Below are 144,179 nucleotides of genomic sequence, written 5' to 3' on the forward strand. Positions count from 1 at the left end.
TCCCGGTTTTTCCTTCTTTTGTCCAGGCGCAGATGTCGCAATTGCGACATGCGGTTCGCAATTGCGAACCCCGCAAATGCGAGAAAGCCTTCGCAAATGTGAAGATCCCCCATCTCTGTTGCCATCTCAAATGCAATGGTTTTGTTTGCAAATGCGAACATGGACTTCCGCAATTGCGACCATTTATCGCAAATGTGAACCACTCTCCCCTAGTACCACTTCGCAAATGCAAACTAATTGTTGGCAAATGCGAACCTAACAGAAGACATGAACGTTCGCAATTGCGAGGTCAGAGACCTGCAACAGAACCAGCAATTTCCTAAAGTCCAAAACCACTCCAAAGCCTATCTGAAACTCATCTGAGCCCTCGGGCTCCAAACCAAATATGCACACAAGTCTAAAAACATCATACAAACTCTTTTGCGCGATCAAAATACCAAAATAACACCTGGAACTATGAATCGGACACCAAAACGAATGAAATTTTCAATGAAACTTAAGAACATGCAACTTTTCAACCGGACATTCGAACCACGTCAAATCAACTCCGTTTTGCACCAAATTTTGCAGACAAGTCATAAATATTGTAATGAACTTTTACCAAGTTCCGGAACTAGAATACGGACCTAGTAGTAACAAAGTGAAACTACGATCAAACTAGGAATTTCTTTGAACCTTTAAATTTTTAGTTTACAACAAATGGCGATACTTCAAGCTAGGGACTTCCGAATTCAATTCCAGGCATACGCCCAAGTCCCAAATCACGATACGGACTCATCGGGATCGTCAAAATACTAATCCGGGTCCGTTTGCTCAAAAGGTTGACCGAAGTCAACTCAAATGAGTTTTAAAACAAGATTTCATATTTTTAACAATTTTTCACTTAAAATCTTCCGGAAAAAGACACAGACTGTGCACATAAATCAAGGAAGGCTAGATGGAGCTATTTGGGGTTTCAAAACACAGAATTGAGGGTTAAAACTATAAATGACCTATATGGTCATCACAGACCGGAACGCTAGTACATCTTCGATTCCAGCTCGCCATACACAGGAAAATCAACATCCAAAATCTGCACACAAGATGCAGAAGTGTAGTATGAGTACAACCGACCCCATGTACTTAATAAGTAATAAGTAACAAACCTAACCTTAGGTTGAAAGCAGTGACGAGCTTGGACAACGGTCAGAGTCCAACACCAATAGCCAACAACAACTTATAACAGCATAATAAAAATATTACAAGAAGTAACTCAAGGATATGATGTTAAGATCGTCCACAGTTACGGAAAGTAGGCATGCTTTTCAGGTATAACAGTAAAACTCAAATCTTTCACTGAAATCACCAAAATGTGAGTATATTAGAAAAAACTATAATTTTTTCGAAAGACTTTCAACAACAGGTAAAATATTTAAATCTCAGATAGCATGAGGAAAGTACATCTCTATGCTTGCATGACAATGTGCATGTAAAGTCATAAATGTCACAATACCGTGTAGCATGAGTAAATGCATCTTTATGATTGTAAGTCAAATATACATGTCAATGCAATGCATCACAGCGATGAACTCATGTACTCACACTCTCGTAGTACTCAATCTCATTGTCTTACACTCCCACTCATCACGCTCAGTCACTCAACACACTCAGTCTCTAAGCACTGTACGGTTCCTTCTACGGTGCGCAGGCCGATCCACATATAGCCATAAGACCTGTTGCGGCGTGCAACCCGACCCACATATAGCCATAAGACCTATTGCGGCATGAAACACAATCCATATATAGCCATAAGACCTGTTGCGGTGTGCAACCCGATCCACATATATCCATAAGGCATGTTGCGGCATTCAACCCGATCCACATATATCCATAAGGCCTGTTGCGGCGTTCAACCTGATCCATATATAGCCATAAGGCATTTTGCGACGTGCAACCCGATCCACATATCTCACTCACAACACAGATCTCGCGCCCCAACTCAGTCATCAATCTTTCCAGTCTCTCGGGCTCACAAATCTCATGTCAATCAGCCCAAACAATGATAACATATTGTGACAAGAAATGATAACAGAGATTGAGATATGATATGCAAATGAATGACTCTGACTGAGTATGTAACTGCAATTTAAGCAAATAACTCAATAACAGGACCTTAGTGGGTCCCAACAGAATAAGCATAAAGCCTGAACATTGTTTCTAACATGGATCACAGCTCAATTACTCTAGCACGTAGGAATTTCATGGATAAAAACAAGATTAGGTAACTAGACAGTATCACAGAATCAACTGAGTCATAATTCACACGGTGTATGCCCACACGCCCGTCACGTAGCATGTGTGTCACCTCAACACCAAACACATAACACGTATATTTAGGTATTCATACCCCCAGCACCAAGTTTAGAAATGTTACTAACCTCGAACAAATTGAATCCAATACCGAGCAAGCCAAACGATACTCCAAAAAATGCCATCCCGCGTGTACCGATCTCCGAACGGCTCAAAACTAGCCAAAAGCAACTCAAGAACATCAAATATTGCCAAAGAAAACAAACTTGATCGATAAAGGTCGAATCTTTAATCAAAAGCCCAAAGTCAACCAAAAAGTCAAACTCGATCCCACACCTCGAAACTCGACAAAACTCACAAAACCTAATAACCCATTCAATTACGAGTCCAACCATACTAGTTTCACTCAAATCCAATTCCGAATCGATGCTCAAAACTCCAAAATTTACTTTATGAAATCTTAGACAAAAACCCCCAAATTTCTCTTTCAAATTCATAATCCAATTACCAAAAACGAAGATGGATTCATGAAATATAATCAAAACCGAGTATAGAACACTTGCCCCAATCCATGTGATAAAAATCGCTTCAAAATCGTCTCAATCTGAGCAACATAGCTCCAAATATATGAAAATGGCCGAAACCCTCGATAATAGAGTACTTATAATCACTGGACGAATTAATGAATCGCGGTCGTGGAAATACCATCGCTATCACGAAGAAGAGAAATGCATTGCCCCAGAATTACTTTATGCGATCGCGAAACAACCTTAGCGATCGCGAAGAACAAACAACACTGCCTCCAACAATACGCTACATGATCGCCAAATTACCCATGCGAACACGAAGCACGCAAGCGACCAAGATTCGTGAACGTGTCACGTAATACGCGAACGCGTTGAAGAATTTCCAGCTCCCAAATTCCTACCTAAGCTCGATGCGAACGCGACCTCCACTATGCGAACGTGTACTGTATCCAACACTAACCTACACGATCGTGACCGCGTTTAAGAAACTGCCCTGCTCAAATTTTTCCTCTACGTGATCACATCGCCTACTTCGCGATCGCGAAGAGCATTTGGTGCACCAGACTTCAGCAGAAACCAGCAGTGCAATATGAAGAAAAATTGGTCAAATATCAATCTGGATCACGTCCAAGCCCCTCGGGGCCCCGTCCGAACATACCAAACAGTCCCATAACCTAACACAGACCTACTTGAGGTCTCAAATCACACATAACAACATTAAAATGATGAATCGCACCTCAATTCAAACTTAATGAACTTTTAAACTTTCAACTTCCAAATCTTGTGCCGAAACATATCAATTCAACTCAGAATGAACTCAAATTTTGCGCACAAGTCCCAAATGACATAACGAAGCTATTCCAATTTTCGAAACCACAATCCAAACCCGATATCATCAAAGTCAACTCCCAGTCAAACTTATAAATATTCCAAACCATCAATTTTCCAACTTTCGCCAATTAGTGCCGAAACCTTCTAGAAATATCCAAATGCAAATACGGGCATATGCCTAAGTCCAAAATAACCATCTTGACCTAACGGAAACCTCAAAACTCCGATCTAAGGTCAAATACTCAAAACTCAAACTTAGTCAACTCTTCCAACTTAAAGCTTCAATCGTGAAATTCATTCTTCCAAATCAATCCTGAATAACCTGAAAACCAAAATCGGCAATTCAAACAAGTCATATTACATCATACAATGCTGCTCAAGACTTCAAATAGCTGAATGAAATGCAAATGCTCAAAATGACTAGCTGGGTCGTTACATCTTCCCACACTTAAATATACGTTCATCCTCGAACGTGCCAAGAGTCGTTACGAAGCCATCAAATCGACGTGTAACCTTACCCTGCACATATCTGGGGGTGATCCTATGTCACTATATTCCATATAATCCTGACAACACATCATAACCAAAGATCATTACTTCAACCTTAGTCCGTAAGCCTTAGAACCCAATTTCCAACATCCGAAATTCCTTATAAGACCTGAAACTCGCATCTACACACTCTATAAGTCTGAACAAGCTGTATCAATCCATAATCATAACCCAAGATGTAATCACATGATATACCACACAACCTGTCTACTTGTAGAAATAAATTTCCTATCATGGTAGCTGCTCAAAAAACAAACGGGGTACCGGTAATAAACCTCATATCAAACAAAACCCCATTCTAAACCTTCGTACACTGCTGATGATGAAATAAACACGTAGAAACTCATAAACACTTATCAGATCAACAAGTCATTGAGCCCTATCTCGTCCAATCAGAACGGCTCCATCTCGTCCAATCAGAACCAAAACCAATCCTAAGCCGACTTCCGATATTATTCCTCCATACATATTGCAATCAAATCCGATAGTACCCATTCTAAGTCCAATGACCTCATCTCGTCAAACACAACCATACTATTGACATGCAACACCAATACAACCTAGAGCCACAATCTATGCAATATGTACACCAATAAGCAATAACTCAATGCACCTAAGAAAAATGACTCAAATGAGAAAACCGTCCTGCAAGCTCAACAAGTACCACCACAACCGCAATGCTATGAGCCTATCATACATAGTAGAACCAAGACACACGAATCTAACACAAAGGATCATATCTCAACATAACTTTGCTGCAATGTGTGACCCTATCCAAACACCGGTCCATATGAGATACCTCAAGCCACAATGCTCAAAATCAACAGTCACACGCAATTCGACGTCAAGTACACAATGTGTAACAACAGAATATACCACAACTGTAAAAGGCCATAACCGAGGCATAATCAACCATTTCACACCCCAATAACCCTTTTCGCTCGAATTCCTCTACAAGACCCAAATAGAACCGCACAGTGTGTGTGCATATAACCAACAAATCACAACCCCTCGTGCATAGGAGAGTAACACATAGAACATATCAGAATACAAACAAGCTCAACTCTAACCGAATGACTCACCCCTCAACACTAACAGTTTTGAGTCAACAAATCTGACCCGATGTAGAATGCACATCCCCCCCGAGCCTACTAATGGTCCCCAAATTAACTCCGGTCATCCCCATATGGATAAATATTCCTCCAACAGTCCACAAGGATTTAACCATAACACGTACCACCATCTGGCTAACTTTGGCCACATCTTCATAGTCTACAACCACGAAACAATCTGCTTCTAAGAACTCCTAGTTTCCAAATCCATAGAACACACGAATCACCATATCTGATCCCAACTCCACCGCCCGAATGTCTAACACATCTCTTTTACACAATCATTCCACGAGGAAGACTTCTATAATTCTTTCGTGCCATATAGCAAAATCTGAACATCAGCAATCAATCAACCATGCGAGTACCGCAATACCAATCAAGCATCCGTAAGTTAAAACATATTGCGCCTTCTGAAATGTGCACCCTTCTCAGGCATTAACAAGTAGTTATAGCATTCATCAAAACATCAGAAATTGCCCATGTTGTCTAACAATTCATGACCTTCCCTTCAAAAATTGAACCGTGACCTTGCACATGCAAATCTCAATCCCACATGATCTCCTTGCTAGAACACCACGATCTTTACCCAAAGATTACCATAAGAGATCCTAGCATAAAACCACACCGTCCTAAGGCCCATAAGCCATTGTATTCCTATTTTAAAACTCAAAATACTACATCCGAGATACCCTCTATGAATAAACCTAATGTGAATCTAAAATTGTTTCATTTGCATTATTAGTATTGAAATGTAGAGTCCATAGTGATACAGAAATATCGCAGGTCCCGGCACCATTCATTGCAAATCTCAGATCTTAGCCATGAACAAATCCAAAAAATTCTCAATTGCTACATATAAACCTTGAATCCATTAGAACCTTCTCGGGAGTCATCCACTCTGCTCGAATCTTAATTGCATCACCCAAACGGGTCGAACGACATGTGCCCTATTAGCATGACAACACCCAAAGAAGTAACCTCGCATTAACGCAATAGAGCAAATTCCTACTCCATGCGCACTATATCCTTCACGAATAACAACTCAATCATTCCATGATTCCCATATACCCATAAAGTGTAATACACCATGCATCCAAAAATTTTCTTGCTTAAGTCATCTTCAAAACCAGCCTCTACAAGTTATAACCGATCCACAAGTATGCCTCAGACCGAAACCAATACAACACGTAACTATGCAATCAAATTGCCGATAGCAGACTCCCTCACTTGGCTTAAAGCCATAGAATAAAACATTCGATAACTCACCATACCCATACACTATTACTGCCATAATCCTGCACTGAAATTTAACTAAATTCTTCATAAGCTCATGTAACACAAACCATATAATACCTCAAATCATCTGCTAAGCTCGCATTCATCCTCGTGAGTCGTGACGGTCAGGTCAACTTTCTCAACCAATCCAAACTCAAATTGCAACACCTATAACCTACTGGTAGAAGAGAAACCCTCCACACAACATCATAAGGATCACACATCTATAGATTACCCTGCAGGTGATAACCCACCTACTTAGCCTCAAACTGACATCTCTTTATACCCTTTCACAGCCACAACTACTACGCAATCACTTAATCTTCCTGAGTCTGAACTCATCAACAAGACATGAAAATTTACTTCGTTCCACAAATGAAATAACACGAAAGAATCTCTCAAAAACCTTCATAACTCAAGATTGTATGACACATCCACAGAAATCGAGCATTTAATAGTCTTTTTCACAACTCAAGAAAACTCTTCCCGTCACATTCAAACCATCTGAACATATCCCGTAGTCATAGCCTACTTATCATATAGCCATCCAACCACTCACCGAGCCACCGGTCCCACTCATAGGGACACCACTGGACATAGAAGTTCAAAAGCACATGCTCACACAACTGAAACTACCGAGCCTAAGTTGCGGTCCAAACCGGGCCTCAAGTTTTCCAGACTAGCCCATCACTAAAACACATCTCGCACCTCATTCATGGAATCCACAAGCCGTTGATGTACAGCTGATACCGAGCGCTCACATGTGCATACAAGTTAGTGGAAGGAATTTCAAAGAGATATGCTTTAAGCAGAATCAATGTCGCGCGATAAGGAAAGAAAGATGGAAGTTTATCCTAAATGCCTTGTAGCCTCTCGAAGATAGGTATGGACGTCATCATACCGATCTGTAAGATCTCTGATACCAACTTTTCATGATCCAAAATTCAACTAGTCGTGATGGCACCTAACCCAACCCGTTAGGTAAGCCAATTAATAACAATCCAATACCAATGAGATTTACTGATAGAAATAATAATAATATAACTGAACTTTTATACAAAATCCAAAGGACTGGTAGTATAAATCATGAGCTCCTAAGATGTAGAGTTTACAAAAAGGATATGAAATAAATACATCATCTGTTTGAAATATACATGAACAGATTAAAAATTCTAAAGCATCCAAGAAAAAAAGGCAGTTATGACCAGAACGCAGGTACATCATCGATTCCACCTCTCGCCATACACAGGAACATCAATATCTAAAATTTGCACGCAAGGTGAAGAAGTGTAGTATGAGTACAACTGACCCCATGTACTTAATAAGTAACAAACCTAACCTTAGGTTGAAAGCAGTGACGAGCTTGGACAACGGTCAGAGTCAAACACCAATAGCCAACAACAACTTATAGCACCATAATAAAAATAGTACAAGAAGTAACTCAAGGATATGATGCTAAACTCGTCCACAGTTAAAGAAAGTAGGCATGTTTTTCAGGTATAACAGTAAAACTCAAATCTTTCACCGAAATCACCAAAATATGAGTATATTAGAAAAAACTGTGATTTTTCCCAAATACTTTCAACAACAAGTAAAATATTTAAATCTCAGATAGCATGAGAAAATTACATCTCTATGCTTACATGTCAATATGCATGTAAACTCATAAATGTCACAATATCGTGTAGCATGAGTAAATGCATCTCTATGCTTGTATGTCAAATATACCTATCAATGCAATGCATCACAACGATGAACTCATGTACTCACATTCTTGGAGTACGCAATCTCACTGTCTCAGACTCCCACTCATCACGCTCAGTCACTCAGCAAACTCAGTCTCTCAGCATTGTACGTTACCTGTTGCGGTGCGCAACCCGATCCACATATAGCCATAAGGCCTGTTGCGACGTGCAACCCGATCCACATATAGCCATAAGTCCTGTTGTGATGTGCAACCCGATCCATATATAGCCATAAGGCATGTTGCGGAGTGCAACCCAATCCACATATCTCACTCACAATATGACTCTCGGGCCCCAACTAAGTAATCAATCTCTCCAGTCTCTCGGGCTCACAAATCTCATGCCAATCAGCCCAAACAATATTAACATGTTGTGATAACAAATGATAACAGAGACTGAGATTTGATATAAAAATGAATGACTATTACTGAGTATGTAACTCCAATTTAAGCAAATAACTCAACAACATATATGACCTTAGTGGGTCCCAACAAAATAAACATATAGCCTAAACATAGTTTCTAACATAGATCACAGCTCAATTACTCTAGCACGTAGGAATTTCATGGATAAAAACAAGATTAGGTAACTACACAGTATCACACAATCAATCCAGTCATAATTTACACGGTGCACTCCCACACACTCGTCACCTAGCATGTGCGTCACCTCAACACCAAACACATAACACATATATTCAAGGATTTATACCCGCACCAAGTTTAGAAGTGTTACTTACCTCGAACAAGTCGAATCCAATACCGAGCAAGCCAAATGATACTCCAAAAATTCCATCTCACGCGTACCAATCTTCGAACGGCTCAAAACTAGCCAAAAGCAACTCAAGAACATCAAATAATGCCAAAGGGATCAAACCCGATCGATAAAGGTCGAACCTTAAATCAAAAGCCCAAAGTCAACCAAAACGTCAAACCCGAACCCGCACCTCGGAACCCGACAAACTCACAAAATCCGACAACTCATTCAATTACGAGTCCAACCATACTAGTTTCACTCAAATCCGACTCTGAATCGATGCTCAAAACTCAAAAATTCACTTTACGAAATCTTAGACAAAACCCCCCAAATTTCTCTTTAAAATTCATAATCCGTTTACCAAAAATGAAGATAGATTCACGAAATATAATCAAAACCGAGTATAGAACACCTACCCCAATCCATGTGATGAAAATCTCTTCAAATATCATCTCAATCTGAGCTCCATGGCTCCAAATATGTTAAACTGGCTGAAACTCCCAAAAATAGAGTACTTATAATCACTGGACGAATTAATGAATTGCGATCACAGAATTACCATCGTGATCGTGAAGAAGAGAAATGCACTGCCCTAGAATTACTCTATGCAATCGCGAAACAACCTTCGCGATCGCGAAGAACAAACAACACTGCCTCCAACAATACGCTACGCGATCGCAAAATTACCCATGCTAACACGAAGCACACAAGCGACCAAGATTCGCGAACTGTCCCATATTATGCAAACGCGTTGAAGAATTTCCAGCTCCCAACTTCCCGCCTCAGCTCTATGCGAACGCGGCCTCTACTATGCGAACGTGTATTGTATCTAACACTAACCTACACGATCGTAGCCATCCAATCGCGATCGCGTTTAAGAAATTGCCCAACTTAAATTTTTCCTCTACGCGATCACATTACCTACTTCACGATCGCGAAGACCATTTGGTGCACCAGACTTCAGTAGAAACCAGCAGTGCAATATGAAGACAAATTGGTCTGAATTCAATCTGAATCACGCCCGAGCCCCTTGGGGCCCCGTCCGAACATACCAAAAAGTCCCATAACCTAACACGGACCTACTCGAGGCCTAAAATCACACAACTTTAAATATATATAAAACAAATTGCATATTCTATTCCATTCTACATAGCTCTGTTTTGATCAATGAGATTCATCTTGAAAGTGTTGTTGCCATTAAAATCTTGCTGATATAACATCCTGCAATCAGATATTTAGAAGTAGGATATATTTATCAAATAGCTAAAATTCATCATCACACTGCTACAATTCACAATCATAACAATTCATTTACCTTGGTTCAGGTAGTTTACAAGAGGCTTCAAATAACTAGCCTCATATTAAGAGCCTCCTCCAACAAAAAATCATTTTCCACCAAAGGTGTACAAAAGCTAAAACTCAAGAACCACTATGTACATTTCCCGTGCTTAGTTTAAATTTTTTTAATTATCTGAGAAAAAAAGAAAGCTAAAAGTTGAATCTTTATACTTCACTTCAACCAACGTTTTAATCTCAGTGGAGAAATTAAAGTACATATATCGCATTCATTCTCAAAAATATCCATTATCAGATAAACTTATTCATAAGGAATTTAACATTTACAATGATATACCAAAACTCACTTGATTGCGCCAGAGGATAAAACAACCACTCTCTACTCAAAACAAAAAACAAAAAGCAACAAAAAGAAAATCAAATTTAAGAGCGTCAGAAAATACTACATTTGTGTATCATCGATTGTGTAAGGCTCTCAAAGGAGTTTAAACAATCCTGGGCTACTTCACCCATTGTCGTAAGGTTTTGAATTAGATGTTCATACTCTTTCACATACTCACACGTTTAGGAGAAGAAGAAGTGGTGTCCCTCTGCACTAGGACTTCAGAATGCTAAAATAATGTGCTGAAGACAACAAGGTTGATTCATTTCCAAAAATAATTTATGTTGTAATAGCATCTTCAATGAAAAGGCAGAGAAAGCAATAGGTTTATGCGACTCTTCAACTAGAACGTTTGTAGTTGAATCTGTCTGATGATTGGCAAATTTTATTGTGTTAATAATGTTGACAAACTCATTGTTAGATAAACTTCAAGTGCACTACCTTTCATTAAACGTCAGTAATGTTCCGTTGTTTATGCCTAGAAAAGACTTCTCTAAGTTCCTATGATAATATATTGCATAACTGATGCATTGGCTAACTTATTTGGTCCAATTCAGTATTGTTGCACTTTTTATTCCTGATAAAAACTTGCTTATAAAGCAATACTAAGTTATCTGTATAGTTTTCTAAGACATTCTTATGCTTGAATTTGATTTGTATTTTGTACCTTGCATTGTTATTTCCCTTGTATTGGTGTAACTGTCATTTATTGATGAAAATGTTTTTGGTTGACGAAAAAAGGCATCATGTTTGTTTTGTTGGCAAGGTGTTATATATGTAGCCTGCCTGTATATATATATATATATATCTCTGATGCTTTGTACATATGTGTTTGAAGGTCACTAGCTTGTGTTTGACAAGTAATACAACCTCCTACTTTTTCAGCAACCAAATACCTTGCCACATGTCATTACTAACGTCCTTTTGTTTCAAATATTGCAGAAAATATGGACAATACAGCTCACTTTGTGTAACTTACTGACATGTACATTTATATTTTTGTTAGTGCAACGACCCGACCTGTCTTTTGAGCATTTGCACTTCGCTCGGTGGTTTGAGGGCATGAGTACCTCTGTAGGATGTATTATGACTTGTATGAATCGTCGGTCTGGTTTTTGGGTTATTCAGAATCGATTTAGAAGAATGAATTTCATTGTTGAAGCTTTAAGTTGGAAGAGTTGACTAAGTTTGACTTTTGTGAATTTGACCTCGGAATGGAGTTTTGATGGTTCCGTTCGGTCCGAATGGTGATTTTGGACTAGGACATATGCCCGAATTTGCATTTGGATATTTCTAGAAGGATTCAGCACTAATTGGCGAAAGTTGGAAATTTGAAGGCTTGGAAAGATCATTAGTTTGACTGGGAGTTCACTTTGGTGATATCTGGTTCGGATTGTGGTTCCGTAAATTAGAATAGCTTCGTTATGTCATTTGGGACTTGTGTGCAAAATTTGAGTTCATTCCGAGTTGATTTGCAATGTTTCGGTGCGAGTATTGGAAGTTGAAAGTTCTAAGTTCATTACATTCATTTGAGGTGTGATTCGTCGTTTCAATGTTGTTATGCGTGATATGAGGCCTCGAATAGGTCTGTGTTATATTTCGGAACTTGTTGGTATATTCGGACGGAGTCCCGAGGGCTCGGATGAGTTTCAGACGAGGTTCGGATGGTTTTGTATTTTATTGGCTAAGGCTGGCAGTTCTGGTGCGACCGCACCTGCGATGGGTTTGGTCGCAGGTACGCGACCGCAGAAGCAAATGTTGCATCGCAGAAGTGAAATTAGACTGGTGGGAGATGGTTGCAGAAGCGAGAGATTTTGCGCAGAAGCAGAATTTTTCTACATGTGCGAGGGGGTCAACTGGGCAGTGGACTCTATAGATGCGAGGTTCCAGTCGCAAATGCGATGCCGCAGAAGCAGCTAGTGTGATCGCAGGTGCGATCAGAGCTGGGCAGAAGCTATAATTGAGGTTTTGGTCGTTTTATTTTCATTTTTGAGAGTTAGAGCTCGGTGTTGGACGACTTTGAAGAGGAATTTCACCACACTAATTGGGGTAAGCATCCTTAACTCGATGTTGTCTTATATTTCATGAATCTATCTTCATTTTTAGCAATTGGTTGATGAATTTTAAAGAGCAAATTGGGAGGGGTTAGCCTAAAATTTCATAAAGTGAATTTTTGAGTTTTGAACATCGATTCAGAGTCGGATTTGAGTGAAACTAGTATGGTTGGACTCATAATTGAATGAGTTGTCAGATTTTGTGAATTTTATCGGGTTCCGAGATGCAGGCCCGAGTTTGATTTTTTGTTGATTGTAGGCTTTTGAGTAAAGATTCGTCCTCTATCAATTAGAATTGTTTCTTTAGACTTTATTTGATGTATTCGAGTTGCTTTTGGCTAGTTCTGAGTCGTTCGGAGGTCGGTACGCACGGGATGGTATTTTTGGAGCATTGCTTAGCTTGCTCGGTATTGGATTTGGCTTGTTCGAGGTAAGTAACACTTCTAAACTTGGAGTTGAGGGTATGAACCCTGATTATACGTGTTATGTGATTTGTTTGGAGGTGACGCACATGCTAGGTGACGGGCGTGTGGGCGTGCACCATAGAAATTGAGACTCAGTCGATTCCGTAAAGCTTTGTAGTCAATTAACTTGTATTTTTCCATGTATTTTTCGTGTGTTAGAGAAACTGAGCTGTGACTCATGTTAGAAATCATGCTTAGGCAAATGCTAGTATTATTGGGACCCACTAAGGTTATTTCTGCTGTCGAATTATATGTTAAATTGCAATTTTGTACTCAGTCATATACATTCACTGCATATCATATCTCAGTCTCTATTATTATTTATTGATACATCATGTCATCATTTTGGGCTAGTTTCATGACATTGTGAGCCCGAGAGACTGGAGAGATTGATGACTGAGTGAGACCGAGGGCCTGATTGTGAGTTATTGATACTATGGCACGTGAGTTGTCCGTACATCACGTGAGTTGTCCGAGCGGATTCATGCCATAATTATTTTATTATAGCGCTTGGGCTGAAGGAGCCCCTCTGGAGTCTGCACACTCATAGTGGGCGCAGGTACCTATTGAGTGCGAGTGTGAGTGTCGAGCGTGAGTGCCAAGTGATTGGGAGGACTAAGTAACTGGGAGGACTGAGTGGATTGATACTCTGAGAGTATGCATATGGTCATTCACTATGTTGTACTGCATTCGACATGCACACTTGACATACAGGCATAGAGATGCATTTTTCCTCATGTTGTACGGTATCACGTCATTCATGACTTCTCATACACATTGACATGTAGGCATAGAGGTGTATTTTCCTCATGCTATCTGAAAATGAAACATCTTATAAATTGTTGAAAAGTTTTGGAAAGAAAATCACGATTTTACAAGCTTACTCATATTTGGTACTTTCGATAAAAGATTTGGGTTTCTACTGTTATACTTGAAAAGAATGCCTATTTTCCGGAATTGTGAACGAGGTGAACATTATATATCTGAGTTATTTCCTATACCACTTTTATTATATTGTTATGAGCTGTTGTTGGCTATTGGTGTTGGACTTTGACCTTTGTCCCAGCTCGTCACCACTTTCAACCAAGGGTCGGTTGTACTCATACTACACTTTTGCACCTTGTGTGTAGATGTTAATATTACTGTGCACGGCGGGAGCTGTATCTGAAGATGCACCTGTGTTCCGATCATAATTGCCTCTCGACCTTGGTAGCTTTAGAATTTTAATTTATTAATGTATATTTCAGACAGATGATGTGTTTTATTTCATACTAGTTTTATAAATTCTAAATAATAGAAGCTCATGATTTATACTACCAGTCCTTGGGAAATTCTTGTATAACCGTAGCTGTATTTTCATTTCTTTTCTTAATAAATCTCATTAAATTGGATAGTTGTTAATTGTCTTACCTAACGGGATGGGTTAAGTGACATCACAACTAGTTGGATTTTGGGTCGTGACAAGTTTGTATCAGAGCTCTAGGTTCACAAGTTCTACAAGTCATGAGCAAGTGTCTAGTAGAGTCTTGAGGATCGCTATGATGACGTCCATACCTATCTTCGAGAGGCTACAGTGCATTTAGGATAAATTTCCCATCTTTCTTTCGTTATCGTGCATCATTGATTCAACTTGAAGCGTAACTCTTTGAATTCTTCCACGCATTTGTATGAGCATGTGAGCGCTCAGTATCAGTCGTGCATCGCCGGCTTGTGATTCAATGGATGAGGTGCGAGATGTGATTTCTGTGTGCTCATGATGGGCCAGTCTGGAGGACTTGAGGCCGGGTTATGACTGTAGCTTGAGCACGGGGATTTCGGTTGTGTGAGCATGTGCTTTTGGACTTATATGTCCGGTAGCGTCCCTATGAGTGGAATTTGTGACTTGATGAGTGGTTGGATGGCTATATGACGAGTATGATGTGACTGCGGAATGTATCCAGATGGTTTGATTGTGACGAGAATAGTTACTTGAGATGTTAAAAGAACTATTGGGCGCTAGATTGCTGTCTTGATGTGACGTATAGTCTCGAGTTATGAGTGTGTTGAATGATTTTTCATGTTTTTTAATTGTGGAACAAAGTAGATTTTCATGTCTTGTTGTGAGTTCAGACTCAGAAAGATTGGCGTAGTAATCGTGGCTACGAAAGGGTATAGCAAGATGTCGATTTGAGGCTAGGCAGGTGGGTTGTCTCCTGCGGAGTAATCTACAGAGGTGTTATCCTTATAATGTTGTGTGGAGAGTTTCTTTTCTACCAACGGGGTATATGTGTTGAGATTTGAATTTGAATTTGGTTGAGAAAGTTGACCAGATCGTCATGTGGATGTATACGAGCTTAGTAGATGATTTGAGGTACTATATGGTTTGTGTTATGTGAGCTTATGAAGGATTTAGTTGAATCTCCCTATGGTGTTATGGCAGTAACAAAGTATGGGTATGGTGAGTTATCAGATGTTTTATTCTATGGCATAGATCTAAGTAGGGGAGTCTGCTATCGACAATTTGATTGCATGGTTACATATTGTATTGGTTTTGGTCTGAGGCATACTTGTAGATCAGTTATAACTTGCAGAGGTTGAGATCGAGGATGACTCAAGTAAAGGAATTTTTGGATACGGGATATGTTGCACGTTATGGATATATGGGAATCATGGAATGATTTTAGCTGTTATTCGTGACAGATGTAGTGCGCATGGTGTAGAAATTTGCTCAGTTGCGCAAATATGAGGTCACTTCTTTGGGTGATGTTGTGCTAATGTAGCACATGTCGTTCCGCCCGTTTGGTCGGTGCAGTTGAAATTTGAGCAGGATGGATGACTCTCAAGAAAGTTCTAATGGATTCAAGATTTTCATGTAGCAATTGAGAATTTTGCGGATATGTATATGGCAAATATCTGAGATTTACATTGGATGGTGTCGACACTAGCGATATTTTTATATCATTATGGATTTACATTTTGGTATCCGAAAGGTGGAGGAAATGTTTTCAGATTCATAAAAGGTAACTTCAGAGTGGGTACCTCAGTTACGATACATTTGGGTGGTTGAGAGGGAATACAACAGCTTATGGGCCTTAGGGCGGTGTGGTTTTATGCTAGGATCTATTGTGGTGAGCATTGGGTGAGGATCGTGGTATTCTAACAAGGAGAAGTGTCAGCTTAAGGGCAATTCGAAAGGAACTCGGAGAAATGGGATAGATTGGTAGTAGGTCGGATCAGCACGACAATGGATACGATTGGTTCGTTGGGGGTACTTATGATGTGGTGAGCCTCTACAGGTGTTTCGTGGCAATGCTCTTGGGTTTTGGTGATCTTCGTGGCTTGGTTGATTTAAAGGGATTCGGTTCTAATAATTGGGTTATGTTCAAATGGATTTCAAAGTGTTCTCAATGGATTCTACCACGATTTGAGGTGTATATTTCCTATTGGCATGAGGAGCATGTTGCTTGTTGTGATTTTCTCCTGGATGAGATCAAATGGAAGGTTCCTGGCTGATTGAGTATGTAGTTTGCTTGTGAATCGGAGTTGATTATGAGATTCTCGTACTTTTCATATTCATGATAGATGCGGTATGTTGTGTGGGATTAAGATTTGCGTGTGCAAGGTCACATTTTAGTTTTGAAATGAAGGGCATGAATTCTTAGACAATATGGGCGGTTTCAGATGACTAGATGAATGATATTACTACATGGTATTGCCTGAGGAGAGCGTATATTTTAGAAGGTGGATTGAGTGTTGTTTTACGGATGTTTCATTGGTATTTTGGTACTCGCCTGGTTGATCGACTGCTGATATTCAGATTTTTCTATGTGGCACGGAAGAATTATAGAAGTATTCCTCGTGGGATGATTGTGTATGAGAGATGTGTTAAACATTCGGGCGGTAGAGTTGGGATCAGATATGGTGATTCGTGTGTTCTACGGAGTTGGAGATCAGGAGTTCTCAAAGCAGATTGTTTCATGGTTATGGACTGTGAAGATGTGGCCAAAGCTAGTCAAATGATAGTAAATGTTGTGGTTAAGGCATTGTGGACTTTTGGAGGATTATTTATCTATTTGTGGATGACCAGAGTTGATTTGGGTCCCATTGGTAGGCCCAACGAGGATGTGTCTTCTACACTGGGTCGAATTGGTCGACTCTGTACTGCTATTATTGAGGGATGTGCCATTGAGTCAGAGTTAAGCGTAATCTTGTTCTGATATATTCTATGAGTTACCCTTTTATGCCACGAGGGGTTGTGATTCATTGGTTATATGCACACATGGTGTGGTTCTGTTTGGGCCTTGTAGCGGGATTTGAGCGAGATGGTTATTAGGGTGTCAAATAGTTAATTGTTCCTTGGTTATGTTCTCTCCGGACTATGGTATATTGTGCCATTTGCTTTTTCGTGGTTCGGTCATGCACATTGGTACCTGATAACAAATTGTGCGGGGTTATTGATTTTGAGCATTGTGGCTCGAGGTATTTCATGTGGACAAGTGTTTGGATGGGGTCACGAATTACAGCTGGGTTATGTCGGGATATGATCCTTTGTGTTAGATTCGTGTGTCTTGGTTCTACTATGTAAGATGGATTTGTAGCATTGTGGTTGTGGTGGTACTTGTTGAGCTTGCGGGACGGTTCTCTCATTGGAGTCATTTTCTATGTTTGAGTGCATTTGAATTGTTGCGTATCGGTGCACGGATTGCACGGTTTGTGGCTCTGGGTAGTATTGGTGTGGCATGTGAGTAAAGTAGCTTGTATTTGATAAGATGAGGTCGTTGGACCTAGAATGGGTACTATCAGATCTAATTGCTTGGAAGGATAATGTTGTTGATCGACTTAGAAATTGGATATAATTCTTGTCAAAGGAGAGGGAGCTCCATGGCTTGTTGATCTGATAAGTGGTTATGCGTTTCTGCGTGTTTCTTTAATCATTGGCAATGTACGAAGGTTTTAGAGCAAGGTTTTGTTTGATATGAGGTTTATTACCGGTATTGGGTTGTTTTGAGCAGCTACTGTGATCGGAAATTTTGCTACAAGTATGCGAGTCGTGTGGTATGTCATGTGATTGCATCTTGGGTTATGGTTATGGCTTGATACAACTTGTTCAGACTTATACAGTGTCTAGATACGAGGTTCGGATTTTGTAGGAATTTCAGATATTAGAAATTGGATTTTGTGGTTTACGGGCTAAGGTTGAAGTAATGATCTTTAGTATGTTGTGTTGTCAGGCCTGTATGGAATAGGGTGACGTGGGATAACCCCCGGGTATGCACATGGAAAGGTTACACGGCGATTTGATGGCTTTGGAACGACTCTTGGCACGTTCGAGGACGAACGTATGTTTAAGTCGAGGAGAATATAACAACCTGGCCGGACATTTTGAGCATTTGCACTTCGCTCGGTGGTTTGAGGGCATGAGTATGTCACGACCCGGAATTTCCCGCCTACGGAACCGTGATGGCGCCTAACATTTCACTAGCTAGGCAAGCCAACGTTAGAAAATCATTAAACCAATTCCTTATTTCCATTCAGTAATTAACAATAATTAACTAAGATAAAATATAATAAGTGCGAAATATCATAAAACTGTATTAATTACTACCACCCGGATCTGGAGTCACAATTCATGAGCATTCTAGAATTTACTACAAGTAATAGTCTGAAAGAAATACAATTGTCTGAATGAAAGAAATAGTAGAACAGAAAATATAGACGGGGACTTCAAGGTCTGTGAACGCCGACAGATCTACCTTGAGTCTCCGGACAGCGGACCAATAGCAAAATCTCGATCAACCCGAGCCGGTATCAAAATTTGCACAGAAAGTGCAGAGTGCAGTATCAGTACAACCGACCCCATGTACTGGTAAGTGCCGAGCCTAACCTCGACGAAGTAGTGACGAGGCAAAGGCAAGGCACCTACAAATCAACCTGTACAATTTAACAGTGTATATACAAATAACATAAATGAAGAACTAAACAGGAAATGTCGGGAGGGGCACATAATGAGGGGAATACAACATAAAGAACCACAACAGACTAATCACCGGAGCAGTCAATATACCATGAATCGATAGGCATAGTGAATACAGTAAAGGAAAAAAACACGGCATCACCCTTCGTGCTTTTACTCTCAATCTCACCATAAAATCAATAGAAACGGCACGGCATCACCCTTCGTGCATTAACTCTCATATCATGGCACGGCATCACCCTTCGTGCATTAACACTCACAATATGGCACGGCATAACCCTTCATGCATTAACACTCACAATATGGTACGGCATCACCCTTCGTGTATCAACACTCACAATATGGCACGGCATCACCCTTCGTGCATTAACTCTCACAATATGGCACGGCGTCACCCTTCGTGCATTAACACTCTCCCTTACCATAATGCAATGCATAAATAATAACATGGAGATAGAATAACAAGTACAAACCTTACTTCAACATTTGGTTCCATAATATCAATCTAACATTGAAATAAAAACTCAATTATCACCAGAAAATCCGTAAACATGACAAGAACGATAAATTGAACAACATTAGTATAACACGTAGCAATTAGGCATAGGAAAGAGACAATATAAGAAAAACAGAGAAACATGGAAAACAGGTAAATTAGCGGCGCATAAGTACTCGTCACCTCACATATACGCCGCTCACATGGAAGTTTACTTGATTTTGGGATTTTGATTAAAGATTCGATCTTTATCAATTGGACTTATTTCATTTGGCATTAATTGATGTATTTGAGTTGTTTTTGGCTAGTTTCGAGCCGATCAGAGGTCGGTATGTGCGAGATGGCATTTTGGAGCATCACTTGGCTCGCTCGATATGGGATTTGACTTGTTCGAGGTAAGTAACACTTCTAATATTTCATAAAAATTTGATCGTCTGAGTTAACGGTTTATTCCTCTGCTTTGGAGTGTGTCCTATTAGTATTTGGTTTGCTCAGTTTTGTTTTGCTAATTGTTGTTTGTATATGGTTTGGTTTAATCTTCTTGGATAGATTTTCACGACTAAAAATGGGTTTGGTTTCCTTGATTCATTGCTTCATTAAGATATAGATGTTTAATGCGTGTTGATTAAAATTTTGGTGACTACAAGTATTTGTCCGTATGGTTGGACTGAAAACGGTTAGCCAACTTCACCAATGAAAACCGACGTGTATAAAATGTAGTCTACATGAAAGCTAAAACAAAATGAAGTAGAAGAATTGAAATTGCAACACCTAAATGTCGTATGCTTCTAAAAGTCCTATCCTGATTGTGTACATGTTCGCGTGACATAATTATGATTTCCAAAATTAAACCGAGGTATGCGTTCGCGCAACTTTGGTCGAGAACAATCTTAATAATTAATAAAACATGATTAATTGTGTACACATACGCGTGACATGATTCTTGACGCGCCAAACGAGATGAGTACACGTACGCATGACTCTTTTTCAAGATAATTCCACAATGTCATAATCAAGTAATTAAAAGCGGTAAGAGGTAAAATGCACGTAGGTTCTAAAAGTACGTAAATAAACAAACTAACTAAGCCAGGTATGATTAAAAGCAACCGTGCTAAAATCACGAAACCAGGGAATGCCTAATACCTTCTCCGTGGTTTACAGAATTCCTTACTTGGTTTTCTAGTTTTCGCAGACTTTAAAACAGAGTCAAATTTCCTCGATTTGGGATTTAAAGTAAATCGGTGACTTGGGACACCATATAATTATCTCAAGTGGGGAATCTGAAAATTGAATAAATAATATCATTTCGATTAATGTCACTTGAATTGGAAAAACTCCATATCCCCCTTGGGAAAAAGGAGGTGTGACAGCTCTAGCGACTCTGCTGGGGAAAAAGAACCCAGAACTTCTAGTTCGGGGTTCAGAATTCGAGCTTATAAGATGATTTATACTTGGCTTTATTGATTTGATGTTATTACTGTGTTTTTGGGCCTTATGTGCTAATTGACGCTTATTTACCGTTTTGATATTATTTGAATTGTATTAAACTGTCTTCTTACGCCTCCCTTCTGAGTCGTCTGAATCTATGGTGCACACGTGCGCGTGGCCCACTTTTCTGTTATAAGTCATACTAATTAGAACGAGGTTGGGTCAGTACCTAGGCTGGGTAGACTTTCGTGCTCCCGGTACGTTGCCCCCACCTCGGCTCGAGCTGTCCGCTTGGGTAAGCCAGGTCTAAAACACTCTCCTTAGGATTTAAACCTAGAATAACATAGCCTCATGTTGGATCCCTAGTAGGAACGTTTGTTTGCATCATGTGCATTTGACTTTGGGGACTCAACACAGGGGTTGGGTTCGTCTAGGACAGGTGTACCTGAGAATTACGTGACCATCATGATGCATCTTATGTGCTACTCGTGCATTATGTTTGATTTGGTTTGTGCATGTTGGCCGGTTTCTGAAAATAAAATAAAAATATAAAAATATTAAAAAAAACAAGGAGGAAGAAAATAAAAAAGTAAAATTTAGCCGGTTCTCATAAATTCCCTCTTTTTAAAAATCAAGTCGTGTCAAAATTTTACTCAAAAGATGTTGAAAAATAGACTGAGATTTTGAAATATTCCCCACTTCTAACCGAACTGCGCGGGTCTAATTCTCACCGGACGTGAGATAAGTAGGCAAACCTCATCGGTTCCGGCCCCCAATTTTCAAAAAATCCAAAACTATTTTCCCTTTCCTTAATTCCTTCTTAGAATTCTTCCTTAGAAAATTCAAAAACAAAAATCATTAAATACGAAAATATATTTTTTTTTCGAAGTCTTTCATTCGAAAAAAAAAAAACAAAATTGCTAATCAAAATCCAAAAATATGTTTTTTTCCTTCTTTAGAAATCTTTCTTTCAAAATTCAAAGAAAAATCAATCAATATCCAAAAAATATTTTCTTTCTCCTTTAAGAAGTCTTCTTTTTAAGAATTTTCAAAGAAAAAAAAAGAGTTAGCTTATGTACTTAGTTCCCGGTATTTCCTAACTACGCAAGATCTTATTCATGCGGCGTCACGATACATAGGCAACCCCCATCGGATTCGATCATTGCCATCAAATAATATTTCATCATCCATGAATTGCCATCTTATTCATGCGGCGTCATGATTCGTCTTGAGTCATGCTGCCTTTAAGTCCACATCACAGATCGTTCAAAATGGTTCAGGGGGTTTGATGAACAGAAACATGAGGGAAGAGGGAGCCATAATGGCTTTGAGCTCGAGGGGGGGACGCAGGTCATTTAACCAATCATATATGCTTTCTAAGGTCCCACAGCACTATTATCCCCATCAAGATGCTGCTTATGTCGTGGAACTGCCTCTCTATGCAGTGATGAATGCGTAACCTTACACGCGGCCACAACATTTTATACAAAACTGAGCTCCACCTCCCAGAAATGCCCGTCCCTACCAAGCTCTATATAATCCCCAACCAAATGTTCCCCAATACAATCCTCACCCAAGAGAGACACTCAGAAGGAATCAGTTCACCCCTATTGGTGAATCATATTTAAGTTTATTTCAAAAGCTAATCGGTCTAGGTCTGCTGCAACCAGTGGTCCCGAACCGGCCAAATCCCGAGTCCCCGTTGCACCAAGCTGATACTAGATGTGAATACCACTCAGTAGCAGCGTGACATGACACAGAGGACTGTTTGACCCTCAAAATGGCAGTTGAGGAATTTGATCCAACACTGAAAGCCATTGTAGCCATGGCCATGACAGAAGAAAAACCTAAAAGCAGTAGCCAAACTTGAGAAGTTCCCTATCGAACGGGAATCTCGGTAGCCGGTCTTGCTATCTTTTCTGTATTTTGGGTTATTTCAGGGTGTAATCCAAATGTTTTTACTCTATTGTCTCACTTTCTGATGTAAACCCTTCTATATTTTAAAAAAAATCAAATTAAGGAAATTAATATTTCATCATCCATGAATGTCTTTTTTCTTACTCTTGTCACTTTTCTTACTTTCTTTCTAGTTATATTAAATGCAAATTTTAATAACATGACATGCTTGCAGACTTCATGCACGGATCCTAAGACGTTGTTAGACCTTGAAATAATGAATCAATAAGTAGAATATGCTGAAGTAAGGCTTATAAGAAAATAACTAGAGAATTAGGACAACAAGCCTAAACCAAGTCCAAACGAAAACCGCCCTTACTTGATTGGTTTATGGCACTAAAGTCGTGGTATCACTAGAAGTTGAAATTCCCTCTCTTAGGATCATTATTGAAATTGAGTTCGAGGATGAAGATTGGGTCAAGACCCGATTGAAGCAATTGATTTTGGTTGATGAAAAGCGATTGACTGCAGTTTGCCACAAGCAGTTGTACCAACAAAGAATGGCCCGTGCCTACAACAAGAAAGTGCGGCCCAAGAAATTTGAAGTAGGGCAACTCGTCTGGAGCCGTATTCTTCCGCATCACAAGGAAGTTTAAGGAAAATTTGTCCCGAATTGGAAGGTCCATATATAGTAACAAGAGTGTTGCCAAAAGGGAGTACTGTATTTGGGAGACATCGAAGAAAATGTTCCTGATACAACTGTCAATGCAGACGCGGTCAAAAGGTACTATGTATGACCCTTTTCGCAGCTTTAATTCTCTCTGATTGGGATAACGAAGGCTTTCATTCTCACTACCCAAATACTATTAACCCTTTGCTAACCATTTGAGCCAGATACTTTTTCCTTTGCCACCCTCTTTGGAACCTTGTATGTAATGAGAAAGGAAAAGAAAAAGAAAAGAAAAAAAAGGAAAAAAGAAAGAAAAAAAGAAGTAAAAAGGACAAAAAAGAAAAGAAGCAAAAGAAAACAAAACAGAAAAAAAATCAAAACAAGTTCAAGTTCATTGAACTACGTCCGACCTGATTTCGAAAGGATACGTAGACAACCTCACTCTGGGTTCGGTCACACCAAAACAAAAATCTATATTCCCCCAAAAGTGAAAACTGGGGTAGATGTTACAATGATTCGGCAATGGTTTCGCCCGAAAGGTTCTGAAGTTGTAATTCAATACCAATTCTTTTTACCCAAATCCTTTCAAGTCCTTCCGGTCAATTGGCGAGAATGTTCAAGAATTGGAGGATACTATTACTTGGATCGGATGCAACCAAATGAGAAAAACAAAATGAGAGAGTCCTATTAGTGAAAACCCTCATGGGCACTGTAGGGAAATGGTGAATAGAGAAAATAAAATTGAGAGAGTCTTGTTAGTGAAAACCCGCAAAGGCACTATAAGGCGATGGCGAGAAGAGAAATGAGAGAGATCAGCTAGTGAAAACCCGCAAAGGGCACTGTTGATCGAAAAGAGGAACCACACAGCCATGGCATCAACACAATCCTGAGCAAGATTTTTCGGTTTCAAGTCAAAAGTTGTGATGAGTTTCTGAGAGTCGAAAAGTTTACACATATCAGGCATCCAGTCCAAAAGGCATGTCATGTTCATTGAAGTCTGCATGTACTCCCAGATAAGTCCGTCTTTCTGTTCCCCGAAAGGGACACCTCTTATTTTAAACTCATTCTCTATTCCATTGTTTATATTTCTTTGAATCCCTTTCGGTCTAACTTTGTTTAAAAAATAAGGCAAAGAAAAGACGGCAAGATCAATTTACAGGGTTCTCGTTTGAAGCGAGCTGATATATTCAAGAGGCACCTAGCCTCGGCAAGGGCATCAAGTCGACCTCGGCTGTCCATGATTGGCCGATGCTTTGAAATGGAAAACTTTGAAAGAAGCCAAAAGCAAAATGCCCACAAAGGCAAAAATAAGTTGAAAAAGGTTAAGTCCCACACGACCAACCTTCATGGCAAAGTTTGGAAATGCCAAAGGTTCTCCAGGGTCAGAAATGGAGTTGGAATTCAGGAAATAATCAGTTGCATTTGAGAAGAAGATGAGCCGAGATCAAGAGATCAAAATAATCAAGGCCACAAACCAACCTCCATTTTAACACTAACGATTCTTTTTTTGTTCAGAACAGGAACAGAACAGTTGTAGGAAACAGTTCGTGAAAAGACGAACACCACCAAGTGAAATTCTCAAATCCTTGATTTTCTTCCAATATACATGTAAACATGTTATTTTTAGTTTCATTATAAGTAATCAATACCATATCTTCAATACAGGGTACTACATCCCCTGGCTGCATTACTTTATTGCCAACATAGGGTACAACATTCCCTAGTAGAATCTTAGAGAGCCAAGAGCCTCACCTTATTGCCAACACAGGGTACTACATCCCCTGGTTGCATTTCTCGTTGCTAACATAGGGTACGACATTCCATAGTAGCATCTCAGAGTGCAATGAGCCTAATCTTATTGCCAACACAGGGTACTACATCCCCTGGTTGCATTTCTCATTACTAATATAGGATACGACATTCCATAGTAGCATCTCAGAGTGCCACAAACCTTATTTTATTGCCAACATAGGGTACGACATTCCCTAGTAGTACCCCAGAGTGCATCGAGCCTCATCTTATTGCCAACACAGGGTACTACATCCCCCGGTCGAATTTCTTATTGCAAACATAGGGTACGTCATTCCCTAGTAGCATCCCAGAGTGCCAAGAGCCTCACTTATTGCCAACACAGGGTACTACATCCCCTGGTTGCATTTCTTATTGCAAACATAGGGTACGACATTCCCTAGTAGCATCTCAGAGTGCCAAGAGCCTCATCTTATTGCCAACACAGGGTACTACATCCCCTGGTTACATTTCTTATTGCAAATATAGGGTACGACATTCCCTAGTAGCATCCCAGAGTTCCAAGAGCCTCACCTTATTGCCAACACAGGGTACTACATCCCTGGTTGCATTTCTTGTTGCAAACATAGGGTACGTCATTCCCTAGTAGCATCCCAGAGTGCCAAGAGCATCACCTTATTGCCAACACAGGGTATTACATCCCCTGGTTGCATTTCTTATTGCAAACATTGGGTACGGCATTCCCTAGTAGCATCCTAGAGTGCCACAAGCCTCATCTTATTGACAACACAAGGTACTACATCCCCTGGTTGCATTTCTTGTTTAAAATATAGGGTACGACATTCCCTAGTAGCATCTCAGAGTGCCAAGAGCCTCACCTTATTGCCAACACAGGGTACTACATCCCCTGGTTGCATTTTGTATTGCAAACATAGGGTACGACATTCCCTAGTAGCATCCAGAGTGCCAAGAGCCTCATTTTATTATCAACATAGGGTACTACATCCCCCGGTTGCCTTCTTTCTTGTTAACATGGGGTACGACATCCCATATTATAAATTAAAAATATATATATATATATATATATATATATATATATATATATATATATATATAAGACCTCATTTCTTTTTCAATTCTTTATTTTGCAATAGAAAGATAGTTTATTGTATTTTCAATAACTCACAAAACGTTTCTAGTGCAAACTGGGGCAGAAAAGTTTTGTTCGTTTTGTTTGTTTCTGATGGCTTGCAGGTTTTTCTGCAAAGTACAGATTGGATGTGCAAGAAAAGACTCCAGCTCTCGCCAGAGAAAGTGTAACGTTTGATCTCAATACTAGCCGCAACCAGCTTTGACGTAATGCATGCAGAGACATAGGATCTTGAGATCCATCTTCTCATCATCTGCTCAAGAATCAAGCCTGGGAGAATATTTCATAGTTTGTTACATCGAGAGCATCAAGTTTCAGTCTAAAGTCAATGGGGAAAGCAAGTCAAGAATCAAGACAAGACTCCAAATGGCATTTAGATAGAAATTTAGTAACTCTTAGATTTCAAGAGTATGTAATTTTCTTTTCAATTTGATGTAATAGTAGGAGCCGTGGATCGGAACCTCGACGGAACTTCGCTCGACTCTCCATCTAAGCACACTTTATCAGTCATTTTCTACTTGAACTACACGTGACCTGATTCTCTTATAACCCGGGATATGTAGGCTACCTAAAACCAACGCTCGGTCACATCTTTTTCTTTTATCTTCTTTTCCTTTTTAAATAATAGTGAGGTCAAAAATCAGTCACCTTGTTCATTTTCTTTACGTGAAAACTCTTCATGTTTCCAATCAAAGAGGGGCATGCTGTGAACACCTAATTTTTTACCACATCCCAAATTCTATATTATTTTAATGTAAATATTTCTTTTAGGTCTTATCGTGATATTTTAAACTTTTATCGTACTTTTAGTAGAGTTTATATAAGAAAATTAAAAATTACAAAATAAATATTAACATTCTTAGAATACATATTTATTTCTATTTGTAAAGAGAAAAAGAAAATTTTCATACAATATATGATTTTCTTTTAATTAGAATTTTAATAAGTTATGGTATTTTTCTTAGTATTATTAAAAGTATATGTAAATGTTTAATATATATATATATATATATATATATATATATATATATATATATTGTTTAGTCTAGAGTTAGTTCATTAATATTTTGTCTTAATAGTTTAATTAAATTCTACTTATAAAAGAAAAAGAAAAAAAAGCAACAAGCATTCACGTGACTTTTAGAAGTTTGATAACAAATTTAACTTTCAAAAGAGATTCAACCAATCCATGATTCTTGTACATCCACGTTATCTTATTTTAGGATATTTATTAAGCGTGTGCAGATTTTCACTCTAACCTCTTCCTTCTATTACCCCATGATCACACACCCACATCACACACATACACACGATCAATACTATTCACCTGCACATCTTCTATCCATAACTCCTATACATGCCTATATAGTGACTTTTCTGGGGAAAAAAGGGTGAAGAAGGAAATGAAAGTGACGAGAAACAGAGGGGAAAGAGGAACGAGAAAAAATAGAGCACAAAAGCGAGATCTGAAAAAAGAAAATGCAGCTTTCTTTTTCATCAAAGATCCAGCTCTAAAACCAGCCTTTATCAGTCAGAAATCAGCCTTCAAACTCTATAAACACAGCAGTTTGGTCTTCCTCATCGTCGATTCAAGTTTCCGTCCGCGGTTCGTCCCATTTTTGAGTTCAAAGTTGTCAAACAATTGAATTCAGACTTATTCGAGGTTTATTTCTCCCTTTCCTCTGTTGTTTTCGCTTAAAGTCATGTTTTTGTTTTGATAGCCTCGTTAATCAGTTTGTGTTCTGTTTTGTTGATCGTCTGAGTTAACATTTTATTCCTCTTCTTTGGAGTGTGTCCTATTAGTATTTGGTTTGCTCAGTTTTGTTTTGCTAATTGTTGTTTGTATATGGTTTGGTTTAATCTTCTTGGATAGATTTTCACGACTAAAAATGAGTTTGGTTTCCTTGATTCGTTGCTTCATTAAGATATATATGTTTAATGTGTGTTGATTAAAATTTTGGTGACTACAAGTATTTGGCCGTATGATTGGACTGAAAACGTTTAGCCAACTTTACCAATGAAAACTGACGTGTATAAAATGTAGTCTAAATGAAAGCTAAAACAAAATGAAGTAGAAGAATTGAAATTGCAACACCTAAATGTATTATGCTTATAAAAGTCATATCGTGATTGTGTACACATTCGCGTGACATAATTACGATTTTCAAAATTAAATCGAGGTATGCATTCGCGCAACTTTGGCCGAGAACATTCTTAATAATTAATAAAATATGATTAATTATGTACACGTATGCGTGACATGATTCTTGACACGCCAAACGAGATGAGTACACGTACGCGTGACTCTTTCTCACGATAATTCCATAATGCCATAATCAAGTAATTAAAAGCGGTAAGAGGTAAAATGCACGTAGGTTCTAAAAGTACGTAATTAAACAAACTAACTAAGTCAGGTATGATTAAAAGCGACCATGCTAAAATCACGGAACCATGGAATGCCTTACACCTTCTCCCTGGTTAACAGAATTCCTTACTCGGTCTTCTGGTTTTCGAAGACTTTAAAACAGAGTCAAATTTTCTCGGTTTGGGATTTAAAGTGAACCGGTGACTTGGGACACCATATAATTATCCCAAGTGGCAACTCTGAAAATTGAATAAATAATCCCATTTCGATTAATGTCACTTTAATTGGAAAAACTCTCTATCCCCCTCGGGAAAAAGGAGGTGTGACACACACGAACGATAAACACGATCTACAACAATAGCACCTTCCACTGGTGTGGACACATACACAGGAGCACTCAAAGAATCACGGGGCACAACCAAATAGGAAGCAAAATAGGATGACACATAGGAGTAAGTAGATCCTGGATCAAATAAAACTGAAGCATCTCTACTGCAAACTGAAACAGTACTTGTGATAACAGCGTCAGATGGCTCAGCCTCAGGCATGGCTGGGAAAGCATAACACCAGGGTTGGGCCCCACCACCCTAAATTGCGTCCCTGGGACGGCCTCTAACTGGCTGGTCTCCACCTCTAACGGCCTGACCTCCACCTCTAACAGTCTGGCCTCTACCTCTGGTTGCCTGACCCCTGCCTCTGGCTGGCTGAACAGGTGGTGCAGCAACTGGTGCCAGAACCATGACACGAGAACTTTGATGTTGTGAGCTACCCGTTGCCTGAGGGAAAAATCTAGAAATGTACCTCGGATCACCATAATTATAACATAACCTCGGATGATGTGACTGCTGACCCTGAAACTGACCCCGTCGACCTGAATAACCACCCTAATAACTCTGGAGGGGAGGTGCACTAATAGGAGTTGGTGGTGCACTGTAGGCTAGCTAGTCGGAATAATGCATCTGAGGGCCACGACAACCTGAGGAACCGTGGGATGCCTGGAGTGTTGAATGAAACGGCCTGGGAGGATGGCCTCTACCAAAAGTGCTCCTGCCTCTAGAAGAAGCACCGTTGAACTCACCGGAATGACGAGGTCTCTTGTCACGACTCGGAATTTCCCACCGACGGGACCGTGATGGCGACTAACATTTCACTTGCTAGGCAAGCCAATGTTAGAAAATCATTAAACCAATTCCTTATTTCCATTCAGTAATTAACAATAATTAAGTAAGATAAAATATAATAAGTGCGGAATATCATAAAACTGTATTAATTACTACCACCCAGATCTGGAGTCACAATTCACGAGCATTACAGAATTTACTACAAGTAATAGTCTGAAAGAAATATAATTTGTCTGAATGAAAGAAACAGTAGAATATAAAAGATAGACAGGGACTTCAAGGTCTGTGAATGCCGACAGATCTACCTTGAGTCTCCGAACAGCGGACCAATAGCAAAATCTCGATCAACCCGAGACGGTATCAAAATTTGCACAGAAAGTGCAGAGTGCAGTATCAGTACAACCAACCCCATGTACTAGTAAATGTCGAGCCTAACCTCGACGAAGTAGTGACGAGGCTAAAGGCAAGGCACCTACAAATCAACCTATACAATTTAATAGAGTATATACAAATAACAGAAATGAAGAACTAAACAGGAAATTTCGGTAGTGGAACACACTGAGGGGAATACAAGATAAAGAACTACAACAGAATGATCACCGGAGCAGTCAATATACCATGAATCGACAGGAATAGTGAATACAGTAAAGGAAAAATGCATGGCATCACCCTTCGTGCTTTTACTTTCAATCTCACCATAAAATCAATAAAAACAGCACGGCATCACCCTTCGTGCATTAACTCTCATATCATGGCACGACATCACCCTTCATGAATTAACACTCACTATATGACACAGCATCACCCTTCGTGCATTAACACTCACAATATGGCACGACGCCACCCTTCGTGCATTAACACTCACAATATGGCACGGCATCACCCTTCGTGCATTAACTCTCACAATATGGCACGGTATCACCCTTCATGCATTAACACTCTCCCTTACCATAATACAATGCATAAATAACAACAGGAAGATAGAATAACAAGTACAAACCTTACTTCAACATTTGGTTCCATAATATCAATCTCAACTTTGAAATAAAAACTCAATTATCACCAGAAAATTCGTAAATATGATAAGAACGATAAATTGAACAACACTAGTATAACACGTATCAATTAGGCATAGGAAAGAGACAATATAAGAAAAACAGAGAAACATGGAAAACAGGTAAATTGGCGGTGCATAAGTACTCGTCACCTCACATATACGCCGCTTACAGGAATTTTACTTGATTTTGGGATTTTGATTAAAGATTCGATCTTTATCAATTGGGCTTATTTCATTTGGCATTAATTGATGTATTTGAGTTATTTTTGGCTAGTTTCGAGCCGTTCAGAGGTCGGTACGCGCGAGATAGCATTTTGGAGCATCACTTGGCTCGCTCGATATGGGATTTGACTTGTTCGAGGTAAGTAACACTTCTAAACTTGGAGATGAAGGTATGAACCCCGATTATACGTATTATGTGATTTTTTTGGAGGTGATGCACATGCTAGGTGACGGGCGTATGGGCGTGCACCGTAGAAATTGAGACCCAGTCGATTCCGTAGAGTTGTGTAGTCAATTAACTTGTATTTTCCATGTATGTTTCATGTGTTAGATAAACTGAGTTGTGACTCATGTTAGAAATCATGCTTAGGCAAATGTTGTTATTATTGGGAACCACTGAGGCCATTTCTGCTGTCAAATTATGTGTTTAAATTATAATTTCATACTCAGTCTTATTCATTCATTGCATATCATATCTCAGTCTCTGTTGTTATTTAATGATACATCATATCTTCATGTTGGGCTAGTTTCATGACATTGTGAGCCCGAGAGACTCGAGAGATTGATGACTGAGTGAGGCCGAGGGCCCGATTGTGAGTGATATTTATGGGATCGGATTGCACGCCGCAGCATATTTCTATTTATTTATGCCTGGACCTGGCTTATTATAGCGCTTGGACTGAAGGAGCCCCGCCAGAGTCTACACCCCCACAGTGAGCGCAATGGATATTATATTTGGGATGGAGTTCCCTGGGCATGGAGCTGCCCTATATATATTCACATTTGGGATGGAGTTCCGTGGGCATGGAGTTGCCCTATACTTTTATATTTGGGATGGAGTTCCCTGGGCTGGATTGGCCCTATACAGTGATGCGTGACTGACTGTCAGTTGCTATTTATATTGAGGAGTGGATCTTCCCTGGGCTGGACCTGGCCCGTACAGTACAATGAGATTGAGTACTCTGAGAGTGTGAGTACATGAGTTCATCATTGAGATGCATTGCATTTGACATGCGTACTTGAGATACAGGCATAGAGATGCATTTCCTCATGCTACCCGATTTTGGTGACATTCATGATTTCACATGTATATTGACATGTAGGCATAGAGATGAATTTTCCTTATGCTATCTGAAAACGAAACATCTTATTTATTGTTGAAAAGTATTTGGAAAAATCATAGTTTTCAAACTTATTCATATAGTTTTGAGGTTTTTTGTGAAAGATCTGCGATCTACTGTTATACTTGAAAAACATGCCTACTCTCGGTAACTGTGAACCAGCCGAGTTATTTCTTGTACCATCTTTATTATATTGTTATGATCTATTGTTGGTTATTGGAGTTGGACTCTAATCTTTGTCCCAACTCGTCAGTATTTTCAACCTAAGGTTAGGTTTGTTACTTATTGAGTACATGGGGTTGGTTGTACTCATACTACACTTCTGCACCTTACGTGCAGATGTTGGATGCTGATGTAGCTGCGTACGATGGGAGCTGGACCTGAAGATGTACCTGCGTTCCGGTCATAGCTGCCTCTCGACCTTGGTAGCTTTAGAATTGAAGATCTGTTCATGTATATTTCAAACAGATAGTGTATTTTATTTTAAACCAACTTTGTAAACTCTATTTCTTATAAGCTCATAATTTGTACTACCAGTATTTGGGGAATTCTTGTATAAAAGCAGTTGTATTATCATTTTTTTCTTAATAAATCTCAGTAAATTAGAAAGTTGTTAATTGGCTTACATGACGGGTTGGGTTAGGGGTCATCACGACTAGTTGGATTTTGGGTCGTGGCAATAATCCCTAACTTTTATGGATCATAAATGTGGTAAATTAATTCATATATTATTATGAGAAATTTGTGGCACAAAAATTATTAAGTTTACTGATTAGTATATCAATTCACATTTTACTTCAAAATATTATTAAGTGTACCTAGTCATATATCACAAAGATCAAAATCTATATATATATATATATATATATATATATATATATATATATATATATAATTTAGGGACTAGAGTAGGTGACTTGGCACTTCTTATATATCAGAATTTATACTTATCTTTTTTCTAATTTTTTGCCATTCCCTCATTTTTCCGTCATATTATGTGCTTAAGTAAATTCAAAGGCCACGTCTCTTAATTAGCCAGTTTATAAGTTGTAACCTCCCTCTCTTAATTATATCTCGTTGCTAACAGTCTTTTTCTTCATACTGATGTCTCCTTCCATCTAATATATTTATCCTCTTCTTAATCTCTTTGGTTCAACGATTTATCTGACCTTCCATTCAGAAAATTCTCCGCTTAAACTCTATGAAACTCACCACAGAATTTCCATCGGAACGACGCCTGAAGATACCTTCTGTGTACAGCGGAATTCATCGCCGATCGACTTATATTTCGAAGAAGACGCGTTGACGGACCAGGGCCCACTTCAAGATGTGCACTGCATTAAAGTTATCAAAGTTTCCATCTTTTGGTTGTTTTGTTGTCCACTTTGTGAATTAAGAACTTTTATTTCATATGGTTTGTATGCTTCTTAATTTTGCACAAGTCATCACAGACCAATACAACGACGACTCTGGTTATTTTTCATATCGTTTGTATGCTTCTTATGTCCTGTTTTCCTATAGTCGAGTGATAGATGATTATCATAGAAATTATCTATTGGATGTAATGTGTTAGGAGTATTTGATACACTGATTGGCATTGATCTGCTCCCTTCTTGCTCAGACATTTGTTGTACTGATAATTTTTCTTTTGTTTTGGTGATTTGCAGAGTGGTTTAAAAACTTATATGAGGAATAACAATAATGAGGACTTACAAGTTACGCCAAGTTGTTAAAAGTTTTAATATTTTTTGCAGTGAGTTTCGATGTTGATATATATGAAGTCATTTAGTGCGTTTTTTTTGTGTTCAAGTCATTTTTGACGAGCATATGACTTTCAAAAAACATGTCTAGTTTTAACCAGTGTCATCCTTTTGTGCAAGAGATGCGTTAACAATTTCCATGGTGCTTCATGGGTACGCATGTACTTTCTCCTTGTATGTTTGTTATGAATTAGTGTTTTTAATACTTTGGTAGTATTAAAAAATTATTCCTAGAATTTACTGAGGTTTTTTACAACTGCGTAAAGCATGGGCAATGTTTTAGGCCAAGAACTCATTTAACTTTTTCTCCTTTTTTTTTGATTTTTTCCTCTAAATTTCTTTTTATTCTTTGTGAGTAAATGACTTTTTATTTGCTCTTATTTATTTAATCTAGGCAAGTTCATTATGAAGGGGAAGAGAATTTTACGCTTTTTCTTTCCTGTTTTTTATTTCATGATATATATATATATATATATATATATATATATATATATATACTGTTTGGTTTTTAGTGTGACTGCAAAATAATAGAGGTTAACTTCCTTTTGTATTTCCTTTTATAAATCCCAATTACAGATAGTTGGGCATATAAGGAGAGTATGATTAGCCTCCAAAATGCTATTGAATTTCACATAACAACAACTGGGCTCCCTATTTTTCAATTTTATAGCTCATATTTCAATTTACAACCAACTAGCCCAAAAATAATAGGTTAAGATTCAACATTCAACTCCAATAAGTTCTCGAAATTACTATTTAATTTTTAAAAAAGATTGCTCAAACTTTTAAGTTAATTTTCGAATCAGTAACTGTGACTCAAATATTAGTTCAACAAATCAAATCCATTTGGGTGATGAAAATTAGATTTTTAACAAGTTTAAATATGTGGATTTAAATTTCGAATTTAATTTTGTGAGAAATTTGGAGTGGGTGTTATTTAGACTTGTTAGAAATAGTATAAGGAGGTTGTATATAAAATTTGAAGTTATTTAATGGAGATTTGGACTGGTTTTGAACAAGAATTACAACTGAAAATCGTGGAAGAAGTTCGTCTACAGACGCTTGTATAAAGGTGTATAAAAGTATATAATAGTGTATAAGATGTGTTTGTACACTATTATACACTATTATACAAGATTATATAAAAAACTGACTTCGTCTTCTTCCTTGCGTCTTTTCTGAAATTTAACTCAAATCTTGCTCAAATCTACTCCAAATCACTTCAAATTTAAATTTTAAACTCCTTTTAATATTTTCAATCAATTAGAATAATACTCAATCCAAAAAACTAACAAACTCAAAAAATCATATTTTCGAAAGCAAAGCTTTGAATGGCCTTCAATGATGGACTTCTACTCTTCAATTTTCTTACATTGCAACCAGGTGATACAGGGGTGAGAAGCAGTAATGGCGGACGGCCCCTTGAAGCATATGTAGAAGATATGCGAAGAAGAGAGAGTAAAAGCGATGACTGCGAGAACACATATTTAACTCCATACCTTTTAGAAGCAATGGTTGTAAGAACACAGATTTTGAATATGCTAGTGCTTTCAAAATATGTACAATATGGGCTAGGTCGGGTAAAACTTAAAAACATGGGCCATTTTTTGTTATGGTGTGAAGTCACGTATATTTTCTTGTAATTCTTTCTTGTCAAAATTGTACTTGAGGGAACTAATGCGAAGATTACTCGCTTTGGGTTGGGTTACTTGTGTATGTAATCTTGCTAACCATTTTTTCTTTTTGTTAATTGATAAGTTGGTATTTTGCTAACTTATTCATACCTTTTTCTTGAGTTTTAAGGTTTTTTTAAGTAAGATTTGATAGTTTTAACTAATTTAATGTGGTTGATTTTAAGTGTATGAGCTTAAATGATATAGTTGATGAAAGAGTGGATCAAAAAGGACGAAAAGAGATGGAATTTGGAGCATAAGATTGAAGAAATTGAACATTGAAAAGTGAAGAACAATGTCTCCACGAAGGTCAATTGTGGAGCCAAAACTAGGGGTGCAAAAGTGCATGAAAAATATTCTAAATCGGAAAAATTTGGAGCAAAGTCTGCCCAACTCCACGATCTTGATCGTCTCCACGAACTACTCCACGGTCTTAAAGGGATCTGAAGCAAAAAATTATGCAAGTTTTGCCCAGCTCCACGATCAGAATCGTGGAGCCATTTCAGCCCATAAACCAGACCACAAACATCATCGTCTCCACGAACAAAGCCACAACTGGACATCGTAGGGGCACTTTTGTCAAATATAGCAAAAGATTATAAATATCAATTTAGGACAGCTTTTAGGCATCTTTGATCTTTTTGAACGTGGAGAGCAGCTTTTGGAGTTTTCATTTATCTTTGTGTTTTCTTTCTTTATTATGGTTAGCTATGCTTCTTAAGGTAGGATTGTGAACCCTAAGTGCAGTTATATTTTTGGATTATTAATATTAGTTATATATTTGATTAAGCTTTGTGTTATCTAATTACTCCATGCATTATTAATTGATTTTGTGGTTACAAATACTAAATCCATGCCTATTTTGCTTGTTCTAACTTAGAAGAGTGGAACTTAACTTAGGTACAAGGTAATTAGAAAGTAATTCAGTGGGTTAATCACTTGATTAATGAACTAGGAATAGTATGATTTCTACTTGGGCTAATTAATTATTCATCATTCAGCCTTAATTGACTTGGAAGAGTAACTTGGGGTAAAAAACCTCTTAAGTGTTGGAAGACACTAAGTTGGTGGAATAGAAATTGAGGCCATAACGCATGCTTAATTAACTAGAATTAAACATTTGTATACCCAAATGCATAGCCAACACGAAGGGGAAGCAATCCTAGTGTCTTTCTCTTATTTGTTACAACTACATCTTTACTCGCATTCCAAGTGTTTGATAAAATTCCTAGACTAGTTTTATGTAGTAATTTTAGAAGTAACTTTAGAAGTAATTGAACAACCACTATTTGTTTGAAGATTACATTAAGAATCACTAAGTTTACACGCATTTGGACACTCTAACACACACTTACTTCTCGTGGGATTCGACCCTAACCTTTGTTGGGTTTATAATTGCTAACGACCATGTTACGCTTCCTTTGGGGGTGTAGGATTGGACGTCACTATTAATTTCTAGATCAAATAATGTAAATTAAAAGAAAAACTCCCATCTTTAGCAATAAGTTTCTACTTTCTTGGTAACTACACAATTGCAAAAAAACAAACATGTATAACCATAACATGCATGCAGCCATATATATATATATATATATATATATATATATATATATATATATATATATATATATATCCATTTTGTTGACAATTTATGCATTGATTTCCACGCATCTTAGCCACGTACACAAGGAAAGAAAATTCAAGATTTTGAAGGAGAAAAAGTTAACAGGACAAAAACACTGGGTAATAATACAAAGATCGATAGTGTACACTGATAACTGTTGTATCAATCAATGAACATTCTTCCGTGTTAAAGAAAAATATTAGTACCACGTAATTCTTTTTCAATACTTTGTCACGACCCCAGTTTCCCTCTGTAGGATGTCGTGACGGCACCTAATTTCTAAGACTAGGTAAGCCTAACACTTACTGGATTAATAGAAGAAATCAACAATCTACGAAGAATATGGGATAAAAAAAAATTTATACACCATTTCAATTCCCAAAACCGGTAGTACAATCATAAGTTCTACTGAGTTTGCTACAAAACCTCTAAATAGAACTGTTTCGAAATAGAGATAAAACAGGGCAAGTATAATAACAGAAGATGACTCCGAGGCTTGTGAACGTAGCAGCAGGTAGGGGTGTACATGGATCAGATTGGTTCGAATTTTTGAATTACCAAACCAAACCAATTGTATAGGGTTATTAAATCTAAATACCAAACCAAATCAATAAAAGTCGGGTTTTTTAATCTCGGGTTTTTCGGATTTTTTCGGGTTTTTCAAATTTTCGGGTTTTTTTTTGTTTTTTTCATAAAGTCTTCATAGCACAAAACGTAAAATTTGTGCTCCAAATATTTCGTTAATCCTAGTAAGACACAACTATATAAGGTGTTTTTCAATAAAATAACATAAATATGAGATGAGTCATGGCATTGTACTTAAATATTCAACAATAAAGATAATAAAATTGCATAAAATAAATATTATTAATAAACCATAATAAAAACAAATTTAATTTAAAAGTATGCCTAATAAGTACTATTATTTACATGACTAACCACTAAAAGAAAAATAAGTTATACATTTTATCTAAACCATCGAAAAACTAAAAATAGATATCAAACAATATTTTCATCCATAGTATAGTTGAATTGAATGTCTTTTATTAGCATTATTATTGATTTGATTTTGGTTTAGCATTTATTTGAGTTACTAACATTTATGGACTATAAAACTTATTGGAGCATCCGAAAATTATAAGCCCAAGTTTGAAATAATACGTTAAAAGATAAAACTATGAAAAAATTTAAAAAATATTTATAAACTATATTACCATAAAATTTTTTATGTATTAAATATATTTAAAACTTCTATACATATAATGTCGGGTTGGTTTGGTTTCAGTTTGACTTTTTTTAGTTAAAACCAAACCAAACCAAATATGGTCGGGTTTTTTTTCCAACACCAAACCAAATCATAGTCGGGTTTTTTTTCTCTGATTGACTCGAATTATCGGGTTGGTGCGGTTTGTCGATTTTGTTTGTACACCCCTAGCAGTAGGTTTACCTTTGAGTCTCCACAGCAAGATCCGTACAACTAGTTAGCGATCGACTAACGCTGAATTACAGGGATCTGTACAAAGATGTGCGAAAGCGTAGCATGAGTACACCACAACGGTACCCAGTAAGTATCAAAACTAATCTCTGTGAAGTAGTGACGAGGGACAGTCAAGACACCTACTGGACTAGATAACATGAACAAGTATATGTATAGAACTAACAGAGTACGATATCTCTACAGAACTACGCATAATGACAACAATAATACGTTACTTGCAATAAGAAATAGAAGCAACAATTAGCAGCGGGACACCACAAGTAATAACATAGCAGAGTAAGTTGGACACAGTTTAAATCCGGTGAAAAATAAATAAAGGAAAGACAAGTAGCAACTCGATAAGAATAATCGCTTTCACACCAGGTTTATCCAATAATCCCCACGAGGTACCAAACCTCAAAAATATTCACAATTCACGGGTCCCAATTCGTGAACCCTAATCACTTGGCATCTTGTGCCCTCATTACAACGGGTAACTGCACGGACGACGCACGTGCTAATAGAATAATTTTCACATAGAAGTCAAGTAGACGAGGGTATTTATGAATGATCAATAATATCAGGATCCACCTTCTTAAACCGATAGGGGTGATTAATTACATGTATGCTTGTGCAAGTATTCTATCACAGTTCAGGCCAAAGAATAAGAGTAGAGGAAATGCACGGCACATAAGAAACAATCCCCACTATTTGCACAAAGTAAAACTCACACAAGTAAGGCACGCCACTACACATATATCATCAACAACAATGGCCCCATACCATCTCAAGTCATCACAAATCAATCCCCGACATAGCCCACCTTGTCTCGCTACGTACGCAATAAATAAGTAAATGCCTGCCTTGTCTCGCCGCACGTACATATAAATATTCCCACTTTGTCTCGCCACATGCGCAAACACACAGATATAGACCGCCTTGTCACCCCGCATGTGCATCATCAATAGTAACAAGAGCACGGCATAAACTTCATGCAAACACCCGAACAAAACCTCCCAACAATATCACGTGCCAAAAATACAACATCACAATAGAATAACTTTCACAACATGTGCCCATATTCTACAACATTTCCTCTAAACAGTGTCAATACTACAACCGCGCATAGCCCTCGGCTCAACAACTGAGTACAACAACAACAACAACAACAACAATAACACGAGAATACGACAAGTAAATCAACTCAAGAGCTTTGGATCACAAAGAAGCGGTAGAACGAGCTCACAAAGAATAAACACAATAGGGAATACTAGTCTCAATAAGAATAGCTCAACAAACGACAAATAATATGTAACAAATGATTCCACATAAGTACAATCCGACAACAAGGGAGATAACATGAGTCAATAATTCCAAATAAGGATGAGACAACTACGATAAAGGATAACTAAACTTTATTTAGGGTTGAGCAATTACGAAGAGATGCAACAAATTCAATTAAGAATAAGCAACGAAAAAGATAATCATAACCTCAATTAAGGATAGACAATTACAGAAGAGATAATAATAATTTCAATTAAGGATAAGCAATATAGGAAAGGATAGCGTGGCAATCGAAGAGGCAACAACCTCGGTTAAGGCACACAAGAGTCAAATAGGCAATAAGGGTGGAACATGAAGCAATTAATTCCAATTAAGACACGTAGATGTAAAACTAGCAAATGGGGAACTTAACATAACAAAATAACTTCATATCTAATGAACATAAGAGCCTAAGAGCCTTAAAAGGTCATCTTTACACAAATAAGCCCGAGCACGTGTTCGTCACCTCGCATACACGGACTTCACATGACACAATTAGCACCAAAGACTCAAATCCTAATGTGTAGTTCCCCCACACAAAGTTATGCAAGATATTTACCTCAAAGAAGCTAGGCCGATCCTCTAAAATGGCCCTCTTAAGTGAAACAACCTCCGGACGGCTCAAATTTAGCCAAAATAACTTCAACCTATAAATAAAACTCATAGAAAATAATTCTGGATAATAAAGTTTCGATCTTTAATTAAAACTAAAAAGTCAACCCCTGGGCCCGCGCCTTGAAACCCGATAAAATTTATAAAATCCGAACACCCATTCCGATACGAGTTCAACCATATCAAAATTATCAATTTCCGACATCAATTCGTCCTACAAATCATCATTTTATATTTTGAAAGGTTTCTACAAATTTTTCCCAAATTTTCAACTTAATTCACTAATTAAATGATGAAAATAGCAATGAGTTCATGAAATATAATCACTTCCGAGTATAGAACACTTATTCAAGTCAAAGTCGTTAACAACTCCTCTAAAATCGCCCAAAATCGAGGCTTCAAACTCAAAAATGAATAAAAAATGCCAAACCTTCAAATATATGATTTTGCCTAGGGCTATTCACATTTGCGCACAAAAATGTCGCATCTACGGCTTCAATTTTACGAGAAAAACACCACACTTGCGGTCTTCACTTGAAAGCCCATAACTCGCACCTGTGGCCCAATAATCGCATCTGCGATTGCGCAGAAGCGTGACAAATCCGCAGAAGCGGACGACCACCTGGAACACATATAGCGCATCTGCGATCAACCTTCCGCATATGCGATCTCGCACCTGTGCTTCCCTCTCTGCAGAAGTGACACGACATGACCTGCACCAACATCGCATAAGCGACGAAGAACCTCACAAAAGCGGCTCCGCATCTGCGATCAAACCTCCGCAGATGCGGATACACCAGAAGCAAACCCGGTCACAAGCAATAAAATCATCCGAAACTCGTTTGAAACACACCCAGAGCCCTCGGGACCCAGTCCAGAAATACCAAAAAGTTCCATAACACCACGCGGACTTGCTCGAGACCTCAAATCACATCAAACAACGTCGGAACAATGAATCGCACCATGAATCGAACTTGTGAAATTTCAAATATTCCAACTTCTAAAACCCATGCCGAAACACATCAAATCAAACCGGAATGACGTCAGATTTTGCATGCAAGTTTCAAATGACATAACGGAGTTAATCCAACTCTCAGAATTGCCTTCCGAACCCGATATCACCAAAGTCAATTCTCGGTCAAACCTCTAAATCTTCCAAAAACTTCATCTTTCAAATTTTCGCCAAAATGCTTCAAATTATTGTACGGACCTCCAATTCCAAATCTGGATGCACATCTAAGTCCAAAATCACCATACGAACCTATTGGAATCATCAAAATACTATTTCAGAGTCATCTACATAAAAGTCAAATTCCGGTTAACTCTTTCCGTTTAAGCTTCTAAAACAAGAATCTTTTTTCCAAATCAATCCCAAATCATCCGAAATCCGAATTCGACTACGTACGCACGTCATAACACATAATACAAAACTACTCGAGACCTTAAACTACTGAACAGAGCACTAATACTTCAAACGACCGATTGGATCGTTACATACTTGTTCGAAATCACTGAATATAGACATTCTGGTAGAATGACTTGGTCAATGCTGCTCTCGAGAGTGTTATTTTTATCTAATGTTAACTCTCTACCATTGCCAAGTAACCCGTATGTATTCACTGACATTGCTAACTAACCATATATCAATAATTATGGTAGATGAATTGGATCCCTCTATTTTAATCAGAGATTCTGAGCTCGAGCAATGTAAATGAAAAAAATTCTTGATAAGGACCTCTTCCCCCATTAATGAATCTTATGCCTTGCGAATCCGTATTAGTCGGGTTGGTGAATTTTAAATAGCAAATAATTATGTAAAAAAATTACATGTAATTACAAGCTTCCACACTTTTGTGCTTGCTGTGCTCAACCTGAGAGTATTCTCTTTCCCGCTATTTTGATAGTTTATAATGTGCTTGGATATTATTTTCCTTCGGGGCAAAAAAAGGACTTTTGTTTTTCCTTTTGGCCCCATACTTCAAAAAAGAAAATATTATACTTGAATGTTTAACACTTGCTTGAGTAAAATTTGCTATTGCGTGTTAACCAACTTAAGTAGTAGTAATTTGATCTTTGTATTATTACCGAATACCAATCCATATTACATAACAACTCATGTATTATAACGATATAATTAATCTGTTACCGAACTTGACATGTTCATAAAAAGGATTATGAGTTTGACATGTGCATACAAATAGGAACAGAAAAATTGATGCTTGAATGTTTTAGCAGGAAGACAATTATAGTAAAATGATTTATAGGTGTAATTTAATTGATCACATATATAAATTAATTTTTTCAATCTCTTCTATCTTGATTAAATTTAAAATACAGAACAAAATTATATATTTAATATATAATAATATTTTTATGACTGTGCGAAGCACAAATAAATTTACTAGTTACTAATAACTAAGGAGCAAAAGTGCTATTATTCCTTATTATATAACATATTCACAATCACACTATATAACAAAAGAAATACAAAATTCTCTAAATCATTAACAAAATTAAAGGTTAATAATAACAACAAAGAAACGTTAACCAAACCTTATGTCAGGAACAAAAGTGCCTCGCATTTAAGGAACATGGTCAAGTGCAAAAGATCATAGGAGTAGTAGTTGTTACAAGTCGCAAAGTTGTTGGCCTATTTGCTATTTCTATTATTAAGAAAGGTCTTTTATTTTCATTTTGGCCTTTCATTTTTTAGGACGAATTATCAAAGGCTAAAGTCAAATAGTACTGCACATACGCAATTAGGCTTTATCCAAAAACAAAAAGGAAAAGATTACAGATCGTTCCAGAGCTATGACACTGTTATTAAAATTTTCCAATTTTCCCAATCAAAATTCAGTGCTTGAACTCTAATTTAAGGATCTGATGCTCTATATTCAGCTAGGGTTTCAATATATTTGATAGTACAGACTATATAAAGTATAAACTGACACTAGTGTTTAGCCCTGGGGAGTAGAAATTGTGGAATTGTGAATTGTAATTGCACCGATTGGATTAGGTCAATGTTCCGAATGGAGATTGACTCATCGCCCGAGTCAAATACGTTCACTTTTCGGGACCGTATTCTTCAGGTAATCATATATTGGTTGTGTTTGAGGCTATTATAATTTACAAGATTCATTTTTTGATTCTATATTTGTTCTGTTTTTTTGTTTTCTCGTTTAATTCGAATTAAGCTCTGCAGCAAGACAATGACGCGGGGGGGGGGGGGGGGGGGGGAGCAAAACATTCTAATGGACCTTTTTCATAGTTCTCAGTAAATTGACATGTCAGCTGACCAAATGTGCGAATATTTTTTAAACATTTGCATTGAGGTTATATGTTACTTAGATTTTGCACCTGCTTATTTATCTGCAAGAAGCAAAACAGACAAAGACGAATCCGCAATTTGAACTTTATGAGTTTGAGATTCTAAGACAACAACCTCAAGTGCTAGTTACCGGGTTCAAAATTTAATATTTGTTCATATCTAGTGAAAATCTTTACACATATTTAGGATTTGGGGAAAAGCTACTTTACATCCGCCCCTGGGAACAGACCGTGCAATATCATGGTCTACTGAGAGGACCCTATCTAAAGTAGGAGCAGTTTTTCTTAAATCCTATTCTTAAGTTGTTCAATAGAAGATCCAAAAACTGGTGTTGGATGAGAAGATAATCACTCTCGTGTAATTGGCCATAACAAATGGAACTTTTTGGCTGAAGCTGATTTACTATTAATCCTATGATTGAGAATGTAAGGTAGTCTTTTACTTTGGAAATTGAAGGATGGCTACACGGAGGCAGGATTTTAGGTAGCTAAAAAGGAGAGTGTTAACTCAGGGGATTATTCGAAGAGTCTGCGTGCTTTTGAGGCTATATGGAGATTTAAATTGTTTGATGTACGAGTAGTTCTGTTATAAGGGGCCTTGACGTTTGACTAGTTATTAGATCGGAAGTTGGTTTAGGAGGAGGAGCTTATGTTGTTGGACAAATGAATCAGACTCATCAATGGGCGGTGGAGTTTTCATAATGGTGATTGGTGAGTGGTAAGACAATTAAAGTAAGGATCTGCAGGTGAAAATGGGAGAAGCATATCCGTTATTTGATGATTTGAAGATAGATATAGAAGAAAGATTTTGGTTGGTAAAGTGAATGCATGACTCCATTATCACTATTTAAGGTGTTATGTAAATGGTGATATGGTAAGGCTTAGAACTGATTTTTTAATGTTCGAAATTATTGAAGTCATAAATGGATCACCTTGTAACGAGGTCAGTAGTGGTCAGAGGCAAAAAGGCAGAAGAGTACCTTTGCTTAGAGACGGTCCTTTTCAGGTTGCACCAAGGAGGATTCTAAGTTTAGAGGAAAAGGAACATAGACACAGTTACAGAATTTGCAGCTGTCTTCACTCTCTTTTCTCTTATATGCTTTCATGTATTGAAAATTCATTCACCAAGAGATGCAATGATGGCCTACATGTTTTTATTGCGATGGTACTTGTTGGTCTCTTAATACTTATAATAAAAAAGGTACTTGTTGCTCTCATAATATCTGCTGCCTTCTTGTTAGATGATATCGATCAATCGAGAAACTACGCCACAATCCCAAACTAGCTGGGTTCGGTTGTATGAATCCTCTATATTTGTTCCGCTCTATTCTCATTTCATTCCAATAGTTCTTTGTTCTTATTAGATGATATATTTAGGAAAAATAGTTTGGATATGTGTTGTGTATCTCTTGAAATCTGGCTCTTGAAGCACTAGTGTTGGGACAACTCAAATGCTTCCTTATGGCTTTTGTCATTTTTATGGTTCAGAACTATGCTCGCCCTCTTCCCATTCTCAGAACTGTGCAGAATATCCCTTCGATCAATTATTGTTTTCCTTTCTTCCTTTGTTTATTGGGGGGGGGGGGTAGTTGGTTCTAGTTGGTGCTACTTTATTAACCCCAGTTGACTAGTTATTATATGTTTTAACTGTCGAGATTAAAAGGAAAATCATAAACAATGCTGGGTATGTCGCATTTACCCTGATCTTTGATAGTAAATTCTGCCATTTCTAGATATTTTTGTATGGTGTGGAGGAATGACTATAAATGGGATAAGTGAACTGTGAGAATCAGAAAAGAAAAACAGATTTGATCTCTTGTTGTTATTTTTATCTATTCCCTATTTGTTCTTGGTTTAAGAAGTGGGAATTGGTTCTTTCAAATGGATCTTAGCATCTAACCCCCTGTTCTCTTGTCAGAGGCTTGACAGTCTTGGAGTTCCTGCAGAGAATTTGGAACAACTAGAGCCTGGTTTAGTTGCTTATGTGAAGAGTAATAAGTCTCAAATTGGAGAGTTGATCTCTGCACTTTTGCCTACTAATGAGGAGGCAATGGAGGTTATTACAGAACAACAAATAGAGTCTCCAAAATCCACGGGCAGCTCAAGCGTTAATGTTAAAGATTTATTCGGAGAAAGTATGAATTGGTTACAGTGGTTGATGTTTGACGGTGAACCAAGTAGCGCGCTGGAGCAACTGGCAGACACTGGTCAGCGTGGTGTTTGTGGGGCCGTTTGGGGTAACAATGACATTGCATATCGTTGCCGTACATGTGAGCATGATCCAACATGTGCAATTTGTGTTCCATGTTTCCAGAATGGGAACCACAAGGACCACGATTACTCTATCATTTATACAGGTGGGGGTTGCTGCGATTGTGGAGATGTTACTGCTTGGAAACGTGAAGGGTTCTGTTCCAAGCATAAAGGTGCTGAGCAGATACAACCTCTTCCAGAGGAGTTTGCAAACTCATTGGGGCCTGTACTTGATTTATTACTGTCTTCTTGGAGAAATAGGCTCCTATTTCCAGAAAGCATCTCCGAGCAAAACCCAAGAGAAAATGATCATACTACTGAGCTCAAAACGGTTACAGATGAGTTGACATCTGCAGTGGTGGAGATGCTATTGAAGTTCTGTAAGCATAGTGAAAGTTTGCTTAGTTTTATCTCTAGGAGAGTATCTTCTTCAGCAGGGTTACTAGATATTCTGGTGAGGGCAGAGAGGTTCATGGTCACTGAAGAAAATGTCAAGAAGATTCATGAATTGCTATTGAAATTGTTGGGTGAACCTCAATTTAAATTTGAATTTGCAAAAGTATTTATGAGCTATTACCCAACTGTTGTGAATGAGGCAATAAGGGAATGTAATGATACAGTTTTCAACAAATATCCTCTACTATCAACATTCTCCGTGCAGATATTTACGGTGCCTACTTTGACCCCACGCCTTGTGAAGGAAATGAATCTTTTGTCCATGCTGTTGGGATGTTTAGGGGACATACTTGTGTCTTGCGCTGGAGAAGATGGTAAATTGCAGGTAATGCTCTTTGCTTTCAATTTATCAATAAGCATGATTTGGATAATTATATTACATTAAGGATCATTGTTATTATTGTGCGAAATCTAAAGTTCTGATATAAGCATATTTATATACTTGTTTTTTTCCCCGTTAACAAACATATTTATATACTTGTTAAAAGATTTTTTTGAATCCTCTTTCCTTCTCCGTTTAGATATGTGTAAAAATCTCCTTGTGTAGCTTATGTTACTAAGACGGGGAACCTTTGGATAATAGTAAGAATTGCTGCCGTTGACCAGAAGGTTATGGTTCAAGCCGTGGAAAGAGCCTCCTATAAAAATGCAAGAAGGCTGCGTATAATAGATCCAATATGGTCCAATCTTTCCTTGGACCCGCTCATAACAGGATCCTGGTGCACTAAGCTGCCCTTTCGCTTATGTTACTAAATAGGTTCTTCTCTGTTCTTGGATGGAGATGTATGTATGGTTCCTCTGCAAAATTTTGTATATTAGGTGTAGACTTCTTTGGATATCACCTCGTAAATGCTCTAACTTTTCCTATGCATGGATAGATTAAGCTATAAATTACTTCGAATATAGGAGTTGAAATGAAGTCATACAACATAACTGTTTTAATAAGTCGGAATCAGAATACATAAAATTGTTTTAGTTTCTGCTATATGTAGACAAATGCGTGAAATGAAGGCCATTAACTCCTGCACTAGAATCTGTTCTCATCTTATTTGAATAGAATAGCCTTGAATGGCCGTTTGGTTTTGAATCTCGTGTGTATTAGTTGACAACGTTCAAAAATAAATTTCTTTGCTTTGCTTTTTTCCTCCGTTGGTGGTTGGATCAACTTGCATAACTCGATTATGCTACTGAGTACCTCATACTCCCACCAGTCCTCGATGCTGGTTAATTAGGATTCTTTCTTTATATAGAGGGTTCCTTTTTGTTTAATGCATTGAACTTTATCCACTACTATCTTACTTAAAGAAATACCTTACGAGTTAAGAGAAGTATAATAGACACAACCATAATTAATAACGTAGAGGGTCCTTTATTTATTTAATTAATTTCGTCATATTTTGCCTTCTATATCTTTTATATACTTTTAGCATGTAATAGTTACCAATACAAGGAATATCGACTTCGGAGTAACTTTGCTACCAAAGCTTAGGCATATGGAAGAAATCACCTAGCGCCAAGTTCTCTTGCCTAGTTTAGATAAAGCACCCCTTATCGCCCCACAACATCTGGTTAGGACACAAAGCTTATTCTATTCCTAAAATAGCGGATTCTATAACAACATTCTGCCTTTTCGAAGACAGAGCACTCGTGGCACACACTTTGCCTTTTGCCTTAGAAAGAGTTCAACCCACTTGAAGAGGAAAGGGGAGTAGGCATAGTACCGGAAAGTACGGATTCGGGGTTCATCCCTCAATCAAGCGCTACTTGATACTCAGGATAGATTCCACTCTCAGTTAGTACGTACCTTTTTTTTAAGGGATTTGAGATAAGATCTCCCATGATCTTCATTCTAACTTTATCAACCAATAGTGACACTGTTGGCTGCGAAATTTCTTCTCTGTTTCGACGACACAAGGCAAAAAAAGCAATATCTGCTAGTATTTAAACATATGAACTGCTAGATCATTTTTTCATGGGTCATTATATTTTTCCCAAGGTCAAATGCTCTTTAATGCAGCCATTAATGCTGTGTTTTTGAGTGTGAATAATTATGTATAGTCATAGTTTAGTTGGCAATTCATTGTTTAATGAATTTTCTGACGAACACCTTTGTCAGATTATTCACCATTGGGGTTTCTGCTGTACACCTTGACCGAGTTTTTTTTGATAAGGGAAACACTTATCAAAGGGAAACACTTATTAAGAGGAATTTCCAAGTGCTTCCCTCTTGGTTCTTTTCTCCTCTGTAGTGGAGTAAATGTGTCTCCGTTGATGGCTGTCTTTAGCAGGTCATCTGAGCATAAATTGCGCTGGAGCCTGGACAATGTTTTTAAGAGCGAGAAGCGCAAAAAAGCGACAAGGGCTCGCCTCGCTTCAAAAGCGAAGCGCACGTTTTATTAAAGTGAAGCGCAATTCTTAAAAAACATAATGTAAACCTTGCAAAGACACAACATAAAGTTATAAATAATCAAAAAGTTCAATTTAAAAACTTAAAAGTAGGTACTATGTACCACCAAATCCTCCACAAACCATAGGACAAGCAAAATCAAAGCTACTAAATTACTAGAATCAACATCTTATTCTTCTACTCTTCTTGTTCTTCTTTAAGATTGTCAAAATCTTGAATTCCTCTATTATCTTCATATTGCTCGTCATCTTCTTCTTCCCCCTCCTCTTCCTCTTCATGATCACTTTCATCTTCATCAATTAGGGATAGGGATCGACTTGTAGTAGCCACACTTTTTCCCTTCCTAATCGAGCTTGCACTTGAAGTATTCCCCCCTTAAACCATAAGGATTCTCCCCAACTCCACTAGCAACCGCAACATCACCCCAAGTGAAATTAGAGTCGCCTTCAAATACTTCTTCATCTTCACAATTTTCGGGGACTCCGGTTAGCCACTCATTAGCCTCATCAATATTGTCCAAAAGAATTGGATCAATTAGATTGCGGTGGTTGTAGCGACGCCTCAATGCTCTATTATATTTTATGAACATAAGATTATGGAGGTGCTTCAAGGTTAGTCGATTCCTCTTCTTTGTATGAATCTACAAACAAGATGTCTCACTAATTAGTAGGAGTTGGGACAATTGAGATATAATTTACTTTATCTCAAAACACGAAATAATTCTTTTTATTTCTCACGTGTTCAAAAACGCTCCAGTTCCTTTCACATCCGGATGAGCTACAGGTTAAACTTAGAACTCTGATGGCGAAAGTCTGTAAATCCGGAGTCTCTACACCATATTGGTCCCACCACTCAACTATAGAATTGAAAAAAAATATTCAAGAGTTAATAAGTATAAAAAATACATTAAAGTTAGAGCTATAAAATATAGAAGCACTTGGTCACCTGGCGACTTTGTCTTTCTTTGTTTAATAGCAAGTCGGAGCTTAAAAAGTCCCTCAGCTGCCTTGTAAATAGCAAGTTGATCTACTATCTTTTCTTGCAAGTCTTCATCTGGGTTCAACTTGATAACAACCTCATGGAATCCTGTCCACACTTCTCAAGCCAATGAATTATTCTCATGCTGATCATAAAAGAGTGACGGGTTCAGAATAAGTCCAGCTACATGCAAAGGTCTATGAAGTTACTCACTCCATCTTGCATCAATGATCTGAAAGACCTTTGCATATTTCTGCTCATCAGTGAATGATGCTTGAATAGCCTCCTTGGCCCTATCCATAGCTTCACAGAGGTAGCCCATTGATGGTTTTTGCTTCCCATCCACCAAACAGAGTACTTTAACCAAAGGGCCACCAATTTTAAGAGCATGAAGGACATTATTCCAAAAAGAATAAGAAAGAATAATGCGTGCATCATCTTTCCCCGCACTTTCCTTTGCAAATTTCCTCTTGCTCCATTCCTCTGAAGTGAACAACTTTCTCAAATTGGATTTTTGCAAGTGGATACTATGCAAAGTCAAGAAAGCAGTGGCGAACCTTGTCTTGCCCGGTTTCACCAAATTATTTTGTCTGGTGAATCTTCTCATCATATTCAATAACAAGGGCCGCTGAGAAATATAAGAATGTACCCTAACGCCCTGGCCAAAAACTGTAGAGAAGGGTTTTTCCTTGAAAATGTCTCTGAATATTAAGTCGATACAATGAGCCGCACATGGAGTCCAATAGACATTCTTGTACGCTCCTTCCACTATGCCACCCGCTTTCACATTTTTACTCGCATTATCAGTGACCACTTGAACAATTTTGCTTGGGCCAATCTTTTCAATGGTGTTCTGAAACAAGGTGAACATTTTGATGTGGTCAGTGGAAAGGTTGATCCAACCACCAACAGAGTTTTGATGTTATATAAAATTTTCAATGGTGTTATAAAATTTTCAATGGTGATCCAACCACCAATGCGTCTTCTCCTTGCTTACGCAGATATATAACATCAAAATGTTATATATATATATATAACATATATATATAATAATTAATTTTATATACTAAAATATACATTAACAAAATCAAATAAACTAAAATATAACATATACTGAAATATACATTAAAAAAATCAAATAAACTGAAAAATATAACATATATAAATAATAATAATTTTATATACTGAAATATACATTAAAAAATCAAATAAACTAAAATATAACATATATATATAATAATTAATTTTCTAAAATGAAATACATATAAAATTAATCAAATAAACTGAAAATATAACATATATATAATAATTAATTTTATATACTGAAATATACATTAAAAAATCAAATAAACTGAAAAATATAACATATATAAATAATAATTAATTTTATATACTGAAATATACATTAAAAAAATCAAATAAACTGAAAAATATAACATATATAAATAATAATTAATTTTATAAACTAAAATACATATTAAAATTAATAAATAAGAAGAATAAAAGGGGGAAAAACAGAATCTGGACGGGTTAGAGATAAAAGGAAGAAGAAGAAGACGCTGAAGTCTGAACAGTCAACAGTGTGCAAACTGGATTGTCAGAGATAAACGAAGAAGAAGAAGAAGGAAGAAAGAAGGAAAAAGAAAGAAAGAAAAAGCAGAATCTGGACGGGAACAAGAAGAAGAAATAAAGAAGAAAGAAATAAAAGAGAAGAAGAAAGGAGAAGAAGAAAATTTCCTGGACTGGTCAGCAATGTCGATGAAGTTGAACCCTAGCTTTGGTCGACGTCGATCGAAGAAGAAAGAAGAAGAAATGGTCAGTTTTTGTCGATTTAGGGTCTGTTTTGTATAATAAAAAAACAGACCCAAAGTTTTTTTTTTTTAAAAGGGCCCTTTGCGCTTTTTTAACAGAAGCGATCGCTTCTTCGCTTTCCTCGCTTCGTCGCTTCCTACATTGAAGCGTGCGCTTCCCTCGGTCGAGTCGCCTCAGGCAGCTAGAAGCGACACTGGGTCGCGTCGCGTCGCTTCGCGCTTAAAGCGACGAAGCGATCGCTTTTCTAAACACTGAGCCTGGATGTAGTTTATCTGAAAGTTAATTGACGGTGGTTGGTATGTGGCTTCATTATCCATTTAAAAGAAACAATGAAGGAGAAATGTTCATGCTTGACAAAGGTGTTCGAAAAAATTGTGCTCTTTTCTTGGGCTTACTTTCCACCGTTCAAACAAGGATGTCATCTGAAATATATGAACACTCAATATGAGTTTTATTTCTGGTGGACCTTAGGCTCTTTGCAAATGCAGAACTAGATTGTTTTCTTTTCCTTTTCTTTCTTTTTACAGTTCTGTTAAGTGATGCCATACCTAGTCTTGTTTGATTTTCTGCTCGTTTTGCCTAGGTTTTATGATATTGTCAGTTCACTTTTACTATTAGCTGTATTACCATATTTCTGTATTGCCATCCGTTGGTTTGCTGAGGTTGCTTGGTTATTCAGGTCATGAAATGGGCAAATTTGTATGAAACTACTCTCCGTGTGGTTGAAGATATCCGATTTGTTATGAGCCATTCTGCTGTACCCAGATATGTGACTAGTGATCGAAGAGATATATTGAGAACATGGATGAAACTACTGGCTTTTGTGCAAGGAATGAACCCACAAAAAAGAGAAACTGGTGTTCATGTAGAAGAAGAGGATGAGAATATGCATTTGCCTTTTGTTTTGGGTCATTCTATTGCAAATATTCATTCTCTTTTGGCGGGTGGTGCTTTCTCTATGAGTAGTGCAGAAGATGCTGATGATACTTTCTCCAATACACACACAGAAGATTTTGAGGACCAAGATAGCCAAAGACATGCAAAAGTGGGAAGGCTATCACAGGAAAGTTCTGTATGCAGTATGACTGGAAGGAGTCCACTAGAACATGCATCCAGGGCTCTTGAAGTAAAATCTGATAGTTTTCCTGTATCATCATCTGTTTTATGTTTAATATTCGAGTGCATAAAGGCCATTGAAAATTGGCTGGTAGTCGATAACTCTTTGGGGCCTCTCCTTCAGATATTATGTCCAAAAACAAGTTCTATTCCTGGCAATAATTTCTCTGTGTTTAAAAAGACACTTTCAAAATTTAGAAGAGGCAGAGAAATCCTTAAGTCACAGAATCCTCCTTCAAATGGCGTTAGACTCTCGACTTCTGCTGAAGGTTCTAATAAAGAATATTCTTATCCTTCCCGGAATGGTGGCACTACCTTGGATTCTGGCCAAAGTTCCGGCCGAGAAGCAGCTTGCCTTGGTGGTCATGATGCCAGTATGCTGGAAGGAGATCATGCATCTGAATTAGAAGCTCTCCGGTTGCTGAGTTTGTCTGATTGGCCTGATATAGTATATAAAGTTAGTTTGCAGGATATATCTGTTCACATTCCATTGCACCGATTACTTTCGATGGTTTTACTGAAGGCACTAGGAAAATGTTATGGGGAGACTGCACAACCAGGTTCTATTTCTGCTAATTTGTCATCTTCTATCCCTTGTGACTTTTTTGGACATATTCTGGGAGGCTACCACCCACATGGGTTTTCTGCCTTCATTATGGAACACACTCTTCGGATTAGGGTGTTTTGTGCTCAGGTTCATGCTGGAATGTGGCGTAAGAATGGTGATGCGGCCATATTATCCTGTGAGTGGTATCGCTCTGTTCGCTGGTACGTAAATGGTTCAATATGCAATCTTTATACATGGCCCTACAATGTAGAATAAGGAATTTCTTTTGTTATGCTAATATATATGAGATTTAATCTTTAAAGATTCCTCAGATAGTATTTAACCATTCTTCTTCTGAACTTTTTGTGTAGGTCTGAGCAGGGTCTGGAACTTGACCTCTTTCTGCTTCAATGCTGTGCTGCACTAGCCCCTGCTGATCTATTTATTAATAGAATCTTAGCACGTTTTGAGCTATCAAATTACCTATCCTTCAATCTTGAACGCCCTAGTGAGTATGTCTCACATTTCCTTTTCTTTCCTAGACGACTTCCATTTTACATCCACTATGTGTTTGCTTCAGCGGATTAAATATATAGCACTCTTTTCTTTAATTAATACATCTTAACTGTATGCTATATACTCTTTCACTGGGGGGTGGGGGTGGTAAGGTACCCCATATGCTATTTTATAGTTGAACCTACTCAACTCTTTCACTGTGAGTACTTTACAAAGGTTTCTAAAAATAATGCCTATAGTGATCATTATACATGTCGGGAAACAAATGTATAGGGATGTGTCTGACATCTATGAATAGTGTCATCCTTGCATTCACTTGACTTTGACGAGTCAATCAGAAAAAGAAACCCCTTTTAAGATCGTTTGCTGCAGGATTTTTGGTTGCTTATTAGAGAAGAACTGGAGTTTGAGTTTGTATAGGGGTTCTTAGTTGCTATATACTCTTTGAGCTGATTGATGGTCCCTTCATTGAGGCTATTGCTGGACATAGATTGGCTAATATTCTTATGGTTAACTAGACTTGAATATTTGATTCACATGAGATCTGCACTGTATGTTTTTGCTTGATAGTGTATCTTGTTGTATATGTTCTGTATTGATAACGTGTGATGCTTTGGGATCTCACAAGTACTTTTTCCATGCATCTAATACTTGCTCTATCTAATACCATTTGCCATTCTTTTTAGGTATGAACCGGCTTTAGTTCAAGAGATGCTTACTCTAATTATTCAAATAGTGAAAGAGCGACGGTTTTGTGGGCTAACCTCGAGTGGGTGTTTGCAAAGAGAGTTGGTGTATAGACTATCAATTGGTGATGCCACTCATAGTCAGTTGGTGAAGTCTCTTCCTCGTGATCTCTCCAAGATTGATAAATTTCAGGAAGTTTTGGACAGAATAGCAATGTATTCAAATCCCTCTGGCATGAATCAGGTTTATGCCTAACATTTTGTTTATTCTTTAATCCTTGTACATTTCCAAAGGAAATCAATCTGATCATTTTGTTATCCTGTGATGTCCACTAATTCCTTATCTATCACAGGGTATGTACAAACTGCGGTTACCCTATTGGAAGGAACTGGATCTGTACCATCCTCGTTGGAATTCAAGGGACTTGCAAGTAGCCGAAGAAAGATATATGCGTTTCTGTAATGCATCAGCATTGACCACTCAGCTTCCAGGATGGAGCATGATTTATCAACCTCTTAGTCGAATAGCTGAAGTAGCTACCTGTAGGACGATCCTCCAAATTATCCGCACAGTTGTATCTTATGCTGCTTTTTCTGATAAATCAAATGCTTCACGTGCTCCAGATGGTGTTCTGTTAACATCACTGCATTTGCTATCACTAGCATTGGATATTTGTTATGCACATAGGGAATCTGGTGAACATTCTTGCTGTGAGGGTGATGTTGTTCCTATTTTAGCACTAGCTTGTGAAGAAATATCAGTGGGTAGATTTGGTGAACAGAGCTTGCTGTCTCTACTCGTTTTCTTAATGAGGAAACATAAGAAAGGAAACGACTTTGTGGAAGCTGGAATGTTTAATCTGTCATCTTTGATTGAAAGTCTCCTGAAGAAATTTGCTGAACTACAACCCGAATGCATGGACAAACTGCAAGACCTTGCTCCGGAAGTGGTCAATCAATTATCTCGATCCTTTCCAAGTGATGATACTAATAGCTTCAGATCATTTTCAGACAGTGATAAGCGTAAGGCTAAAGCTCGAGAGAGACAAGCTGCTATACTGGTGAGATTACACAAGAGAAAGTTAATGATATGTTGTTCAATAATTTGCTAAATATGGCCTGTTCAAAAAATAATTTGGTAGATATGGATAGTCTGTTTTCAGCTCTCTAGGCAATTAGCGGCAAGTTGTTGATTTTGCTGCTCTGTTGTGTCGACTGTTTGCTATGTAGGTCAAGACTTGAGAATTGGAAATTCCTTCTTTGGCATACGGGGGAGGGATAGCCTAATGGTAAAGACCCATATCCAACCATAAGGTTTGGGGTTCGAGTCACATGCAACTGTTGGACTTCTAGGTAGGGAGTTTTGGGGTAGTGGACGGTACCAAATAAAAAAAATAATTATCCTTATCTGGTATATAGGTTTTGGTAATCTCCACATTAAATTCTACATGCTTGGTCAAAGCAATCTGCATTTTTGTCTAATAGCATTATTTTAAAAAAAATACATGTTTGGTATAAAAATCTTTATGTACCAGATAGGGATAATGTTAGTGGAATGAAAACAATAGGGTAAACTACAATAACATCCCTCTAGTTACAATCACAAAAATACATTCTCTATTGTCTAATTGAGGAGACGCTGGGTGGCGTTAATGAGAGGCTGGAGGTCCGGAGACATACTCTGGAGTCTAAGGGTTTCAAGTTGAGCAGGGCCAAGACAGAATACTTGGAGTGCAAGTTCAACGGTGTTACCCAGGAGGCGGACGGGGATGTGAGGCTCAATACGCAAGTCATTCCCAGGAGAGAGTTTCAAATATCTGGGGTCTATAATTCAGAAGGATGGGGAGATAGATGAGGATGTCACACACCGTATTGGAGCAGGGTGGATGAAGTGGAGGCTCGCTTCCGGTGTCTTGTGTGATAAGAGTGTGCCGTTGAAACTTAAGGGTAAGTTCTACAAGGTAGTGGTTAGACCGACTATGTTGTATGGCGCAGAGTGTTGGCCAGTCAAAAACTCCCATGTCCAGCAGATGAAAGTAGCACAAATGAGAATGTTGAGATGGATGTGTGGGCATACTAGGTTGGATAGAATTAGGAATAAAGTTATTCGAGACAAGGCGAGAGTGGACCCTGTGGAGGCAAAGATCCGTGAGGCGAGGTTGAGATGGTTCGGGCATGTTAAGAGGAGAAGCACAGATGCCCCAGTCAGGAGATGTGAGAGGTTGGCCTTGGGAGGTGAGAGGAGGGGTAGAGGTAGGCCAAAGAAGTCTTGGGGAGAAGTGATCAGGCGGGACATGGCGCAGCTTGAGCTAACCGAGGACATGACCCTAGATAGAAGGGTGTGGAGGTTGAAGATTAGGGTAGAAGGTTAGTAGGTAGTCGTGCGTTTCCCTTTGTCTTCTCTAGTTCGGTAGTATTAGTGCTAGTCCGGTACCCTTTTTTCTTTAGTTTGCTATATTCGCATGTCTTGTTCCGTTATTACTTGTCATCGGTAATTCCGTAGTTTGCTAGTAGTACTTCGTTCATATTCTCGTTTGCTGCCTTGGATTTAGTTTTCTAAATATATTGTCGTGCTATTACTTGTTATCGGTACCTCTTTCATATTCTCTGTTGCTATCTTCGATTTAGTTTTCTAATTATTTGTCTTGCTATTACTTGCTATCAGGGCTTCTTTCACCTTTTTTAGCTGAGGGTCTATCGGAAACAGTTTCTGCCCTTCCAGGGTACGGCTAGGCTGCGTACATCCTACCCTCCCCAGACTCCACCTGTGGGATTATACTGGGTTGTTGTTGTTGATTGTCTAAAATCACAATCTTCCCCGTTAGTGATTTGTCTGGTGGAGTTAACTTTGAGTCTATTGACTACGTTATGCCTTACCTGGACTACAGGCGTATTATGTTCAGAATAATATTTATTTTTCAAGTAAAATTGTAAGCTAAAATTTCTTCAGTTGATTAGTGAAGGTATCTGTTTTCTTAACTCAGAAAAGTGTATTAACATTTTTTGTGTCAATATGTGTAATTACAATGACCAAATGAAAAATAATAGTACAACTTAGTATTAATGACAAAGCATTGCTACTTAATGTAGGTTATGCTATAATTGCTGCTACTGAGAATACTCTGCCTCGCACCTGTTCAGGGCAAGAAACCTATTCCATTCCACATGAAGTAGGAGACATAACTTTATCCTGCAATACTACAATGCATATATTCCGGAGTAGGAGGATGGTGACCTAGCAAACTCTACCTTCTTTAGTATTATCACAGCCGCATAATTTAATTAACAGAAGTTCTCCCAAACTGCACAAAACATCCTTCTAGGATTCCAAACGGGCAATTGTAATATTTTTTAGGTGAACAGGCAATTGTAATTGATTTTTTATCTGTGTCTATGACTTGTTGCTTTATACACCACGAAGGATAGCACTGGAACAATACTTTCCTTCATGATATCTTGAACAAGTCATTAGTGTTAAGTCTACCATGGAATGTTGGAGACCCAAAATTATTTATATCATGGAGGGAATTATTGTTCCAGATAAGAACCTAAGGGTGTGGCTTCGTGGTCAATGAAAGGGGAAGAGAACCATGAGTCTCAAGTTCAAGTCCCAGCGAAGGCAAAAAGCACTAAGTGATTTCTTTCCATCAGTCCAAGCCTTGTGGATAGAGTTACCTGGTATCTGTTGTTGGTGGGAGGTAGCAGGTATCTCGTGATATTAATCAAGGTGTGTGCAAGCTGGCCCGAACATCACGATTATAAAAAAAGTAGTTTCTTCCCATTTGCCTAAGTCTTGGTGGCAAGAGTTACCCTGTATCTGTGCTGGTGGGAGGTAGCAGGTACCCTGTGAAATTGTCGAAGTGTATGCGCAAGCTGGCCTGGAAACTAACATCAATTTTAATAAAAGAGAGTATTTCCGAATAAAGGAAGACAGCTGGATACCTGTTTGAACTTGCATATTACCAAATATGGTAACAAACATGTACATGTATCTCCTGTTTATTGACATGCACTGACCCCATAAAAAAGCTCCTTGGCGCTAAAAAGAATCAAGGTGTTGCAATTTAGTTTTCTCCCTAAAGTTGAAGCTAGCCTTGCTTTTCCTCTATATATATGAAACATAGAGTTAGAGAATTGCACAACATATCATAGATTTGAATGTTGTTTGTGTCATTGTCATTCTGATGCATACTTCCATTGCGCTATGTTGCCATACCATAGTAGAACTAGAGAAAACTTAATCTCTCTGTTTTTAGTTAACAGTACAGGGAGAATCTGGTTTGACTCGGTCACTTTCTCAATGTATTCCATGCCTACTGTACAGGAGAAGATGAGGGCCCAGCAATCCAAGTTTTTAGCAAGCATTGATACCACAGCAGATGCTGCTGTAGATGATTCTAAACGTGGTAAAGAGTCATGCAATTCAGATGCTAGACCTAGATCTGAAGAGGCTACTCCTGTGATTTGCTCTCTTTGCCATGACCCAAATTCTAAAAGTCCTGTATCTTACCTAATTCTTCTTCAGGTGGGTGGCCCTATTTTATGTGTTGATATCATTTTCTTCTACTTGGATATGACTGGTGATTTATCTGATTATTGAACGTTAATTTATCCTCCTGATAAAGTGAACGATACTTATTTCATCTTGATTCCTGATATAAGAAATCCAGGCTTCTCAGTTTCACCAACAGAGGTCCTCCTTCATGGGAACAAACTCGCCGCTCTGGGAAAGAGCCCATGTCTTGTGCCAAAAAACTGAAAGACATTTTATCTGAAAGGAGCAATCTCTCAAGAAGTTCAGAAATTATTTCATCGTCTTGGTTAATGCAATTAATCCAAAATGAAGTAAATGAGCTTGCTTTAGAAGGACAACCTAATGAAGTGGAGGCATTTGTGGAATATATCAAGGCAAAATTCCCCCCAATGAAGAACATTCAACCTCCTTGTGTATCAAGCATTGTAAAGAAAAAGACAGTCTCTTCCTTCGAGATGCTAGAAGAACACATGTACTCGTTGATTCGGGAAGAAATGGATGTTAACTCACGGAGCTGGGATCCTTTGAAAAATGATAAGAAGCTCTCAGCATTGGGTGGTAGTGGGCGTGCTGCGTCACTTTTGCTTGGAAGATACATTTCTGCTCTTTCAAGAGAACATAGTCCTTCTGCGTCGGTGAATAGCCACAAAGCACAACTGGAGTCAAGTATGGTGCGTCCAGCATACGATGGATTTGGTCCATCAGATTGTGACGGGGTATATCTTTCATCCTGTGGTCATGCGGTGCATCAGGGATGCCTTGACCGCTATTTATCTTCGCTAAAGGAAAGGTAATAATTTCTTAACCAAAAAAGAGGGTGGGTGCCTTGAAAGTTTTTTTTTAATTCCTTCCTTTTGTTGTTGTACTTCTGAGGCTGTCTTGTCTGATCATTGAAGTGAACTTCTTAAGCCATTATCAATCTTTGCTTTTCTTTATTTTTCTGATTTGGCGAAATTCAGTTTCTCTGTGTCACTGGGTTGTTTTCCTATCACTGATCTTGTATTTTAGTCTACTTTATTCTAGTATTTCCATCTCAAACTTAAAAAGTTTACTTTATGTTAGACTTACTATGCGGGATGTATTATTGTGCTCCGTAGTAGGACTTTTGTCCAATTCCTCAAGTTTAGAGCAGTAATTGGCTCGTAACTTTTACGCAGGTACACCAGAAGACTTGTTATTGAAGGAGGTCATATTGTAGACCCGGATCAGGTTCAAAAACTCCTTTATATTCTTCTTCTCTGCTCTCTTATGGAGTGAATTGCTAAATTATTGTCATTTATTCTGTTTTTTCAGGGGGAGTTCCTCTGTCCTGTATGCCGTGGACTTGCCAACTCAGTGCTGCCAGCATTACCTGGAGACACTAAAAGGTTGACACAGTCTGTTTCAACTGGTCCATCAGATGCTGTAGGCCCTTCAGCACTTCGTTTTCAAGAAGCTTTATTTCTCCTGCAAAGCGCAGCTGATGTTGCTGGAAGTAAAGAGATTCTACACAGTTTTCCACTTCAGCAATTTGGGCAGATGAGAATAAATCTTGAATCTGTGGTTGGGGTATTATGTGAAATGTATTTCCCAGACAAGGATAAGATTTCAGAATCTGGTAGGCTTAGTCATTCTCTGATCTTGTTTGACACACTCAAGAACTCACTTGTATCAACAGAAATTGCTGCTCGATCTGTGAAGACTTCTTTAGCTCCAAACTACAGCCTTGATGCCCTGTATAAAGAACTCAAAGCTTCAAACTGTTTTATATTAGCCTTGTTACTAAGTATTATACAAAGCACACGGACAAAGAATTCACTTACTGTCCTGTTGAGGTTAAGAGGTATTCAGTTGTTTGCAGAGTCTATATGCTCAGGCACTTCTGCAGATGAGCCTCCAGACAGTCCATCTGTTGGAGGTATGGTTCCTGCTCCATAAGTTGCTTTTTATGATTCTATTATTTGTAAAGGATAAAGCTGAGATTCTGGGAATATGGATATTGTGGTAATTGATGTCAGGGGAATCTAGAGGCAGTTTATGATTGTTGGTGTGCTTTGCAGGTAATATGCAAGTTATTTTGGAATGTTCTGAAACAGAATTACAGTACCCCGATATTCGGTTCTGGAAACGAGCTTCTGATCCAGTTCTTGCACATGATGCTTTTTCATCATTAATGTGGGTGTTATATTGCCTTCCTAGCCCATTTCTATCGTGCGAGGAATCATTCTTGTCTCTTGTTCATCTTTTCTATGTTGTCACTATCACTCAGGTTATTGCAAATTTTCTTCGTCCAATCGTTCTCTTTGTTACAGATTAGGTCTTTTGTGCTTGATTGGTGCTAAGTTATTTCTTTTTTTTTCAGATTGTAATTACCTATTGCAGAAAGCGGCAAACTAGTTTGACTGAGTCAGGAGGCAGTGATTCTCTGGTTACTGACGTCTACAGAATAATGGAGGAATATGGAGTTGCTTATAAATATTTTGATTCTAATCATATTGAAACTTGTGACATCAAAGATGCAATTCGTAGCCAGAGTTTTCCTTATTTAAGAAGATGTGCATTATTGTGGAAATTGATTCGTTCTTCTATATCAGAACCATTTAGTGACGGGAATAACGTATTAGATGGATTACCATATTCCATGGCTGAAACAATGGAATGTGGCGAAAAATTTGCAGATGAGTTCACTGAGATTGAAAAATTGGAAAAGTTATTTAAGATTCCCCAACTTGATGATGTTATTAATGATAACATAATACGTTTTGTGGTTCCAAGATGGTTGCATCGTTTCTCCAAGCAGTTTGAAGCTCACAGTCTAAAGAGTGTTTTGTATTCTACCCCTGCTGTCCCATTTAAACTGATGCTTTTGCCTCATCTTTACCAGGACCTCTTACAGAGGTTGGTATATACATGCTTACATACATGATTTGACTTGTCTAAATTATCTTTTTATAACCCTGGAATGTTCTGCTACTTTCAGGTATATTAAACAGCACTGTCCGGACTGTGGAGTTGTACAGGAGGAGCCTGCATTGTGCCTGCTGTGTGGTAAACTGTGCTCTCCGAATTGGAAGTCATGTTGCGGGTATAAATGCACTTGCAATGCATCTTTCTTTTATTCTTCTAATAGTCCTTGAAATTCTGTTTGACATTTGATTTCGTCAGGGAAAGTGGGTGCCAAACACATGCAATGGTTTGTGGAGCGGGTACTGGGGTGTTCTTATTAGTCAGAGTAAGTGTTACTTCCTTTTTGTCTTGTTTATATGTGTTGATCTTTCTGATGCAATATACCGTCTTTTAGGGCAAGTAGAATGACTTTTGATTGTCCTTTCACTACAGAAAACCACAATATTACTTCAAAAATCCGCTCGTCAGGCATCGTGGCCTTCCCCATACTTGGACGCATTTGGTGAAGAGGTAAGTCAGTGGTTTAGCTATCCTTGCATAGTGTAAAAGGACTTGGATTGCACAAGGTTAGTGTTTAGTTAACATCAATCTTTTTTTCTTCATCTACATTCTTAAGAATACGGAGGAAGGGAGAAAATAGACTGTTTCACCCGAGGAGAAAGCACTGAAAACTAAACACTAACCACTCATTTATTTCATCCAATGAAACAGTCTATTTTCTCCCTGATTAAAACATCTAGGAAGGGAGAAAATAGACTGTTTCTACCTAATAATCAGTTTTGTAAGAAAAGGTTTTATTTGTCAAAAACGGGGGAGGGGTGTATAAGAATAGTGTTAACACATGGTTGGATGTTTTAATATTGACCAAAGCTTCAAGATACAATGATGTTCAATGGTTCATTCTACCCATTGGTATTTTCCTCATACAGCTAACCGTAATTTGCTTGTAAAAGATTAGTTCCTATCCTATAGGACATGCTTGGGTACATACTTGGCTTGTTCCCTTTCTTCCCTTTCAGCTCCTTCCCCCTAGTTTATATCATTATTTCCATTCTTCATGTATTTTGTGTTCCACAATGTTTCTGGCACTAATATCTGAAGCTTTTTAGCAGTCACATATTATGTACACGTAGGTTTCACAGTGCAAATAAAACAGTGCAAAAACATGGACATATTATTTTTAAAACTGTGTATACTTCCTCTATAAAAAGCTATTGTATTTCCCTCTTGGTGTTGTCCCAAAATGCATCCACTTTTTGATGAATGGCTTTCCTAGCTCCTGTCAATGTTCTTTACATATGATGTTACCGAAACATGGATCCACTACCTCTCTCCTTGGAGGAGCAGCCTATTCTTGCTTCCTTAGGCTCTTATCTCTTTTGACCTATCAAGATAGATAGCCTATCTATAGTATATGAATAAATGTATAAGTTCATCAACAAGCTGTCTTTATCTCCACTTCTATTCACTATTTCCACTTAGAAACCCTCTATGTTTGTATACGATAAAATTTTGGACTGTTGCCTTGTCAAATTTGCGCAGCTTATTTGGGAAGAAAAGATTGATCTTTGATATATAAAATGTGGCTTACTCTTTCTTCATTCGGGTTTCTGTGGTTCAGTAATAGATGTACTGCAAATAATTGGACTGTTGCTTAGTAGTCATATTAAGATTCAGCTCATCTATTTAGACGTCAATTTTGCAAATCATAGACCAAATGCCAGATGTAAAATAGAATTGTTGAAAGGAAAAACGGAAGTTCGCAAATAAATAAACATCTGAAATTTCTCTTGAAGGGCCAAAGCTTGTAAATACAGTATTAGTCTTTCAGAAAAATTCCTTGGGAATTACAGAGTCTGACAGGACTAGGTGCATGCTGAATGTTACGCGGCGCCTTCCTGAAGTTCCTTGGAAGGGCGACGTAAGGCTAGGCAACCGATGTCAGTACGGTTGCTGTCCGCCAACTGAGGTCCCCTCCGTACGCTAGACTAGATTGTCAGTGCCGTACGGGAAAACCAATGTCATGAGCAATTGAAAGAGAGCAGAAAAGAGAATTGAGAATGAAAGAAAGCTTGATTGCATTGAATGAAAGCTATTACAGAAAACAAGACGGTGTCGGGGGGGAGAGACACCAGTACAGAGAATTGTTTGCTTGCTTGAAAGTTTTGATTGCTTGGTCCCCCTTAATAATGCTTAAAAAAAATAAACCAAAGTTACATGACTAGACCTATGAAAGCTGGAAAATCACACTTAAAGAAAATGCAGCAAAACTACTCTATATTTACAATGAAAAGGACTTAGTCTTCTACAAAGCAGCAACAAGTCCGTTGGCAGCAACTTTGTCTTTAGCATCAGGGTCTGCGCGCGCGGCATTGTCTGCGCGCGCGGCGCTGTTGGCTTTTGCCTGTGGCTGGGCGCTGGCGATGGCTATCGGTGGGGCGACAGAGGCACATGCGCGCTTGTCACTTGGAGCTGCCGAGACCACGGGGCCGACCGTGGCGACGGGCGTTGGGAGGCTGGCCAGGACGCCACGGGGCGCGTCCAAGGGGTCATGGGGCATGGTTGGAAAGCCGCCCATGACATTCTCCCCCACCTGAGTTGGCGACGTCCTCGGCGCCTTCCTTGCAAGGTAATCATCAATCAGGCTCTTGTAGGCTTTGAGGTTTGTTCCCCTCTCCCAAGTATTCTCCTCTGCATCACATCCCTGCCATTTCACCAAGAACTCCTGGTGATCTTTTCTTGAGGCGTGAATCACTCGATCATCAAGAATAGCTTCAGCACGCCTTTTCCCGGTTGAATTGGGGCCTCGAATACTTGGTATTGTGAGTTGGCTTCGTGAAGGATCCTCCATATCTTCCCGAAAAGGTTTCAGGAGACTGACATGGAAAACAGGATGGATTTTCCACCAAGCTGGGGTATCCACCCGGTATGCAACTTTCCCAATGCGCCTTTCAATGGACAAGGGTCCAATATATTTTTGCAATAGGCGAGGGTCATGGACCCCTGCAAACAAGTACCGCTTTGGGATTTTGACCATCACTTTGTCTCCCACTTGGTATTCCACAAAGCGGCGATTCTGATCAGCATGCCTCTTCATCCGCTTTTGGGCTTTGACAAGATAGCTCCGCACTATCTCCAAATTTTGCTTCCATTCTTTTGAGAAGCTAGCAGCCCGAGGAGATTTTGACATGTTTGGTGCGTTCACTGTGTGTGGGAGTAGCGGTTGCTGTCCGGTAACAATTTCAAAAGCGCTTTTGTTGGTACTTGAGCTCTTTTGTGAATTGAAACACAGTTGAGCAGCATCCAGAAGCTTCACCCAATTCTTCTGCGATCCGGTCACAAAGTGCCGGAGATATTCCTCTAGCATGCCATTGAATCGCTCCGTCTGGCCATCAGATTGCGGATGAAAACTTGAGCTATGACTCAATTTTGACCCGAGGCACTTAAAGAGTTGGGTCCAAAAATTGCTAGTGAAGCGTGAGTCGCGATCACTAACAATGTCTTTAGGTAAGCCCCAATATTTGACGACATGAGAGAAGAATAGTCGAGCTGTATCTTCTGCTGATATATATTGTGGGGCTGCTATAAAGGTAGCATACTTGGAAAACCGATCCACCACAACCAAGATAGTTGTGAGATCTCCGACCTTGGGCAATCCGGTGATGAAGTCCAGGGAAACGCTTTCCCAAGGTCTTTTTGGTACAGCTAGTGGTTCCAAGAGCCCTGCCTGCGTCAAGCGGTCTGACTTATCTTTCTGGCATACTAGACAAGTCTTCACATACTGAGCGACGTCATCGACCATTTGAGGCCAATAATATGCACGGCGAAGTAATGCCATGGTGCGTTCCTCGCCGGGATGACCGGCCCACAAAGTATCGTGGCATTCTGCAAGAAGAGTCCGTCGCAGATCTCCTCCTTTAGGAACATAAAGTCGGTTCCCTTTCACCTTCAGGAACCCATCTTCGGTGTAGAACTGGCGAGTCTTGCCCTGTCCTACCAAATCAACCAAATACTGTGCAGCAGGATCCTTGATGAGTAGATCCTGTATCTGGTCTTTTATGGTGGTGGTTACTTCGCTTCCCTTTAGGGCGGCGAGTACACACATCGATGCTAGATCAGCTCTCCGACTGAGTGCATCAGCAACATGATTGGTCTTTCCACTTCGGTACTCCAGGTTGAAGTGAAATTCCGCTAGGAGTTCCTGCCACCTAGCCTGTCGTCCATTCAGCTTTGGCTGGGTCATGAAATGGCTAACGGCTGTGTTGTCTGTCTTGACCACGAATGGGGCTCCCAGTAGATAATGCCTCCAAAGGCGTAAGCAATGAACGACAGCCAATAATTCTTTCTCATGGGCGGCATAGCGTCGCTCTGCATCCTTCAGTTTCCGGCTCTCGTACGCTACGGGATGCCCTTCTTGTAGCAATACTCCACCAAGTGCATAGTCGGAGGCATCCGTTTGCACTTCGAATGGCTTGGCCAAGTCAGGGAGGGCCAAGACTGGGCTACTAGACATAGCCATCTTCAATGCGTCGAAGGCCTCTGCCCGCTTGGGGCCCCAATCCCACGGGGTGGCCTTCTTGAGAAGTTCTGTCAGCGGCACTGCAATGAGGGAGTAACTTTTCACAAACCGCCGATAGAAGTTGCATAGGCCAAGGAACGACCTCAAGGCATGTATATCCTTAGGAGGCGGCCATTCTGTAATGGCCTGAATCTTCTGCTGGTCCATCTTGATCCTCCCTTCCTCGATGACATGTCCGAGGAAGTCAATTTGTTTCTGAGCAAAGGAGCACTTGGATAGCTTCGCATATAATTCGTGCTCCCGCAATCGGGCTAGGACCTTCCGCAAATGCTCCAGGTGTTCTTCTAGTGTCTGGCTATATATCACAATGTCATCCAAATAAACCACGACGAATTCATCAATGTATTCTCGGAAGACTTGGTTCATGAAGATGCAAAATGTGGCTGGCGCGTTAGTCAAGCCAAAGGGCATAACCAGGAAGTCGTACGACCCATATCTTGTCACACAGGTCGTCTTGTGCTCATCACCATCTGCAATCCGAACTTGCCAATAACCTGTCCTCAGGTCTATTTTGGTGAATACCGTCGCACCACCCAGTCTATCAAACAAGTCTGCCATTAGCGGAATAGGGTACTTGTTTTTCACGGTGATTTTGTTTAGAGCCCGGTAATCCACGCAGAGTCGTAAACTACCATCATGTTTCTTTTGGAATAGCACAGGGGACCCGTATGGGGACTTGGAGGGCACAATGATCCCTGTGTCTAGCATTTCCGTCAATTGTCTCCGAAGCTCGGTGAGTTCGGGTTGTGACATTCTGTATGGCGCCCGGGCAGGTGGCTTCGCACCCGGCACCAACTCAATCTCATGGTCCACAGTTCGCCTAGGCGGAAGACGCTTTGGCATGTCTTGTGGCATGATGTCTTCAAATTCCAGAAGTAACTCCTTCACGGGTGCAGGAATGGGACCCGAGGAGCGTTCTATATCTTCCATGCAGAGGGTAGCCAGGAACATGGGTTCATGTCTTTTTACCCCCTTCTTCAACTGCAAGGCCGAGATGTTCTCGGCTGCCATCTTCATGGGAATGCACGGAATAATGCAGGGCTTGGCCCCATTTGCCCCCATCATCAGTAGCATGTCTGCATACGGTGCGGGCATGGTATTGGTCTGTCTCAGGAATTCCAACCCCACTATTAACTCAAAGTCATCTATGATCACTACGCGCAGGTTGAACTTTCCTTCATAAGGGCCAAGCTTCACTGGTACTTCTTTGGCTATTCCACCCACTGGTTGAGGTGGTGAGTTGATAGCCTTCACACGACCTTTGCCCTTTCCTACAACTAGTCCAAGACGCTCCACCTGAGTCGAGGCTAAGTAGTTGTGGGTGGCACCCGTGTCTATCATTGCCCGAATGGGCTTGCCATTTACCTTCATGTCAACGAACATTAGGGTCCTCTCTTGATGAGTAGGAGTCCTCAAATTCGCCTTCTTATTTCCTTTCCTGGCTATTGGACAGGGGTCCTTCTTCTTGCGGATACCGGCACTAGTTCCCGCTAAGGGCTCAGAAATGGAGCCAACAATGGCATTGAATGCACCTACTGGCTCGGTCTGGTCCGCATCATCGGCGTCGTCATCCGTCCCATCCTCAAAAGCTTGATGGGCGTTCATCTGTGCATGTGGACATTCATTATTCCAATGTGGTCCGCCGCAATGACGACATCCTGAGGAGGGCTTCCTCCCCCGATCATTGTTGTTAGATGCAGCACTAGTACTGCCGGAAGAGGGAGCCTTGGATTTGGGTGCACTCCGGTCTCCTCCACTTCTGCTAGGGCCACCAGTGTTTGGTTGGCCCCCTTTGTATCCTCCTCGGACAGGCTGTTGAGGCCTATCCTTCCGGGCTTCCACTTGGTAATCCCCAAGGCACTCTGCTGCTTGGATTGCCTTAGGCAACGTGTCTACCCTTTGTCTCTGCAACTCCATCCGGGCATAAGGTTTCAACCCTTCCAGGAAGGTGAAGAGTTTGTCTTTGTCCCCCATGTCACGGATGTTCAGCATGAGCGCGGAGAATTCCCGCACGTAATCTCGCACTGATTTGGTCTGGCGGAGCTCCCGCAACTTTCTCCTGGCATTGTACTCAACATTTTCGGGGAAGAACTGTAGGCGTATGGCTGCCTTCAGTTCCGCCCATGTCTCGAGGGCATCTTCACCAGCCTTGATGGCTTCGTACTTCACCCGCCACCAGAGTTTGGCATCACCCTGAAGATACATGGCAGCAGTTGCTACCTTCTTAGCTTCTTCTAGGCTTCCCACGGCATCGAAGTATTGCTCGATGTCGAAAATGAAATTTTCCACTTCTTTGGCATTCCGAGCTCCACTGTATGGCTTTGGCTCAGGAATTTTCAGCTTTTGTGCCATGGGGGCGAGGTTCACACCACCCCCAAATTGGTTTCCGCCTCCTCGAAGTAGGCCTTGTAAAGCAGCATTGACAACATTGAGCTGGCCTGTCAAGTTGTCTATGGTTTGTTGCATGGCAGTCACCCTGTCTGCCTCTTGTTCCCTGTTGGCCAAATCCTCGGCACGCTCCTGCTGGAGGACCTCAAATTTACCAAAAATTTCAGCTGCCTCTGTGGCTGCTGTTTGCCGGTCTCCTTCAGAGTCGCGACTGATGTTTTCTATGTCAACTTCGGCATGGATGAGTCTGCGGTCCAGGTCGTCCAACCTTTGCACTAGGCTGGTCTTTAGATCGGGCACCATTTCCACGATGGGCCGTAATGCGTCAACCGTTCCCTCAAGGGTCGCGATGCGATCCCCATAATTCACCATGGTCAGAAATGGTGGTAATTGCAATGTGATCCCTCGTCCGATGTCGAGCCTAGGCTCTGATACCAACTGTTACGCGGCGCCTTCCTGAAGTTCCTTGGAAGGGCGACGTAAGGCTAGGCAACCGATGTCAGTACGGTTGCTGTCCGCCAACTGAGGTCCCCTCCGTACGCTAGACTAGATTGTCAGTGCCGTACGGGAAAACCAATGTCATGAGCAATTGAAAGAGAGCAGAAAAGAGAATTGAGAATGAAAGAAAGCTTGATTGCATTGAATGAAAGCTATTACAGAAAACAAGACGGTGTCGGGGGGGAGAGACACCAGTACAGAGAATTGTTTGCTTGCTTGAAAGTTTTGATTGCTTGGTCCCCCTTAATAATGCTTAAAAAAATAAACCAAAGTTACATGACTAGACCTATGAAAGCTGGAAAATCACACTTAAAGAAAATGCAGCAAAACTACTCTATATTTACAATGAAAAGGACTTAGTCTTCTACAAAGCAGCAACAAGTCCGTTGGCAGCAACTTTGTCTTTAGCATCAGGGTCTGCGCGCGCGGCATTGTCTGCGCGGCATTGTTGGCTTTTGCCTGTGGCTGGGCGCTGGCGATGGCTATCGGTGGGGCGACAGAGGCACATGCGCGCTTGTCACTTGGAGCTGCCGAGACCACGGGGCCGACCGTGGCGACGGGCGTTGGGAGGCTGGTCAGGACGCCACGGGGCGCGTCCAAGGGGTCATGGGGCATGGTTGGAAAGCCGCCCATGACATGAAGCACGTTATGAAAATACCACACAACTGAAAATTGACAAACTTAAAAATGTGGAAGTGGAGTACCATGGAAGATGTATAGGAGTAAAAGAACTACACCAAAAAAAGAAGAAGATGAAAGTCAAAATAGCACAGTACTCAAACATGTGAAGGATTAGAGATGCAAAAGCATCAAGTGGCAGTGTAGGTTCTATTTAAAAGGTTGCCCGCTATTTTGAACTGCCAAACTCAAAATAAAATCTGGAACAATCTTGTTATGTACTTTTTTTATGTGAAGAAAAGTTTCTTTCTAAGTTTCTTGTACCCTCATATCATCTTTAGCTTTTTTGTTTTTGTTATTTATTTAGTCTTATATTTTGAGTCAAAAAGTGAGAAGAAATTTGGACTCACTCAAATTCATGTTAGGAAATGTCTCCAAAGTATCCAATTTGTGACAGTCTAACTTAATCTGTCATAAGATATTTCTAAGGATCCGAAGGATAAGTGGGTTTTTCCCCCCTTGTTTTGTATTTCCTTCTTTTGTGGGTCAATTATTTTTAATCCTTGTCGAGACTAGTGTGGATGGATATACATGTGCAGTGCTATGGAATTTGGTGTTTATCATTTGGATCTTAAACTTTCTCTTTATACTTGCAGGATAGCGAAATGCATCGTGGGAAGCCATTGTATCTAAATGAGGAACGCTATGCTGCCTTAACTCATATGGTATAGAAAGAACTTTGCATAATTTACTGCTGCGGTGACTGAGTTTCTATTGTTGTACTATTTGTTAGGTGGTCTGATTAATGTCTTTGGAGGCAGTTCCTCTTGTTGTGCTATTTGTTAGGTGGCCTGATTAATGTCCTTGGAGATAAAGCAAGACAATGGGGTAAAAAAAATGACCCCGATCTATGGAGGAAAAGAGAAATAGAGAATCTTCCTTCTCTGATTATTATGGATTTAATGGAAAAAGCTGTTGAAGGAACAGAAAGAAGTAGTATGGCTTAAGCTAGAGTTAATTATGTACTCCATGTGCACCTCTGACCTTTTAAATGTCTTAAAGTGCAAACAGTTAGCCACTGCTTAGGGACCTCATTTTGCTTAGACGATTAAATGCTCTTTCATACATATATAATGTACTGAAAATTGAGCAGGTAAGATGTTAAGAGCCATTTTTTCTCGTTTCACAACGTTCATGGTTCTCTACTGCCAAATGTGCCTAAACTAGACTTATAGTAATTGCATGTCTTGTACTGTGTTGTCTTCTAACATTTTTCTACTTTTTCTTATTCCCCTTCTCTCTATCAGTTGTCCTCTTCTTTGATGTTAGTAACTACCATGATTATCTCATCATAGCAAGGAAATTTTGTCCTGTACTTCTGAGTTCTGAAATCTAAATTAGCATAACTATTGCTTTAAATCTGGCGCTTTTGTCTGAGAGACATTGGATCGCATTTATCTTTATTCCATACGTCTAGTTATTCCATATGTTGTTAGTTATAGCAGCTTGCTAATTTGTTTGAATCAACTATTTAGGTGGCTTCTCATGGACTGGATCGTAGTTCAAAGGTGCTTCGTCCGACGAATATTGGCACTTTTTTCATGCTTTAGTTCGACTGTTTCGTAAGGTCTGGTAAAGGTCGTTTCATGATCGCCATATTCTGTATATTTGTCTTTACTTACTGACAGGTAGTTTATCATTATTCTTTTCTGGACTCTTGCAGGTTAACTAGGTCCCAGGAAATAGTCAAAGATGGTAAAAAGTTATCAGCTGTCTGGTTCTGAGTTTTGACTCATACACAGCATGTCCAATGTTCTGCGGTCTGCTACTGTCTAATATACAGATTATTGAGGTTAGTCTATAATTTTGACGTTTTCCTATTCTGAGAAGCGTTTGCTTCAGATGTAATGCAATGTGTGAATAGATCAGTTTCATTTGCTTGTCTTGGAAGCAGGATTCTCCAGACAGTTCCTTTTTGTGATTATTCGTGATTAATGGTTCTTATATTCCTTTTTTTGGTTCAAAGTTAATTTACCTTTCCTGATATTTCAAGTTAACACTGTTAATGAAGTGCCTGAGCTAAAAAACTTAAGGTGAAGTGCCTTAAACCATGTTAGTGAAGTGGCTGAGATTTTAAAAAATGGTTTCCAACAATTGAACTCCAGACTTGGCACCAAAATTCTAGGTGGAGCCTCAAAATTGGTCAATGAGATTTTACAATAAACAATGCAATCTTGGGCCAGGACAGGCATTCTATTTGGATTTTCTGCATAGTAGGGCATTTTAGGAGCCCTCGTGGAAAAATCAGAGGTCTTAGACCAACTTGATTCTGAATACAGGGATATTTGGCATCCTTGTCTGTGACTGTTAGGTCCAAGTTTTACATGATTTTAGCGAGTACTGGTTTCAGATAGTGTGTGCCAGAAGTCTTCTTATTTTGGTTTTAGTTTGGTTAGAGTTTGTATGTCAATTTATGGATAAGAGTGAGATTTAGAGAACATCTAATTTTAGAGACCCCTAGTTTTATCTTAAGAGACAAATTATTGGGTATTGCGATGAAATGGGCCAAATAGAAGATGTTTTCCTTTTGAGGTTTCATATGAGGACCAAAAGATATGAAAAATCTATACAAATAGGTTTATTCCTGGTTTGTTTTTTCTAATCCACATGGATTTTGTGGGGGGTGGGGTGGGTGAGGGTTATTAGATCTTTAAATTTGTAGTTCTCTTGGAAATCTTTAGCCATCCAAAACCCTAGTATATGAATTGACCTGTGAAATATGATTAAAATGACTGGACTACACTGCATCAGCCCCTCTGTTCCTTTTCTAAACTGATGGTAAAAATTTGAATCGCTTGAAGTAACATATTTCTTTTCATTCATCCCCCCCCCTCCCCCCCCCAAAAAAAAAAAAAAACAATTCCCCAACCCCGGCTAAGCCAAAAAATAGGCTAGCCTTAAGTTCTGTTATGTTAGTTTTTAGTATTTAATCATCTATAAAGTTGAGCTAGACGAGTGTCCTCAAATTTGATTTTTTTGTTTGCATCTGGTTTCCAAGGGAGTCCAAGTAAGCATTTATTGCTTTGCCATTTTAATCCCTATGTTCCAAAATCATTATCCAATTTGCTCAGTAATAGTTAAAGAAAACTGAAATTTCTGAATGATAGTTGGACAGGTAATCAAAACGAAGACAGTTGCATAGTTTCTGCCAGGGTAATTCCGGGGGCAGGGTAACCTTAGCTGATATGTTATGCACTTCAAGATGAGTTTGCAATATTACAATCTAATCTGATGTTTCACTAGATTTAATTTAGTTTTCGAAACCTTAATCAAAGCATAATAGTTTGTTAAGAATCAGAAAGGTTTAACACGGAAAATTACTAATAGAAGACGTCTAGAATAGTTTTGTTAAGTTGAGCTGAACTTGGTGATAGATATGCTGCTAAATAAAAAGAAACAAAAACAATATTGACCTGCTAAGTACTCTCTCCACTTTCATTCATGCGTGGGTGAGATGGACCTGTCTCATTGCCATCCCATTCCCAACATTCATGTTGCAGTCCCTACTGCTGCTTCTGCATTGAGATTTTCTGCTAAAAAATGTTACAAAATGTTGCTGGCGAAAAGCTTCTTAGTGCCTCCCTCTGATTCTTCCCTTGTTTTGACTGTCTACGTTACTGCAACTTGCAGGCACCTGATCAATCCGGTCATTATTTTTTCCTGTGTTACTTTGTTCTTGTCTTCACAAGGAAAAAGAGAAAAAATCCCTTGATGGTTCAGATTTGCTAATTTATGGCATGTTTTGCGTAGTTATTTTACTGAAGTACAAACATGTGGCAGATAAATAGGCGTTGACATCTGCGGCAGAGAAGTAGGATTTGCTTTTATCGGAAAGGGATGTTTCGTGACTTTGGTGGAGCGGCTGACTATCACGCATTGCTGTACAGAGATTGTAAATATATCTATTGTAGTTTTGATCCATTCAACTGGTTTCCTAAAGGTGTAAATTATAGTCTAAGTAGGTATATGGATTATTAATACGATATCCTTCCCCCTCCTCGCCAACCCCCTTCTGACACTGAAAATGTAAATTCAGACGTAATTAACAATATGTTGAAAAGCGATGTTAGATTTTGAGTTTTTCTCAGCGTACTCCTGCACTCCCCCCTCCAGCTCCAACCAATTTATCTTCCTAACCTCGAACCTTTTTTAAAATTTTTATTAAAAATAATTCTTTTATTTTATGTTCCTTGATCCGATGAGCTAACGCAACTGTCTTGGGTAGTGGATGTGTTGGAGAATTAAGACACTGAATTTATTCGCTATAATGAAAATTTACAAAACAACAATCAGTGATGTCTTATAACTTTACTATCGTGTATTAAAAAAGTAAAAAGGCTATAACACGCCCACCGTGGGGCTCGAACCCACGACCACAAGGTTAAGAGCCTTGCGCTCTACCAACTGAGCTAGACGGGCACTTTGCACTGAGTCAACTTTTCTCTATAGTCGTAGGATTAATCGAAAGGTACTTTTTGAGATCATAGATACTTGTGGCTCAAAGTTATGTTTCATATCTTTCCCTCATCACTTGAGCCAAAATACAAGGGTTTTTAAAAAAAAAGAAAAAGAAAGAGCTCTATTTTAACCACAATAAAGTGCATGATCCAATGATGAAAAAGAAGGAAAAGTGCATGATCCAATGTAATATCGAACTTAATCTTCAAAGATAAGATACCTGTAGATAATTTTTCATTATTCTCAAAGCTTATAGTGAATCAAAGATAAGAAATACTTTATTCACTTAAATATTCACTTACAGATGAACATCCTTACACAATCATAATCAATAAGTACATTACACAACCATATACAGATCTTCACTTGAACAAGGGACTGAATGTCAGGAAGAATAAGCTAACTTATATCTATTGGTGCTTTCAATGGAACCAAGCTAAATTGCTGATTTTACTAAGGGAAGCTTGTCCTAATTATAATTCTTGCTAATACTACAAATCTCAATTGAAAATTCTAATATACTCTCTCAAGCTTAATTTACTATATCTATAGTCCGAAAGAAATTTGTTAAAGCCATATTAACTCAGCATTCTTTTTTCCTATTATTAGGTTCTTTGACTAATGAGTATCATATGACTTAAACCCCGTCACTACTTCACCGAAGTTAGTCTTGATACTTACTGAGTACATGTTGCCCCGTACTCATACGCATTTTTGTGCAGATCCGGGTGTTGGTAGTAGCGGACCTGAAATGTTAATACACCTACCCGGGAACTAATATTGCACGTACTTAAAGGTACCTGATCTGGCCTTAATAAACATCAATGAATATTAGCTCATCTAAAAGATCATCGAATATGAGATCCTCGAGCTCCAATCCAACACACTCGGCATCAAACTGCAGGTTCATCCAATTGTCGCGTTTTGCAAGATCGTGGCTCATAGCATCATCAAGTGATAGATCATTCTCCAGCTTGAAGCTGAGACACCAGCTTATATCCGTCCACACTTCCTCAAGCAGATGGTAGGCCACAGGTGTTGGATGGATATAAGAACGAGTCGTTAAAGACCTTGGCCAGTATAAAGATGATCTCTCATAAAGTTGTAATAAGACCTCATTGATTAAATCAAACAGAAGAAGTTGATCACAGTTTCCATATTCAGCATATCCTGAACTCTCGGGTTGAGCAAGCAAACATCCTTCCATTTCCTCTAACACTGAAGAAGGGTTCATCATAAATATATTTCCACTAAAGCCAGATAATTCCAACACATCTTTTACATAATTGAATTCAGCTTTATTTCTTTCATCCACTTGAACTTGAAAAAGACTTTTCTTCTGTTCATTGGCCAATAGTCCTTCTTCATCGGTGTCTAATGCATTTTCTGATATACCTGCGGAATCCATGTAAGGTTCATTCTGTTAGTTAGCTAAGGAAAACAGTGCAGCAGATGTTTTAAACAGGTATTAGAAAAAAATTGCAAAAATGAGGACTTGCTGTGGGAAGCATTTGAGTATTGTATATTACTGTCAAGAAAGATAAACGGGAACGAGGGAAGAAAGTAAAATGTAAGGTTGCCTCAAAATAATACCTTCAAATGTGGAGAGCTCTTCTGAGACAGTATCTGCTTCCTGAAATTTCATACCAGGCAAAGGAGTAGGAATTGAATTATCTAGTTTGGAATTAGGAGATGAAGTGGCCTCCATATTGCATTCAACCGGAAAAAAGTTTTCCTCTGTGTTTAAGCCATATAAGTCATCGGAAGTCTCATTGACATCAACAAAATCTTCAGGAATCTTGGAGTCTGAACTTGAATCTTGTTTAGTTTGCTTTTCTGAACCTAAAGGAATAACATCCAGGGACTTCAGTTTTAAGCTGTTGCTCGATTCAGTCGATGCAGCTGTATCTAGTGTTTCTGAATAACTGACTTCGGGAGTGTCCTCAATTCGGAAAGAAGGATAATTTCTAAGATCAGGCAAAGACAGAATCCTGTCCAGGACAATGGGTCTACTTCTAGCCGGTGAGGGTGATCTTGATGCTCTGAAACTTGACATTTCAGAGCTGTGTTGTTTTTCTTCCCTACTGAAGCAGGATTCAAGTAATCTATTATATCTGTCTAAAGATTCATTGAGCGACGACGTTCTTGAATAGCATTTCATTTGGCTCTTGCTAAATGGAGAAGAGTAGTGACTGGTGTCATTTCCATCTGCAGATGGCTTCTCAGGTAAATTGGTTCCTTGTTTAACGTCCTTGAATGAGCTACGATCATTTAGAACCTTATGAAGGACAGCATCCATGACAATTCGACGCTTCTCCTTATTGCTCTCCTTAAGCATATGTCTTATTTTCTTCCTCAAGTTCTTGAAACGCTCAAGGACAAGTTTACTTTGATGCCGATTCTGTTTGGCAACAGGTGAACTTATCGGCACACCTTTTGCAACTTCATCCTCGCTATTCACATTTGTTGATGTTACTGAATTGTCTTGACTGCTCTTATGATTGCTTGACCTGACAATTTTTCCCAGTGAAAAACGGGAAGGAAATGACACGGACTTGGTTAAGCCTTTGGATGCCTGTGTACCATGTAACTGATGCGCTAACGAAGAATTAGGGTCCTTTAATATTTTTAGGAATACCTCCTCTCTCATGTTTAGTAAATCAAGAGCATCCAAAAATAGCTTTGACTCTTCAGTTGAAGCATTTTTGGTCCTCTCTCTAAAATAAAGTGATTGTGTACGACGGAGAGTGAAGTCTGTAATTGGTTGCTTCCCATTCTTGTTAGTATCACATTGCTTTAAGTGATTCACATCGAGCATACCAGCACACAACTCACATGCGTCGTTGGTGGTAACAACATCCTTTCTTTTCCCTGGCAAGGGTGGATCTAACAAACTGGCAACGGAAGAATACTTGTTCTCACGATGCTGCAAAGTCTCGTCATTTAAAGGAATTTTTGGAGAAGGATCTACATTTGCAGGGTCTAGATAATCAATAGAAGCAGTTTGTTCCAGCGGTGTCCTTGTAGGATAGGACAAACTTCGGCGATGTCTGACCCTTTTTCTAGATAGTAGCTCTTTTGTTATCAAAGCTTTTAAACGAGATTTTATCGAACTTCTGGGCTGTGTCCCTGCTGTTTTCACTACAGTCTGAAAATAGTAAAATTTGTTAACATATACAGTTATGTGCTAATGTTTACACAGGTATGTCTATTTGCACATGTATCAGAAGAAGCAATACACAAAACAATTGAAGCAGGTTCAGTTATATGATGCAGAAACTTACAGGGGAATCATCCGCTTTGGCGTCTACTTTTTCTGGAGTATTAGCAGAATCAGCAGCAGTTGCATTACTTCCAAGATCTCCTGCCGCTGGAAACAAGGAATCAGTTAGTATATAAACACCATGTTATCACTAACTTGTTCAAAGTGTCAAATCTTGTTAGATCCAATAACTAAAAGGGTTAGGAGAATATGGACAAACTGCTTCACAATCAATAGGCTTACAACAACAACAAAACCCAGTGGATTCCCACAAGTGGGGTTTGGGGATGGTAGGGTGTACATAGATCTTACCCCTAGCCGGGGAGGGCAGAGAGGTTGTTTTCGTTAGATCCCCGGCTAAAGAAAAAATGAAAAAAAGCGGCGGCAACAAACAATAACAACAACAACAAGAAGACATTAAGAAAACGGAAGCGAAAGATAGCAATCAAACAGTAGGTAGTGATAACAATCTAAGAATAAAAAGATGTCATACTAACACTAAAACTACTGCTACGGGAAAGAAAAAGTAAACGCTCGACTATCTACTAACCTTCTACTCTAATTCTCGATCACAATCAATAGGCTTAATAACAACAATTGAGGAGTATAGTTACTCATGTAACATTAAACCTTTAATTCTTGTACACAAACCCCTTTATTTTGTTAAATGCTATAGTATGAAAAAAGATATAGATAAACAACTAATGCTTTTCTCACCAGGAAGATGCTTTCCACCACCCTGCCTTATGTTCGGGAGGCGTTTTCGGACTAGATGCCACCGATGATGATGGTGATTTAAATGATGAAGTATCCCAAACAAGCATCCTGGAGGATTACTTTCTCTCGTAAAACTAGAATCTCGAAGGCGCAAACCCTTTCCCATGTATAGTAGTATTCCTCTTTGTCAATGATCAGCTACAGGTACTACATCCTAATTGAGTTAGAGTTTTCCAACATCGTACACCTGATATATACAATTAAACCAAATTAGCCAAAGGGTGATTAGGCATAGCAATGGCAATACAACAACAAGTATCATTGAGACCAATAAAGTTACAGTTTTAATTTTGGAGAGTCCTCTTTAGATTGAAGTCATTTCCACTTATGTGTTTGGGGGGATAGAAAATAGTTTCATCAAGGGAAATATAGTGTTTGTCTACCTTAAAATCTAGAAAATGTCTTTTCTAATGAAACTATTTTCTACCAAAATGGAGAAAATAACTTCCTTACTATAGACAGAAGTGACCCAACTCTTTTCCAGTCTCACTTCAAACAACACTTAAACATTATTGTCAACTTTTAATACCCAAAAATATCACAAAAACATTACTGTACTACCTATCTTATCTGGTAAAAAAACTTATCTGTACCCAGTGTTTACACCAATTCAATGAATACATGACATGTTTTGACATACCACTCTTATTATAAAAGAAAATTCGTTAATTAATACACATTCTCTGCTTAGTTTATAACTTAACCATAGTAAATTAGTATGGTTTGTTGTAATCACTGGGTGCGGGGAAATTTATACTTATCTTAAACTTTGTACAATTATCATGTCACCTACTCTTTATACCCAACTGAACATTGGAAAAAAAAAATCAAAAGAATGATTTCTTAAGGGAAAATCCGACCTGACATCTAACGGGATCTGGCAAGTAAATATCATGTTTGATATTCATAAGTCATAACTATACAATAAATCAACTGATTCAAAAGAATATAATAATGTATGCATGAGGTTGTCTTGCCAATACATAAACTATAAGCCTTGCAAAAATTAAACTGTATCAAAATGGAATTTTATAAAAAATGAGAGTTTCCAAATATAATTTAATTCTGCAGCGTAAGCGGTTTGAGATCCATGATAATAAAATAACAGCGGAAAATAGAAACATATATAACGAATTGGCATCACTGTAAAAAGGAAATTGGACAAAATTAGATATTGAAGTATCATTGTTGTACCTTTGGGAATAATAGAGAGTACCACAGGCATTGCACATCAGTAGGAGAAAAATCGAAATCGAAATTTGCAGAGAAAAAGAGAAAGTGAAAGAAAGAGAGAAACTGCTTGTGTTTGTTTTTGACGGGTGGAAAATAATGGAAAAGACTTCCTTTTTTCTTCTCTGTGTTGGCGCCATTTGTCCGCCAACCGTTTTCCGTATCTCACTCTTATATACTAACCGTTTTTCCTAGTGTGTAGATATTAGTTCACATTTCAATTTCTTTCTTCCAATTAATAGTTTCAGAGGAAACCCTTTCTCAGAGAGAATTTTTTTTTAAATCTCAGATTAGTCATTAAGTCACAAATAAATAATAAGAAACTTTATGTAAAGACACATGTATTACTTTGACAAGAAGACTTAAACTAAATCAGGGGAAATAATTTTTATTTGATTTTTTTTTATAAAAAAAACACTACAATGGAGAGATTATTAATTGGTAGCATTAATAGGAAGAAGAAAAAAGATGTGTTGATCATTGGAAATAGCGATGAGGCCTACAGTAAATTATGATGTAGATTAACCCCTTCTCCTATGAAAGGAAAATAATTTACTAGAATACCATAAATTTTTACACGATTTCTATAATTCTCCCCTTTATATTTGATGAAAAATATTTTAATCGAAATCTATGGCCTCTATAATTCTCCACAATTTTCACACATGAAAATAGCTAGTCACACTTTTTTATAATAGTACGAAACCTACTTGACTAAAAATTGAAAAGTTTATTCCTATATGAATTTAACTATAAATCCAAACTAGATATTATTAATTAACTAAATTAGCAAACACTGTTTTAAAGGGTGTGGGCGTAAGGCGATACATTTTAGATATGCCTCAGCGAGGCGTAAGCTGTGAGGCACGGGGCGTAAACCCCATGAGAATTTAACTTTTAATATTTTATAAAATAATATAATTATAGTAAATATTTTTAAATAAGTAAAATTGTATAGAAATTGAAGAAAACTATAAATAAGTGAAAACTATATATAGATGTACTCCATCCTCACATAAAAATTATCAAAACAATCCATTATATGCTACTTACAAGCACAAGTAACTTGAGTTGAAAAGAATAAAGTTTTCGACATGAAGGAACAAAAAGGATGACTACTTGCAATTTGGATTTTGAACTTGGTGATAGAGGAGAATGAAGTTTTCTTTGTATTTGCAAAAAAAATAAAAAAATAAAAAAAAATTGGCCATCGTTGCTCTTGGGAGATAGTAGTAAACTAGCAGACAAGATAAAGACTTGAAAAATACCATAAATTAGGACTTCTATTAATAAGAAAAGGTCTTGACTTTTAAATTTAACGTTTCAGTTTCTTTTTAAAACTTTGGGTAATTACAAGCTGACTTTTGAGATTTTGGGTATTAAGTCGTACGCCCCGAATTACTGAGCGTATGCCTCTTGAGACCATCGCCTCGGGAAAGTTTTGGTGCGCCTTGCCCCAGGGCTCACCTCAAAAATGCCTTTTAAAACATTTGATGGGTTTAAAGTATCTTAGATTTATGTTTTGATGATCTAACAAACTTATTGTCAAGAACCAGATAAAGGACCTATTGCACACTTGGTATATTTATCCATCAATGGATTTAAGCTAATCTGAGCTGTATGACTTCAGATAGAAAAGAACCAACTCAGGGACCTGATCCCTTGGAGTTTTTCTGACAGCAGTACGAAGTCAACTCTATAGCTGGAAAGTGACTGCCTGCACTGTACATGCTACAGTGCAGAAACAGTGCAACAGTCACTTCCCATTGGGAAGGGCTTTTTACCAATCAAGTATTTACATCATCTAAGTGATTTCATTCAAAGGATATTAACAAGAAGCATTACAACAAAACATCACTTGAACACTTGTGATATTCAGAAAAGCATTCAAGATCTGATTATCTAGCATTAAAGTCACAAGTGCATCAAGAACAAAGTGCAACACTACTACAGACCAACTCCATAACAAGTCTTTTGTATGTCCTTGGTTGAGTTGTATCTTTGTATTTTTTATTTATTGTAATTTCTACTTTGCTTATCTAGAAGCTTAAATTAGGAACCTCAAAAACCACAAACCCGTAGAGCTTGTGTCGTGACTAGAGTTAGTCATGAGTTGAAGTCTTTGTAATAGGTGTATTTCAAAGTGGTTTGTAATAGGTGTATTGCAAGTTAGTGAGGGATTAAGAGTTTAATTCCTAGGTTGCAATAGGTTGTAATCTAAATTGCTCAGTAGTGCAGTTGAAATCCTACCAGTGTAGGTCGTGGTTTTTTATCCCCTTAAGCAGGGATTTTTCCACGTAAAAATCTCTCGTGTCATTTACTTACTATTAGATTAGCTAGTTCTGTGGGAACTGTTATAGGACCAGGTCTCTATATAGTTTGGTGGACTCATACATTTTATCAATTGGTATCAGAGCGGGTTCTTTCTAAAAGGTTAACACCTAGAAATGATCCTCACCATGGCTGCTCCACCAAACTTCGAGGAAGGACAATCAACTTACAGGCCCCCAAGATTCAACGACCAATACTATGAGTGGTGGAAGACTCGAATGCATGACTTTATAATGGCAGAAGACTCCGAGTTCGGGGATGTTATTTGTGATGGTCCATACATCCCACCAAAGAAGGTAGGATAACCTGCTGTAATGGTGCCGAAAACCAGGAAGGAGTACAATGACGCTGACAGGAAAGCTGTAGAGAAGAACTTTCGCGCCAAAAAGATTTTGGTGTGTGGTATAGGACCTGATGAATATAACAGGATTTCAGCCTGTCAGTCTGCCAAGGAGATATGGGAAGCTTTACAAACGGCACATGAAGGAACTACTCAAGTAAAGCAGTCCAAGATCGATATGCTCATCACTGAGTATGAGCTCTTTAGAATGAAGGATGATGAATCCATTCAAGACACGCATACTCGATTCACTTCCATTATAAATTAGCTACACTCTCTTGGAGAAATCATTCCTAGGAACAAGCTCGCGAGGAAAGTTCTTAGCGTTTTACCCAGCTCCTGGGAAAGTTAGGTGAATGCTATCACTGAAGCCAAGGATCTGCAGACATTGACTATGGACGAGCTAGTTGGGAATCTGAAAACCTACGAGATGAAGAGAAAGAAGGACAGTGAAAGAAGAGAACCAAAGAAGGAGAAGAACCTGGTACTCAAAGCTGAAAATAATGATTCGAGTAAGGAGGATAGTGAAATGGCATACCTTACCAGAAGGTTTCAGAAAATGGTTCGAAGAAATGGAGGTATACCAAAGAGAGGCAGTTCCAGCAAACCAAAGAATTATGACCTCTGTCATAAGTGTGGAAAGCCAAGGCATTTCATCAAGGACTGTCCTCTTCTAAAGCAAGAGCATTTCAAGCACAACTCTGATAAAGCAGCCAAGAGGAACTCGGTTCCTGACAAATGCTTCAAAAGGAAAAACGTAGCTGACAGGGTTGTGAAGCAAGATCTTACAGCATGGGGAGACTCCTCCAGTGAATCAGAAGAAGAAAATGATGCAGGTGATAGTTCTATGATGGCAGTTGAAAATGAAGCAAATGAATATGACTCAATATTTGCTTTGATGGCTCAGTCAGACGATGATGAAGATGATGACAATGATGAGGTAAACTTTAGGGATGTTCAGAGGAATCTAAAATCCTACTCTCCCAAGAAACTCATGTCATTAGCTAATGTTTTGATTGATGCATATCATAGTCTTGTGAGTGATAATGATGCCTTGACCATAGAGTTAGGAGATGCTGAGCAGACTAGAGATGACTTGGTGGTTTGTGTAGTTGACCTGAAGGAAACTATAGAAAATTTGAAAAATGAGAAGGAGTTTCTAACAGAAAAAATTGCTAGTGTAGAACATGAAAGAGATGATTTAATGATAGTTGTAGTTGACTTGAAAGAAATTACAAAGAACTTTAGTAAAGAAAAGAATGCCTTAGTGGAGAAAATTGCCATTACTGAGCAAGAAAGAGATGATTTCTTAGGGGTAATCGTAGACCTAGAGGAAACAATTGAGGGACTTAAAGCAGAATGTAGGCCTGGAAATTTTGAAAAAGGGAAGTAAGTAGCTAGTGAGGCACATATTAAACTTGAAAATGAGCTAAATAATGTGAAAACTAGTCTGTGTGCTGAGCTTGAGAAAAATAGGCAGCTTTAAGCAGAATTGGAGAAAGTAAAAATGATCTTGAGAAATCTCTTAAGTGGACATGATCCTCAGATGCTATTACTGCCATGTACTTTAATAATGGTGGAAACAGGCAGGGAATAGAGATGGGGACCAGGAAACGAACCTTCTCAAAAACTACACCGGATGAATGTGAATGTATTGAAAATGTTGGAGGAATGGGAAGCACTTCGACGATCTCACAACTAATCAACGCCCAGAATAGTGCCACAGAGGAGATTAAGAAGTTGAATGCAAGGAACGCCATTCTTGAGACTCAGCTTAGTCAGGCTATAGTAGCACCAGGACCCTCCAGTTCATCAAGTGAAGAAGTTGCTCGTCTGTCTAAAGAAAATGCTGAGCTTAGTCAACAGGTGGAGAACCTGCGAGAGAAACTGCTCGCAGAGCAAATGTCTGCAAATGCTCGGATTGACCTTGTTCTCAACACTCTTGTTTCCCCCTCCAAGCCTTCCTTCTCTAGTGCCCCCTATGAAAATCTTCCAGTGACCAGTGTCAAGTTTCTATCTTTTGTTTTGATGACTTGTGGTAGTTGTTTTTGTCTTTTTTGTGATGTGAATGGATTTCACCTGTACTGCTCTCGCTTTCAACAGTCCAAACTTGCCTTTGTTGTAATGGAAAAGGCTTATGTTTTATAAAAATCAATGAAGACTCTTTTGCTGTTAAATGCTTGTCTTTTTCTGCTTCTCTTTTCTATCATGTTGTGAGCACACATGTGGCATGAGTTAGCTAGGCTAGATTTCTTTATGTTGATTGTTTGCTTGTGTATTTTTAATGATGTCAAAAGGGGGAAGATCTGATTAAGGGGGAAGCATAGAGTCCGGGGGAACTTGTGAAGTTCCTGGTACTTTATTTCGTTTATTATGCTCTGCAAATGGTTGTCAATTTTTAAAGTTTGTCATCATCAAAAAGGGGGAAATTGATGGGTTTAAAGTATGTTAGATTTATGTTTTGATGATCTAACAAGCTTATTGCCAAAAACCAGATAAAGGACCTAATGCACACTTGGTATATTTATCCATCAATGGACTTAAGCTAATGTGAGTTGTATGACCTTAGATAGAATAGAACCAACTCAGGGACCTGATCCCTTGGAGTTTCCCTGACAGCAGCACGAAGTCAACTCTATAGTTGGAAAGTGACTACATGTACTGTACATGCTATAGTGCAGAAATAGTGCAACAATCACTTCCCATTGTGAAGGACTTTTTACCAACCAAGTGTTTACATCATCTAAGTGATGTCATTCAAAGGATATTAACAAGAAGCATTACAACAAAACATCACTTGAACACTTGTGATATTCAGAAAAGCATTCAAGATCTGATTATCCAGCATTGAAGTCACAAGTGCATCAAGAACAAACTGCAACACTACTACGGACCAGCTCCATAACAAGTCTTTTGTATGTCCTTAGTTGAGTTGTATCTTTGTATTTGTTATTTATTGTAATTCCTACTTTGCTTATCTAGAAGCTTAGATTAGGAACCTCAAAAACCACAAACCAGTAGAGCTTGTGTCGTGACTAGAGTTAGTCATGAGTTGAAGTCTTTGTAATAGGTGTATTGAAATGTGGCTTGTAATAGGTGTATTGTAAGTTAGTGAGGGATTAAGAGTTTAATTTCTGGGTTGCAATAGGTTGTAATTTAAAGATTGCTCAGTAGTGAAGTTGAAATCCTACCAGTGTAGGCACTACTAGAAAAATGCAAATTTTCCAGGAAAGTTTCCCACAGATATATTATCAGTAGCAGTTCCCACTGAAATGTAAAACAATTCAGTGGGAAATGGAAAAATTTTCTTTACCTTTTTTTAAAAACGTTCCCACAGACTATAGGTGGGAACTAGTTGGCGCAAAAAAGCGCGTAATTTGTTTCCCACCGAATTAGTGGGAATGTCATTAAAAATAAAATTATTAAAATATACCTAGTGAAACGGTGGGAACCTAAGATAAAAAAATATTTTAATATTCCCACTGATGCAGTGAGAAGCTCAAAATTTTGAATTCTTATATTTGGTCCAAAAACCCGCTAGCTTAAAAATTGTTTCACCAAAAAAATTAAATTTATATAAGACAATTCCCACAAATTTACCCAGTGAATCAGTGGGAAAGTATTTCCTATTACATTAGGTATACCCCTTATTTTTCTTCTCTTTTTCACTCTCATTCTTCTCTTTCTCTCTCATTCTCTTCGCAGACCAGACCTTTCCCCCATTTTCAGAAATAAGTGAGCTTTCGGAAAGGCCTCTCTATCTCTCTCTCTGTCTCGCTTCCTCCCCCTTTCTTTCTCCCTTTTCTGATTTTACCCTAAATGCCTAAAAACCTAGGGTTCCAATTTAAGTTGGTCATTCTACTGGTGCTAGCGGTGCAGGTCCCAAGATTGAGGAAGTTGATTAAAGTAGAGAATACTCAATTTAAGTTGAAAATCTAGTTGTAGTGGTCAATAAGTGTAACGACCCGACTTGTCGTTTTAAGAATTTATGCCCCGTTCAATGACTTAAGGTCTCGAGCAGTTTCGCAATATGTATTATGACCTGCGGGTGTGGTCGAGTTTGATTTACTAAAGATTCGGAATTTAATTAAACGAATCCTTAATTTGAAGCTTAAATGGAAAGAGTTGACCGGAGAGTTGACTTTTGAAAGAAAACAAATGACTTCGGAATGGAATTTTGATGATGTCAATAGCTCCGTATGGTTATTTTGGACTTAGGAGCGTGTCGGAAAAATTATTTGGAGGTCTGTAGTGGAATTAAGCTTGAAATGCCGAAAGTTAAAATTTTGGAAAGTTTGACTAGGGGGTTGACTTTTTGATATCGAGGTCGGAATCCGATTTTGGAAATTTGAATAGGTCCGTTATGTCATTTATGACTTGTGTGCAAAATCTGAAGTAATTCTGAATTGATTTGATGTGTTTCGGCACAAGATAAAGAATTTGAAAGTTCAAAGTTCATAGATTTTGATTTGAGGTGCGATTCATCGTTTTGATGTTGTCTGATATGATTTAAGAATTTGACTAAGTTCATATGATATTTTAGGACTTGATGGTATGTTTGGTTGGGGTCCGGGGGGCCTCGGGTGAGTTTGGATGCCTAACGGATCGAATTTGAATTTGGAGGAGGAGTTGAAGCAGCTGAGAATCTAGTATGATTGCACCTGCACGAAAAAGGGCTGCAGGTGCGAGCTCGCGGATGTGAGAAATGAGTAGCGGAAGCGAAAAATTCATGGGCTGGCCAGGCACCACAGGTGCGAAAAATATGTCGCGGATGCGAAGACCGCGGGTGCGAAAAATTCGCCGCAGATGCGAAAGCCGCGGGTGCGAAAAATTTGCCGCAGGTGCGAAGAAATCACTGCGGATGCGAAAACCCCTGGGCAATACAATAACAGAGGGGTTCCGAGCTTTTGCCATTTTTGGGCATTTCAAGCTCGGGTTGGGCGATTTTTGAGTAAGGTTTTCACGGGAAAACTTGAGATTTGAGCTGTCCGGAGGCCAATTCAAGCAAGAAGGCTATTTTGAAATATCGGCCTAACTTAAAAAAGAGCCAGGTATTGAAGATAAGGGACTTGAGCAGAGTTAAAGCGGGATCGTAAGGATTCAAGGTAGAGCTGCTTAGTTATCGCAGTTCCTTGGAGTCTTTTCATTTCATTGTACTGTTAATTTATAATCAAACAGTATTGTATATTCGGTCATCATGATCATTCTATGTCTTCAATTAGAGTTCGTGACTCAGTACTACCAGTCTTGGGAGATTGTATATTATAATTATTTTTGATGTTAGTTTTGATTATTTATTTAATTCAAAAAAAAACATGGCTTCAAAAAAATGCAATGAAAATCGGCTTACCTAGTCTTAGAGATTAGGTATCATCACGACTCCTGTGGTGGAATTTTGGGTCGTGACAAGTTGGTATCAGAGCTCTAGGTTCATAGGTTCTACGAGTCACGAACGATTCTAGTAGAGTCTTGCGAATCGGTACGGAGACGTCTGTAGTTATCTTCGAGAGGCTACAGAACTGCTAGGAAATTTCCATTTCTTTCATTCCTGTCGTGCAGAATTTGTTGAATTTGGAATCTGAGCTTTTGTATCTCTATTCTCTCACAGATGGTAAGGACACGTGCTACCAGGTTAGTTGAGCAGGCATCCGCTCATACTGCTAGGGCTGCAAGAGGCCGGGGCCGAGATAGAGGCCGAGGTAGAGGTCGAGGAAGGGCACGTACTGCGACTAGAGCACCTGTCAGAACAACAGTTGAGGAGCCAGTAGTAGCTCCAGTTGGGGGACAGGTACCAGAAGCACCTGTTGTTACCCCCGGACTTCAGGAGACTTTAGCACAATTCCTGAGTATGTTTGGTACATTAACTCAAGCGGGATTGATCTCTGTTGTACCAAACATTCCGCATATTGGGAGAGTAGCTCAGACTCCTATCTCAGCTCCAAAGCAGCAGGTTCAAGTTAGTCAAGTTCCGGGTGTAGTACCGGTACAACCTATTATTCCGGTTTGACCTGAGGTCAGGCCCGAGGCATCAGAAGAAGAACAAAGAGACTTGAAAGGTTTAAAAGGTATAGTCCACCTACTTTCAGTGGCATAGCTACAGAGGATGCCCAAGAATTTCAAGAAAATTGTCACCGTATTCTCCGCACCATGGGTATTGTGGATGTGAGCGGAGTTGCCTTTACTACATTTCAACTGTCAGGCGCAGCTTATCGGTGGTGGAAAATCTATGAAGAAGGTAGACCAGCCGACGCCACACCACCAATTTGGGCTCAATTTTCATAAATGTTCTTGAAAGAGTTTGTTACCCAGACTCTCAGAGATGCGTGGCGCACAGAGTTTGAACGGTTGCGTCAGGGCACTATGACAGTGTCAGAATATGCTATCAGGTTCAGTGAGTTAGCCCATCATGCACCGATCTTGGTTCCTACAATCATAGAGCGGGTCCGCAGATTCATTGAGGGGCTCGATTATGATATTAAAATATGCATGGCTCGAGAATTGCAAACTGATACTCCATTTCAACAAGTAGTAGAGATTGCAAGGAAGATTAAGGGTGTTTTAGGCGAGGAAAGGGAGTCTAAGGAGGCCAAAAGGTCTCGAAGATCTGGAGGGTTCAGTGAATTTTACTCTTCAGCTAGAACCCATTATAGCGGAGGCTCGAGCAGTCGGTCAGTTCAGTCCGCACATCAGATTACTCGGGTGCTCCAATTTATAGTGCACCACCGACACGAGATTCTTACAGTGGTTATTCCAGTTATTCAGCACAGACTCAGTACGAGCAGCCGCGATCTCAGAGGGGTTGTTATGAGTGTGGTGATACTAGGCATATCATGAGAGATTGTCCCAGACTTGGGAGGGGTGGATTTCATCAGAACACTCCAGCTACAAGCTTTATTTCAGTTGATACTCTACGTGCAGAGTCAGCTAGAGGTGGAGGACAGGCGGGTAGTGGGCACCTAAGAGGTGGAGGCCCGACCCGTTGATTTAATCACTATGATTTGGCTGATACACCAGATGGTGTCGTTACAGGTACGATCTTGAATTTTATTATAAAAGGATATTTTCCTTAATTTGATTTGGTTCTGAATATTGAGGTGAGTCCTCCTATTATGCTCTACTTATGGATGAGCTTCGTAAATTTGTGACCCACTTATATGTTATCCCTGATGGGAGATTTAAAGATGTGAGTCTGTGTCTGTTATTTTATTTCTGTATACCATTGAGGGATATAAGTCCAAAAAAATAATTTTTATTATTCATTACAGTGGGTTTAATGTGTTTTAGAATAATTGATTCTAATTTTTATGAATTATACACCCTACCGGTATGAGGGTGCATTATATGTTGTGAAAATTGTTTATGAAATGTATTGAAAAGGAGAAATAAAGGAAATTGAAAATTTCAGTTGGCACAATGTGCAACATAATTGTGATTCGGATTTGAGGACGCGATCCTCGCATTTTTACATGATGTGAAATATTTAAACCTGGCTGCAAGCCGCGATGGAAGTTATGTAAGGACGAGGTCCTTGTGGTGAAATATTTATGAGTTTAAAATTATCCCTTTGTGAAATTAATTTGTACAATAATATTAATAGGGAGTCATGCCTGTTAGGCTTATTTGATAATTCTTGTGTATTTTTTTTTCTGTTTATATTCTGTCATTTTCATGCTATAAATATTGAGTTTTAGCCTATGAGGTGAGTGCCCAAGTGGCGTTAAATGTGACTCATTAGTCCGAGTAAGTAATCATGAAGTCTTCATGCCTCACATTCTGTTGTCAGTGTTGTGAAAATTCGGAATGAGGTGGTGGTTAATATGAGATTAATTGATGATGCTGGAATTAATTATGAGCAGCTTTTAAGACCAGAGATGTGGTGATGAGCATACATATAATGTGCTTTATGTCCTGATATCATTATGGTAATACAGTGCTTATGATGCCGAGATTAATATTATTGATATATACCCTGTGGTATTTTGCTGGGTTGTGGATATGTTGTTAGGAGTTGTTTGGGTGTTACTGTGGCAGGTGGATAGGCCCAATTACAGCGGAGACTCTGCCGAAATTTTCTGAAAAAAAATTGAGATTTAGAAAGATTTGGGGGATTGAGATGTGCGAAAGAAGAGATAAGTTATGTTGTGTGTTTGAGGGCGAATGATCCTAAGCGGTGAAGAATGAAATACCCCAAAAAAGTTAATGTGTGCATAGGCATGAGTTGCTATAACCAGTTGAGACTAATACCGTGCGTCAAAGTGAAAATCAGGTATTTTGGAAATGAATGGAGAGTTAGGGATTTTTGCTCTAAAGCTTATAAGAATGGAGAAAAGAAATAATCTCAATTGAGATGGTGTTGTCGGACCCGTGTTAAATTGCGGGAATGTAGAATCACCCACAAGTATGTGTGCAAGAATATACTCAGTAATTTAAAGTCCTCAGAAAGATTCTTAGCACGTTCGAGGACGAACGTTTGTTTAAGAGGTGAAGAATGTAACGACCCGACTTGTCGTTTTAAGAATTTACTCCCCGTTCAATGACTTAAGGTCTCGAGCAGCTTCGCAATATGTATTATGACCTGCGGGTGTGGTCGAGTTTGATTTACTAAAGATTCGAAATTTAATTAAACGAACAATCCTTAATTTGAAGCTTAAATGGAAAGAGTTGACCGGAGAGTTGACTTTTGAAAAATAAATGACTCCGGAATGGAATTTTGATGATGTCAATAGCTCCGTATGGTGATTTTGGACTTAGGAGCGTGTCGGAAAAATTATTTGGAGGTCTGTAGTGGAATTAAGCTTGAAATACCGAAAGTTGAATTTTTGGGAAGTTTGATCGGGGGGTTGACTTTTTGATATCGAGGTCGGAATCCGATTCTGGAAATTTGAATAGGTCCGTTATGTCATTTATGACTTGTGTGAAAAATTTAAAGTCATTCCGAATTGATTTGATGTGTTTCGGCACAAGATAAAGAATTTGAAAGTTCAAAGTTCATAGATTTTGATTTGAAGTGCAAATCATTGTTTTGATATTGTCTGATATGATTTAAGAATTTGACTAAGTTCGTATGATGTTTTAGGACTTGATGGTATGTTTGGTTGGGGTCCCGAGGGGCCTCGGGTGAGTTTGGATGCCTAACAGATCGAATTTGGATTTGGAGGAGGAGTTGAAGCAGCTGGGCATCTGGTATGATCGCACCTGCGCGAAAAAGGGCCGCAGGTGCGAGCTCGCGGATGCGAGAAATGAGTCACGGAAGCAGAAATTTCATGGGCTGGCCAGGCACCACGGGTGCGAAAAATATGCCGCGGATGCGAAGGCCGCGGGTGCGAAAAATTTAACGCAAGTGTGAAGAAATCACCGCGGATACGAAAACCCCTGGGCAATACAAAAACATAGGGGTTCCGAGCTTTTGTCATTTTTGGGCATTTCAAGCTCGGGTTGGGCGATTTTTGAGCAAGGTTTTCACGGGAAAACTTGAGATTTGAGCTGTCCGGAGGCCAATTCAAGCAAGAAGGCTATTTTGAAATATCGGCCTAACTTAAAAAAGAGCCAGGTATTGAAGATAAGGGACTTGAGCACAGTTAAAGCGGGATCATAAGGATTCAAGATAGAGCTGCTTAGTTATCGCAGTTCCTTGGAGTTTTTTCATTTTATTGTACTGTTAATTTGTAATCAAACAGTATTGTATATTCGGTCCTCGTGATCATTCTATATCTTCAATTAGAATTCGTGACTCAGTACTGCCAGTCTTGGGAGGTTGTATATTGTAATTATTTCCGCTGTTAGTTTTGATTATTTATTTAATTCAAAAAAAAAATGGCTTCAAAAAAATACAATGAAAATCGGCTTACCTAGTCTTAGAGACTAGGTGCCATCACGACTCCTGTGGTGTGATTTTGGGTCGTGACAATAAGAGATGTAGTTTTAGATATATTTAATTGTCTGTCTATATTTTGTTGTTGTATCTGTGAAGGTTCAATCTTTTGTCCTGTCGTTTGGGGTTGTGGTTACATGATCGTGTCCTGTACATTTGCCCCTGCTGATAATGCGTTTTGCTTGAGTGATTCTTGAATTTTTTCAAATTTAGCGGATTTTTACTGTCTTTATTTTTTGTTCTACTAGTAAGGAGGCAATGACGAACTATATGATCTCAATTTGTGAAACACAGAATATACTAAGATAATAATTGTGATCCAAAGTTTAAAGTCTTAAAACATCTAGGCATTACCAATCTAGATACTGGAACCCACAACTATTAGACTGTATAATTGTAATCTATAGTTCTTAGTCAAAACTGCAAAACCGAAAATGCCAAATCCATTATCACAATGCAAAGAATTTTTCACCGATTTCTAAACTGATACAGGATAAGTTGGTATGGCCTGAATGCATACTAAAGCAGATTAAAGATAACATTCCAAATCTCCTAAATCTACCTTTTGTGTGTGTGTTTGTGTGTGTAGTTGGGGTGTGACAATATTTATGTACTGATTATGGTGTTAGTTGCATCCAATTTCATGACTTTTTGTATGGCAAATTTAAGCTTTTAGGTTTCAAGACGTTTGCAGATTATTGAATATAGTTCTCTTTATTTTTCCGTCATTTAATTAGAACTACGGGGTTTGGTTAAACAAGATATTAAGGACCAATGTAGTAAACTTTAATTTGTAAAAGTGTCACGCAATATTGATATTTTAGTAGATTTCTATTGATTTTAGGTTACAACTCCATAGTTTTTGTTAATTTTGATGTATTGAAAATTCTGCATTACGTGTAATAGTTTTAAACACTAGCTTCATTTCATTATTCTCTTCTGTTTAAGTAAATTAACAAAAATTCCCGGTGTTACCTCTCAATCTTGACTGTGTTTGACCTATTTAGTTTTGATGACACAAAATACTCTGTTATTTAAGCATCATCAATTGCAAAAGCTACAACGAAAGGAAAAGCCTAGAATGGCAATACCCTCTATTCAAGCTAGATTGCAAGAGAAGAGCACACTCTTTCTCAAAACTATAATCTCTTTTTCCTTCATCTTCTAGTTTTCGATACTCTTCCACTATTTTCTATGATAGTGGAAAAGTTGCTTTTCTATCCTTGTGCATAAATAGCCATTTCTCCAAACAGTTTTCATGGAATATATGCTTACAAGTTTCTAACTTTTTTAAGTGACCAGGAAGTGAAGATACAAAAGTGTGAAAGAAGACAAAATCAGGTTATAAGTCTTGAGGTAACTTCATTTGCTAATCTCTAAGTTGGTTTCAGCTGTTAAATGTAAGTTAAGTTGTTAAATTGCTAGAACAACTACATGAATTTATATTGCTTTTACCTTGATAAAAAATCCTTTATTGTGAATATTATATCTATCCTCCAAGTTTAAATTTATTTATGGATGATAACCAATGTGTTAGAATCTTGGTTTGACTTTTTAAACTGATTCCAAGAACTTAATAGGAGCATTTCTATGAAAAAATACTTTTCATTCATAGTAATTTGATCTAGAACCAAAGCCTTTTCTTGACTTATAAAAAGATGAATAAAAGTGAGTTCTTTAAGGTATACTATTCATAATTAATTGTAAACTAAGTAAGTTTTTTAAGGTATACTATTCAAGATTAATTGCAAACTAACTTGAAACAAATAAATTGTTCTAAGTCTATTTATTTGTTTATGTTTATTTGTGTACTAGATGGAACGTGAACATCGTAGATGGATGTACGATAGGAATCATCCTAATCGTTGCGGATTAAAGGAAGAATTTGTTGAAGGTGTTAAAGAATTTATTGGTCATGCAAAAACACTTCCTGAATTTCGTAACGAAGGAACAATTAGGTGTCCTTGTGTGAAATATAAGTGTACAAAGTTGTTACAACCGAAAAATATTAAAGTTCATCTTTATAGCAAGGGGTTTAGGGAAAATTATGTGTGGACTGTTCATGGAGAGAACTATTATAGTGTTGGTGATGTTCATTTTCAAAATCTAGTTAGTGGTGAGAGAAGTACACAAATGGAGAATAATGTTAAAAATTCTCGATTACATGAAATGGTGTCAGATGCTTTTGGTTTTTACCCAGGGGTTCAATCCCAACAAAATGTTGTTGAGCCTCCCAATGATGAGGCAAAGCGCTTCTATGAATCATTAGAGTCGGCTAGTCGTCCACTCTATGAAGGCTCAAAGCACTCTGAGTTTTCTGTTGCAGTTAGATTACTAACTATTAAATCAGATTGGAATATTTTTCAAGCGGGCATGGATGCTATAATTGGGCTCATGAGTGAAGTTAGTCCGAACATTAACTTACCCAATGATTACTATAATGCAAAAAAATTGGTTTTCAAGTTAGGACTTTCCTCAACAAAAATTGATTGTTGTGAAAATGGTTGTATGTTATATTATAAAGATGATGCGGCTCTAGAAGCGTGCAAATTTTGTGGACTGTCTCATTTTAAGGAAGTCACAAATGTCAAAGGTAAGAAAGTTGCAGTTAAGAAGATGCATTACTTACCAATAATACCAAGATTAAAGAGGATGTATGCATCAATAAGTTCTGCTCCTCATATGAGATGGCACCATGAAAATAGAAGGCCGCCTGGTATTTTGTGTCTTCTTTCGGATGGAGAAGTATGGAAGCATTTTGATAGGATGTTTCCAGACTTCGCTAATGAACCAAGAAATGTTAGGTTGGATTTATGTGCAGATGGATTCACTCTATTTTCTGTCTCTGCTGCACCATATTCATGTTGGCCAGTCTTTGTTACGCCATATAATCTTCCACCTGAAATGTGTATGACAAGTTCATATTTGTTCCTAACTTGCATAGTTCTGGGTCCAAGTAATCCAAAAGGTTTAATTGATGTATATTTGCAGCCGTTGATTGATGATCTAAAATTATTATGGCATGAAGGTGTTGAAACATACGACATATCAACTAAGTAAAACTTTAGATTACGTGCTGCTTTGATGTGGACTATTAATGATTTTCCTGCGTATGGAATATTGTCTGGGTGGTCGACTGCTGGAAAGTTAGCCTGCCCCTACTGTATGGAAGATACAAAAGCATTCACTTTGAAACATGGAGGTAAAAACACATGGTTTGACTGTCACCGGTGGTTCTTGCCAATGGATCATGAGTTCAGAAGAAATACTAGTACGTTTATGAAGAATCAAACTAATTATGATGAGCCACCACCAACCTTGTCAGGTGAGGAAATTTGGGAGAGGATTAAAGATCTACCTAAGGTAACGGAGTCTCCACCAGCTAAGAATACTTGGTTATGGCATTGATCATAACTAGACTAAACAAAGCATATTTTGGGAGTTACCTTATTGGAAGTATAATCTTCTTCGATATAATTTGGATGTCATGCATATTGAGAAGAATCTTTTTGATAACCTATTTTATACTGTTATGGATGACAAGAACAAGACAAAAGATAACTTGAAGGCTAGGATGGATTTACAAGAATACTGCAGGCGAAGAGAATTAGAACTAAAGGAAGTAAATAACAGGATGGTGAAGCCTAAGACTAGTTATACATACACTTTGGATGATAAACGAAAGATCTGCGACTGAGTTAGGAATTTGAAGATTCCCGATGGGTATGCGTCAAACTTATCCAGGTGTGTTGACATGAAAGAAGAAAATTTGATGTATATGAAAAGCCATGATTGTCACATTTTCTTGGAATCATTAATTCCTATTGCATTTAGTTCATTGCCTGAGAGAATATGAAAACCCATCACAGAGATAAACTTATTTTTTAAGGACTTGTGTTCTAACACATTAAGGGATGAAAACCTAATTTTCATGGAAAGTAATATTCTTTTAATCATAAATAAACTAGGAAAAATTTTTCCATGTGCTTTCTTCAATGTAATAGAACATCTCCCAATTCACCTTGCACAAGAGACACGACTTGGAGGACCGGTTCAATGTAGATGGATGTATCCCTTCGAGAGGTAATGATCATTAATTATTTTCTCTTTATGTATTTTGGTAAAAAAAATTCCTATCTAAAAGTGTGCTATGCAGGATTATTGGAAAATATAAACGGACCGTGAAACAAAAGGCCAGGATTGAGGGATCAATATGTGAAGCGTATCTAGTTAGAGAAACCTCTCATTTTTGTTCGTATTATTTTGAGAATCATGTTCCATGTTTGAGAAATAGGCCGAATCGGCATAATGAAGGAGATAATGATCCTTTGGCACCCCCTATATCCATATTCAATCAATTAGGTAGAGGTCCGAGAAGTCGTCAAAAAAGAAGTTGGACTGATAAGGAAAAAAATTGGCTGCAACACATGTATTACTGAATTGCCCCGCAGTTCAACAGTTTTACAAGTAGGTTTGGAATTATACTATTGACCTATGTGCATAATCTATTCTTCTTTTAACTAATAAACATTGTAAAATGTCTGACAGTTACTTTGTGAGTCTGTTCGTCCATGCTAATATTTATCGTAGGTTTTCAGAGTGGTTTAGAGATTACGTAAGTATTAATTAATATGTAACAAATTTTTTATTATTTATACACTATATGTTTTTCTAACTTCTCAATTTTTTTCAACTCTATATAAGTTCATAATCCAAATAATAGTATATGTGATCTTTTTTGCGTGATATAACTTGGGGACCTACCCCATAAGTCAAAATCATGTCTACGTATTTTGTCAATGGATACAAGTTTCATACGGAAGAATGGTCTAAGAATAAGAAAACCATTAATAGCGGGGTATGGGTGAAAGGTGGTGATGGTGACCAAGGTGGGGATATTGATTATTATGGTGTGCTCCAGGAGATTTTAGAAATAGAGTATGTTGGTTGGCCAAAGAAAAAGTTGGTACTTTTTCAATGCAAGTGGTTCGATCCCACACCAAATAGAGGTACAAAGGTACACCCACAATACAAAATAGTAGAAGTTAAGCACGCGAAGGATTACGAAAGCTATGATCCATTTGTTAAAGCACAAAATGTGAAGCAAGTGTATTACGCTCCTTATCCATCGACGTGTAAAAATAAGAATGAATGGTGGGTAGTTATTAAAACTAAGCCAGTTGGAAGAGTGGAAGTTGAGGATTCACTAGTTGTAGCATACCAAAATGATATATCAAGTGTTCAACAAATTGTGGATAATGAATTAGAATATGAGCTACATAGTGAAGGCATATACGAAGAAATTGATCTGTCAGTTGAAGTAAAATTATGGAACTGGGACATCTATGGCCAATGCGGAGGAAGATTCAGGTGATGAAATGAATTCATTGATAAGGAAGAATTTTCTGATGAAAATGAAAGAAGCGGGGAGGATGAAACTGATGATGAAAATGTAACAAGCGATGACGATGGAATGGATGATGAAAATAAAACAAGCGATGAAGATAATTGACATATTTGTTTTTTCTAAATTATGTAGTAATTATGCTTTTAAATTTGCTGCTAAGAGAATTAACATGTTATTTTTTTTTTTCTTATGCTTGTATTATTCAGATGGCTGCTGGAGGTAAATCAAAGAAGAAGAAATAAGTTTTACGTAACTTAGGTCGTCTCCTTACCTTTTCACCACCTGCACCTTCTGGTCCGCATGTGCCTCCACCTACATGCCCGTCTTCAGTTCCACCTCCCTTATACTCTATACCACACCTAGGGTATACTGCTCCGTCCTCTGCCCCTTACTATCATCATATGTCTTCCCAAGACATAAATGGGATATTTTCATCTAGACCTGCTTGCCCATCTATGCCTACACCTAGACCTGCCATACCCCCATCATCTACTCCAGTCATTCCATTCCATGGCATTCAATCGTCATCGTCTCCCATTATTCCTTCATTATCTTCCCTCGGCATACCCTCTTATTTTTCCCCTAGCATGCTCACATCTTCTAGTCGGCGTGCAAACCACTCTTTCATGCCTTCATCTGAATCTACTCCATATTCATCTCCTAGCATTTCTAGGATGCGTATTGGAGTAGATAGCCCTCCGACGTCCCCATGCATTGATAGTGATTCAGTTACACAGCCTCCTATACATGCTCAAGATCCTCCAAATTTTGGAAGGTTAGATGATCTCGGGAGGTTGATTATCATTCTCAATGGATTTGGGTACGTATTATTTGTTTATTTTCTAATTAATTATAAATCTGGTTTCTAACATGTTTAATTTAATGCAGGCTTCATCCTTGTACTCAAGCTACAAAAGTTGTGGTTGAATCAATATGTTCATTTTATCATGGACCTTGGAAGTGCTGGTCAGATGTTCCATGGAACATTAGGGACAAGATGTTTGATGAATTTAGGGTAAAATAAATTATTTCATTTTTCAACTCATATTTAACCAATCTAACAACTTAATTATTTGCAGATGAAGTGTGCTTGGCCAGTTGAACGTGAGGCAGAGGTACGAGGCGTCTTTTTTAAGAAATGTGCTGATAGGTTGACTGATATGCTTCGAGAAGCTCGAGATAAGAAAGAGATGCCAAGTTGGATTACTGAGGATATATCGACTAAACTAACTGAGTATTGGGCCTCTCCAGAATTTAAAAAGAAAAGTGAATTGGCAAAGGCGGCCCGCTTGTCCGACAAAGGTGGCTCCTTGCACACGGGAGGTTCAATAAGTATGGGGGCTCATCGAAGAAGATTGGTATGTGTTTATTATACTAGTCTAGTCCTGTGTTTATACAATTAAGTTACTTATAAGGTAATTACTATAAGTAAATCTATGAAACAAACACTAATTGATAGTTGTTCATCTAAAATGAAACAAGAATCTTATCTTGGCCAAGATTACTATAAGTAAATCTATGAAACAAACACTAATTGGCCAATATTGTGTAAGAGAGCATGTGGAACTTGTTGTGCTAGATGTAACTGTGTTCCTCTTGGCACTTCTGGCAACACTGAAACTTGCCCTTGTTATGCAAATATGACTACTCATGGCAACAGACGCAAATACCCTTAATTTATTAAAATCCTCTGCCACTTATCGTTTTCCTCAGACTATGCTATATGGTCCTGTCCATATTGTATCAATAAACAAAATGTAGTAAATGTTTTTACGATATTTGTTTTTTTGTCTTTTCTTTTTGAGGAATTGTGTCCTCTCCTCTTTGTGAGTTAATACATTTGTAATGCTTTGTATTCTTGTTTGTATTACATGAGATGTGGAATAAATGAAGTTTGTGTATAAGTTTTTGATATTCTTCTGTTTAAGAAAGTTTCTTTTTCACATAAAACCATCCAAGCAGAGTACGTATTAGTGTGGACATCTATTACTAATAACAAAAAACTCAAAACACTCAAGGAGGTCAAACATTACTTTCAGTATAATTTTGAAGTTTCGTAGACATAGCACTTTAATTTGAAAACAGTTAACTGATCTTTTTGAAGTTTCATGGACATAACACTTTAATTTTGCTTTTTTCATGTGTTGTTTATCTCTTATGCATCAACCAAGAAAAGAAATTCTCTAGCAATAGCTACTGTACTTGTAAATATTTAATGATTTGGTGAAACAAACAAATTTTGTCCCTAGTGAAAAAATATAGAAATTTAACAAAATGAACTTACTGCATTAAATGGTATTTAACAGGAAAAGTATTTAAAAAGACCGGTTACTCAAGATGAGGTATTTGAGTATACACATATGAAGAAGCTAAAGGATGGAACAAAAATAACTTGGATCGAGCCACGAGCCGAGACAACCTATGTAAGATTTCAAGTTACTTTTTAATATTTTTTATTAATTAAATTTATTCATATAATAGTTGTAACTTTTTTGCAGAATACTTTCAAACAATCCTTGGAGGAGTTCATTCAAAGCCAACCAACTGATGATCAAGGAAAGCTAATCCAACCATCCCAGGAGAATTATATGGACTTGTGGATTAAGGCGGCTGGTGGCGTACATAAGGGAAGAGTTTACGGCCTTGTATCAGAGTTTAGTTCTAGTCGTCGATCTTTTGGATATGGTGGCTCTTCTTCCTCAAGGTCCTCGATTAATCAGGATGAGTTTGAGCTATTGAATAGAAGAGATCACTGAGTTGTATGCATATGAAAGGGCTGCGCGGGAGGAGGAGGCAAAGCGAATGGAGGAAGAAGATAGGCAGAGGGAGGAAGAGGAGAGACGGAGGGAGGAAGAAATGAGGCGAAAGGATGCTGCATTCACACGTGTCACTGATTATGTTGAAAGCCTCAAGGCCCAGCTAAACTCCCTCTTAGCATCTGGTCCATTTCCTCTACCACGTTCTCCATCGCGCTCTAACAAGATTAAGGAGTAGTTTCTTTTATTAATCTGACTTTGGGTGGGACTATGATGTTGGATATTATGTATCAATTGGATAAGATTGAATGCTGAATTTCTTATTTGAATATTTAGTTGCATTATTGGTTTCTAGTATTTTCAGTTTTGGTTGGTTGTTAATTAATGAAATGGATTGGAAGATGCTGAATTTTGTGTGAATGTTTAATTGTATTTAGGTTGTTGGTGGTTGTATTTTTTGTTTGGCAGGTGGTGCAGTATAAAAAGCTGCGTTGTGCACAAAAATAATTTTCAGATTTCCCACGACATTCCCACTGAATCCGTGGGAAGGTTCGTCACTTTGGTTACAGAACTTGCATATTTCCCACTGATATCGGTGGAAAAATTCATGATTTTTTTTCAGAATTTGCATTTATCCCACTGATATAGATGAAAAAGTTCATACTTTTATTTTTAGAATTTACATGTTTCACACGGATATCGGTGGAAAAGTTCATACTTTATTTTTCAGAATTTGCATATTTCTCACAGTTGTCAGTGGGCAAGTGCATACTTTTTTTTCAGATCCCCATGCATTTTTTCCATCACTTCCCTGGCTAATGTATTAAAATTAATAAAAATTACTAATAATATTTCTAACTGATTGTTGATGGAAAACTTTATTATTTTTTCTATTAAATATTAGCTGGAAAAACTGTGGGAAATTTCCCACCTCTTCTCTGGGAAGATATTTTCGACCAAGCGTTTTCCTGGTGATCCGTTTCAGTGGGAGTACGGTGTGAAAACTCGATTTTTCCACCAGTTTTTCACTGATTTCGCTGTGGGAAAACCATGTGTTTCTAGTAGTGAGGTCGTGGTTTTTTATCCCCTTGAGCAGGGATTTTTTCACGTAAAAATCTCTCGTGTCATTTACTTACTGTTAGATTAGCTAGTTCTGTGGGAACTGTTATAGGACCAGATCTCTATACAGTTTTGTGGACTCATACATTTTATCAACATTGTAGCAAATATTGAATTCTAAACAATTTAGGTTTTCTGCTCCAACTTATTAGGTTTTCTGCTCCAACTTATTAACTAAATTAATGAATAGAACACCTGTATTTAAAATTTCTCACGAAGAAATATAATACTAATGAACAAGTGCTAATAAAAGAGATGAATTTATTATTTAGCTCTTAAGTAGTAAAATATTACAATCTTTTCGAAATGGAGCTACAAAAAGAAACAAGTAGTACTTATTTTGTTGGCAGAGAATTTTATTCCTATAATGAAGAGGGAGGGTAAGTATGTGACATAAGCATTTCAAGAATCTTTATTGTTGGTACACTAAAATACTTAAACAATTTAATCCCATCTGAACAAACTGGTTTATCAGTAATATTATTGTAATTAGAGACACAAGATTCACATTCTTGAGCTCCAGTAAGAGAATCAATAAGATCATCTCTCCCATCATAATATTCTCCAACTTGTTGAATTTCACCAAAAGCAATTGACATTGAGTGAATAGCATCACTATAGTACGAAAGACATTCGTTCAAAGCTGATTTTAGATCAATATTTTGGGTGTCGTTAACTCTTTTGGATATGTAGTCATGGATTTTGCTGGCGTTTTTTAGTCCCAAATCAATGATTTCTAGTGTTAAGTTTTCACCATTTGGAGCTGAAATAACTTTAGGGCTGGACCTTAGAATATTCAAACATAAGGTGTAATTCCAATCTCGTATATCTTTAGTTGTAAAGCATGCCGTTTCTAATATATCTGAAGATGATGGACTCAACGTTTCTGCATTGGCTTGTGAATTCAAAAGAAAGAGAGATGGAATATAGAGAGCAATAAGAAGTAGTAAAACATTGTTTGAACAAGTCATTGTTGGTAAAAGAAAAAAAAATCAAGAATGCATTATGTGTTATTGCTTGATATCTTTATATGGATATATGCCTGCTAAGGCAATTCAATTTTTTTGGTGAGGCATCTTAATTATGAATCTATAATTTAGTGATTTTCCTTTTTTACCTTTAAAAAATCAAGAATGCACGTGGCTAAATTACCTTTAGTTAGGAAAGATAATAGTCATTACTTTGTTTGTGGACGAGATAATTGGTAGAGAATCACGCCAAAAATGGGAAGGAGATCTCACATGATTAACAATACAAGAAAGTTTACCCAACTTGTTTAGGTTAGTTGATGAATAGTACCATAAGCATCTAGTATTTTTAAGTGCTAAAATTAATTTCATGAAGTGATGTGATTGGAGAGAAATTCTGAAATTAATTTTATAAATAAACAATTAAGTGTGTGAATAGAAATATCTTCTGTATATAATAGGAGAGGCAAAGCAAGGATATAATGACAAGTGTCAAAACCAAAATTCTAGAAGTGTCAAATTTTAGGACAAACCTCCTACAAATTTGAAGGTTCAAAAAATAATTTAAAATAAAAAACAAGTTCAAAAGTTTAAACCTTCCTATTCATTTAACATCAAGATTAAATCTCACGTTCAGTTTTTTAAATTAATTATCCTAACCTCAAATTAAAAAGTCATTTGGTCAACATTTCCTATATAGTATCATCAGATAACCAAGTTAGGAAAACTTACAATTTTTTTTTAATCCTTAGGGGGCCTTTTCTTGATTGGAACAGCGTTGTCTGAGAGATGATGCCATGGGTGCTTTGAAATGTGTAACTAAATATGCATAATAAGATTTAGATATCTAATAAATACGTAACCATATAACTACTGTATCAATGTAATTTGATGAATTTATATAGAAATTTGGTCAGTTTATAATTTGTTGAAACTGCATACCAAGAGCAAAAAAATATTTGCCTTGATGAATTACATACTCAGATATGTTTTTGCACACAAAATGTGTAGATTCTGAATTTGTGAGTTAAAATGATTTACCCAATAGTATTACTAATATTCATAATTGAGAATGTTTTAACGATAATAACTACTCCTCAATTCAAAAATATTATTAGGTATAACTTTATTTATCTATATCTATATTATTAGGTATAACTACTCTTCACTTGCCGTTTCAACTAAATGCATAAGTTTTCAATTCCAAACGTCCCAGGTTTCAATTACAATGGCACTCAAGGCAGAAAAAAAATCAACAAAGGAGAAGAAATTTACAATGAAGACGCTCTGAAGCTAAGCTTTCTTTTCCAACTTTTCCATCTTGGGGCTTCTATAGTTATATTGATTTTTCCCGTTTGCATCATAATTGTTCTTTCACATAAACTTCTTATTCCCTATTGCTTGTAATTTGTTTTTTTACTTTATCTTCATAGTAATTGTAACGGTTGCTTTGGAAAGTGTAAATGTTAGACGTTCCGTTCTCTGTTACTTGGAGACTACAAAGTGAACCCACAGAATTTTTTTTATTGCAACTTGGTTAGTGATTGGTTGCTTAATCCAAAATCTGAATGTGCTACATTTGTGTTTGGATAGCATGTCGTGGTTAGAAGAGAACTTGGAGCTAAAAGACAAGTAAATTAAGGTTGGATATTGTTGATTTGTGGCAGTAAAAATATTCACTAATTTAGCAAATTTCTTATGATTTTCATTTCTCAAATCCCTTTTTCCCTTACTTATCTTCTTCTTTTTGTTTGGTCGTGATTATAAGAAAGTGATGAGTATCCAAATATGGAATTGTAAATTATGTTTTACTATTGAAGTCTTCATCTTTCTTATCTCTTTTTTTTTTGGTAACTGTTCCTTCTCTTTTCACATTTTTCTTTTGTGTTTTCCTCTATTTCTTCTTCTTTGTTTCTTTATGTAGAGTAAAATACTGGAGAATACCATTCCGATTTTGTACACATGAAATATTTTTAAAGGCAAAATGAATTTTATAATATTTACAGTTATGCCTATAAAAGGTAAAGTTTCAACTTAATATTCCAGATGATCATTGAGCAGTTGTGGTATATATATATATATATATATATATACACACACACACATGTGTGTGTGTGGGGGGGGGGGGGGGGATCCTTTTAAACCTTATGACAAAGTTAATAAAAATTATATATGGAATCCTTGTAAATTTGAATTTGGATAACAAAAAATTTGAATTTAAATAAAAAGATAAATTATTTGCAATAGATGTGAAAGTGTTTAGCTTCAATTTCAAATTATAACTACTTCTAGTAGAGTGGATTAGACTAAAGTCTTCTTCTAATCTTATACTCCCTCCGTCTCAATTTATGTGAACTCATTTGACTGGGCATGAAGTTTAAGAAAAGAGAGAAGATTTTTGAACTTGTGGTGTAAAATGAGGCACATATATTTTGTGTGGCTATAAATCATTACATAAAGGTAAATTGTTTCTAAATAAGGAAAGATGTCATTCTTTTTGGCACAAACTAAAAAGGAAATAGGTTCACATAAATTGAAACAAAGGAGTATTTGATTGTATCATTTTTCTTATGCGTAACAAAACTTATAAAGTCTTCTTCTCTATTTTTCTGCAGCCTAGTACCTATCTAGACCAGAAAGAAAAGTACATCTCATACATTGAATTTGTTAACAAAGAACTTATTCTTCTGGCTGGCCTTCAAAGATCTATTCCATCTGAGAATGAGAATATGGTCAATCATCTAAGAATGCAATTTTTTTTATAAATGTTTTCCTCACTAGCTGTTTTCTAATGGGTACATGTGTGTAATGACCCGACTTGTCGTTTTAAGAATTAATGCCCCGTTCAGACTTAAGGTCTCGAGCAGTTTCGTAATATGTATTATGACCCGCGAGTGTGATCGAGTTTGATTTTCGAAAGATTCGGAATTTAATTAAAAAAATAATTCTCATTCTTGGAAGTTTAAATGAATAGAGTTGACCGGAGATTTGACTTATGTGTAAACGACCTCGGATTCGAATTCTGATGAATTCAATAACTTCGTATGGTGATTTTGGACTTAGGAGTGTGTCCGAAAAATTATTTGAAGTCCGTAGTGGAATTAGGCTTGGAATGGCGAAAATAGGAAGTTTAAGTTGGAAGTTTGACCGGGGAGTTGACTTTTTGATATCGGGTTCGGAATCCAGTTCTGAAAATTTTCATACGTCCGTTATGTCATTTATGACTTGTGTGCAAAATTTGAGGTCAATCGAATTTGATTTGATAGGTTTCGACGTCGAATGTAGAAGTTAAAATTTCTTAATTTCATTAAGCTTGAATTGGAGTATGATTCGTGGTTTTAGCGTTGTTTGATGTGATTTGAGGTTTCGACTAAGTCCGCAATATGTTTTGAGACTTGCTGGTATGCTCGGACGGGGTACCGAGCGGCTCGGGTGAGTTTCGGGGTGATTTCAGACTATTTCTAGACCATTTTTAGTTACTGATTTTTGGCTACAGAGGTATGCATCGTGATCACGGACAAACGGTCGCGATCGCGAAGAGCAATTTTGCTGTTTCGACACTGTGAATCGCGATCGCGGAAGACTTTTCGGGATCGCGTAGAGGAAACTCATGTCGCACGTACCCGACTTTGGAAGCTCATATCTCGCAATCTATAAGGAATTTGGAGATGATCCAAAAATAAAAGTTGTAGCTCTTTGTATCTAGTTTTCAGAAAGGTAAACTATTTGTTATTTAGAGGTGTGTACGAAAGGTTATGTTGGATAAACTATAGGCTGTCCGGAAAGAGTTTGAAAATCTCTATTGCATATGGCTGATTTTGGAAGCTTATATATCGAAATCTATAAGGAATTGGGAGATGAGCAACTAATTAAAGTTATATTCCTTGGAGTCTAGTTTTCAGAAAGTTAAACCATTTATTATTTGGAGTATTGTACAAAAAGTTATGACCATTATACTAAAGGCTGTCTGGAAAAGTTGGGGAGTTTGTTCTTCACGATCGCGATTGGTTTTCCGCGATCACGAAGAGCAATTTTGGGGCTGAAAAATTTTGTGTTTCGCGATCGCGAAGAGTAAATATCTGGGCAGTAGCTATATTTCAGCCATTTTTAACATATTTGGAGCTATGAAGCTCGGATTGAAGCAATATTTTAGGCGATTTTCACCATATGGATTGAGGTAAGTGTTATATATCCTAAAATGTTTATATTTCATGAATCTATGATTATATTCATCGTTTAATTCAGATTTTAATGGAAGAAATCAAGATTTTTGTAAAATTTTCCAAAAACGAAAATTTAAGATTTGGAGGTCGAGTTGTTATTGGAATTCAATAAAATTGGTATGGTTGAACTCGTATCGGAATGAGTTTTTGGATTTCATGAAAATTATGGCTGGTTCCGAGGGGCGGGCCCCGCGTTGACTTTTGTTGACTTTTTGGAATAAATTTTTAAGTTGATATATTATTATCCGAAATTATTTTCGATGAATTTTAATGAAGTTATACAATTAATTTGGATAGATTTGAGCGGTTCGGAGGTCAATTCAAGCAAGAAAGCGATTTTGGAATATCGGCATAACTTCAAAAAGGTAAGTGTCTTGCTTAACCTCGAGTGGGAAAAATACCCCTTAGGCATTGAGTATTATGTGCAAATTGTGTAATTGAAAACCATATACGTGAGGTGACGAGTACGTACTTGGTTTATATGTGCAAATTTCGTTGATTAAAATCCTTAGACGCCCTTATGTATTAAATTAAAAATTATTGACACTTATTAAATCCTCTATTTGTCATGCTTAGATCCTTGTTTATTGAAATTATTTTATACGAAGATCTGGTGTGATTGCCACCTTGATTTTATGTGAAATATTATTTTGTTGAGTTGTTCACTTCCGGATATTTTTGTTAAGATTTTGTGCACATTATGGTCGAGCCATGGGTTCCTTATGAAAAATAATGTATTGTTGATTTCTATGGCAAGTTGTAATATTTGGGCACTTGATGTGCAATTTGTGATATGTTGTAAGATTTGAGCACTTGACGTGCAATTTGTGATATGTTGTAAGATTTGAGCACTTGATGTGCAATTTGTGAAATATTATAATATTTGGTCACTTGAGGTGCAAGTTGTATTACGCTGTGATATTTGGGCACTTGAGGTGCGATTTGTGAAATATTGTGATATTGATACGCATGCAGTGAGATAAGGGTGGCTTGAAACGTGTGGCTAGTAGGGGAACTACTAGAAGTCATGCGGTGATATAAGGTCAAGGTGTTGAAACGCATACGGTGAGATAAGGGTGGCTTAAAACGTGTGGCTAGTAGAGAAACTACTAGAAGTCATGCGGTGTGATAAGGATGGCTAAAATACGGGATACTATTTCGGGAAAAATGATTTCTTTAAAATTAAATTTGAAGGCTCCCGCGGTGATATAAGAAAATGAGATATTGTGAATTTATTTATGATTTGGGACTACGAGGCGGTATCTCGAGAGTGCCCTGTTAATATTTCTTTATTTATGTTCTTGCCTTGGGTGATTTTGTTTCATTTAATATGTAAATTCTTGTCTTCTTCCGTGATGTACTAGTTGACTTTATTATTATGTGTTTTGTGCTCCTAGTTGTATTGTGCTGACTTTGGCTTTTTAGCACGAGACTTTGAAGAAGTATATTTCTGATTTTTCTTACTGATTTTCGATGATTGAGTTAATTTAAATAAAAGAAATTATTATTATATTTTAAATTAAATAGTTTTACAACCAAATCAGTAGTTTATATGATATTTTAATTTAAGTGCAATGTTATTTTCTTTACCCAAATAATTTCAAAAAAAATAAATTCAATTCTTTGTTGATTTCTTACTTGATTTAAAAATTCTAAACTTACTTTAGTGGAAATAAATTGATCATGTGGATCTTATATACATTGAGAATATTGGCATGTGAATTGTCCGTGCAGTTGTGATATGAAATGAGAGCACGAGGTGTCGAAAAAATATGATGATTTAATTATGGGCACGAAGTGTCCTGGATATATGCAAAATGGGCTGAGACCCGTATTTATAAAAAATATGAAAATGGGCTGAGACCCGTATTTTTATGATTATGAAATGAGGTGTCACATGGTGACTTTTTAATTGAAGAATTATATTCAAAATATTTATTTGGAAGAATTTTTACTTAGAAAGAATTATATTTGAAAGATATTCATTTGAGAAAAATTATATTTGAAAGAGAGTTATTTAGTAGAATTATATGTGAAGGGCATTTATTTGAAGAATTTAATTTAATTGGGCGTACTTGTATTTATTATTTGTTGAGCGATATTAAATGGTGTTTTGTTGTCTTGTTGTGCATATCACTGGTTGTTTTATGATGTCCTTATTGTTATCTGTTTCCTACTATCTTGTATATTATATTGCACAGGCTACTAGACTAGTGAGTGTCTTGACTGTACCTCGTCTCTACTCCACTGAGATTAGTCTTGATACTTACTGGGCACCGACCGTGGTGTACTCATACTACACTTCTGCACATTTTTGCGCAGAGCTAGGTATTGGAGATATCGGACTTGAGCAGGGTTAAAGCGGGACCAAAAGGATTCAAGGTAGAGCTGCTTGGTCGTCGCAGTCCCTTGGAGTCTTTTCATTTCATTGTACTATTAATTTCTAATCAAACAGTATTTGTATATTCGGTCCTCGTGATCATTCCACGTATTCAGTTAGAGTTCGTGTCTCAGTACTACCAGTCTTGGGAGGTTGTATATTCATATTTATTTTGCAGTTAGTTTTGGTTACTTATTTAATTAAAAAAATGGCTTCAAAATATAATAGAAATCGGCTTACCTAGTCTTAGAGACTAGGTGCCATCACGACGCCTGTGGTGGGATTTTGGGTCATGACAATGTGTTTCCTTATGACTCGAATGCATGAATATCCAGTACATTTACATGTTCATAAAATAATAACATTTACAAGCTCCTTAGTCTACCGTATTTCTCAAGTAATATTTCTTATAAAAAATTATATTTAATATTCTCCGCGCAACGCGCAGGTACAAGTAATAGATAAAACTAATCGTAAGGGTTTTTGTGCTCGGTTAAAAAGTGTTGTTCTTTGTTAAAATAACTTAGATGCTCTTAATCTATTAAAAGAATATTAATTTAAAAGTACTTTGACATGAAAAAGGACCAATGGATGGAGCACAGTTTGAGTTTTGTTTTCGGAAAGGTATTTTCAGTCTTGAAAAAAAAAAGGAATAAAATGGTAAAAAGTTTGATCAAATTAACTTAAAATACTTATAAGCTGAAAAGTGATTGGTTGAGAGTGAACAATTAGTTGCTTTAATTTTGTCAGTTTTGGCTTATAATCAAGTATGTAGATAAATAAACAATGTGCTTACGCAAAGAGACTCAATTTTAATTTGACATAATAAATTAAAATTTATTCAATGTATTCCTGAATTTTGTATGGATATTATTAAACATGTGTTCATTTTCATTGCTTTATACTCTTTATTTTCATTTCTGTTTAATTTTTCTTAATCGAAACCATTATCTTATACCAAGCTATGAAATGTAATCAACTGGACAGTAAATGGAAGCCGTCCTTGTTAGTGTAAGAAATCGAGCCGTGAAAAAGGATTTTACAGAAGAAAACCCTAGAAAATAGAAAGAGGGAAGGGAGATTTTATTTCATTGAAAAATATACAGAAGATACAAAAATGAATCTGATCTCTTTCTAGATAGTTCTCCTATTATATATACATGAGCTATTAGTAAAAAAATGGACTAAAATGTAAGAAATAAAAGTTGTAATAAAGCTAAGTTGGCTGCCGGGTATCAGCTATTATTGGGCTTGGAGATGGGCTCCTGTTAACACCCCTCCCCCCCCCCTCCCAAGCTGGAGGGTGAAAACACTCCTAGCTTGCCCAAGATAGAATGATGAAGGGGACCATGCAAGGCCTTAGTTATAATGTCTGCCAACTCATCAGAACTATGAACAAACTGAAGTGAAATCAACCTAGAAGAGCGACAATCGCGGACATAATGGCAATCCACTTCAATGTGCTTTGTGCGCTCGTGAAATACGGAGTTCTTAGCAATATGTAAAGCAAGCCTGGCTGTCACAAAACACAGGTACAGAGGCAGCAATAGAAAGTCCAAGATCACCAAGAAGTCGAACAAGCCAAGACACTTCAGCCACGACCTTTCTCAAAGCCCTATACTCTGCTTCAGCAGAGGAAAGTGAAATAGTAGGCTGTTTCTTGCTCTTCCAAGAAATGGGGCAGCCATCAAGAGTAATAAAAAAATCAGTGACAGACCTCCTTGAGAAAGCACAAGTGACCCAGTCAGAATCAGAAAAAGTAACAAGAGATAGATCAGATGCATTGGATAACAGAATCCCCTGAGTTGGTACAGACATAAGGTATCTCAAGACATGCAGGGCAGCTAACATATGAGGGACCCTGGGAATCTGTAGAAATTGACTCAAATGCTGAACAGAATAAGCAATATCAGGCCGGGTATATTACAAGAAGTTCAGCTTGCCAACTAGTCTTCTGTAAAGACTAAGGTCTGGGAGAAAGCCACCCATGTCAACAGTCAACTAAAATAGAAGGGTCCAAAGGGGTGGAAAGAGGAGAAAGATGAGAGCACTTGAATTCCTCCAACAAGTCTGAAGTATACTTGTGTTGATGCAAAATAAAACCATCAGAATGGGATGAAACTTTAAGGCACAAAAAATAATGAACCAAACCAAGGTTTTTGATCTTAAATTGATCATCCAAAAGTTGTTTTAAAGCAGTCATTTCAGCAATATCAGAACCAGCAAGAAGAATGTCATCAACATAAACCACAAGGATGACCAAAAAAGCACCAGAAGACTTGGTGAATAAGGAGTAATCATTCTTGCTGGCAATGTAGCCTTTGGAGAGCAAGGCATCAGACAGTTTAGGAAGCCTGCTTAAGACCATATAAGGACTTCCTGAGTTTGCAAACCAAATGAGAAGCAGTAGAAGAAGAAGAGGAAGAGATTTGAAGATGAGGGGGGATCCTCATATACACTTCCTCATGGAGATCCCTATGAAGGAAGGCATTATTGACATCAAGCTGAAAAACAGTACAATATCTCTTGACTGCCAAAGAAAGGAGGCACATTGTATCTCTCAATGGAGCCATCAGACCTCTGCTTAATCTTATATACCCACTTGCAGGGAATGGATTTCTTATGAGAAGGTAGAGGGACAATGTCCCATGTATGATTTGCCTCAAGAGCATGGAATTCCTTTAGCATGGCCTCTTACCAAGCAGGATTAAATGCAGCCTGCTGGTAATATTGAGGCTCAAGCATGTGCAAATTAAAGGTAGAAACCTTGTGGTTCAGGGAGACATGTGGGGAAGATGATGGAAAAACAGAGGAGCAGACAAAATCTGATAGGTAGGCTGGTGGGTTAACAACTCTGCCTGATCTCCTGAGATCAGGAAGAGGAGGAGGGGGGAGGACCAGAAGTGAAAGGGGTGGGGAGAACCAGAAGAGGAAGGTGGAGGAGAAGGAGAGGTTGGTGTAGAAGTATTTGTAGGAGGAATCAAGGGAGAAGAGGTACAAGGTGCTGGAGGAGGAGAGGCAATATGAGGAATATCAGAATCAACAAAATTAGTGGGAGGATAAGGGAAAGAAGAGGAAGGAGGAAGATGGTAAGGAAAAATGTGTTCATGAAAAAACACATCCCTAGAAAAGAATACAGAATGGGTAAAAAGATTAAGAAGCTTATAACCCTTCTTCCCACAGGTGTATCTCAAAAACACACAAGAGATGGCTCTAGGTTTGAATTTATCCCTGCCATGCTTGGGGCTAGTAGCATAGCAAAGGCACCCAAAAGACCTCAAATGATCAAAAGAAGGGGGATAGCCATGTAGTTTTTGAAAGAGGGAAATGTTATGAAGGACAGTGGAAGGTAATCTATTGATCAAATAAGTGGTTGTGAGAACATAGTCACCCCAATACTTGAGGGAAAGTTTAGATTGATACAAAAGAGCCCTAGATACTTTCAATAGGTGTTTGTGTTTTCTTTCAACTACTCCATTTTGTTAAGGAGTGTGAGGGATACTAGTTTGATGGAGAATGCCATTGGCAGAAAAACATTGTTGGGCTTCAAAGCTAGAGCCTAGCTCATAAGCATTATCAGACCTAAAAGACTGGACAGTTGAGTGAAAATGAACTTTCACCATTGCATGAAAAGCCTTAAGCACAGAAAGAGCATTGCTCTTGCATGACAATAGATGAGTCCAAGTGACTCTGGAGAAGTCATCCACCAAGGTCAAAAAATACCTGAACCCATTATAGGTCTGAGTATTGTATGGACCCCAGATATCAATATGAACAAGCTGGAAAGGAGTAGAGGAGTGAATAGAGCTATCAGAGAATGGCAATCTCTGTTGTCTTGCCATTGGGCAAACATCACAAAAAAATATTTGTTTAGATGAAATATTACCAGATAAAAAAGAGATAAATTTTATTCTATTAAAAGGAATGTGTCCCAATCTTTGATGCCAAATCACATCATTTTTATTAATATCAGAAGAAGTACTAGTACAACGGGTAAAAGAAACATTAGCAGGAGTAGATTGAACATTATAAGATGCACTAGAATTATTGCATTGAATAGAATTAGAAACAATGATAGGAAGAGAAACAACAGGCATAGTAGATGAAGTCATGGCAAGATGCAAGAAGTACAACCCATTTGCAGCTTTACCAATTTATAGTGGCCTCCTCAGAAAAGGGCCCTGTAAAATGCAGGCAAAAATGGTAAGAGTTGCAATGCGTCTGAATTGAACAAGGAGTTTGTGAATATATATGAGATTGAAATAAAAAGAAGGAACTAACAGAACATTATGTAAAATCATATCTGGCCTGAGTTGTATAGATCCAGTAGATATGACTTTCACTTTATATCCATTAGGAAGAGTTATTAAGAAAAGAGTAGTGAGTAGTATTAAGTTGATTAAAAGGTATTTGTGTGGTGTCATGTGGTTGGTAGCACCTGAATCTAGAATCTAAGAATTTGAACCTAAGTTTGAAACTACACATGCATGAAAAGCAGCAGAATGTACTTCAGGATGATTAAACACACCTGCAAAGTGAGCAAAACCAATGTTTTCTGAACCAGGAGTTTCAGGATGTATGATAGGAGGATGATTCAACTGTTGAAAAGGGGTCATGAGATGGTCATATTGCTCCTTGCTGAAGCCATGACCAGTGGTCTCATAAGGTTGTTCATCAATGTGATTATGATGATGAAAATGACCTTCAGATTGCACACAAGCAGCAGACCTTTTGCCTTTGGTGAACTTGAAGTCAGGGGAAACTCCATGAAGTTTGTAACACTTCTCAATAGTATGACCAGTCGTTTTGCAGTATTTGCAAGACAATTGAGAGGAAGAACCTGAGCCTCTCTTTTGTTCAAACTAGAACCTTTGAGTAAAAGATCTAGCAGGTGCCTGAACAGGGCTGCTAGAAGCATTGAATGAGGCTGACTCATTTGAGAAGCTGGAGATAGGAGCTCAAGTCTCCTTTTGCTTTTCATCATGTTGAAGTATAGAATAGGCTTTTCTTAGGGATGGAAGAGATGACATCATCAGAATATTACTCTTGCAAGTGGGATATGACTCATTTAAACCACTAAGAAATTGGTATATTTTCTGTTGTTCAATGAATTTTGGTAAGGCTCCACAAGTACACACTAGTCCTACATAGGCAGTACTAAGTTCATCCAAAAGGCCCCTCAATTTTGTAAAGGAAGTGGCAATATCTAAAGGACCTTGGGAAGCAGCATTGATTTGCCTTTGTATATTAATATATTTTGAACCATTTGATGTACCAAATCTTTCATTAATATCATCCCAAATGTCTTTAGCAGTATCAAACCCCATGACATTGTTTGCTATATTTTTAGATAATGAATTTGTTATCCATGCAATTACCATGTCATTGCATCTTTTCCAGAAGGAGTAATAAGGAGAGTCAATTTGAGGTTTAGTAATTTTTTCAGTTATGAGCCCTAGTTTGTTCTTAGCAGACAGAGCAGTAAGCATATTTTTGTGTCAAATAACGAAACCATTCCCATCGAAAGGTGGAGATACTTAGTGTGCACCAGGACTATCAGATGGATGTACATAGAATGGGTGAGATGAATGTATAGTAAAGTCATCAAAACCATCTAACATAGAAGAAGAACTAACATCTGGACTTCCCATGATTAAACCCTAGAATTGTAAAATTCCTAAAACTGATACAAAAAAAAAATACTCGATTTTCATTAATATGCAGCAGGATTAAGGAGAATGTTAATGTCCTTCTTTGCATCCTAAAGAAGGTAAGGCCTTGAGACAGAGTTAACCGCTGAAATTAGTGAGAATGAACAAGTACCGGAGAGCTTCAAAGGAAAACACCAGAAATCACCGTGAAAAGTTCAAAATGGCTGCAATGCACAGCTAGAAAACACTGTAGCCCAAATCTCCACATCAAAACGCGAGAAGAAATGGAGATCGACGGAATAGAAAATTTCTATGGAAATCGATGAGGGTACCATCGGTCGAAAGAGGAGAACAAGGATCATCGATTCCTTACTCTGATACCATGTTAGTATAAGAAATCGAGCTGTGAGAAAAGATTTTACAGAAGAAAACCCTAAAAAATAGAAAGAGGGAAGAGAGACTTTATTTCATCGGAAAATGTACAGAAGATACAAAAATGAATCTGATCTCTTTCTAGATAGTTCTCCTACTATATATACATGAGCTATTAGTAAAAAATACATGGACTAAAATATAAGAAATGAAAGTTGTAATAAAGCTAAGTGGGCTGCCGGGTATCAGATATTATTGGCCTGGAGATGGGCTCCCGTTAAAAGTCCTAGCCCAATATTGCAAATGAAGTCTTAGAAATCTTTTGACTTAGAAGATATCCAAATAAACAATTGAAAGAAATATAAGCTTGTTCTGTTCACTCATCTATCAGAATGTAACTTGCAAATTTGTCGAATTAAACCTTCAATTGGTTGTGTAAGAGGAAAACCAAACCGAAATAGTGATTACTTGGTCACTAAATTCAAATTCGTAATATTATAATTTTTATAGTAACCTCAGTGACTAATTTGGTTTATTCGTTTGATGTGTCTGAAGTCTGACTAGGTAAAATATTATTTTATGCCACAAAACAAAGAAAATAAAAATATATATAAATGCAGAGTTGGGAGCGTGTTTGCCCCACACCCCAAAACAAGAGGTCAACAACAACAACCCAGTAAAATTTCACTAATGGGGTCTGGGGAGGGTAGTGTGTACGCAGTCCTTACCCCTACCCCGAAGGAGTAGAGATGCTGTTTCCGAAACACTCTCGGCTCAAAAAAAGAAGAAAACAAAAGGACAAAAAGAAGACAATATTAGTATCACAACAACAATCATATGATAAATAAAAACACCATGAAATCCAGAAGCAGGATGCAAAGCAAAGGGAGTCAATTTAATACATTCATAATAATTTAGAATTTCATTAGATATGTCGCTATATATATATATATATATATATATATATATATATATATATATATATATATATATATATATAGTATTCACGTGCATCTGGAAATTTACCACTAGTACGATGCTGAGCATGATCTCTCGAATTGGGACAATCATTAAAATAGGAGGTGGAAATTGTCAGGAAATTCTTTGTTCATTAATATACGAAAAACTTTAGCCTTTTTATTTTTAATAAAAAGTGTAGTTGAGAAATAATAATAGTGCTACTCCAGTCCATCATACTTTTATTTTGCTAAGCTATGTCCCTATTGTATTTTCAAACAACATTTATATATGTATGAATAATCATAATTGACAGATTTCTAATAATAAGCGGTTGAGCTTAAACTTTTTAGATCTTAAATAACTAAATTTATTGAAACTTGGCTTACATTTTTCTAATATACTCTATAGCCCTTTCTATGCCTGAATGGTTAGGGTTTTTGATAGGAAATAAGTTTATGAAATGTTTATTATGTCAACAAAAGGGATATAACTTTCAAACTTACTTTGATAAGTTTAGCTTTAAGCTGATATATGTCACTGGTTCGAGATGTGAAATCAGCCACTAATGCTTGTATTTAGAGGCGTATCTAGTACAGAAGCTATGGGTCCAACTGAATCCATAGCTTTCGCTCATACCCTGTATTTTTGCCCAAAGAATCATTAAATATGTACAAATAATAAATTTTGAACCCATTAAATTAGATGCGATGTGGTAGAATTGCGAATCTGAATACATAAAATTTAAATCCTGGATCTGCCTCTGCCTACATCACACCCTCTTGGGGCTTGGGGTACGGTTCTTCCCGAAACTCTGCGTGAATGCGGGATACTTGGTGCACCGGGCTATCTTAGCTTTAAGCTGATATCATTAGGTTCAGATTATTTTGCTCATAGGAAAGTTTTTAATCCATCAATAATGTCCTCTCAACCATTACTGTAATGCTAAGCATGATCCTTAGGAAAATCAATGGCAGTTGACAATAAGGGCTGGAAATATGGAGGCAATTTCTTGAAATTTGATATTTATGCGAAAATATATAAGTTTAAGGAAAACGTAGTTCAGAAATGATTATTCTTAATTTATCATACTTTAGGGCTTAGGCCATCAAATTTTTCTATTCCCCTCCCCCATATTTATGCGAAAATATATAAGTTTAAGGAAAACGTAGTTCAGAAATGATTATTCTTAATTTATCATACTTTAGGGCTTAGGCCATCAAATTTTTCTATTCCCCTCCCCCCCCCCCCCCGGGACCTTTTTTGTCAATTTTTGTTTTGTTTGTTATTCTTTTCAGCTGAGATATTAGTTAATTTAAGAATACGGATTATAGCAATCTGACATTAAAATTCATTTTTTGGCGTTTTTCTTTTGCTCTCTTTTTTCCTCTATAAATAAGGATGATAATCTCGTAGATGACACTGTAATGAATGCTGTACATATTAAGATGTCAACTGCAATCTTTGGGCCTTTACGGGAAGGTGTAGTTGAAATTAATATGAGAACTTATGATTTGCTGCTTCTTCTTTTTTCGGTCAAACAATGAAACGGAAAACACTGACAAGAGTGTGAAATCGAGACCTATGATTTTGAGATTTTAATTTCAAACCTATCGGGTCTAAAACTCAAATTAACCTATAGGGTCTTATATTTCAGTTCAGAATTCAAGTAAGATCAATAATAATATAAATAAAATTAAAAGAGGAGTAATATGATTTCACATAGATTGACTCAACTATATAATATGTAGATATCTGGAGAGAATGACATATAAAATTCAACTAATTAGGGTATCTGATTCAATTTTAAAAAGTCAGTCGTTGATTTAACTTTGGTTTAATCTATTTGACAGTATGCTCTTGCTTAATCCACGTATTTTTATACTCCCTCTATAGTCTATATTCTTTGTCTTTCAAGGTTTTTGCACATCCCTTAATAAAAATATTTAATAGCCTTAATCACTAAATTATTTTTCTAAACTATAATATCTCTCCTTAAGCATCTCATTTATTTAATACTCCATTAGTTAGAACCGTAAAGGTAGATTTGAAAAAACAAAAGTCAAACATTTTAAAACAATTTTAATTTATTATAACGACTAATATTTGGGAGAAGATGTAACAATGTTTTATCGAGCCATTTTTGCAAACACTTTTGTTAGAGTTAAAAAAGAACCCCTTCAATTCAAACCCTATATTTGTTAAGTTTGCTAAGCAAAGATTTTTAATGCATTACAAGCATATAAGATCTATACATTAAGAAACTCTAATAGATTTTACATTCGATATATACTAATGTGCTACATCTGTTACTAAATTATAACAGTAAAATTAATTTGGCAAACAAATAGAGACTGAGTTTATCAATTCAACAAAAATAACTTTTTGAGGAGGAACTACTCAAGATGCAGTAATAAAGAGGGGAATAGGCTAAGTATTTAAGGGTGTGATCCAACGATCAATAAAACAAGTGAAAAAAACTGAGTCCAATGTTTAAATAGCAAAACAAAACACTTTATGAATTTTTTTATCTATTTAAGACTTGGGAGAAAAAGTTATTAATATCTGCACTAGTGAAGATAATATATACTGCCTGATACAATAAGAAAAAATATACGCAAATTGATAGTAAAAATTAGCTAGGTTGACTACTTTTTGGAGCGACTATTAGAGTTTAGTTAGAATTTAAATTGTATGATAAAGTAGTCGTTGATCTGATTAAATTGACATATTTGCCCCCAACTAAAATGCGGAACAGAAGTTCTGTAATCAGTACTGGAGTTCGAAACTTTGACAAGTAAAATCCCAGTAAACTATGCTGAAATTTTCAAAATCCAGCAATTTTGAATCTTTATTAGTACAAAATTCAAACTCAATGAACGATTCCTGATTTTTTAACTTTTTCTAGTGCAAAGTTCAGGAACGGTTCATGATTTTTAAATTCACATTATACTTCAACAATCTTTAACCTTTAAATACAAAATTCAGGAAAAATTATTGGATTTTGAACCTTTAGTAGTGCAAAATCCACAAAAATCTAGGAATAATTTATAATTTTTGAATTCATATTATACTTAAGTAATTTTTAACCTTTAAATACAAAATTCATAAAAAAAATATTGGTTTTTGAATCGTTACTTGTGTAAAATCCAGAAAAAATCAGGAACGACTAATAATTTTTTAATTCAAAAATTACTGAAGTATAAATATTCAAAGTCCAGGCCGTGAGTTTGTTTCATATTTTAGATAAGGGTATTTTTGTCCAAACTTGCATTTTCGCATAAATAGATAACTACTTTACCAAGACAATTCAAAATATAGATAAACTCTAATAGCCGTCCAAAAAAAAAAAAAAAAAAAGGCTATTTACCAATATCATTCGTTCGAGTTGATCTTTCATAAAAAAGCATACTAGCCCATAATAGACCATGCGACGAAGCCAGCCCCCTTGCGAGTGTGGCTCCAATAATGATATCTAAGTTGCATTTCTGACTGCAAAAATTGTCACATATTTTAAAAAATCTCACAGTTTTAGCTCTTACTTAACCTCAAAGCCTAAAACTCACAAGAAAACACCAACCAAACGTTAAAATAATCAATTTCAACGCCCACCCGAAGAAACAAAGGAGTAATATCTTAAACTTTTATATCAAAAGTCAACTACCTTCTCCTTTCTTCCATTTCTCTCTCCACTGTCTCTTTCCACCTTTTTCTCCTCCCTTTTCTGAATTGAAATACTAGTACTACTGTACTAAAACTTAAACCACCTGATCTGAACTTCCAAATTTCAACCTAAATATTCCTCCCTTGTGTGTCTTCTTGTTCTCTATTTAAATTCAAACATTAGCTCTTTCTTTCTTCTTAAATCTCAATGGGTAAAAACCATTAATGACAACCAGCTTTAGATATATCTGTCTTTATGATTTTGTTAATGAGGATTTCCTTTCTTTTAAATGCAGTATGCTTTATTATTAGGAACCAGAAATAATACATATTCAGTCCAATAAACATCTGAAAAGAACATAGAGTCGTTATCTCCAAATGGGTAACGGCATGGGAAAATTGAAGCTTTGTTTCGCCGGAGAGGTTGGAGAAATCTCGAAAAGACACCACGATATCGCCGTGAACCTCTCCGATCATTTCGACGACGTCGGTTTAGGCCATTCTTTTTGCTACATCCGATCAGACCTTTCTTTCTCCGATGAATCCTCCTCCTCCTTCTCCTCCAGTAACAGCAGCCGAACGACGGCGTTTCGCACCATCTCCGGCGCTTCCATATCGGCTAACGCCACCACGCCTCTCTCTACCGCGCTTTTGGACTTCTACCCTTATACTGATATGTCGTCTTCAGCTTTTGAAAGCTCTCCTTTATTCTCTTCCATTCCTCTTCAGCCTATTCTCCGAAGTTCCATTGCCTCTCTCCGGTCGGGCCCAATTCCCCGAGTTTCTAGTTCGGGCTCTGGCCCAATAGAGCCGAGCTTCACCTCCCTCCCTTTGGAGAAATCCAAGTCTAGCAAATTGGATTTCGTTAGAAGTTTGAGGAAAGTTTTGTCAAGCTCCTTTCTGGGGATTGAAGAAATGAGTTTTATAGAGAAGACGAATAAAATTAATTGCCAAGTTAATTTGGCTGATGATGTTGAGGGCAATGTGCAGTGGGCTCAGGGAAAAGCAGGGGAAGACAGAGTACATATAGTGGTTTCTGAAGAACATGGGTGGGTTTTTGTTGGAATTTATGATGGATTTAATGGGCCTGATGCTACTGATTTTCTGTTAAACAATCTCTATTCAAATGTCAACAAAGAGCTCAAAGGATTTCTCTGGAATAACAAGTTAGAAATCTCTGAGGATTCGACGAGTAATGACACTATTCCATTGGTACATTTAGATGAGAAATTGAATAATTTGGGAACAAATGGAGTTGCGGGTATTGACCATTTTGATGTTTTGAAGGCGTTATCAGAGGCGTTAATGAAAACTGAGGCGTCGTATTTGGAGATGGCTGATATGATGGTAAAGGAGAATCCTGAGTTGGCTTTAATGGGATCTTGTGTTTTAGTAATGTTGTTGAATGGTAAGAATGTTTACTTAATGAATGTTGGAGATAGCAGAGCAATTTTAGCTCAAAATCCTGAATCCGATCCTTCTGAAAGCACATTGGGACGGATAAACGAGGAGAGTTTAAATAGCATTGATGCACTATGTAGAGTTGAATCTAATCTTACTTCTTGTCAACTCACCTTGGATCATACCACATCTGAGAAAGAGGTACAGATCCGAGCCTTTCTGCGTAAACATATATATTCATGATTCTGTTTTCCCCTGTTTGGTCTATTGAAAACAACCTCTCTACCTTTATCAGGTAGGGGTAAGATCTGCGTACTCACTATCCTCCACAGACCCCACTTGTAGGATTATACTTGGTTTGTCATTGTTGTTGTTTTCCCCTATTTTGGTCCATCGGAAACAACCTCTCTACCTTCACCGGGAGGGGAAAAGTCTGCGTACACATTACCCTCCCAGACCTCACTTGCGGGATTATTGTGGATTTGTTGTTGTTATTGTTAATCCCGCCAATATTGCTGTATTTGTAAATAATAATTCTGTAAAATATAAGTTATCGTAATGAAACAGTAATTAATTCGAGCCCACTGAATTCACAGTGTTTTCTTAAGGAATTTAATCCCCTCCTAGTACCCAAGGTTATGGATTATTTCCTCCCAAGATAGAACGAATCACACACTGGTGTAGCGGTACTTCAAACCCCAGTGTTTCAGCGAACACAAAGTTCGGTAGCAAATCACACTTACAGTTGCTTTGTTTGAAGTTAAAACAATGCAGAACAAATCAGAAAATCGTATGGAAATGCTGAGAGGGAGGAGTGCAATGTATAGCCAAAGTTGAGCGTTTTCAGTTTTTGTGTTGTGTGTCTTTCTTCAACAGCTGCTGCACATATTTATAGAAGTCAGCTTTGAAGATGAACGACCTTCCACCCTCCATTGTGGAGCATGCACTAGCTTGTTTGTGGAGCAAGCACTTGGCTATGGTGGGAAGAGCATTAGGCGGCTGCTATTGCAGCTGGTGGTCAATACACGGATTGAAACATATCCGTTATAAATGCGGATAATCTTACGTTAATATTTACTATTAACAAATAAATTTGGTCCAAAATATTAATCAATCAATCGATCATTTGACCAAATCCAAATCTGAATCCGAAGCCGAGCCGAGCGAGCGAGCGACGACGACGGCGCGAGGCTTGCTTTCTTCTTAACTCTTTAAGAGCTACAAGAAGAGCAATTATATATATACCCACCAAAAATCTTTTCCTCTTCCAATATGGGACAATGTCTCATTGTCAAGAGGGGGAAACTTAAAATTTTACTCAAAAAATTTATTTTTTCCTCAATTTCCTATTCACCCTCATTTTAAGACTATTTCATCTTAAATAGCAAAACCTCAACAATCTCCCACATGAATGGGGAATGGCTATATCACGGAAGTATGCATGGAAAAACTGTGTGATTTGCAAGCAAGGATTAATCGCATCTGGATAAGTAGGTTTCCCTTTGAACTTTCCGTAGTGAACCTATGTCGGATATACTCGATCAATCGGTAGATTTGATATCTTTGAACCGTCGAACTTTGGTGTATACCTAGACAACCATAAGTCACACAACCGACCCTTAACCGTCTTTGGCTCTCATTGTTGTGTTCGTTTCAGCCATGAACACTGCCTGGTTTCATAAGTGCATAGAGAACTGGCCTTACAAAGTTTTTCTTGAAGCGGCTAACACTTCACACTTACATAGGTGATTCCTAAACGTGTCATCCTGTAGATACACTATTTGATATACCCCGTATCAAATTTAGAAATCATTAAAAAGCCTTAATGCTTTATCCTTGGTACTGAACATTGTCTCATCACGAGAACGGACTAAAATTTTATTTGACAATGTTGAACCGTCATTAATGACTTTGTTTGATCTCCTTGAACCTAGATCTTGGGATCTCCAGTCTTCTAGGTAGAGTTACCGCCACAATGACTTGTTCTCGGCCATAGCCCCATTCCCCTTGATGATTTCTCAACTACCTCTCTAGTTAGGCCTTTTGTAAGTGGATCCGACACATTATCACTTGACTTTACATAGTCAATCGTGATAATTCCTCTAGAGAGTAATTGCCTAACGGTTTTATGTCTTCGTCGTATATGACGAGATTTACCGTTATACATAATGCTCCCAGCCCTTCCAATTGCCGCTTGACTATCACAATGTATGCATATTGGTGCCAACGGTTTGGGCCAAAATGGAATGTCTTCCAAGAAATTCCGGAGCCATTCAGCTTCTTCACCGGCTTTATCTAAGGCTATGAATTCAGCCTCCATTGTAGAGCGGGCAATACATGTTTGTTTGGACGACTTTCAAGATACCGCTCCTCCACCAATAGTGAATACATATCCATTTGTGGACTTAGAATCAGTTGAACCGGTGATCCAATTTGCATCACAGTATCCCTCAATTACCGCAGGGAATTTACTGTAGTGCAAGTCAAAGTTCTGGGTATGTTCTAAATATCCCAAAACTCATTTCATTGCCATCCAATGAGATTGGCCTGGATTGCTCGTATATCGACTTAGTTTACTTATAGCACAAGCTATATCTGGTCGTGTACAATTCATGATATATATTAAGCATCCAACACACGAGCATAATCCAATTGTGATATACTTTGGCCTTTATTCTTTGCTAATGCAAGATTCACGTCAATTGGAGTCTTTGCAACTTTAAAACTCAAGTGCTTGAATTTTTCAAGTACTGTCTTAATATAATGAGATTTTGATAATGCCAGACCTTGAGGAGTCTTATGGATCTTAATTCCCAGAATTAAATCAGCAACTCCCAAGTCTTTCATATCAAACTTGCTATTGAGCATACGCTTAGTAGCATTTATGTTGGCAGTGTCATTACTCATTATCAGCATATCATCCACATATAGGCAAACAATGACTATGTGATTTGGAACATTTTTAATGTACACACATTTATCACATTCATTTATCTTAAAACTATTTGACAACATTGTTTGGTCAAATTTCGCATGCCATTGTTTGGGTGCTTGTTTTAGTCCGTAAAGAGACTTAACAAGTCTACATACCTTCTTTTCTTTACCTGAAATCACAAACCCTTCATGTTATTCCATGTAAATTTCTTCCTCCAACTCTCCATTTAAGAAGGCCGTCTTAACATCCATTTGATGAATTTCAAGACCATACACTGCAGCTAATGCTACTAACATCTATATGAACGTAATTCTTGTAACTGGAGAGTATGTATCAAAGTAGTCTAGACCTTCTCGTTGTCTATACCCTTTGACTACGAGTCTTGCCTTGAATTTATCAATAGTGCAATCATCTTTGATTTTTCTCTTAAAAATCCATTTAGAACCCAAAGGTTTATTTCCAGGAGGAAGATCAACCAATTTCCATGTATGGTTGTTCAATATAGATTCTATTTCACTATTGACTGCCTCTTTCCAAAACAATGATTCAGAAGAAGTCATAACTTCTTTAAATGTTTGAGGCTCATTCTCCAATAAGAAAGTTACAAAATCTGGTCCAAATGAAGTAGAAGTTCTTTGACGTTTACTACGTCTTGGATCCTCCTGATTACATGTACTTTCTTTTGTTTCTTCCCGAGGTCGTTTAGATCCTTCACCAAACGACTCGCATTCCTTTTTATACGGATATATATTTTTAAAGAACTCAGCATTATCTGATTCTATAACTGTATTATTATGAATGTCGGAATTTTCTGATTTATGAACCAGAAATCGATATGCTTTACTATTTGTCGCATATCCTATGAAAACACAATCAACGGTTTTCGGTCCTATCTTTACCCTTTTGGGTTTAGGAACTTGCACTTTTGCCAAACACCCCCACACTTTAAAATAATTCAAGTTGGGCTTCCTTCCTTTCCATTTTTCATATGGAATGGATTGTGTTTTGCTATGGGGCACTCGATTTAATATTCGATTAGCCGTAAGAATGGCTTCCCCCCACAAGTTCTGTGGCAAACCAGAACTTATCAACAACGCATTCATCATCTCCTTTAATGTGCGATTCTTTCTTTCCGCAATCCCATTAGATTGGGGCGTGTAAGGGGCTGTTGTTTGATGAATAATTCCATATTCTAAACATATTTCTTCAAAAGGAGATTCATATTCACCACCCCTATCACTTCTTATCATTTTTACTTTCTTGTTAAGTTGTGGTTTCAACTTCATTTTTGTATTGCCTGAATGCGTCTATTGCTTCATCTTTACTATTCAGTAAGTAAACATAGCAATATCGAGTACCATCGTCAATAAAAGTTATGAAATACTTCTTTCCACCGCGAGATGGTATTGACTTTATGTCACAAATATCTGTGTGAATTAAGTCTAAAGGATTTGAATTCCTTTCAACTGACTTATAAGGATGTTTAACATACTTAGATTCCACACATGTTTGACATTTTAATTTTTCGCATTCAAACTTAGGCAGTACTTCCAAGTTAATTATTTTCCGCAAGGTTTTATAATTGACATGACCCAAACGTACATGCCATAAATTATTTGACTCAAGTAAGTAAGAAGAAGCTGAAATATTATTATTGTTTTCCACAACCATTACATTTAGATTGAAAAGGCCCTCGGTGAGGTAACCTTTTCCTACAAATATTTCATTCTTACTTATGACAACCTTGTTGGACACAAAAACGCACTTAAAACCGTGCTTAACAAGAAGTCCAGTAGAGACTAAATTCTTTCTCATTTCGGGAACATGAAGGACATTGTTCAAAGTCATGACCTTGCCAGAAGTCATTTTCAGAAATATCTTCCCATATCCTTCAACTTTTGCTGTTGAAGCATTTCCCATATAAACTGTCTCTCCGGGTCCAGCAGGAGCATAAGTAGCAAAAGCTTCTCTAACTGCACAAACATGGCGAGTGGCTCCTGAATCAAACCACCACAGTTTAGGATTTCCCACCAAGTTACATTCAGAAAGCATGGCACACAAGTTATCAACATCATCATGGTTTACTACCATGTTTGCTTGACCCATTTTCTTGTCTTTCTTCGGAGCACGACACTCCGTAGATTTGTGTCCGATTTTTCCACAGTTGTATCAGTTTCCACTGAATCGCTTTTTGCTTGGGTTGTATTTCGGACCAGAAGCCTTCTTCCTCTTTTTGTTATCTTCAACAATATTTGCTCCCATTATTATTGAATTTTCACGGCCTCTCCTTTCAGCAGCTTTATTGTCCTCTTCGATTCTCAACCGAACAATGAGATCTTCAAGGGACATTTTCTTTCGTTTGTGTTTCAAATAATTTTTGAAGTCCTTCCACAACGGAGGCAACTTCTCAATCATTGCTGCTACTTGGAATGCTTCATTGATGACAAGACCTTCAGCAAGTAGATCATGAATAATCACTTGCAATTCCTGAACTTGGGTAATAACAGACTTGCTATCTACCATTTTGTAGTCCAAAAATTTGCGGCAATGAATTTCTTCATCCCGGCATCTTCAGTTTTATATTTCTTTTCAAGCGCATTCCACAATTCTTTTGACGTCTCCACGCTACTGTATACATTATACAGATTATTATCCAGTCCGCTAAGAATATAATTCTTACATAAAAAATCAGAATGGTTCCACGCTTCAATCACGATAAAGCATTCATTCTCTGGAGTTTTATCTGGCAGATCAGGAACATCTTCCTTGATGAACTTCTGTAGATATAACGTAGTTAAGTAGAAGAACATCTTCAGCTGCCAGCGCTTGAAATCAATCCCGGAAAATTTTCCGAGTTTTTCTGCCGGTGCCAACGCCGGTGTTCGGCTTGTCGATGTGTTGGTAGTCACCGTCGGAACAACTTGATTTTCGCTTTCAGTCGTCATTTTTTCTGTAAAAGAATGACACAAACAAACGTTTAATAAACGTTTTCAAACTGGAGTAAAAATCACGTAGATTTTAATCTCCAACAAAATGCCACAAAGGCTTTACTCTCCAAAACGAGAGTACACAAAACCACAAAGGTTTTAGTTTGCAGAATAATAAGAATAACATAAATACAGAAATAAATATTAAATTTCTTAAGATTATTAATCCCGCCAATATTGCTGTATTTGTAAATAATAATTCTGTAAAATATAAGTTATCGTAATGAAACAGTAATTAATTCGAGCCCACTGAATTCACAGTGTTTCCTTAAGGAATTTAATCCCCTCCTAGTACCCAAGGTTATGGATTATTTCCTCCCAGGATAGAACGAATCACACACTGGTGTAGCGGTACTTCAAACCCCAGTGTTTCAGCGAACACAAAGTTCGGTAGCAAATCACACTTACAGTTGCTTTGTTTGAATTTAAAACAATGTAGAACAAATCAGAAAATCGTATAGAAATGCTGAGAGGGAGGAGTGCAATGTATAGCCAAAGTTGAGCGTTTTCAGTTTTTGTGTTGTTTGTCTTTCTTCAACAGCTGCTGCACATATTTATAGCAGTCAGCTTAGAAGATGAACGACCCTCCACCCTCCATTGTGGAGCATGCACTAGCTTGTTTGTGGGCTGCTATTGCAGCTGGTGGTCAATACACGGATTGAAATATATCCGTTATAAATGCGGATAATCTTACGTTAATATTTACTATTAACAAATAAATTTGGTCCAAAAATCCGAAGCCGAAGCCGAGCGAGCGACGACGACGGCGCGGGACTTGCTTTCTTCATAACTCTTTAAGAGCTACAAGAAAAGCAATTATATATATACCCACCAAAAATCTTTTCCTCTTCCAATATGGGACAATGTCTCATTGTCAAGAGGACGAAACTTAAAATTTTACTCAAAAATTTTATTTTTCCTCCATTTCCCATTCACCCTCATTTTAAGACTATTTCATCTTAAATAACAAAACCTCAACAGTTATTGTTGTTGTTTTCCACTGTTTCATATACTAATCCTTGGACTTGTTTTACGAATTATTGCAGGAAGTTCTCAGAATTAGAAATGAGCATCCTGGTGATGCTTCTGTAATGAAAAATGATAGAGTGAAAGGTTCCCTAAAAGTCACTCGAGCTTTCGGGGCAGGCTATCTCAAAGAGGTAATAATGTTACACGTTTTGCATCTATGCTCGTAACTTGTTACTGTTTTGCTACTGCATTTTTGAACTAAATACATTTTTTGGAACTAGTGTTGATGTCTTTTCGACTTGTGTGATTATACAGCCCAAATGGAACAATGCAGTACTAGAGATGTTCAGAATTGACTATATTGGAAATTCCCCTTACATCAACTGTTTACCATCACTTTACCACCATAAGCTTGGCCCTAGAGATAGATTTTTGATCTTATCTTCTGATGGACTTTACCAATATTTCACCAATGAAGAAGCAGTCTCTGAAGTTGAAAACTTCATGTCTATATTCCCTGAGGGAGATCCATCTCAACATCTTGTTGAACAAGTGTTATTCAGAGCTGCTAAGAAAGCTGGTAATTACAAATACCATATTTTTGTAATTTTTATTAGCCATCCAACTAACAACTTTTTTTCCGGATTTTCCAGGCATGAATTTCCATGAGTTACTTGACATACCACCTGGAGATCGTCGACAATACCATGATGATGTCTCAATTATCATTGTTTCCTTCCAAGGGAAGATATGGCGATCATGTGTCTAAATCAGCTATACTAAGAGAAATTTTGAACTTTTACCCTCCGAAAAGAAAGGAAATACAGTACTATATAGGAAAGATCAATATTTTTTGCTGTTAACATTTGTTATCCCATTATGGCTCTTTTGCATAACATTGAGGCTAAGACTTCTTATTACTAATTGTAAAGGTACCCATAAATTTAACCCCCGCCTCTTTTTGACATTGTGATTCCAGTACGTTTGCCTAACTAACACTGTTTAATATTGGTTGTTACATGTCAGTATTTGGTCAGTTTGGACTTTGGGGAGGGGGAGGACTTTCGGTTTATTAATGTCGAAAAGACAGTTTTTTTGCTGCTCCCCAGTAAAATAACTAGGATAAGTGGTCTTGGTCTTGGAGTTCAACAACTCCTGAGTAGGATTTAAGGTACGAAATGCTGATCTAATATTCGAATTTCAAGTTTCAAGAATCCATTGAAATCTGCAGCTGAAGAATTTTCAACCTAATCATCTAGTGCTCTTTAAACGGAGGCAGTTGCCAGAAAATGGAGATAGTCGATAACAAAAATTTCATGCCATTATTATCAAAGGCTCATTTGACGCTTAAGTCCTAAAGCTCAGAGAAGCTCAGGCTACGCGTTTTGCGTCACTTAGGCTGCACTTCAGTGTAGGCAAGGCATAAGATAAGGTATGTGTCTCATTACCCATAAATTCTATCTTGAGTAGAACGGTATTAGACATTAAATATGATTGGCTAAAACATATATTATTTGTTAAGAAAATTATTATGAATGAAGCTATTACTTTTTCCTTGCGTTACATATATATTTTTTCTTTTGTTCTTAATTGCACCTTTTTTTTTTAATGAACGGGAGCCTTGGCGTAACTGGTAAAGTTGATGCCATGTGACCAGGAGGTCACGGGTTCAAGCCATGGAAACAGCCTCCTGTATAAATGCAGGGTAAGGCTGCATACTCTTGTGGTCCGATCCTTCTCCGGACCTCGCGCATAACGGGAGTTTAGTGTACCGGACTGCCCTTTTTTTTTTTTTTTGGTACCTTTTTAAACTAAAGATCTTACATTGGTTATGTTTTGTGCCTAAAGCCCAAATAGAGGTCGAGCGCTTACTAATGCTTTTCGCCTTTGACAAATTTCATGCTCGTGAGGCCTTATGAAATATTCAGGAAGGAGCAGCATATTAATTGGTGGTCTAATTTCGTTAGACATATAGTAGCATCAGTTAATTAACTTATAATATAGTACTACGTACAACTTCTACAAACAAATCAAGAAAGAGACAAAAGATTTACAAACAGTTGACTGAACAGGCTAGCCGACAAAAAGATTGCATTAGCCAAGGTTGTTCACGATATTGGTTGGATGGTAAGTTATCTGATGATGTCAAAGGAAATAGAATAAAACAAAAATAAATAAAAAAAGAGTTGGGTAGGTTTGGACTCGATATATATGAAAACATTGACGTTATAAAATTAGACTAGTTAGATACATATGCATGGAGGATATAAAATTCAGCTACGTGAAAGCTAAAAATATTGGATATTTTCTTGTGGTATTGACATCTCTAACATCTCGTCACCTTAGGGGCAAGATCTGCGTACTGTATACGGATAAAATCGGGCCCGTTGAACATCTTGATTTCTCGATAAGACAAACGGGACTCGAACGTGATCATAAGGAATCAGAGTCTGGGCGAAAAACTTCTTGCATCCGGGATCGAACAAAACATCCGCCCTCGAAAGTATCGGGGCCACATCTCCCGGGTACGGTTCGAATCCCTCAACTTTGGAGAGCTACCAAACGGCCGAACACGACTTACAAAGAGTCGTGACATCCGTGCCCAACCGGACATCACGACGTAAATCTCGGCCGGTATCGACAATAAATCGGTGATTAGCATAAAGAAAGAGTTTTATCCTTTTTTAGAATTGTACTTAGGGTGAAACTCCCCTACTATATTAAGGGGAAACTAATTGTTCATTAAACACATTGTAACACGCATATCAAGATAATTTATTTTAATTCTCTTCGTTGTTCAAAGTTCTTATCCTTGTTCTTAAGTTCTTCATAAGTATAAGCTTGGAATTGAGGACAGGTTCTTCATCGAGCCATCAACCGAGCTTGGAATCACCCTTATCATTGGTTTGGTCATCTATTACATTTTTCATTTGTTTAATATAACACTATTAATCACTTATATTGAATTAATCCACATATCCTTAAAACCACTTATAAATTCAATTGTTATCCGTTTTTAAGGGTAAACAGTTTGGCGCCCACCCTGGGGTTAGGGATAATAGTGGTAATTTGATACAAATTTCCATAACACACTATATTTTACACTTGTTCTTTGAGACTTTAATTTCATGTCAAACTAAAAATGTCAAACTCTCAATCTGTTTATTTGAACGTTGATGCTGAGTCTGGCCACCATGGCGATAACAACAATATAGTGCCCAATAACGAGGTGCCCCCTATTGAACCCAACGGAGTTCCAGTTGCGGACCCGATCGATGCTAACTCACATGTAGCTATCGACGCAAACTTGCCTACCGACCCCGAAAATTACGTTCGCGGGGGAGCCCAATCGGTGTCCTGGAGTACACACGACAGCGAAGGTGATGGGATCAATTTGCGGGTGATCTTCGAAATGTTACAAGCTCAACAGGCAGCGATAGCCCAATTGCAGAACCAAAGTCGCGCTCCCATCAGAGTTGAGCCCGAACCATCACGGGAAAACACTCGCATAAATGAACCGACCACAGAAAGTTTGGGTGAAGCTGATCCCCGGACCAACCCCGATATAATAAATATGCTTGAGGAAGTGACAAAACGGGTGGAATTAGGAGAAAAGAAAATCGAAGCCAACGACAAAAAAAGTGAAGACCTATAACTCCAAGGTTGATCAAATCCCAAGAGCACCCCCGATATTGAAAGGCTTGGATTCCAAGAAGTTCGTCCAAAAACTTTTCCCTCCGAGCGCAGCTCCGAAATCGATCCCGAAGAAGTTCCGTATGCCCGAAATTCCAAAGTATAACGGGACCACGGATCCGAATGAACATGTGACCTCATACACGTGTGCCATCAAGGGAAATGACTTGGAAGATGATGAAATTGAGTTGGTTCTCCTGAAAAAGTTCGAGGAAACCCTGTCTAAAGGAGCAATGATATGGTATCACAACCTGTCCCCTAATTCTATTGATTCGTTTGCCATGCTTGCGGATGCCTTCGTAAAAGCTCATGTCGGGGCCATCAAAGTCGAGACCAAAAAATCAAACCTCTTTAAAGTCAAGCAAAGAGATAACGAAAGGATGGATTTTCCCTCGGTTGCGGACGATTGCGCTGTTCAAGCATTCACTCAAGGACTCAACCCCCAAAGCTCTTTGACTTCATGGCAACTAAAACAGAATTTGATAGAGTACCCGGTGGTAACTTGGGGTTGACGTCCATAACAGGTACCAATCGAAAATCAGAGTAGAGGATCAGCTCGGGGGCCCCTCTGGTCCATGTATCCCATCAGAACTAATGACAGGTCTAAAAGAGTCGTCGATCATGAACGAAGACCGAGCAGAGATCGGTACCAACCATATAGCGGAGATCGAAGGGGCAGTGGATCCGGACATAACCCAACGATGAATGAAAAAAGAAGCGATCGAGGTCATAATAACTAGGGACTCATAAGCAAAAACAGTTTCGACATGGCAATCGGGACCAGGGAGGCACCGAGGTTATCGGAGTACAACTTCTGCGTCGATACTACCATCATCGTATCAACCATCGGGCGCATCAAAGCTATCAAATGGCCTCGGCCATTGCAGTCCGATCCTGCCCAAAGAGACCCTAACATGATGTGTAAGTACCATGGCACCCACGGTCACATGACCGAAGACTGCCGACAACTAAGGGAAGAAATGACCCGGTTATTCAATAACGGACACCTCCGAGAGTTTCTGAGTGATCGAGCCAAAAATCACTTCACTCCAGTAAGTAGGTCGAGCAAGAGGAACCTCAGCACGTCATCAACATGATCATCGGTGGAGTCGACATTCCTCAGGGGCCAATGCTGAAGCGCACTAAGGTATCCATTACAAGGGAAAATCGAACCCGAGATTACATATCGGAGGGGACCTTCTCTTTCAACGATGAAGACATTAAAGGTATAGTGCAACCGCATAACGATGCCCTGGTAATTTATGTACTCATAAATAAATCCCGAGTTAAGCATGTCTTGATTGATCCAGGTAGCTCGGCAATATCATCAGATCGAGGGTCGTAGAGTAGCTGGGTCTACAAGACCAAATAGTGCCCACAGTCCGGGTCTTAAACGGATTCAACATGGCATGTGAAACTACTAAAGGGGAGATAACCCTGTCGGTGAACACCGTCGGAACCATTCAGGAAATGAAGCTCTACGTCATCGAGGGGGATATGAGGTATAACGCTATATTTGGAGGGCCATGGATTCACAACATGAGGGCAATACTCTCTACACTGCACCAGGCATTTAGGTTCCCCACACCGGGAGGGATCAAAACAGCTTACGGAGAACAGTCGGCCGAAAAAGAAATGTTCGCGGTCGATGAGGTGATCTCAATATCCGCCCTTTCGACATCAAAGAACTCGGAGTTGGTTAGGAAGGAAGAAACTAAATAGCAATCACCGACACCGGTCCCGACCGAACCGGAGAAGTAATAAGCAGGAGATGATGATGATTACAGAGTTCCCAAGTGGTTCATCGCCCCTGACGATTCTGATGCCACCAAGTCAATGGTCGAGGAATTGGAACAAGTCATATTGATCGAACATTTGTCCGATCGAAAAGTATACCTGGGCACGGGGTTAACTCCCGAGCTTAGGAAAGAACTCATTGAATTCCTTATAGCTAACATAGATTGTTTCTCTTGGTCCCATCCTGATATGATTGGGATCCCTCTAGAAATAACTACTCACAAGCTGAGTTTGGATCTGAAGTTCCACCCGATTAAACAGAAGAGGAGGCCTCAGTCCGAAGTCAAGCATGTATTCATAAAAGACGAGGTATCCAAATTCCTTAAAATATGTTTCATTTGGGAAGTTAAGTACCCGGGTTGGTTAGCTAATGTAGTGGTAGTGCCTAAAAAGGGAAATAAATTAAGAATGTGCGTAGATTACAAAGATTTAAACAAGGCATGCCCTAAAGACTCGTTTCCTTTGCCTAACATCGATCACATGATCGATGTGACAGTCGGCCACGAGATACTCATCTTTCTCGATGCCTATTCTGGGTACAACCAAATCCAAATGGACCCGCACGATCAAGATAAAACTTCCTTCATCGCTAAATTCGGCACCTATTGCTATCACGTAATTCCGTTCGGACTAAAAAAATGCCAGTGCCACTTACCAACACCTAGTAAACTGGATGTTCGAAGAACAAATAGGAAAATAATTGGAGGTTTACATTGACGACATGTTAGTTAAGTCCCTGCGAGTAGAGGACCAATTGGAACATTTGCAGGAAACGTTCAACATACTAAAGAAGTACAATATGAAGTTACCCCAGAGAAATACGAATTCAGGGTCGGGTCCAGGAAGTTTTTTGGATTCATGGTGTCCAACCGGGGGATCGAGATCAATCCCGACAAAATCAAAGTTATAGAGGACATCACCATGGTGGATAATGTCAAGGTTGTTCAAAGGCTAACCGGGCTCATAGCCGCCCTGGGTCGATTCATATCAAGGTCCTCCGATAAGAGCCATCATTTCTTCTCATTATTGAAGAAGAAGAATAACTTTTTGTGCACACCGGAGTGCCAACAAGCTTTGGAAGAACTTAAACGGTACCTTTCAAGTCCACCTTTGCTTTATACTCTGAAGGCGGACGAGCAGTTGTACCTATACTTGGCAGTATCCGAGATAGAGGTAAGTGAAGTCTTAGTCCGGGAAGAGCAAGGTACGTAATTTCCTATCTGCTATGTTAGAAGGATTTTAGGCGAGGCCGAAACAAGGTACCCTCACCTGGAGAAATTGGCGTTCGCTTTGCTAAGCGCCTCCAGGAAGTTAAAGCCATATTTTCAATGCCATCTCATATGTGTCATAACTACTTACCCATTGAAGAACATAATGCACAAACCTGAGCTCTCGGGATGATTGGACAAATGGCCGTGGAAATTAGCTGGTACGATATCGAATGTCGACCCTGAACTGCCATCAAATCTCAAATTTTGGCAGACTTCGTGGACGCCTTAATACCCGAAGTTGAAAAGGAATTGTTGTTAACCTCGGACCTCCTCGGGAATCTGGACCCTGAAAGCCTGGGGGACGAAGTGATCGAAGCTTAATGTGACTCCCTCCTTGTGGTAAATCAAGTTAATGGGACATTCGAATTGAAAGAGGAACGAATGCGAATATACTTGGATAAACTACAGGTAACGCTACATCGATTTAAGGAATGGACCCTACAACATGTGCCCCGGGATCCAAATAGCGAAGCCGATGCTCTGGCTAACTTGGGGTCGTCGGTTGATGACGATTAATTAAGCTTGGGAACGTCGTACAACTCAGGAAATCAGTAGTGGAAGAAGGCCATGCCGAGATAAACTCAACAAGTTTAACTTAGGACTGGAGAAACAAGTATATATACTATTTGAAGATATGAACATTTACGACTCAACTCTACGAACGATCTAGATTTAGGAAGAAGGTAACAACCCTAGATGTCACGTAGCCTCCTGATTATAAATGTGGCGCGCTACACATCCATAATCAAAACTCTACTAGACACGGCTCATAGACAATCCTAGGACAGACTTGCTCTGATACCAAGTTTGTCACGACCCAACTGGAGGGTCATGACTAGCACCCGGGCCATACTTGCCGAGCACCAACGTACATTTTATCTAACCTTCCTTATTATCTTTAAGGGCCGACAAGATCAATATAAATAGTAGACATGGATCATGAACATCCAACAATGAAAGATAATGTCATGAACATACATAACATGGGACGACAAGACTGTCAAGAAACTATATATAAGGTACGAGCTACCATGATGCCATGAAAGACTATACAACAAAAATCAGCCGACAAGGCATTCTAAACCATACATAAGTCGACACCTGTCTATGAGCCTCTAAAAGAACATAAATGCTACAACATTGCCGGAACAGGGCCCCGACATACCCATAATGTCTATAACAAAAATGCATACCAAGACCACGGCAAGTCCGGAGAAGGGATCTCGCCAATAACCGCTGAACCGGATAGCCTACTGTGATGGGGGAGCTGCGTCTACCCGTCTATCAGGATCTGCAGCACGACATGCAGCGTCCACAAATAAAAAGGACGTCAGTACGAATAAAGTACTGAGTATGTAAGGCAGGAAAGCATAAGTGAGAACAGTAATGTAAACAGGGATAGAGAATATACAACCTGTGACATCTGGGTACCTCTGAGGGCTACTGACATGAAATACATGATACATACATATATATACATAAACTTTTAAAACATACGCCTTTGTGGGCATCACCATCATCATATCGTACCCGGCCGTAATAGGCTCGGTAAAACGTACCCGGCCATCATAGGGCTCGGTAGAATCGTACCCGGCCACGTGGAGCTCGGTAAAATCCAACTGGTCAGTGGTTGCACAATAGGTGCCATACCCGGCCGGCTATAGCGCGGCTCGGTAGAGTAAAATAGATACATATATATGATGCATGCTGGACTCATTGGAATCACATTTTGAACCTTTCGGAGTGACGTAAGGTCAGTATCCTTCGTACATGTTATTAGGATTAACTCTTCATCAAGAATCTTATAAGAATAAGGAACTACCAACAACATTGATAATATAATAATAAGAGAAGTAACATCAATATCAATCGTTTCATAAGAAGGGCAGCAATGTAAGTACTGCTAGCTTCTAAGAGTAGAGTATCTTTGGGAGCTCGTTCATTACATTATGTACAATCGGAGTCGTGCAAAAGAATGAAGGGGATAGCCTCACATACCTTGTATATACTGCCCAACCTCAAGCTATGCAAATGTCACGACTCCTTAGTCTACAATAAGACAAATGACACTATCATTATCATTTAAGCGTCGTAACTATTATGTATCGACCACAACTTATTTTACGATGAAACGGACAGCACCTCCCCTATTTATATGACTTCCCACAAGTCAATACAATCACCAAACAGCCCAAACAACATCATTAATAATCATATTGAGCCTCCAAAATAGTCCACCAACCAACAACATTACTACCAAGCCTTTCGATATATATTTCACAAGTTCTAGCTTCAACGACTTAGCTGCAACTTGGATAATCTTAAATATATATAGAGTAAGAGGTTCCTTACCTTTAAACAGAAAGAACAACTCCAATTTGACCTTAATTTTCCACGAAATATCCCTTCAATTCTGCCACAAGAACAAGGAAGCGAAACTAGCAATTAATTCGGGTTTTTCGGCACTAGAATTACTTTAGAAGACTTGAAATCACCTAGGGTTGATATTAAAAACTTGAAGGTGTATTTACAGGACATAAAACACTTAAAACAACCTCCCACATGAGCTGGAACAACACAAAAATCAGCAACAACAAGAAGAACAAGAAACTTACTAGCGTCACGGGATTCCTGGCATTTGATTTGTGTTGTTTGCCCTTTGTTTGGTTCTTGGATCATGAGAGAACCTTGAGAGACTGATTTTAGGGTTATAAGGTCTGAATATACTGAAAACTAATGACTTAAAACGGGGTTGAGGTATCTTATATATGTCCATATGTCTTAAACCGCCTTTGTGGGCCCCATAGAGAGCAGCTTGGCGCACTCTCGCGAAAACGCGAATATCTCTCTATTCCGAGATCGTATCGACGAACGGTTTAATGCGTTGGAAACTAGACTCATAGATATTCAATTTGATAGATAGATCACCCCATAATTCCAAGCACATTGGGAGAAAAATTCAGTAACATTTGACCTAAAGTTTAAGTAAAATTATAAACCTAAGTTGCGATAACTTTTATCGACTTTTGTTTCATAACTCGCTTGACTTCAAGACTTATGATGCGGATATTATATGATTCAAATACATTAAAACAAGACCTCTTGGGACAGTTAATCACCTCTAGTGTTACCCGAAAATACGGGTTACAACATCCTTGATTCGTTTAACTTCTAATATTTGTTAACCACTCTTATACACCCTTGTATCGTTTAAGACCAATAGGATTAACTTCTTATCATCTCAAAGATAATCTCTTCTTGGATTTACATCGACTAACTTACGACGTGATCTATGGTATGCGAATTTGGGTTGTAACACCCTCTCCCCCTTAGGAACATTCGTCCTCGAATGTAAGGGTTTATGGGGTGTCTAACTCATCGTGGATTCCGACGGAGATTTCCGGCTGAGTTTCCCCCATAAAATGGACACTAGCCAAACTTGCAAGCAGTTAAACCCAACCTATGGCCTTACAAGACTATACAAAGCATTATGGATATGTACATTATCTGCATATCACCATTTTGTATTAAAAAAAAGAGTATTCACAAGCTATTGCTTACCTCATAGAGCCGTTTCACCTTATAATGCGTCCTTCTTTCCCCCGGCATCCTCGTTATCTTCACTCTGGAATAGGTAAGGGTATTTAGACTTCATCTCCTCTTCTGCTTCCCATGTCATTTCTTCTATATTCTTGTTCCTCCATAATACTTTCACGGAAGCTACATCCTTTGTTCTCAGCTTGCAGACTTGTCGATCTAATATAGCCACTGGCACTTCATCATATGATAGATCCTTTGTAACTTGTACATCTTTGATAGGGACGACCCGAGAAGGGTCTCCAATACATTTTCTCAACATAGATACATGGAATACCGGGTGGACAAATTCCAATTCAGATGGCAATTCTAACTCGTAAGCAACCTGTCCAATTCGTCGAAGAATTTTGTACGGCCCAATATACCGCGGACTCAACTTACCCTTCTTCCCAAAACGCATAACACCCTTCATCGGCGAGATCTTCAGGAAAACCCAATCACCAACCTCAAATTCCAGATCACGACGTCGGACGTCGGAATAAGACTTTTGCCTGCTTTGTGCCGTCCTCAGTCGCTCTTGTATCACTTTCACCTTCTCAATGGCTTGGTGAATCAAATCTGGCCCATATAATTCTGTCTCACCGACTTCGAACCATCCAACTGGTGATCTACATCTCCTCCCGTACAGTGCCTCATACGGGGCCATTTTAATACTGGAATGGTAGCTATTATTGTAGGCAAATTCTATAAGTGCCAGATGGTCATCCCAATTCCCCTTGAAATCTAGAACACATGCTCGTAGCATATCTTCAAGCGTCTGGATGGTACGTTCAGCCTGTCCGTCAGTCTGCGGATGGAATGCAGTGCTGAGATTTACTTGTGTACCTAAACCCTTCTGAAAAGACCTCCAAAAGTTAGCCGTAAATTGAGCTCATCGGTCTGATATAATAGATACCGGCACACCATGAAGCCTAACAATCTCCTTGATATACAACTTCGCATAATCTTCAGCCGTGTAAGTTGTCTTAACTGGTAGAAAATGGGCAGATTTTGTAAGTCGATCAACTATCACCCAGATGGAGTCAAACTTATGATAAGAGCGAGGTAATCCAATAATGAAGTCCATATTAATCACCTCCCATTTCCAGGTCGGAATCTCTATATTCTGAATCAATCCACTAGGTTTTTGATGCTCGATCTTTACTTGTTGACAATTAGGACACTGGGCTACAAATTCTGCAATAGACTTCTTCATGTTATCCCACCAATACTGCTCCTTAATGTCATGATACATCTTTGTCGAGCCAGGATGGATAGAATATCGGGACTGGTGAATCTCAATCATAATCTTCTCTCGCAACCCTGCCACACTAGGTACACATAATCGGCCCTGGTATCTCAGTGTCCCATCTCCTCCGATCTTGAAAGCTGTAATCTTACACTGCTGAATTCCCTCTCTCAATCTTACTAAGGTAGGATCTTCATATTGCCGTGCTTTTACCTCGGCTACCAAAGATGATTCTGCTGTATTCTGTACAGTAACACCTCCGTCATCAGAGTCCAACAATCTGATTCTCATATTGGCCAGCTGGTGAAGCTCTTTGGTCAACCCTTGTCTACCTGCCTCAATATGTATTAAGCTTCCCATTGACTTATGGCTGAGAGCGTCTGCCACAACATTGGCTTTACCGGGATGGTACAATATCTCGATGTCATAGTCTTTCAGTAATTCAAGCCACCTACGCTGCCTCAAATTCAACTCCTTCTGCTTGAAGATGTATTGTAAACTCTTGTGATCTGTGTAGATGTCAACATGGACACCGTATAAGTAGTGCCTCCATATCTTCAAAGCATATATTACTGCAGCCAATTCCAAATCATGAGTCGGGTAATTCTTTTCATGCTTCTTCAATTGTCTTGATGCATAAGCAATCACCTTCCCACGTTGCATCAATACGCACCCCAAACCTATACCTGAGGCATCACAATATACCACATAACCTTCTGTTCCTTCTGGGAGAGTGAGCACTGGCGCGGATGTCAATCGATTCTTTAGCTCCTGAAAACTATGTTCACAAGCATCAGACCACTGGAACTTGGTAGCTTTCTGTGTTAACTTAGTCAATGGTGCTGATATAGAGGAAAACCCTTCTACAAACCGCCTATAATATCCTGCTAGCCCCAGGAAGCTGCGGACTTCTGACGGTGTTGTCGGTCTCGGCCAATTCTTCACTTCATCGATCTTCTGAGTGTCGACACTAATACCCTCATCAGATATTACATGGACAAGGAATGCTACTGAGTTCAGCCAGAATTCACATTTAGAGAGCTTAGCATATAACTTATGATCCTGAAGGGTCTGTAATACTATCCGCAAGTGGCCCGCATGTTCCGCCTCCGAACGAGAATACACCAGAATGTCATCAATGAATACGATCACGAACACATCAAGATAGGGCCTGAATACACTATTCATGAGATCCATAAAAGCTGCTGGGGCATTTGTTAGCCCGAACGACATCACCAAGAACTCAAAATGCCCATATCTTGTCCGGAAGGCCGTCTTTGGAATATCCTTCTCCTTAACCCTCACCTGATGATACCCTGAACGCAAGTCAATCTTGGAGAAATACTTGGCACCCTGGAGTTGGTCAAATAGGTCATCAATTCTTGGAAGTGGATACTTGTTCTTTATTGTAAACTTATTCAACTGTCAATAATCGATACACATCCTTAACGACCCATCTTTCTTCCGCACGAACAAGACTGGCGCACCCCAAGGTGAAGTGCTAGGCCTAATGAAACCCTTATCCAGCAAGTCCTTCAACTGTGCTTTCAACTCTCGCAACTCTGCCGGGGCCATCCTATATGGAGGGATAGAGATCGGTTGAGTGTCAGGCAATGCATCAATGCTAAACTCAATCTCCTTTTCAGGAGGAAGGCCTGGGAGTTCATCTGGGAAAACATCTGGAAATTCATTGACCACGTGGATTAATTGTAGAGTAGGCGGCTTCGCCTCCGCATCCCTAACGCGAACAAGATGATAAATGTAACCTTTTGAGATCATCTTCCTTGCCTTAAGATAGGAAATAAACCTACCTTTCGGCGTAGCAATGTTCCCCTTCCATTCAATGGCGGGTTCACCTAGAAACTGAAACCTAACCATCTTCATACGACAGTCAACATTTGCATAGCATGAGGCCAACCAGTCCATTCCCATTATCACATCAAAATCAACCATTTCTAACTCAAATAAATTTGCTGAGGTTTGACGACTACAAATCATCACAGTGCAACCTTTATAAACCCTTCTAGCAATCACAGAATCTCCTATCGGAGTGGATACCGCAAGTGGTTTACTTATCAATTCAGGTTCAATGCCAAACTTATTAGCCACAAAGGGTGTAACATATGATAAGGTAGATCCTGGATCAATTAGTGTATGTACATCATAAGAAAACACAGACAATATACCTGTAACAACATCCGGAGATGACTCGAGATCTTGTCGACCTACTAGAGCATAGGTTCAATTTTGAGCATCACTCGAACTCGGCACTGAACCTCTACCTCTACCACGACTTGTCGACTGTTGAAAACCTTGTGCTGGAGGTCGAACTGATGAGGAAGAACCAGACACAGATCCAGTCGGTTGAGCCATACCACCACCTCATCTGTTAGGACAATCCCGCATCATATGGCCATGCTGTCCGCAAGAATAGCACGCATCGGAACCTCGACGGCATAGTCCAAAGTGGGCCTTGCCGCACTGATCACAACGAGGTGTTGGGGGTCTCGTCTGACTAGTATCTCTATGAAATTGTGAGCCTGATGCCCTTGAACTCTGACCTGAACCAGAATAGGTAAATCGATCATACCGAGGCCTCTAAAACTGTAGAGGAGCACTAGCTACAGGTGGCGCTGAACTCCTCGAAGATTGGGGCCTGATACTGCCTCTGAACTCATCAGAATACCCTACAAATCTCGCCCTCTTATGCTGGCCCCTATCCTGCTCCCTATCTGCCCTTTGCTGGCGCTTACGATCCTCTAGGGTCTGGGCATAAGTCTGAATACGGGAAATATCCATGCCCTCTACTAAGGAGGCTGTTGTGCACTCATTTATCAGATGTGGTCCCAACCCGTTCACGAACAGATGCACCCTATCACTCATCTCTGACACCATATGAGGAGCATACCTTGCTAAAGAATCAAACTGTATACTATACTCTCGTACACTCATATTACCCTGTCGAAGGTTCAAGAACTTATCAGCTCTAGCTCGTCGTATCTCAACTGGCAAGTAGTGACGAAGAAAGGCCTCAGAAAATTCCTTCCACACGGCTGGAGGAGCGTTCGGACCCCTAGATCTCTCCCAACTATCATACCAGAAAACCGCTAAATCCCGTAACCGATAAGAAGCCAACTCTACTGCCTCCGTATCACTAGCATGCATAACCCGCAATGTACGATGAATCTGATCAATAAATATTTGTGGGTCCTCCTTGGGGTCTGATCCGGTAAACACTGGAGGGTCTAGATTAATAAAATCACGAACTCTCGCACTAACCGGTTTATCAGCAGCACCGGTATTCTGCCTCTGAGCCTGAGCAGCTACCAAGCTAGTCAACAATTGCACCGCACTACGTATATCGTGGTCTGTAGTGCCAGACGGAGGAACTGGATGTACTGTGTGCCTCCTAATATCCTCTGGAGGAGACGGAGAGGTATGAGACGGCATCTCACTCTGAGCCTCACTTTGGCCTGCTCTGGCTGGAGGCACCTGAACGTTACCCTCTCCCACAACTGTATCAAGCCGTTTACTAATCGCTTGCTTCCTAGTCGAAGGCATCGCTGAAAGAAAACAAGGTAAATATTAGATATGAACACTTACTACTCAACTCTACGCACGATCTAGATTCTGGAAGAAGGTAACAACCCTAGATGTCACGTAGCCTCCTGATTATAAATGTGGCGCGCTACACATCCATAATCAAAACTCTATTAGACACGGCTCATAGACAACCCCTAGGACAGACTTACTCTGATACCAAGTTTGTCACGACCCAACTGGAGGGTCATGACTAGCACCCGGGCCATACTTGCCGAGCACCAACGTACATTTTATCTAACCTTCCTTATTATCTTTAAGGGCCAACAAGATCAATATAAATAGTAGACATGGATCA

The 144,179-nt window shown here is 38.3% G+C and overlaps 8 protein-coding genes and 1 non-coding gene across 14 annotated transcripts; 4 read left to right on the plus strand and 5 right to left on the minus strand.

Moving 5' to 3' along the window:
- The first annotated feature begins 43,636 nt into the window (after positions 1–43,636).
- Positions 43,637–74,718, plus strand: LOC104114511 (E3 ubiquitin-protein ligase PRT6-like). Of its 4 annotated transcripts, none has more exons than XM_070195072.1 (19): positions 43,637–44,066; positions 46,223–47,338; positions 52,890–54,094; positions 54,245–54,385; positions 55,076–55,319; positions 55,429–56,136; positions 59,400–59,600; positions 59,738–60,399; positions 60,767–60,818; positions 60,903–61,506; positions 61,649–61,857; positions 61,951–62,486; positions 62,569–62,673; positions 62,754–62,820; positions 62,928–63,005; positions 71,235–71,303; positions 72,114–72,216; positions 72,302–72,430; positions 74,419–74,718. In XM_070195072.1, exons 1-17 carry the CDS (start codon positions 43,998–44,000, stop codon positions 72,186–72,188), a joined length of 6,141 nt encoding a protein of 2,046 aa, XP_070051173.1. In that variant the 5' UTR covers positions 43,637–43,997; the 3' UTR covers positions 72,189–72,216; positions 72,302–72,430; positions 74,419–74,718. The 4 variants fall into 4 exon arrangements, with proteins under 4 accessions (XP_070051173.1, XP_070051172.1, XP_070051171.1 ...); XM_070195071.1 differs by having other exon boundaries at positions 43,638–44,066; positions 72,114–72,210; XM_070195070.1 differs by having other exon boundaries at positions 43,638–44,066; positions 72,114–72,205.
- Positions 74,719–74,984: 266 nt separating this feature from the next.
- TRNAK-CUU (transfer RNA lysine (anticodon CUU)) lies at positions 74,985–75,057 on the minus strand. The gene has a single exon. It is a non-coding gene; the product is annotated as a tRNA-Lys (tRNA).
- Positions 75,058–75,352: 295 nt separating this feature from the next.
- LOC104111904 (protein TRM32-like) lies at positions 75,353–80,470 on the minus strand. 2 transcript variants are annotated; one of them, XM_070195074.1, is made up of 5 exons: positions 80,330–80,470; positions 79,076–79,322; positions 78,381–78,460; positions 76,690–78,244; positions 75,353–76,491 (listed from the first exon to the last, which is right to left on the minus strand). In XM_070195074.1, the coding sequence occupies exons 2-5, from the start codon at positions 79,239–79,241 to the stop codon at positions 75,908–75,910; spliced, it is 2,385 nt and encodes a 794-aa protein (XP_070051175.1). In that variant the 5' UTR covers positions 79,242–79,322; positions 80,330–80,470; the 3' UTR covers positions 75,353–75,907. The 2 variants fall into 2 exon arrangements, with proteins under 2 accessions (XP_070051175.1, XP_009620000.1); XM_009621705.4 differs by having other exon boundaries at positions 78,381–78,466.
- A 2,960-nt stretch (positions 80,471–83,430) lies between these two features.
- LOC138904468 (uncharacterized) lies at positions 83,431–85,184 on the plus strand. The gene is made up of 2 exons (XM_070192966.1): positions 83,431–84,425; positions 84,623–85,184. Exons 1-2 carry the CDS (start codon positions 83,431–83,433, stop codon positions 85,182–85,184), a joined length of 1,557 nt encoding a protein of 518 aa, XP_070049067.1.
- Positions 85,185–94,113: 8,929 nt separating this feature from the next.
- On the plus strand, positions 94,114–101,422 carry LOC138906398 (uncharacterized). Of its 2 annotated transcripts, XR_011413729.1 has the most exons (3): positions 94,114–94,263; positions 100,621–100,737; positions 100,813–101,422. XR_011413729.1 is itself a non-coding variant. In XM_070195075.1 (2 exons), the coding sequence occupies exon 2, from the start codon at positions 94,723–94,725 to the stop codon at positions 95,965–95,967; it is 1,245 nt and encodes a 414-aa protein (XP_070051176.1). In that variant the 5' UTR covers positions 94,114–94,263; the 3' UTR covers positions 95,968–96,100. The 2 variants fall into 2 exon arrangements, 1 of the variants encoding a protein (XP_070051176.1); XM_070195075.1 differs by lacking the exons at positions 100,621–100,737; positions 100,813–101,422 and adding an exon at positions 94,723–96,100.
- Positions 101,423–102,551: 1,129 nt separating this feature from the next.
- Positions 102,552–103,160, minus strand: LOC138904469 (pectinesterase inhibitor 12-like). The gene has a single exon (XM_070192967.1). It carries the CDS (start codon positions 103,158–103,160, stop codon positions 102,552–102,554), a length of 609 nt encoding a protein of 202 aa, XP_070049068.1.
- An 8,091-nt stretch (positions 103,161–111,251) lies between these two features.
- On the minus strand, positions 111,252–112,448 carry LOC138904470 (secreted RxLR effector protein 161-like). Its single transcript, XM_070192968.1, has 3 exons — positions 112,279–112,448; positions 111,907–112,114; positions 111,252–111,629 (listed from the first exon to the last, which is right to left on the minus strand). The coding sequence occupies exons 1-3, from the start codon at positions 112,446–112,448 to the stop codon at positions 111,252–111,254; spliced, it is 756 nt and encodes a 251-aa protein (XP_070049069.1).
- A 2,270-nt stretch (positions 112,449–114,718) lies between these two features.
- On the minus strand, positions 114,719–115,249 carry LOC138904471 (uncharacterized). The gene has a single exon (XM_070192969.1). The coding sequence runs from the start codon at positions 115,247–115,249 to the stop codon at positions 114,719–114,721; it is 531 nt and encodes a 176-aa protein (XP_070049070.1).
- A 5,173-nt stretch (positions 115,250–120,422) lies between these two features.
- On the plus strand, positions 120,423–129,663 carry LOC104091552 (probable protein phosphatase 2C 4). The gene is made up of 4 exons (XM_070195076.1): positions 120,423–122,005; positions 128,773–128,886; positions 129,011–129,275; positions 129,349–129,663. The coding sequence occupies exons 1-4, from the start codon at positions 120,782–120,784 to the stop codon at positions 129,462–129,464; spliced, it is 1,719 nt and encodes a 572-aa protein (XP_070051177.1). The 5' UTR covers positions 120,423–120,781; the 3' UTR covers positions 129,465–129,663.
- The last annotated feature ends 14,516 nt before the right edge of the window (positions 129,664–144,179 follow it).

The sequence above is a fragment of the Nicotiana tomentosiformis genome, chromosome 2 (assembly GCF_000390325.3).
Source record: "Nicotiana tomentosiformis chromosome 2, ASM39032v3, whole genome shotgun sequence".
Classification (NCBI taxonomy): domain Eukaryota; kingdom Viridiplantae; phylum Streptophyta; class Magnoliopsida; order Solanales; family Solanaceae; genus Nicotiana; species Nicotiana tomentosiformis.

Excerpts from the sequence above, each read along its gene's own strand:
- LOC104091552 (XM_070195076.1), top strand. The coding sequence starts at position 120,782 with ATGGGTAACGGCATGGGAAAATTGAAGCTTTGTTTCGCCGGAGAGGTT. Across the intron at positions 122,006-128,772 it reads ATACCACATCTGAGAAAGAG|GAAGTTCTCAGAATTAGAAA; the intron begins GTACAGATCCGA and ends GAATTATTGCAG. Across the intron at positions 128,887-129,010 it reads GGGCAGGCTATCTCAAAGAG|CCCAAATGGAACAATGCAGT; the intron begins GTAATAATGTTA and ends GTGATTATACAG.
- LOC138904468 (XM_070192966.1), top strand. The coding sequence starts at position 83,431 with ATGGACGAGCTAGTTGGGAATCTGAAAACCTACGAGATGAAGAGAAAG. Across the intron at positions 84,426-84,622 it reads GGAAATTTTGAAAAAGGGAA|GCAGGGAATAGAGATGGGGA; the intron begins GTAAGTAGCTAG and ends TGGTGGAAACAG.
- LOC138906398 (XM_070195075.1), top strand. The coding sequence starts at position 94,723 with ATGGAACGTGAACATCGTAGATGGATGTACGATAGGAATCATCCTAAT.
- LOC104114511 (XM_070195072.1), top strand. The coding sequence starts at position 43,998 with ATGTTCCGAATGGAGATTGACTCATCGCCCGAGTCAAATACGTTCACT. Across the intron at positions 55,320-55,428 it reads ATCCCTCTGGCATGAATCAG|GGTATGTACAAACTGCGGTT; the intron begins GTTTATGCCTAA and ends TATCTATCACAG. Across the intron at positions 71,304-72,113 it reads ATGCTGCCTTAACTCATATG|GTGGCTTCTCATGGACTGGA; the intron begins GTATAGAAAGAA and ends TCAACTATTTAG.
- LOC104111904 (XM_009621705.4), bottom strand. The coding sequence starts at position 79,241 with ATGGGAAAGGGTTTGCGCCTTCGAGATTCTAGTTTTACGAGAGAAAGT. Across the intron at positions 78,245-78,380 it reads CCAAAGCGGATGATTCCCCT|ACTGTAGTGAAAACAGCAGG; the intron begins GTAAGTTTCTGC and ends TACTATTTTCAG. Across the intron at positions 76,492-76,689 it reads AGAGCTCTCCACATTTGAAG|GTATATCAGAAAATGCATTA; the intron begins GTATTATTTTGA and ends TGGATTCCGCAG.
- LOC138904471 (XM_070192969.1), bottom strand. The coding sequence starts at position 115,249 with ATGCTTACTGCTCTGTCTGCTAAGAACAAACTAGGGCTCATAACTGAA.
- LOC138904469 (XM_070192967.1), bottom strand. The coding sequence starts at position 103,160 with ATGACTTGTTCAAACAATGTTTTACTACTTCTTATTGCTCTCTATATT.
- LOC138904470 (XM_070192968.1), bottom strand. The coding sequence starts at position 112,448 with ATGCTAAAGGAATTCCATGCTCTTGAGGCAAATCATACATGGGACATT. Across the intron at positions 112,115-112,278 it reads TTTGGCAGTCAAGAGATATT|GCTTCCTAAACTGTCTGATG; the intron begins GTACTGTTTTTC and ends GGTCTTAAGCAG. Across the intron at positions 111,630-111,906 it reads AGATCAAAAACCTTGGTTTG|ATTCCCAGGGTCCCTCATAT; the intron begins GTTCATTATTTT and ends CAATTTCTACAG.